Source organism: Diaphorina citri, unplaced genomic scaffold (genome assembly GCF_000475195.1).
Source record: "Diaphorina citri unplaced genomic scaffold, Diaci psyllid genome assembly version 1.1 scaffold848, whole genome shotgun sequence".
NCBI lineage: Eukaryota > Metazoa > Arthropoda > Insecta > Hemiptera > Psyllidae > Diaphorina > Diaphorina citri.
Genome location: NW_007378280.1, coordinates 18,954 through 123,333, shown reverse-complemented (window position 1 = coordinate 123,333; position 104,380 = coordinate 18,954). Strand labels below are relative to the sequence as shown.

At 37.3% G+C, this 104,380-nt stretch overlaps 4 protein-coding genes and 1 long non-coding RNA gene across 5 annotated transcripts; 2 read left to right on the top strand and 3 right to left on the bottom strand.

The window, feature by feature from the left end:
- Nucleotides 1-1,414: 1,414 nt before the first annotated feature.
- On the bottom strand, nucleotides 1,415-3,297 carry LOC108252786 (acyl-CoA Delta(11) desaturase-like). The gene is made up of 2 exons (XM_017445441.2): nucleotides 3,179-3,297; nucleotides 1,415-1,740 (listed from the first exon to the last, which is right to left on the bottom strand). Exons 1-2 carry the CDS (start codon nucleotides 3,219-3,221, stop codon nucleotides 1,439-1,441), a joined length of 345 nt encoding a protein of 114 aa, XP_017300930.2. The 5' UTR covers nucleotides 3,222-3,297; the 3' UTR covers nucleotides 1,415-1,438.
- Nucleotides 3,298-35,101: 31,804 nt separating this feature from the next.
- On the top strand, nucleotides 35,102-71,750 carry LOC103512532. The gene is made up of 16 exons (XM_026825972.1): nucleotides 35,102-35,390; nucleotides 36,714-37,033; nucleotides 37,325-37,476; nucleotides 46,806-46,830; nucleotides 49,082-49,238; nucleotides 49,679-49,710; nucleotides 51,141-51,297; nucleotides 52,912-53,127; nucleotides 53,557-53,860; nucleotides 54,341-54,591; nucleotides 55,314-55,441; nucleotides 58,396-58,543; nucleotides 68,809-68,836; nucleotides 68,887-68,995; nucleotides 70,373-70,719; nucleotides 70,764-71,750. Exons 2-16 carry the CDS (start codon nucleotides 36,760-36,762, stop codon nucleotides 71,748-71,750), a joined length of 3,315 nt encoding a protein of 1,104 aa, XP_026681773.1. The 5' UTR covers nucleotides 35,102-35,390; nucleotides 36,714-36,759.
- A 35-nt stretch (nucleotides 71,751-71,785) lies between these two features.
- Nucleotides 71,786-74,627, top strand: LOC103512530 (fibronectin-binding protein A-like). The gene is made up of 6 exons (XM_026825971.1): nucleotides 71,786-71,815; nucleotides 72,418-72,466; nucleotides 72,899-73,296; nucleotides 73,368-73,424; nucleotides 73,935-74,051; nucleotides 74,397-74,627. The coding sequence occupies exons 1-6, from the start codon at nucleotides 71,786-71,788 to the stop codon at nucleotides 74,625-74,627; spliced, it is 882 nt and encodes a 293-aa protein (XP_026681772.1).
- Nucleotides 74,628-75,085: 458 nt separating this feature from the next.
- On the bottom strand, nucleotides 75,086-76,045 carry LOC113468782. The gene is made up of 2 exons (XR_003392410.1): nucleotides 75,869-76,045; nucleotides 75,086-75,681 (listed from the first exon to the last, which is right to left on the bottom strand). It is a non-coding gene; the product is annotated as an uncharacterized LOC113468782 (long non-coding RNA).
- A 14,055-nt stretch (nucleotides 76,046-90,100) lies between these two features.
- Nucleotides 90,101-90,803, bottom strand: LOC113468783 (metabotropic glutamate receptor 2-like). Its single transcript, XM_026825970.1, has 2 exons — nucleotides 90,208-90,803; nucleotides 90,101-90,114 (listed from the first exon to the last, which is right to left on the bottom strand). The coding sequence occupies exons 1-2, from the start codon at nucleotides 90,575-90,577 to the stop codon at nucleotides 90,101-90,103; spliced, it is 384 nt and encodes a 127-aa protein (XP_026681771.1). The 5' UTR covers nucleotides 90,578-90,803.
- Nucleotides 90,804-104,380: the final 13,577 nt, after the last annotated feature.

The window sequence follows — 104,380 nt, the reverse complement described above, 5'->3', positions numbered from 1 at the left end:
TTAAGACCGGTTTTAGCGTACCTATAGTTGAAGTCGGCCGAGCAAGGTCAATAAATGGATGGGTGACTTAAAGTTAATTGACTAATTGTGGGATTTTTTTTTTCTCATTTTCTCACACAAATGAGCTCTGATCTTGAAATTTGTCGCGACGACCTATGAACTCAGAGCGAGAAAGTTTTAGATAACACTTCAGTCGATCATTTAGGACCGGTTTTAGCGTCACCTATGTTAAGCTACGCCGAGCAAAGCCAATAAATGGATGGGTGACTTAAAGTTAATTGACTAATTGTGGGATTTTTTTTTTCTCATTTTCTCACACAAATGAGCTCTGATCTTGAAATTTGTCGCGACGACCTATGAACTCAAAGCGAGAAAGTTTTAGATAACACTTCAGTCGTTAATTTAAGACCGGTTTTAGCGTTACCTATGTTAAGCTACGCCGAGGAAGGCCAATAAATGGATGGGTGACTTAAACATTATATTGGGAATGAAGGGAGAACGGGCTCTAGTTTTGATTTTAAATCATTACATGAAAGTAAAATCAAAAAAATCAAATCAAGAATAATAATAATAAACTGAATATTAAACAAAATAGTTAGGTACATAAATACTGATCTTCTTTAACCAAGATCGAAAAATTCCCGGAGGGACGGGCCCCGCTTGTTTTTCTCGTGAGTGGTAGGTGTGCCTTTTCATATTTTCAAGGCCCCCAAAGGGCCCCTTCGGCCTTAAATTTGATAAAAGAGTGACTTTTAGGTGAACAATTCTAAATTATCTCTCGAGTTGATTAATAAGGAAGTTTTGTACTACGGAGTGTGCGAGTGGTACGGAGTGTGGTCTTTGACAAACTGCTGAGCGGGTGGGGTGGGGGTTCGAGTCCCACTGTGATCATTTTTTTTGTACATAATTTTATCATTTAAAAATATTTTATGGATAGCCATAGTTACTTTTTTCATAATTTTATAGTTTATAGTTGAAAAAAAAAAAAAAAAAAAATAGGAAAAATGATTTTCTCCTCTTTCTCTAATATTACTTTTGCTTCGCTGCATTGGCGGCGTGCCACCTACCTTTCTTTGCCCTCATTGCACTCCTCTTTCCTCTAATCTCGCTTCTGCTTCACTGCATTGGCGGCGTGCCATCAATTTATTTTTAAAGCATTGCAAGGTAGGTGGCACGCCGCCAATGCAGTGAAGCAGAAGTGATATTAGAGGAAAGTGGAGTGCAATGAGGGGAAAGAAAGGTAGGTACTACGTGAAGTAGGAGGACACAAATTATGAAGTGACTAAAAGGCGGGGTACAAAATTGATTTTTAATCTTTTTTGGGGTGGGATGGAGTTTTGTTTATTTTTTGTGGCACTTGATTTATTTTGGGAGGAACGACTTGGCGGGGTCTTTTTTATGCCACGAAGTGGTATTTTTCGGGGGATAGGTTCTTTCCCTAACAAGGTTTTAAGAATTTAAGACCGGTAGCCAACTTACCAAATATAGTGGTCTGTAGTTTGGCGGATGTGAAAATGAGATAAGCTCCGTACAATGCGGCTAGATGAAGGTATGCAAACAGTACGATGTTTCTCCAGACGGGTACAATTCTGTATTCTTTTTCAGGAGTCTCTTTGGCACAGGCTTCAGCCAGATCTTCACTCGCTTGTTGGTGGATTGGACCCATTGTGTCCGTATGTGTGGAGTCGCCTTCGAATAGCACCCCGGTAGGGGCACTCGAAGTGTTGGGCGCCATAGGAACTGCACAAAAATTAATACGTATTTATTAAAATGGAATAATTGATAATTACGAACGCCCTCGTGTTTAAATCGCGACTTTCGCGGCACATGTCAGGAATTCTATTCCTCTGTTTTATTAACGACTAGTGGTTGACCCGTCCTTTGTACGGGACCACAACACCACACGCACATATACCTACGTACAGACCATGGGCTAAAAATTACTTTTTTGGCATCAGGGAACCCCAAAACGGATATTTCCAACCATTTCCCAATTTAGAAAATTTGGACTGATTGCAATACTTTTCATGAGAAACATCATTACTGTGACAACAAATATGAGCACCTAGATGAGTGCATGTTTTTGTATATTAAAAATAATAATAAAGTGAACTGGGACTTTATTAACACACTGTATGATACAGGGTGCGCCAGAAAAACACTGACAACGGCTCAGGGTAGGTAGACCTCATCATTTCCAACAAGGTTCTGTGGGTCATTTTCCTAACTTCGGCTTCGTTTCCAAGAAAAGTCCAAAAAACCACTTTTTAAAAAATCACAGATCTTGTGTCAGTTTTTAGGTCATAACTTTTTCAATTTTTCCGCTGGAAAAAGATTTATTTCAACCAATCAGAGGAAAACTTTTTCCAAATAAAATGTAAACAGCACCAAGGGAGAAAAGAATATCTGTGGCTGGCTTCACATCAATAATTAACGTTAATGTAGTGCAAGGACAACAGATGTATTTATACTAATGGCTTTTACCTAGAGGTATTTTAGATATGTAGGGTGTTACCCACATAACTCACGCGGCAGAGCCGGGTTCAATTCCCAGCGGAGTCAGACCTTTTTTTCGCATAAAAACTCTTCTACTTTCATGACTTGTTCGCTTTTCTTTGGATACTAAAAGCCCAGTCTTTAATGGCTGAATGGCACCAAGCCATCACGGCATAAGTTAAGTGGGGATGAATTAAGCCAAAGTATGCTATCTTAAGTAAATTGCGTGATACTGACTCGGCCAAGTTTCGCAACAGAAAGATGTTGGAATTCAATGTACTCCCAAAGCAAGTGTTTGCATGGAACAAACCCGCTCTCTCTCATTCATACACTTGAGTGCCCGTTTTGAGAAAAGTTTGTGTATTATTATAAGTGAATATGTACGGCCTTTGTTCAGTAGGACAAAGGAACTTTTCCATTAGGTATTTGAGCGGCTTTTCCGATTTGTAGCCAACCGGCTCGAGCATGTTACTAGCTCAGGGACGAAACTCGGATGTTAAATTTCAGAAATGGGATGGAACTCTGATGTTAAATTTCAGAAATGGGACGGAACTCGGCTAGCTCAGGGACGAAACTCGGATGTTAAATTTCAGAAATGGGATGGAACTCTGATGTTAAATTTCAGAAATGGGACGGAACTCGGATGTTAAATTTCAGAAATGGGACGGAACTCGAATTTTACCCTCGGGACGCAACTCAGATCCCTCCTTCCAAAAAATTGACATTTGCGCTTTTAAGAGGGAAGCAGGTAGTTTTTTTTATTTAGGGTGAGCCAAAACTAGGTTTCTACATACAGGGTGTCCACTAATGTGTGACCCACTCGAATTGCTTCGAACACGTAATTCTTTGATTTTTGAAAAAAAAAGAAAAAAAAATGGCAGAACATATTGAAAATTTCACAAAAAAAGGCGCAAAATTTTCAAATTAGAACAGGCATGTCAAACTGGCGGCCCGCCTGGTCAAATTGTGCGGCCCGCTGCGAGCCACAAGGGTATATATAATCTTATATTATAAAAACAAGATTCATTCACTCATTCACATTTCACACACTGATCGCTTATCTCGAGAACCACAACACCTAGAAAGCTGAAATTTTTGATAGGAATATTAAATAAATTAACAAGTGGTTCTGTGAACTGTAGACCTCACTCAGATTCTTTTGCCTAAGCTGAGACTTTAACAATAACGTCCTCTCATATGTTGTTTAACTTGGTACCTATTTGAATTTTGGACAAATTTAGGATTTAGAAAAATGTCCTGCTTTGAAAAAATGTCTTCTGGGTAATCCTACGTATGAATGGGTAACCCTACGTAATACATAATTATGTATCAAAACAGAAATAAAACTATCTACACCTCTTATGTACCTAGGTACCTACATATATCTAAAAAAAAAGGTGACACTATTATAAAACCTGTCAATCACTCTAAAAAATAAAATTAAAGAATTTTTGATTTTGAACCTTTTAAAGGAAATAAAGGATTTACCTTTAGTTGATTTTAAACCTTTGAAACAGAACAATAGATTGTCAGGGGTTTACCATCTTGACTTCCCACGCATATGAATATGTATTGATATGCGTGGCAACTGTATTGGGGGATCGTAAATTTTTGAAAGATCGTAACGGTGGCCCCGTTCAACTTTGGGGCCCCAAATTTTAATCAGCGACGTGCCTTGATTTAATGAAGATGTGTACCAAATTCGGGAGTTATAGCGGAACATACAGACATCCAAACCAAATGCAAAACGGTCGAGTTAAAACATAGACCTTCACTTCGTTCGGTCAATAACACTTTAGGTATTTAGAAGAAGAAGAGATTATATATTTTTAAAAAAATAGAGAATTGCGTCCCGAACAATTTGGGATGGTTAATATCGCGCTAGAGGATGTACGGTTTTTGAGATAATGAAAGTAACTATTTTATAGGGAATTTAATTTTGAACAAAATCGATCGGAATACTTTTTTCGCTAGAACCAACGGGTTTCGAGATACTTTATAGGGAATTTAATTTTGAACAAAATCGATCGGAATACTTTTTTCGCTAGAACCAACGGGTTTCGAGATACTTATTTGCAAAAAAAAGAACTGAACTAAAAAATAAAAAAAGTCACGAAAAATGACACTTACGCCCTTCTAGTTCCGCTAGCGGCAAATATATAGGGACTTTTGACCCCTTATTCAGGACACTATCAAACCCCCTGTCAAACACTATTTATGTCCGCCAAACCTTAATTTTCGGGCTTCGTTTCCTGGCAAACTTGCACCAATGTACTACATTTTTCAATACCTTTTATATGATGTGTCAAAAGTAGGGGGAAGCTCTCATTTAATATTTTTAAGTTGCGGCCAAGAGGCCGAGGCCAAAACTTCATATGAAAAAAATTGATCCCTCATCCCTCTACAAATCATGAAAAATCTGGTGTGAACATCACACGACTTTCCTTATCCTATTGAATGATGCTTAATTCGAGTGTTCTTGTTTTTATACCCTAACTTTTACAATATCTCTAACCGTTTAGTCGGTAAAGCTGAAAACCGCCAAAAAACGGTCGATAACCGCCAAGAAGAGGTCAAAATTCCGCCAACCGCAGCTTCTACCCTAACAAAACGTTTTGAGTTGCATCCTTGTCACATTTGTGAACTACATGTAGAATTTTGTGTTGAGGATGTTGAAGAAAACATCGTGATATTATTTGCAAAGAACTGAAAGTTTATTTTCCAGAAAATACTGGTTTTAAAAACCATCCTAAAATCGTAGGACCACCACAGTACTCCCCCCTAGAACCCTTTAGTTTAGGGGGTCGAATTAACCTTCCAAATTGTGTTCGATAGCCATCAGAAGTATTGTCAATGAAAGCAGGCTTCAATCAGTCCATAGAAATCGACTTTTCTTTTCCATTGACTAACAGACGAAACACTTTTCCTCTTCTTTCCAAAACACGGAACGGTCCATCATAAGGTTGTTGCAGTGGGGGTTTCACAGCATCATTTCTGACGAACACATGTGAACAACTATCCAGACCTTGAGGAAAGTAAGGCCTCTGAAGAGTATGATGAGCTGTGGGCCGTGATACTAAGGTTTTCATATGGGAACGCAACCGTGAAACAAAAGTACTCGGAGAAAGTTGAGGCGAATATGATGGATTCACCATATCGGCAGGGAGTTGCATAGTCTGGCCATACACCATTTCTGCAGGTGTTGCTCCCAAATCTTCCTTGAATGTTGACCGAAGACCCAAAAGCACAATAGGAAGTGATTCTGTCCATTTGACTTCGCTACACATGAGGGAGGACTTCAATGTCCTATGCCAACGTTCTAAAATCCCATTTGTTTGAGGATGATATGGTGAGGAGCGAACCCGATTTACCCCTAGGGTTTTCATCAACTCCTGAAACAAATTGGACTCGAATTGTTGTCCCTGATCCGTAGTAATTGTACCTGGAACACCAAATCGGGAGATCCAGCCAGAAATAAGCGTTTTACATATTGTATCGGCGGTAATATCTGAAGTAGGAAAAGCTTCTGGCCAACGTGTATATCTATCGAGAATGGTAACACAATACCGATAACCATCACAGACAGCCAGAGGTCCCACAATGTCAATATGTATGTGAGAGAAACGATCAGCTGGGATGCCAATGTGATCCGGAACTGAACGAGTATGCTTGTTGACCTTTGATTTTTGACATGATACACAACTCTTGACCCAGTCACGTACATCTGAATTCATGCCTGGCCAAACAAAACTGTTGGAAATGAGCTTCTGTGATGCTCTAGTCCCAGGATGACTAATGGCATGGAAAGAATGGAATATTTCTTTCCTGAGTGACTTAGGAACAAATGGACGTATCTTGCCATGAGAAGTATCGCAAACTACCTCATATTTGCCTTCGAAGTTAATTGATGATTCTCATGATTTTTTTTTATTATCTCAGAAAAAACTATAAAAATTAAAAAAAATATTGAGACTAAAACGAAGAAAATGCGTTCACTAGATCGTGAGATACAGCTCTCGGAACATGAGAGTCTCAAGCACGCCGATATCATACCTAGCGACAACACTGTACTCCCGTGATGACGTCATCTACCAATATCGCACGACGCGCTGTGAGCTTATTACCATAGGGATTTGGGTTAGGGGCTCAAAGAGATCGAATAGGTACCTATCTACGCATTTTGTTATCACTATTTTTCAATAGGTATCAGCTTAGGTACTTATACCTATTTTCAAATTTAGATATTTTCATTCCATTTTTACTTTCTATTACCTTTACGTATAGGGAACCTATACAAGGTAATGAGAAAGTATTGCAATCGGTCCAAATTTTCAAAATCGGGAAATGGGTGGAAATATCCGTTTCGGGGTGCCCTGATTCCAAAAAAGTGGTTTTCAGCCCATGGTCTGTACGTATCACTGTAGTTTCTTTCCGCTTGAGATAATTTTCGGGAAAAGAAACCAAGAGGTTGCCAAGGAGATGCGCAAGATGTTCTTTGATTCAAAACTCCACCAATGGAAAAATCCGAGGCATCAACTTGCAAACTGAGCTCAGCCTCAGAGATCGGGTGTTGCAACAAGGTACATTGACAAAGTTGTTCCTTACAACGAGAGAAGGCTGACATTTCCGCTTCTGTCCAAACAATTGGAGTTTTGTCATTTTTCTTTCCTTCTCCAAGTAACGCATTCAAAGGCAATTGCGTCTCTGCCAAATTTGGGATGAAACGTCTGTAGAAATTGATCATTCCAAGAAATTTCCGTAAATCATGGATAGTTTTAGGTAAAGGAAAGGATTTGATAGCAACAACTTTCTCTTCATTTGGTGAAACACCAGCATGGGGGTAAATCATGGATAGTTTTAGGTAAAGGAAAGGATTTGATAGCAACAACTTTCTCTTCATTTGGTGAAACACCAGCATGGGAAATAGTATGACCAAGGAAATTAGGAAAGTAACTGATTTTTTCATGAATTGGGACTTGCTCGAATTGATAGTTATACCATAACTTTGAAATCGTTCAAAAAGTAATTGAAGATGTCTGATGTGTTCTCATTTACAGAAGCCACAAGGAAATCATCAATATATGGGAAAACAAAATCAAGTCCTTGAGTCATTTCATTCACAAAGCGTTGAAATGTTTGTGCTGAATTACATAATCCAAAACACGAACCAGATCAATCACGGTAAAATATGTTTTACCGGCCGCAACAATTGAACAATCTTGCAAATGAGGCAAAGGATATCTGTCGGGGATTGTGACATCGTTCAGTTTTCTGTAATCACCACAAGGTCTCCAGTCACCGTTCTTCTTAGGCACTAGGTGAAGCGGCGAAGCCCATGGAGATTTCGAGGGTCGACACAATCCCAATTTAAGCATATAATCAAACTCCTTTTTGGCGGCTTCTAATTTTTCAGGAGACACGCGACGTGGAGTACAATAAATCGGAGGTCGGAGGACCTTTAGTTTCATTATGGTGAACAGTTGAATGTTTGACAGAACGAACACACAAGTTATTGTCCTCAGACACAATGTTGTATTTTTTGAGAAGTTTGACAATTTCAGGATGAGTCTCATTGGTACACATTGTTGAAATATTGTCGGATTGCTGCGACATATTCAACATTTTGACGTGAGAAGCTGTCACAGAGTCAACTAAACAACGATTCTTCAAATCTACCATGAGGGAGAAATGACGGAGGAAATCAGCTCCTATGATGGGGCAAGTGACATCCGCTATGATAAATGGATAACGGAAAGAACGCTGAAGTCCAATATGAACTGACACGAGGCGTTTACCGTAGGTTGGTATTTTCGAACCATTTGCAGCAAACAAACAAACATCCGACTTGCACTAAAATCTAATGAGATGTCCACGGTGCGGTGAAACAGCGCAGCCTACTGAGGACTGTTTTCCGTAAATTTGACGGCGTGGAAAACTGCGCAGCGTACCTAGATACAGGGACTTTTTCTACGAGATTTTTTTTCTTCTTTTTGACTGAATTCCTCTTGGATTCGCCACTCACGATGAGTTTAATCGCATGCGATGGACTGATCGATCATCGCATGCGATAAAACTCATTATACTTTAGTGAGTGGGGGAATTTCTATGCGATAAGTTCGACTGATTGATGGAGAGATCGATAATTGCATGCGATAGAACGTAGGTAAGTGTGGTAGGCTTTAGGAGTGAGCTATTCAGTTTTAATAAATTTATCAGGGCGCTTTTCTGAGTGTCATTAGCCCTTTCCGTACAAGAATTTGGGTGTGACATTCAATGAGACTGCTTCTTTATTGACACGATAGTCGGGTGTATCGATAACACGAAATTTGTTCCAATATCAATGACAGTATTGACATCAATGACATTGTCTGACTGCCAGTCTCGTTTGGGACTTTCGATTTCATTACGTCACTTTCCTTGTAGTTCTTCTTCTTTTTCTCCTTCTTCTTCTTCTACTTCTTCTTCTTCTTCTTTTTCTCCTTCTACTTCTTCTTCTTTTTCTCCTTCTACTTCTTCTTATTCTTCTTCTGTCTCTTCTTCTTCTTTATTTGATGCGTGCTGACAGAAGGGTGTGACTTGATTTATTTAGACACTTCTGATAGGGGAAGAAGGGTGAAAAGGGAAAAGAAGAGAAGGAGATGGAGGAGAAACTAGGAGGGAGGAAAGTGATCCCCTGAAGGGGGAAGGATGGAGAGAGAGAAAGAACGAAGAGAAGGGAAAGTGACTAGAAGAAATAGTTAAAAATAGAGGAGAGAAGAAAGGAGAGTGGAAGGAAAGAGAAAATGCGAAAGAGGGAATGATTTTGAAGAGGGAAAGGGGGAAAATAGTAAAGAGAGGAGGAAAAAATGCTAAAAAAAAGGAAAGTAAGCCGCTAAAGGGAGAGAAAGAAAAAGAGGGGGAAAAGGGGATTTAAAGAAGGATAACGGGAGAAGGGAGATGAAAAAAAGAGAGAAAACGGGAGTTGAAAGAAGGATAAATAAGGGAAAGCAGGAGAGATGGCAAGGAAAGGGGGAATTGAAATGAAGAAGAGCATTTGAAGGGAAATGAAAAGCGAAGCCCACGAGAGAAAAGTCAACAATGTTTTGACCTTCATGGTCATCCCCTAATGCTTTTCTGCTGACTGATATTAATAAATTATTTCAGCACAGTCTGAGATTGAATTGATCGTGTCTGTGAGGTCAAATCGTGACCTGGGAACAGGAAAAGAAAAAAAATAGAGGTCGACTGTTAGTTCTACTCAAAAAAATAAAACATAACATTTCAATCCCACTCTGCCATATCTACAATCTATGCATTAAAAACGGTGAATACCCTCAACAAGAATTAGAAAGTGGTGGAATGAAGGGAAACAGGTTTGGATTTGACGGTTTGGAACCTGAGATCGCTATAATGTCACTTTTCAATTTCGAAAACAGTTCCTCAAAAAGGGGATACCAAATTATACCAAATTTCAAGTCTCTAGCTCTTACCGTTCTCGAGATATTTTGTTTACAGACAGACAGACACACGGAACAATGGCTGAAACTTTGGATTTAGGGTCTAGGGACCTCAAAACGTGTTTCGGCACTAAAAACTGACCATCGAAAATTTGACCCGATTACATTACTTTTCTTCCTATAGGATGAGGAAAGTAATAAGGAAAGTAGAAAAAATACAGCTAATTGAAAACTTTAAAGTTGTTTATCTCGAAACTAGATTTTCCGGATATGGCCCTTCTTACTGGCTGCTCCTTCTCATTACTAAAAACAAATAAAATCGGGATCAACAGGATAGGATATAACGTGAGAAGGAAAATGAATGTGGGAAATCCAACATGTGAGCTCCATTTTCATTTCGTAGAAATTTACAGAACTACCTATAGATACATACAGAGGGAGAGAGAAAGGAGGGTAAAAGGGAGAGAGAGATGGATTGACAGTTAGAGAAAGAGACAGAGGTGGTTTGAGAGGGAGAGAGAGAGAGAGAGAAAGAAAGAGAGAATTAGAAAGTGGTGGAATGAAGGGAAACAGGTTTGGATTTGACGGTTTGGAACCTGAGATCGCTATAATGTCACTTTTCAATTTCGGAAACAGTTCCTCAAAAAGGGAGCCTTCCAAGGTTCAATGAAGCCCGAATCCCAAAGTCCAAACAGAAAATTTCTTTTGCAAGTTTTGTATATTTCTGCCAAATTTCATCACAATTTGACAAACCATTTGGGAGTTATGTAGAAAATAAACAAACTTACCAAATTTAAAGACAAACTTGATGTAAAATTGTCGATTTACTCGTAAAACAAAACTCGACTCGGCCTTTCAATTAATTTCTTCAAATGATAACGAAATCCAGGCCTGATGAAGAATATAGGCCTTTGCACTACCCGATCCATACCTTTTCTTCACCTTGAGAATGTTTTATTGATAACGGAGCTCAGAAAATAAAGCAGTATCCATTCATTTTGTTTTTGTATAAGGTAGGATTTTTCTACATAGGTAACTATCCAATACATACGTACGTCTCATCAAAGTGCTAAGCTTAAAGTAAACATTTCGTAATCGTATAGCTACGTATAGGTACCTACTGCTGAAAAAGCTTGAATTAAATTTTGAGCAAACCATACTTTGCGTCACACATCCTCCGTATACCTAACCAAAGTGACCTATTTTAAGAGAATACGGAGTGATAGGTACATCTCTTACGTAAACTAATAATTTTAGGAAATGCCCAATTTCACAAAGTGAGCAATTAAGTGGCCTAATAGGTTACTCACAGTGCATCCTTTATCAGAAGACCATGAAGAGACATCAGGTTTTATCCGACAGTTCTTTCCAGGTTATTTCTAAAACCTTCAACATGGTATCTTAAGGCTAAATAAATGAGAAATCACATTGATTGATCTCAGGTACCATTAACGTTGTACAAAACAATACAGTTCTAAAACCTTACCATCCCTCGGGAAATTTTTTGCTGATTTTATTATGAAGTACCAACAACTTTCTGTTTTTTTTTTCCCCCCCCCCGGGAATTTTTTTTTTTTTTTTTTTATAAAGACCCCAACTTTTTTTTTTTTTTTTTTTTTTTTTTTTTTTTTTTAGGGCAGCTTTCAGACTACATTTAGTGTGCCCTTCGGCTCTAGATTCATACAGAAAGTACCCTCACTTTATTTACATTAGTTACTTTTGTATTATTCTATTCTATTTTTTTTTTTCTTACTATTATTATTATTATTATATGTATTTTTTCAAAGAGGACGAAACGTTATAATTTTCGAAAAAAGAATAAATTTAATGTTGAGAAAACAACTCGCAGGGTAATAAATAATGAATAAGGTACCTACCTGCATGCATAAATTCAAGGTTAAGGTAAATTACCTGATGAAGAATAGAGAAAAGAATTTAACTAGGTAACAGCGAGTAGAATACTGCTTAATTTATACTAATGAATAGAGCATACAACTCTGAACCCTGGGGTGAATACATGTCTTAATTCTTCAGGGTAGGTACATGGAAAAAAACCGAGCATACTAAAACCACGAAAGTTCCCTTTTTCTTCTCCTTCCTCTCCTTTGTTTCTTTCCCTTATTTTTCTCCTCTGGCTTTCCTCCTTTCCTTCCTAACTATAATATCCCTACTAATTCTACATTTTACCCGTGCCAAGAGACTAACCTTTGCGACGTGATCACAGTCTTGCATTTTACTTCTTACTTACTTTTTTATATAAATTTATTTTTAATCCTTCGGTGTGTTTTTGTACCAGAGTTGGGTGAAAGGAGGATTAGCCTGAGGTCTGTTTGACCCCATTCCGTTTGCAAAGCTCAGGGGATCTTCTTTTTTTTCCAAGTCAGAACAGTGTTTCATCGCCGGCCTTTTGTTCTCCTATTATTTAATAGTCGTAAAAAAGCTTGATTAGACAAGGACCAGTCGCTCACTATCAGGTAGACCTGATCAGGTGTCAGGTGTACCTGGTAGTGTGTGTGATACCTCATCAGGTATCAGATAGACCTAACAGGCGGACGTGATCAGCTGTACCTGTCAGGTCTACCTGATAGTGACTGGCTGGTCTAGAGGACTAGAGTGGTATATGTGTCGTAGTATGGCCCAATGTTTCTCATCAGAACAGAACCCGGGACTTTCTACATGACAAGCCAGCACTGACACTGAACTAACCGTGATATTCGTGGCCCGAAATGAAGTCTAAAATAGCACTACTCCAGTGATGTATTTAGATATTTTATTCTGCCAAGTGTAATTTTATTATTATAAGTAGTGCTTTATCTAGATTCTAGACTGTCAGCTTAGAACAAGATGCATACGTCATTATGCTGACATTGCTGACAATAATGACTCATTTTCATTCACTAAATGCATTGTGTGGGATGTGGTAGAGTATAGAGATATACATAGTTCTGTGTTCTGTAGGATGAATCTAGGTACCTACTTGTGTGGGATTGGGATGTCAAAGTATTAAAATTATCCCTTTTCATATTTTAATAAAGAAATGGACTTTTAAAATCCACTAGCATTTTTTTTTTCTTTCTTTTTTATACTCAGACGTTACAAGTCTTTATACAAGAGAATATGGATAAAATGTATTCATAGCCATAAAATAATTTAATTAATTATATTTATGTATAATGAACAATTCAACACTTACCTTAGTTAACTAACATCTAACGTTCTTGACCTATCTATAGACAAAAAACTCTAAACTTAAAAATTACTCACTAAACACTACCACTAAAACACCAAAATTTAACTTATTATTAAAGATTTTTCCATTAGATGAAACTAAAAAATCGAGAAACAAGACGTAAAATTCTAAACTTTTTGAAAAAGGGAGAGAAAAAAGGTTGGAAGAAACGTAGTGATATGTAAGGTCAGGTTCTCTCACAAGACACCCCGCGATTGAGGATCTGCCAGACACAGAGGAAGCTACTTCAAAATGGGGAAGTACACGCATGCCCTGCACGCGAGCTCCCTTTTTCTGTAAACCTTGACTGTGATTTCCCGAATCCTTGAAATTATTGGTGTTTGGAGGTGATGGTCAATTACTGCTTATGGTGGACGGTTTTTATACTGACTGATTCTTAGTAGGCAAGTAGCAGTCCACAAAGGTGGAGAACCTACCATCGACCCTCGCCTAGTGTCTACTGCAGATATTAAATAATCGAACATTGTCTGATCAGCAGTAATGCCTGACGTGCGGAATTGCGCCTCCATCTGGGCAAACCATATAGATGGTTTGTTTTTCCAGAATGGAGGCGGTTTCACGGCCACGCGATACACATGGTCGGCAGCCGTCGGGGTCACCAATGTAGAATTTTGTGTTGAGGATGTTGAAGAAAACATCGTGATATTATTTGCAAAGAACTGAAAGTTTATTTTCCAGAAAATACTGGTTTTAAAAACCATCCTACAATCGTAGGACCACCACATACATACCAAATTTCAAGTCTCTAGCTCATACCGTTCTCGAAATATTGTTAAATTACAACGAAAAACGCCAAAAAGCGGTAAAATGCCGCCAACCGTTGCACCGATCTTAACCAAAAGTTTCGTGTCGCATCCTTGAAACATTTGACATCTTCATACCAAATTGTTTGGAGGTGATGGTCAATTACTGCTTATGGTGGACGGTTTTTATACTGACTGATTCTTAGTAGGCAAGTAGCAGTCCACAAAGGTGCAGAACCTACTATCGTCCCTCGCCTAGTAATGAAAACATTGAAAATTGTGACTTCCATTTTTGGCAGCTTTTCAAACGGAAGTGCGTTAGGTTACCTCTAGGTATACCTCTACATTTTTTTGTAATTATGTTCACTGGTTCGCGAGATCTTCATGTATTGTGTACGAGTAGATACGAAATAATAGAAAGTAAAAAATATAGCCTACTTATAGGTACCTACCTACTCGTACAGACTGTAAATTTTACCTGTTCCTAAAATACTTAGACTTACCTACCTCACAGGTTAGGTATTTCCATCTCTTTTCTTTTGTACCTTCAAAATTTTACAGGAAAAAGTTTTTCCCTTCAAAAAATAACAAATAAGGAAGGCTTTTTAGTCCGTCCTTCCCATTTAGATGATAAAAACTGACCATCGAAAATTTGACCCGATTACATTACTTTTCTTCCTATAGGATGAGGAAAGTAATAAGGAAAAGTACCGACCCAAGAGAAAAGAAACAAACCATGCTCATGAATAGAAGCGTCCTCAAAATTACTGCTTTTGGTGTACGGTTTTTATACTAACAAATTCTTTGTAGGCATCCATAACGGAGAATCGACCGTCAACCCTCGTCTAAGAGAAAATAAACAAACTATTCTATTGAATAGCAGCGTCCTCAAGGGAACCTTGATCGTAGTACCGACCCTCGAAGAAAATCAAGAAATTTGAGCTGAGTATTTTTTCTGCAATGGTCAAATGTTATTGGTCTGTGGTCGCCGCTGTGACCGAGGACTTGGTTCGAGTTGGTTCCCTGATAAAAAAAAAACTATTAACAAAATTTGGTGTGTCTTGGTTTACTAATCCAACCCCTTGGGCTACTTCTCAGGATTCTCAGGAATCGAGTAATCATTTCAAGTTAAATTACACAAATAATGACTTACCCTTCATTCCTTATAGCGAGAAGCGTTGGTAATTAAAATATATTTATAGAGATCTTCGAGGATAAAATAGAAAATTATACGCTAATGAACGTTTTTATTAGTCAGCTACACCCAACATCAGAAGTAGAAGGAGGAGAAGAAAGATGACGTTGAAAAAGAAGACAAGGAGGAACAGGAGGAAGTAGAAGAGGATGAGGTAGAGAAGGAAGAGGAGAGAGGAAGGAGGAATGAAAGAACCAAGAAAAGAAAGAGGAAGGAAAGGAGAGAAGGAGGAGGGAGAGAGTAAACACGAAGAAATGAACGAAGAAGAGGAGAAAAAAAGGAAGAGCGAAAGGACGAATAGAAAAGAAAGAAGGGAGAGAAAGAGAGGAAATAAAAAGGTAAGAAAAGGGAAGGAAAGAAGGAGGAGGGAGGGAGTAAACAGGAAGGAATGAACGAAGAGAAAAGAAGAAGGGACAGGAGGAGGAAGATAAGGAGAAGGAGGAGAAAGAGAAGGAGTAAGTATAGGAACAGAAGAAGAAAAATCTAAAACTACTCATTTACATTTTATTTTTTATTTATTTATTTTGTAGCGCATAAATCCCAGTAAACTGCAAAGGAAATTAATAGAATACCAAGTCGTGTGGAATAGATAGAATGCAAAGTGCAAAGTATATCCTGGGATGGTGAGGAGGTGGCTAACTTAATTACAAACCAGATTCTCCACCCATCTTTCTACTTTACCTCTTTCGCCTTCCTTTTCTCCTTCTCCTCATAGAATACCAAGTCGTGTGGAATAGATAGAATGCAAAGTGCAAAGTATATCCTGGGATGGTGAGGAGGTGGCTAACTTAATTACAAAGCAGATTCTCCATCCATCTTCCTACTTTACCTCTTTCGCCTTCCTTTTCTCCTTCTCCTTTTCCTCCTTCTCCTCCTCCTACTCCCTTTCCTCCTTCTCCTCTTCCTTCTAACTGGTGAGGAGGTGGCTAACTTAATTACAAAGCAGATTCTCCATCCATCTTCCTACTTTACCTCTTTCGCCTTCCTTTTCTCCTTCTCCTACTCCCTTTCCTCCTTCTCCTCCTCTTCCTTCTAACCAACCCATCATCATAGTCCCTTCCTGTTCTCTCATGTTCTCCTCCTCCACTCTTCTTCTCCTTGGTCTTTTCCTTCTTGTTCCTCTCTCATTTATCATTTTGTTTTGCTCCTCCACCTATTTTCTAACTTTAAACCTCTCACTCCCACTCTTGCTCTACTTGCGTTTCTTTCTCTTCCCTTTCTCCTTTTGTTTTGCTCCTCCACCTATTTTCTAACATTAAACCTCTCACTCCCACTCTTGCTCTACTTGCGTTTCTTTCTCTTCCCTTTCTCTTTCTTGTCTTCTTCCTCTTCCTTCTTCTCGTTTTCTACACATCCTCTACTCCTATTCTGGTCAATTCTCCTTCGTTCCGTTTTATTTCTTTTTTTGTCTTCACCATATCACCTACCTCTTTCTAGGTTGGCCTTTTCCTATTTGTCCTCGTTCCTTTTCCATTCTCCTGTTATTCCTTCTCCTTTTACTTTCTTCTCTCATTCCGTCTTTCACCTACTTCAACATTCTTCTTCTTCCTTCTACTTCCTCCTTCTTCTTCCTCTTCTCCTTCTTCTTCTTTTTTTATTGTTCTCCTCCTCTTCTTGTCTTCTTCCTCTTCCTTCTTCTCGTTTTCTACACATCCTCTACTCCTATTCTGGTCAATTCTCCTTCGTTCCGTTTTATTTCATTTTTTATCTTCACCATATCACCTACCTCTTTCTAGGTTGGTCTTTTCCTATTTGTCCTCGTCCCTTTTCCATTCTCCTGTTATTCCTTCTCCTTTTCCCTTCTTCTCTCATTCCGTTTTTCACCTAATCAAACATTCTTCTTCCTCCTTCTTCTTCCTCTTCTCCTTCTTCTTTTATTGTTCTCCTCCCCCTCCTTCTTCTTCTTCTTCTTCTTCTACTTCCTTTTTTGTCTAGTTTTCTCTCCTTTTCCGCTTTTATTCATCTCTCCCCGATCTTCCAGCCTTTCACATCATTTCTTGTCCTTCCAATCTCCTCCTTTTACAAAACGTTTCCTCCTCACATCCATTCCCGTCCCTTCTCCTCCGGCCTCCTTTGTTTTCACAAATATGATTCTGAATAGAATGCGATGTAGATGTGCTCTAGCACATTTTCTGCTTAATTACCCACCTCCACCTCCAAATCCTCCTGGGAGGAAATAGACAAAAGAAGAATACGAGAGGTAATAAAATAAAAATGTAAAGTTCTTACTCTAGTAATTCTAGCTGATAGAGAAAAAGGAAAAGAAAAGAACATTGGTGACAAGCTGTTGAACAATTTATAGTGGATAAAAGCAGTGAGAGTAGGTATAATAGGTACTTACCTAGAACTAGATGCTTCGTTTTAACTATAGCTGGTGTATTTAACAAAAGCAATAAACAAGCTGTTGAACAATTTATAGTGGATAAAAGCAGTGAGAGTAGGTATAATAGGTACTTACCTAGAACTAGATGCTTCGTTTTAACTACAGCTAGCTGTGTATTTAACAAAAGCAATAACAAAATTCAATCAAAGAAAGCACAGTTGTTTCACACATTGACCGCCTGTGCGAGGGTTGAATCTGTGCGAGACACCGTTGGATACTTTTATTGCGTGGGTCTCATATTATATGCGAGACAGTTCTAACTTAAAATGTGTGTCTCGTATATTTGCAACCCTCTACTGTGTATTTTAAATGGTATTCTGGAAGCCTGGCGTCTGAAGAGTATTTTGCTTTTAGTTCGAGAAATTATCTTGCAAAATAACATTTTTTATCCAAATAAACTAGACCGTTTGGCGTCAGGGAAAAATCAGACAAAAAGCCTTGGCCGTGAAAGTGTTCAATGCAAGTATTGTAAGAAATAAACACAGGTAAGTATAGGTACATCGAATCTATTTAAGTATAGGTACTTAAGTAGGTACTTATAAGTACCTAACTAGCTTTTTATGTGATGTGAACCTACCTACTCAACAATATACCTAGGTATAGTAAGTTATAGATCGGGATACCTACTTACATAAATGTCTACAGTTCTTCTTCTTCTTCTTCTTCTTCTTCTTCTTCTTCTACCACCTTTTTTGTCTAGTTTTCTCTCCTTTTCCGCTTTTATTCATCTCTCCCCGATCTTCCAGCCTTTCACATCATTTCTTGTCCTTCCAATCTCCTCCTTTTACAAAACGTTTCCTCCTCACATCCATTCCCGTCCCTTCTCCTCCGGCCTCCTTTGTTTTCACAAATATGATTCTGAATAGAATGCGATGTAGATGTGCTCTAGCACATTTTCTGCTTAATTACCCACCTCCACCTCCAAATCCTCCTCCTCCTCCTTTCTGGTGGAAATGGAGATAGATATGTGAGATAGGAGAAAATGATTTATATTTTCATGACGTTTTTGTTTTCTGCCAGATACACACGCCTCCGTAGGTTGACGAGAGGTGGGTGTCTGTGCAGTTGGGGTTGGGATTGTAGAAATAGTGCTGACAAGAATGTGAGGAAATATTATCACATGAATAGAGCGTATAGAGACTTGGGAAATGAAAATATTTCTATACGTACCTATTTATTGTTGGAAATATGGGTTTGTACGGTAAAAAAATGCCGATTATCATTGGTCTTTTCAAATCTGTCCAGGGGGTTCAATAAAACGGTGCTATGACTGTTGAGCCAAAGAAACTGCATGTCCTACTTCGACTGTCTAAAATTCTAAATAAATAAAATGTTTTAGCATTGGTCCTAACCCAAACGAATTGAGGAGTAAGAATTGAGAACGTTCTGGAATTTCTCCCCAATATCAACACGTTTCTGGATTCTGAGAAAGCATTTGGATTGCAAATAACGAATATCGTACATTCATGTGTGTACGTAATAAAGAAAACACGGGGACAAGGAAATAACAATGCAGGATAATATAGGGAGGAAGGAAGAATTCATATTGAACACATACGAACAGAGAGAGATAATCCTCTTCGAGTCGGTGTCTGTGTGGGTGCAACAAGGATACTCCTGGATGTGGAAAAAAGGAAGACAGAACAGGAGAGAAAGAAGACAGGATGTGGTTGGGCGGAAGAGCTCACAATCTTATCTCAATCTTAAAAATCCTGCCACTAAACAAAGCCAACCTTGTAAGCGCTAGGCCGCGGGTTCGATTCCCACCCGGGGCGGATTTTATCCTGATGGGATAATGTTCGTTCTCGGACCGGCTGGCTTTCTCCTACCCTGTCTTCCTTCTCTCTTCGATTTTTGGGACGATAAGACCATAGCAGTTACAGTTCCCTCTGTCAAAACCTCTTAGAAAAAAAAACAAAGCCAAAAAAGAAAGAAAGCCGTTCCGAGAACGCATCTAATCGGCATAAAATTTAACCCGGGTCGACCTAGTTCTTGAAAATCCTGCCACTAAACAAAGCCAAAAAAGAAAGAAAGCCGTTCCGAGAACGCATCTAATCTGCATAAAATTTAACCCGGGTCGACCTAGTGCTTACAAGGCAAACGGTTGTAGACGAAGTTGATGTATAAATATTTTCTGAGCCACCCATTTTGAGCCGTGTGCAGTGAAGTGGAAGTGTTTTAATACGTGCAATACATTCATTCTGGGGAGCTGATAATTTGGAAATTCAGAAGCTGTAAACATTTTCAACAAAAAATATGTTAGGAAGGGAAACATGAAAGTTGTCTTATCGTGAAATATACACAGATATGTTATATTTATATAGAGTTCTTCGGATATTATAATATTAGCAGGTATAATTTTGTAGAAGCTGTAAACATTTTCAACAAAAAATATGTTAGGAAGGGAAACATGAAAGTTGTCTTATCGTGAAATATACACAGATATGTTATATTTTTATCGAGTTCTTCGGATATGATAATATTAGCAGGTATAATTTTGTAGATACCTACCTATGTAGGAAGGCGCCTACATGAAAACATTGAAAATTGTGACTTCCATTTTTGGCAGCTTTTCAAACGGAAGTGCGTTAGGTTACCTCTAGGTATACCTCTACATTTGTAATTATGTTCACTGGTTCGCGAGATCTTCATGTATTGTATACGGTAAGTAAATAGTCAATACAAAATACGAATATAGTAAATACGAAAAAAATATAGCCTACATAAAGGTACCTACCTACTCGTACAGACTGTAAATTTTACCTGTTCCTAATATACTTAGACTTACCTACCTCACAGGTTAGGTATTTCCATCTCTTTTCTTTTGTAGGTACCTTCAAAATTTTACAGGAAAAAGTTTTTCCCTTCAAAAAATAACAAATAAGGAAGGCTTTTTAGTCCGTGCTTCCTTTATTATTATTTATAATTAGGATTCGAATATCATAAATATTTTTTGTTTCTAAAATGAGATTTTTTGTTGTTAAATTCATGAACTTTTTTCGAAATAAAGAGCTTTCATCTCGTTGTTCTTTTTTTTTCTAATTAAATAAACTAGACCGTTTGGCGTCAGGGAAAAATCAGACAAAAAGCCTTGGCCGTGAAAGTGTTCAATGCAAGTATTGTAAGAAATAAAAACAGGTAAGTATAGTATAGGTACATCGAATCTATTTAAGTATACTTAAGTACTTATAAGTACCTAACTAGCTTTTTATGTGATGTGAACCTACCTACTTAACAATATACCTAGGTATAGTAAGTTATAGATAGGGATACCTACTTACTTATATGTCTACAGTTCAAAATTATATAATAATTTCCAGACTTTCCAGTTAATTTTACCACGGAGAAGAAAGAAAGAGAAAGTGGAAATAGAAACAGAGACCCAAAAATGTTTCAGCTCAATGTATTCATCAAAAAGTTTCATTTGTTACACATTTCCAGAGAGAGAGAGAGAGAGAGAGAGAGAGAGAGAGAGAGAGAGAGAGAGAGAGAGAGAGAGAGAGAGAGAGAGAGATAAATGACGAAAAACTTTTAAACAAAGAGATTGAAAAGTCAGGGGAATTTCTGTGAAAATAGAAAACTACTCAAACATAACGGTCGCCATCTTGGGTAACGGTTGTAATTGTCGTTATAAATCTGTTATTTCGTTTTGTGAAAAGCATCCCGCCGTTTCCCTTTTGTCCCTTTTTTGTGTGAAAGGACATGGGTATTGTGGAATTGTTAAATGCGAATTTTGTAGGACGAGTTAAATGAGAACCAACCTAAAGTGAATAACAGGACAAGAAGAGGGTGGGAAAGAGAGAGAGAGAGGGGGGATAGAGAAAAAGAGAGGGCGGGAGGGGAAAAGAGAGAGAGAGAGAGAGAGAGATAGGGGATAGAGAAGAAGAGGGAAGGGAGAGTTTATCAAAGTTAGATACTAATAAACTAGACCGTTTGGCGTCAGGGAAAAATCAGACAAAAAGCCTTGGCCGTGAAAGTGTTCAATGCAAGTATTGTAAGAAATAAACACAGGTAAGTATAGGTACATCGAATCTATTTAAGTATAGGTACTTAAGTAGGTACTTATAAGTACCTAACTAGCTTTTTATGTGATGTGAACCTACCTACTCAACAATATACCTAGGTATAGTAAGTTATAGATAGGGATACCTACTTACATTAAATGTCTACAGTTCAAAATTATATAATAATCTTGTTTTTATAATATAAGATTTCCAGACTTTCCAGTTAATTTTACCACGGAGAAGAAAGAAAGAGAAAGTGGAAATAGAAAAAGAGACCCAAAAAATATTCAAGCTCAATGTATTCATCAAAAGTTTCATTTGTTACACATTTCCACTCCTTGCCATAAAGAAGAGCAGATTGGGAACATGCTTGAGAGAAAAACAGAATGGCGAGAAGTAAAACAGACTCAGAAAGTTAGAAAAAAAGGAGGAAGAAGAAAGGAAGGAGGAGGAGGGGAAGAAGAAGACGAAAAAGAAGAAAAAAGAATAAGACGAGGATGACTATTATTGAAAAGCTGGAAAAATTCTGCAGAAGCAAGATAAATTCTTCCAAAGAAGGGACACCAAAAGCTGTCTCGTCCGAATAAAGAATGCATTACTGTGCGCTTTCATTGCAATGACTTGGTTCTTGCAAGAGAGAGAGAGAGAGATAAATGACGAAAAACTTTTAAACAAAGAGATTGAAAAGTCAGGGGAATTTCTGTGAAAATAGAAAACTACTCGAACATAACGGTCGCCATCTTGGGTAACGGTTGTAACTGTCGTTATAAATCTGTTATTTCGTTTTGTGAAAAGGATCCCGCCGTTTTCCTTTTGTCCCTTTTTTGTGTGAAAGGACATGGGTATTGTGGAATTGTTAAATGCGAATTTCCTAGGACGAGTTAAATGAGAACCTAACGTGAATAACAGGACAAGAAGGGAAGAAGAGGGTGGGAAAGAGAGAGAGAGAGAGAGAGAACACACACACACACACACACACACACACACACACACACACACACACACACACACACACACACACACACACATACACACACACACACAGACACAGACACACACACACACTGCAGTGTCTATCAGACTTTTCAGTTGCAAAAAATATATGTAGGTATAACAAGTAATGGCTGTACTTAAAAATTAACTTACTTTTTTTTTATTTTATTATTTTTTTTTTTCTCCTTTAAAGCACATTATTTTTACAGTAGGAAAGTGGAGGGAAAACAAGGAAATAGCACTATAGGAAAACACTAACTAACCCACAAGACAAGGGATACACCAAGTGTCCCTTAGTGTGGGTAGTTTAGCATTAAAACAATACATCACATCATATAATCATCAACACCACCACCACCACCTTATGTTTGTACCTAATGTGTTGTATTCTTGTTTATTGTAATTATATAAAAATAAATGAGAGCACCTTTTGCTATATTTGAAAAATGAAATGAAAAATGAAAAGGTACATTGAAAGTAATGAAAGGGAATATACCTGAGAAGCTGGGAGACCTTTCATGTACAAATTGTAATTCATTGAAAATTTGATTCTATCTCCTAGGATTGGAATGAGTTCTGCAATGTCTTTGTCTCTTAACATTTTGAAGATCATACCATCAATCCGATTTTCTGAAAGGGAAGCTCTCTTGAGTTATATTTGTGTCCTAAACATTATAGCTTGATTCTGTTTTAACTTTTAATATCTTTAATAATTCATCTTGAACTTTGGAATCTTATATGTACGTATATACTCGCCCTGAAATTTGGAACTGCAGTGCTTTTTTTGTACTTTTGGCACATCCACTGACTAGTGTGTAGGTATATGTACCTACCATATTGAACTCTCATTTTCTCTAACTTTTAATATGTAAGTATTACATTTTCCATTAGTTCTCTTCACCAAAGTAGGTACTTGCTAAAATATCCTAGATTTCCTAGAAAAACTCTCGAAACAAACTTTATATTTCTCTCTCTCTCTCTCTCTCTCTCTCTCTCTCGGATACAGAACATTAAATTTGGAACATCAATAGGAACGAGCGAAGATAAAAAGATTATTTCACGGGTGCACTCTGTGCTTTCTCCCATTCTCTTCTTTATCCCCTTCTTTCTCCTCTTCGTCTTCTTCCTCCCCTTTTTCTCAACTTCTTCCTTCTTATTCTTCTTCTCCGTCTTCATAAACTCGAGTAGTAAAGACCAAATTTATTTGGGTCGTACCTACCTATCAGGGGAGTGAAACAGAATGCTTATTTGAGGAGCAGCCTGTAAATTGGGCCATATGTATAAATGGCCCTTTTTAGGGACTTTGCATTTTTAGATCCACCATGTTGTTTTCTATCCGTAGACATTTTGATATCAGCTGAGAGTCGTGTAGTTCCGGAGATTTTTGACATTGAAAAGTTTCCAAATATGGCCCTTTTTAGAGACTCACTATAATCTACGCATCTTTGGATACAGACTTTCAGTTTTACAGCTGACTTTGAATAGTTCTTCCCGCCTAAAATGAATTAAATTCGATCACCACGTATTCTCATCCAACTTGAAAATAACCTATCTTTCTTTCAATGTTTTCTATTTTCTTTCCATTTCGTCTTCGTGTTTTCTTTGACTCTAATCTTGTTTGAGCTACGCGTGTTGTGCAGGATTCTGGCTGAGAAATAGGAAAGCACGTGGCATTCTAAAATCTAATGAGATGTCCACGGTGCGGTGAAACAGCGCAGCCTACTGAGGACTGTTTTCCGTAAATTTGACGGCGTGGAAAACTGCGCAGCGTACCTAGATACAGGGACTTTTTCTACGAGATTTTTTTTCTTCTTTTTGACTGAATTCCTCTTCGATTCGCCACTCACGATGAGTTTAATCGCATGCGATGGACTGATCGATCATCGATCATCGCATGCGATAAAACTCATTATACTTAGTGAGTGGGGAATTTCTATCCGATAAGTTCGACTGATCGATGGACAAATCGATAATTGCATGCGATAGAACTCATCGTAGGTAAGTGTGGTGGGCTTTAGGAGTGAGCTATTCAGTTTTAATAAATCTATCAGGGCGCTTTTCTGAATGTCATTAGCCCTTTCCTTAGAAGAATTTGGGTGTGACATTCATTGAAACTGCTTCTTTATTGACACGATAGTCGGGTGTATCGATGTCACGAAATTTGTTCCAATATCAATGACAGTATTGACATCAATGACATTGTCTGACTGTCAGTCTCCTTTGGGACTTTCGATTTCATTACGTCACTTTCCTTGTAGTTCTTCTTCTTCTCTTTCTACTTCTTCTTTTTCTCCTTCTACTTCTTCTTCTTCTTCTTCTTCTTCTTCTTCTTCTTCTTCTTCTTCTCCTTCTTCTTCTTCTTTCTCTCGAGTAGAATACTGCTTAATTTATACTAATGAATAGAGCATACAACTCTGAACCCTGGGGTGAATACATGTCTTAATTCTTCAGGGTAGGTACATGGAAAAAAACCGAGCATACTAAAACCACGAAAGTTCCCTTTTTCTTCTCCTTCCTCTCCTTTGTTTCTTTCCCTTATTTTTCTCCTCTGGCTTTCCTCCTTTCCTTCCTAACTATAATATCCCTACTAATTCTACATTTTACCCGTGCCAAGAGACTAACCTTTGCGACGTGATCACAGTCTTGCATTTTACTTCTTACTTACTTTTTTATATAAATTTATTTTTAATCCTTCGGTGTGTTTTTGTACCAGAGTTGGGTGAAAGGAGGATTAGCCTGAGGTCTGTTTGACCCCATTCCGTTTGCAAAGCTCAGGGGATCTTTTTTTCCAAGTCAGAACAGTGTTTCATCGCCGGCCTTTTGTTCTCTTATTATTTAATAGTCGTAAAAAAGCTTGATTAGACAAGGACCAGATTTTCGTTCTAACAGCTCGTTGATTTTGATGCGTGCTGACAGAAGGGTGTGACTTGATTTATTTAGACACTTCTGATAGGGGAAGAAGAGTGATGGAAAGGGTGGAAGGGTAGATGGATGAAGGAGAACCTAGGAGGGAGGAAAGTGATCCCCTGAAGGAGGAAGGATGGAGAGAGAGAACGAAGAGAAGGGATGGTGTGTTTTTGTACCAGAGTTGGGTGAAAGGAGGATTAGCCTGAGGTCTGTTTGACCCCATTCCGTTTGCAAAGCTCAGGGGATCTTCTTTTTTTTCCAAGTCAGAACAGTGTTTCATCGCCGGCCTTTTGTTCTCCTATTATTTAATAGTCGTAAAAAAGCTTGATTAGACAAGGACCAGTCGCTCACTATCAGGTAGACCTGATCAGGTGTCAGGTGTACCTGGTAGTGTGTGTGATACCTCATCAGGTATCAGATAGACCTAACAGGCGGACGTGATCAGCTGTACCTGTCAGGTCTACCTGATAGTGACTGGCTGGTCTAGAGGACTAGAGTGGTATATGTGTCGTAGTATGGCCCAATGTTTCTCATCAGAACCATCTGGTATCAGATAGACCTAACAGGTGGACCTGATCAGCCGTACCTGTCAGGTCTACCTGATAGTGACTGTTGTTAAGGCGGTCTCTTCCTGATCCCTTGTGTGCCGCGTCCATTTTCATTTAGGACTATTGCACTGTTAGTGACTGGCTGGTCTAGAGGACTAGAGTGGTGTATGTGTCGTAGTATGGCCCAATGTTTCTCATCAGAATAGAACCCGGGACTTTCTACATGACAAGCCAGCACTGACACTGAACTAACCGTGATATTCGTGGCCCGAAATGAAGTCTAAAATAGCACTACTCCAGTGATGTATTTAGATATTTTATTCTGCCAAGTGTAATTTTATTATTATAAGTAGTGCTTTATCTAGATTCTAGACTGTCAGCTTAGAACAAGATGCATACGTCATTATGCTGACATTGCTGACAATAATGACTCATTTTCATTCACTAAATGCATTGTGTGGGATGTGGTAGAGTATAGAGATATACATAGTTCTGTGTTCTGTAGGATGAATCTAGGTACCTACTTGTGTGGGATTGGGATGTCAAAGTATTAAAATTATCCCTTTTCATATTTTAATAAAGAAATGGACTTTTAAAATCCACTAGCATTTTTTTTTTCTTTCTTTTTTATACTCAGACGTTACAAGTCTTTATACAAGAGAATATGGATAAAATGTATTCATAGCCATAAAATAATTTAATTAATTATATTTATGTATAATGAACAATTCAACACTTACCTTAGTTAACTAACATCTAACGTTCTTGACCTATCTATAGACAAAAAACTCTAAAAGCTGGAAAAATTCTGCAGAAGCAAGATAAATTCTTCCAAAGAAGGGACACCAAAAGCTTTCTCGTCCGAATAAAGAATGCATTATTGTGCGCTTTCATTGCAATGACTTGGTTCTTGCAATGAATAAAGAATGTAGGAGTTAAAGTGAATTACATTACCCTTGAAGAAATATTGACAGAACCTTTGTTTTAATGGCAAATAGATCTTTTATTTTCAGTTGTCCTAGATTTAGATCTGTTAGTTAATTTATTAGCTGTTAATTAGATGGTTATTTATGAAAACTTCTACATTTTTGTAAGTTTTAGTTTGAATACACATTTGCTCCAGTCTACCTAACTAGCTATCTATCTATAATATTCTAAATATCTAAATCTACAGACTAAACAGCTAAACACCCCAAAACTTGAACACTTGAAGAAATATTGACGAACCTTTGTTTTGATGGCAAAAATAGATCTTTTATTTTCAGTTGTCCTAGATTTAGATCTGTTAGTTAATTTATTAGCTGTATTAGATGGTCATTTATGAAAACTTCTACATTTGTAAGTTTTAGTTTGAATACACATTTGCTCCAGTCTACCTAACTAGCTATCTATCTATAATATTCTAAATCTACAGACTAAACACCCCAAAACATAAACACGAAACTGATTTTCACCGTAAATAATGCTCAAGGGAGTTGAAAATACTCTCTTGTAACTAGTTCTTCAAGAGTGCAAACAAACTTTTGATCAACACGATATAAGATCCTTAGAGCTCCATTATTATGTGGTCAAATTCTCAAATAAATGAGGATAAAATTCCATACCTCGGCTGGGATCGAACCCACGCCCCCCTGATTACCAGGCGAGCGTCTTGACCACTACACCACCGAGGCAGGTTTTTTTCTGCAATGGTCGAATGTTATTGGTCTATGGTCGCCGCTGTGACCGAGGACTTGGTTCGAGTTGGTTCGTAACAGATCCCTGATAAAAAAAAAGAACGAAGAGGACGAAGGGAGAGAAAGAGAGGAAATAAGAAGAAAAGAAAAGGGAAGGAAAGAAGGAGGAGGGAGAGAGTAAACACGAGGAAATGAACGAAGAGGAGGAGAAAAGAAGGAGGAATGAAAGGACGAATAGAAAAGAAAGAAGGGAGAGAAAGAGAGGAGGAAGAAAAAAAACTATCAATAAAATTTGGTGTGTCTTGGTTTACTAATCCAACCCCTTGGGCTACTTCTCAGGAATCGAGTAATCATTTCAAGTTAAATTACACAAATTATAATGACTTACCCTTCATTCCTTATAGCGAGAAGCGTTGGTAATTAAAATATATTTATAGAGATCTTCGAGGATAAAATAGAAAATTATACGCTAATGAACGTTTTTATTAGTCAGCTACACCCAACATCAGAAGTAGAAGGAGGAGAAGAAAGATGACGTTGAAAAAGAAGACAAGGAGGAACAGGAGGAAGTAGAAGAGGATGAGGTAGAGAAGGAAGAGGAGAGAGGAAGGAGGAATGAAAGAACCAAGAAAAGAAAGAGGAAGGAAAGGAGAGAAGGAGGAGGGAGAGAGTAAACACGAAGAAATGAACGAAGAAGAGGAGAAAAAAAGGAAGAGCGAAAGGACGAATAGAAAAGAAAGAAGGGAGAGAAAGAGAGGAAATAAAAAGGTAAGAAAAGGGAAGGAAAGAAGGAGGAGGGAGGGAGTAAACAGGAAGGAATGAACGAAGAGAAAAGAAGAAGGGACAGGAGGAGGAAGATAAGGAGAAGGAGGAGAAAGAGAAGGAGTAAGTATAGGAACAGAAGAAGAAAAATCTAAAACTACTCATTTACATTTTATTTTTTATTTATTTATTTTGTAGCGCATAAATCCCAGTAAACTGCAAAGGAAATTAATAGAATACCAGCTACCTCCATTGGTCATAAATAGATAGTATCAAAACTAACAACTAAATCGAAAGTACACTTTTGTGTTTGAGGGATTGTGGTCTATAGGTACGGATGGTATTTTTTGAAAAAATGGATGCGGTTTTATTGTAAAAAGTGAGATACCCGTCATAGGTACTCAATACCTGCATCTTTTTAGCCAAATGATACCTACATACATAGTACATACCTATATTCAGATCATAACATTTCTAGCAAATTGCTGACCTTGTTAAAAATAGAGCTTATGGCATGTTTGAAAAAATGGATGCGGTTTTATTGTAAAAAGTGAGATGCCTACCTGTCATAGGGTCATAGGTAGGTACTCAATGCCTGCCTCTTTTTAGCCAAATGATACCTACATACATAGTACATACCTATATTCAGGTCATAATATTATGACAATTGATAACATTATCTAAAATAGATCTCCAGTAGCACATCAGAGAACTAAGAAATTCAAAAGCGGTCAAAATGAGAAGAAAAGAATCCAATCCATACAACTCAATATCAAGTTGAAAGCCAATCTAACAATGGACGAAATAAAGGTGTAGGTATTACAATGAAGTTCTAGGTCATACTACAAGCATAAATACCTACGACGTACCTCACTCTACAGTAGCGTAGACCCACAGGTGGGCCAATAAATGGTACGTTTTTTAGGTGGGCGAATAAATGGTACACTTACCCTACAACTCAATATCAAGTTGAAAGCCAATCTAACAATGGACGAAATAAAGGTGTAGGTATTACAATGAAGTTCTAGGTCATACTACAACCATAAATACCTACGACGTACCTACACTCTACAGATAAATATAATAGCAAGTAAAAAACTCTAATTAACTTTATAAAATTGAATATGCGGTGAAATAATAAAGTTAGAGCTTCTATAACAGAATCTAGGTAAATTGAATTTTCGAGAAGAGAGGAAAAAAAGTAATAAAAAATGAAGAAAAAGTGGTGGAAGCGGGAGAGTATCAGCACATCACTTTCTAATTTTATCGTTTTCCTCGGGAACTTTTGGATTTTTTTTCCCTTTAACACCACCTACCCATATAGGTTCTTTTGGTAAGTGATGGACAAAAAACCATTATCTATTCAAGGTTATACCTTCCTACATGTAAGTCCGTGGTCTTTGAATAGGTGGCAATATTACAATGTAGGTACCAATGCTTTGTAAGATGTGTGAAAAGGCTCATAATTTCATAAATATCAAACTACAAAACAATAGAATGGTGATATTCAATCTCTTGAATGCAAATGTCATTCAAACGATATTTTCCGAAACAAAAGGAACTAATGAAAAACATATTCTTGAAAACGGAAAAGGTTACCAAGTGAGTAGGTATATAGGTACCTAGTATTTTACAAAATACAAACACATGTATTGTCCATTGTCAGCCTTGTTAGCTTAGACCTTAGATTAGAGGGTAGTGCAAATACCTACCTTATAAGCGCGGTCGCGAATTTTATGCTAATAGATTGATAATTTTTGTTCTAGGAGCGGCTGGTTTTATCCTAATACTATCTTCCTTCTGTCTTTGCTTTCGCCATGATATTAGAACCTCAGACCTCAGCGGTTGCAGTAATCTCTATCAAACCTCCATGTCATTCAAACGATATTTTCCGAAACAAAAGGAACTAATGAAAAACATATTCTTGAAAACGGAAAAGGTTACCAAGTGAGTAGGTACCTTGTATTTTACAAAATACAAACACATGTATTGTCCATTGTCAGCCTTGTTAGCTTAGACCTTAGATTAGAGGGTAATAGTGCAAATCATACCTTATAAGCGCGGTCGCGAATTTTATGCTAATAGATTGATAATTTTCGTTCTAGGAGCGGCTGGTTTTATCCTAATACTGTCCCTTCTGTCTTTGCTCTCGCCATGATATTAGAACCTCAGACCTCAGCAGTTGCAGTAATCTCTATCAAACCTCTTGGAAACAAACACATTCTTCTGTTTAGAGGAAGCAAACTATTCGAACAATAAATCGCACAAAACACTTGTGATGTACACAAATTAAAACACAACCACACGAACAGTGCTGTAAGTGCTCCAGATTTTTAATTGGACAAATTAATCAAAGCAACGGATGCGCGAAGTAGGGCGAAGAAAGGAGGAAATAGACAAAAGAAGAATACGAGAGGTAATAAAATAAAAATGTAAAGTTCTTACTCTAGTAATTCTAGCTGATAGAGAAAAAAGGAAAAGAAAAGAACATTGGTGACAAGCTGTTGAACAATTTATAGTGGATAAAAGCAGTGAAAGTAGGTATAATAGGTACTTACCTAGAACTAGATGCTTCGTTTTAACTACAGCTAGCTGTGTACGAGTATTTAACAAAAGCAATAAGAAAATTCAATCAAAGAAAGCACAGTTGTTTCACACATTGACCGCCTGTGCGAGGGTTGAATCTGTGCGAGACACCGTTGGATACTTTTATTGCGTGGGTATCATATATACGAGTATTATGCGAGACAGTTCTAACTTAAAATAAGTGTCTCGTATATTTGAAACCCTCTACTGTGTATTTTAAATGGTATTCTGGAAGCCTGGCGTCTGAAGAGTATTTTGTTTTTAGTTCGAGAAATTATCCATACCCAGTAATACGCATGTACTGGTCACAAAAATGGATAGTTGCAATTATTGCTGATGCAATGTCAAGAGACCGCTTTTTTTCTCTACGGTCATCTTTCAAATTGGTTTTTGTAAACCCGGCTTAAAGTCGAAAATTTACTCAATAGGTATACCTAGATATTATTTCTACATCTTCTAGACAAGGGGTAACCATCCTACTACCAAAATAACACGGTTGTTAGGGGTGGCCATAGGTGCAACACTTGTGTGACCATAGGTGCCCCATGGGTGGCCATAGGTGATACATTCCTGTTTTTTGGCAAACAAATGAGCATAAATGAAAAAAGGCTGTTCCAATATAAAAAAATAAAATCGTCCAATTACAACAACTAAATGAAGGATGTAGGGTAGCCATCTGGACTCTGTAGCTATGACGGTCTAGCAGGTACGATTTTTTTAACATGCAAAAAATCCTTAACCTGACCATAGGTGCTACACTCACCCTATAATATTCCAAATCTACAGACTAAACACCCCAAAACATAAACACGAAACTGATTTTCACCGTAAATAATGCTCAAGGGAGTTGAAAATACTCTCTTGTAACTAGTTCCTCAAGAGTGCAAACAAACTTTTGATCAACACGATATAAGATGTAGTGCTCAAGGGAGTTGAAAATACTCTCTTGTAACTAGTTCCTCAAGAGTGCAAACAAACTTTTGATCAACACGATATAAGATGTAGGTATTGTTTGTTTGAATAACTTTCATCTCCACTCTTTCCTAAGGTTTCAAACCCCGAAGAGTATAAGAAAGGAACCGTATTACACAAATGATTGAGAACTGCTGACTATATTGTACATAAATTTAGCACGGGTGGATGCTGAAATTGATAGGAGGGGAGAACTTTATTAAAAAGAACAACGTTGTGTGTACAGATATTGTGAAGGGTGGCTTTGAAATTTCCGTTTGTGCAAGAACAAGGAATAGTCTATTTATTTTATACTTAGGTAGAATATAATATAGGTAGTACCTATGCGCTGAAATTGATAGGAGGGGAGAACTTTATTAAAAAGAACAACGTTGTGTGTACAGATATTGTGAAGGGTGGCTTTGAAATTTCCGTTGTGCAAGAACAAGGAATAGTCTATTTATTTTATACTCAGGTAGAATAATATATTATAGGTAGTACCTATGTCAGACCAGAGATTCCGGTTTTACACCACATTTCCTTACTAGCTACCCAGCTGCCTCGCGTTGACCTCATCCATCCTGAGTAGAGCCAAGAACATGATCCGTGTCCGCCAGATACTAACCACGCGAAACGTTGTTTAGCGGTAATTTTGGTGTACGGACGGTACAGTGTACGGCAATATTAGCGTACGGATGGTACGGTGTACGGTAATAATAGTGTACGGACGGTAAGGTGTAGGTACGGTAATAATAGTGTACGGACAGTACGGTGTACGGTAATATCAGCTTACGGACAGTACGGCGTACGGTAATATCGGCGTACGGACGGTACGGCGTACGGTAATAATTAAGTGCGGACGGTACGGTGTACGGTAATAATAATAGTGTACGGACGGTGCGGTAATATCAGCTTACGGATAGTACGGCGTACAGTAATATCGGCGTACGGACGGTACGGTGTACGGTAGTATCAGCGTACGGTGTACGGTAATATCAGCTTACGGACAGTACGGCGTACGGACAGTACGGCGTACGGACGGTACGGTGTACGGTAATATCGGCGTACGACAATATCAGCGTACGGACGGTATGGTGTACGGTAATATCAGCGTACGGATGGTACGGTGTACGTGTACGGTAATGATCCATCGGGACCTCGTGGATTCAACATACCATTATCGCCACCTAGGTATGTCCTTAGACATCCTCGATTCTCAAACTGTAGATACAATTCCCGCCTCTCACGCCCAGACTGTCTGACAGACTTGTGTCTCAAGCTTCTTCCACCCTCACCATATGACGGTCTGAGAGACAGTCTTCTCCTCTGAGTTTGATTTCTCCCCTGTTGGAAGTCCATGGTCTTGTCGATAACAACATCAAAGCAGGGTAAGAATCCTCAATAATTTTGTTTACTTAGCATAAATTATTATTATTTATTTATTTTTTTTGTAACTCAGCACCACTTTTGCATTACTTCAAGGCACATTCTTTTACAACCATACCTATCCGAGAACGGAAAAGTTTGGTTAGAAAAATTTCGCCCTGACCTTGATTCGAGCCCAGCACCTCTGGGTTGGGAGTCAGTCCACTTGACCACTCGGCCACAGAGGTGGGCTTATTTATTTTTGTGGAGTCCAGTGTGTAAGACTATTTTGCAGCCAATATAATGACATTAATGACTAACAAACGAATAGGTACTGGGAAACCCATCTTCTTTAAAATAAATTTTGTTTCTTTTTTTTTTTTTTTTTTTTGTAACTCAGCACCGCTTTTGCATTACTTCAAGGCACATTCTTTTACACCCATACCTATCCGAGAACGGAAAAGTTTGGTTAGAAAATTTTTGCCCTGACCTTGATTTGAACCCAGCACCTCTGGGTTGAGAGTCAGTCCACTTGACCACTCGGCCATAGAGGTGGGCTTATTTATTTTTGCGGAGTCCAGTGTGTAAGACTATTTTGCAGCCAATATAATGACATTAATGACTAACAAACGAATAGGTACTGGGAAACCCATCTTATTTTTAAAATAAATTTTGTTTTTAATAAATTTCGAGAAATCTATCCTTTTGAATAAATTCTGAGAAATCTTTTCTTTCACGCCTTCATGCTTGTTTAACAATGTCACCTAATACTTTGATTGTTTCGTTTTGAAATATGAATACCTCTACATACAGGGTGTTGGTTCTGCTTGAGATAATCCTGTTTATTAATTTCTATTTCAGACCAGAGATTCCGGTTTTACACCACATTTCCTTACTAGCTACCCAGCTGCCTCGCGTTGACCTCATCCATCCTGAGTAGAGCCAAAAACATGATCCGTGTCCAGACGTTCCGTGTCCGTCAGATACTAACCACGCGAAACGTTGTTTAACGGTAATTTTGGTGTACGGGTGGTACAGTGTACGGCAATATTAGCGTACGGATGGTACGGTGTACAGTAATAATAGTGTACGGACGGTAAGGTGTACGGTAATATCGGCGTATGGATGGTACGGTGTACGGTAATAATAGTGTACGGACGGTACGGCGTACGGCAATTTCAGCGTACGGACGGTATGGTGTACGGTAATATCAGCTTACGGACAGTACGGCGTACGGTAATATCGGCGTACGGACGGTACAGTGTACGGTAATAATAGTGTACGGACGGTACGGCGTACGGCAATATCAGCGTACGGACGGTATGGTGTACGGTAATATCAGCGTACGGATGGTACGGTGTACGTGTACGGTAATGATCCATCGGGACCTCGTAGATTCAACATACCATTATCGCTACCTAGGTATGTCCTTCGACATCCTCGATTCTCAAACTGTAGGTACAATTCCCGCCTCTCACGCCCAGTGCCCAAAATCACCAAAGTATGGAAAAGTATCTTACAAGTGTAATAGCCAATGGAAAAGCAGAATTTATACTTTGGTGTTTTAGGGCACAGACCGTCTGACAGACTTGTGTCTCAAGCTTCTTCCACCCTCACCATATGACGGTCTGACGGGTCTGACAGACAGTCTGATCAGGAGTGACGAGCACACAAGGAGAATCCGTAGGTCCAAAATGGAGACTGATATGCTATTTTTGGCTTCAATTTTCAAGTCTAGTGAGAAGTCCACTAGGCTCTAAACTCCTCGGTAAAGTTTATCAGCCGCGGCCATCTTTTTGTTGATAAAAAAAAAATCTCCAAAACGAAAAACACGGTTTTCCCACTTTTCCACAGAATTTTCCTAATTTTCCTTCTAAATTTGTCACTTTTCATTATTTATTTGTGTAAATTCAATTAAAACATTAGCTAGACTTTAATCTAATAATCATTATCGTTACATTTCTATAATAAATTTATTATCGTGATTTTGAGTGCAGGTATTCACATTCTCCTGTAGGTAATAATGAAAGTCCAGTTGCTCTACTTTCTCAAGTCCAAATTACCATAATTTATTGAAAGTTCAATGAACTTGTGGGTAAGTGTTTCTTTCATCGCTGTTTTATGGGGACGGGGTAGTTTTCATTCGAAATTAAAACAGTACACCTTTAGGTCCCTGCTATACATTGAAGCCTGTTACCATCATTGGTACCTACCTAGGTAAGTAAGAATAGTGTTTTGAAGGGTTTTGACCACATTAGGGGGAAAAACCTGTGTTCAGTACAAACTTACAGGAATATCAGGGCAAATAAAGAATTGCTGGTAGGTAAGTACCTTTAGCAGACAATTTTATTAAAGTTCATTTCCCAGATTTCTATCAGTTTTTCAAACAAACTCGATAATTTTGAGAGAAGGAAGAAAGGAATCTTGCATTTAAATTAGTTGTTATGAATTTCTTGTGCACTTGACCCAGGTACCTATTCTGGTAGGTATCTTTTGTAAGTTCTTAGGTAACCTGGCTCCAAAGTCCATCACCAATGTGGACTGAGAGGAACTGTAATCTTGAAGGTTAGGTCTTTAGGAGCCTCTGGGTTCTAGGTCATCATGAGATTACATAACAGAACATTGATCCTGAGAACAGGTTCTATATTTAGAACTATTTGATGCATCTTGGTTATATATTTTTTACCTAGTTGGTTCCTTTTCAAGTACCTACGTAGGTGGTAGCATTAGGTAATACAACTGTTTGGTGTGATTTTTTTTTTTTTTTTTTTTTTTTTTTTTACGTCTCATCTACAATGTACTAAGTTTAAATAAAAATATTGTGGTTAACAGCAGTTTTTAAGTTTTTAGGACCTCCGTTGTTGTTGTGACAGATGATTCTTAGAATATTTGGTGCATCTTGGTAATATTTACTTTACATAGTCCTTCTTATTTCAAGTATCATAGGTACGTAAGGCATTGGGTAATAACTGTTTTTTTTTTTTTTTTTTTTTTTTTTTTTTTTTTTAGTGTAGCTACAAAGGTACCTAGTTAAATATTGTGTTAACAGCAGTTAAGTTCTTAAGCCATCTTTTGTAAACACAGAATATAGGCAAGTAGGTATGTTTTTATTATTATTTTGGTACTTGTGCTCTTGTGCAGAAGTCACGTCCTTGGAATTTTGCTACCAAAGGAACTGGAACAAACAAACAGTGACCAGTGTTATTATAGGGTTAGGTTAAATGCAAGAAGGAGCTTTTCTTTTCCACGGACATGACTTCTGCATAATTACCATTATTTTTAATGCTTTTGTACCTACTAGCTAGGCATGCATTTTTGGGAATGCCAATCCATATATAGAATCTATTTATAGTTTATCTTTGAAAAATGTAAGTTGTATAGCTTTAATTTGATGAAAGCTTCTACTTCCTTGTTTCAGATGAAAGGTGTATGAAGAAATCCCCATTATGATACTTTGATCCACCATGGACAAATCAGACTGTGTCGAGGAAACATTCAAACAATATGAAGACCAACTTCTTCTCCTGTTCAAGAACTGTGATACGAACAAAACCGGTCACCTGACGGCAGCCGAGTTCAACGAGTTACTCAAGGTTTTACAACTTGACAGGTCCTATAAGGAGCAGCTCCTTACTGTGCTAAGTTCTAACAAAACTGTAACGTTCGGACAGTTCAAGAACTCGTTGTTGGATATTATTTGTAGCAGTAGCAATGAAGTTAAGAGAGAAATTTCACCAGGTATGTATTTTTGGGCTTGTTACTCACCTGAAGAGTTTGAGTGAGGCACTGCCTCATTGTAGGTTATAATTTTTCTGTGATAATTTAGTAGGTGTAATTATGGTCTAATGTAAAATATTATGTGTTTAAGTTGACATAAAATTGTCCATACCTACCTATCTACTTTGTTATATGTGGGATTTCCCCCCTTTTTATGTACTTATGTATAAAGATAGTTCAGTCTAAGTATAGGGGTAACTAAGAACATCAGAAAGAGCCAATAAAAACTTGCCCTAATTGTCTTTGTTACAGAGCGTGAAGTTTCCCCAAAACTGGTTGTTGGAGCCAAGAAGTATGGCAGAAGATCTAAACCAGAAAGTTCCGAGGAAGAACCAGATCATTTGAAACCAATTGATGAGGGGAAAGCAATGGAAAATGATGAACATCATTTTTCGACGAATATTGTGAGTTGTATTTTTATTATTTTAAACAATTCTATACCAATTAAACAGAACTGCTACCAAACAGAAATGCTACAGATCATTTGAAACCAATTGATGAGGGGAAAGCAATGGAAAATGATGAACATCATTTGTCGACAAATATTGTGAGTTGTATTTCTATTATTTTGAACAATTCTATACCAATTAAACAGAACTGCTACCAAACAGAAATGCTATCTACTTAGATTAGATCTGTGTGCATCCTGTAGTATGTCCCTCATCATTACAAATACTTCCTATTTAAGTGCGTTAGGAATACAAGACCACCAGAAACAGGCCTGTAGACAGGCTGTCATCAAGGAGGGGAGGGCAAGAGTCCAAACAGTCCGCCCTAATTATGGTCCTGACCAGAATGTAATCTAACTATGACTTCCTGGCAGACTGTTGTGTGCTCAGATTGAAATATTTTTGATTTAACTCTCTGTAGGTAGGTACCTATTTTTACTTACTTCAAGTACTAACTCTCTGATTTTTCTTTTGATCTTTTCAGAAAAATAACCAAGGGGAGGGGGAATAAGAAAATAATCAAATAAAACAAAACGAAGCTACTCGCATTTTAGCGAACCCTGTATTTCCATACACCTTGCCCGTGCATCAAGTTACAAGAGAAATGTCAAAGCACAGTGTTGATTGTCTATCTGTTCTATTTATGTACTTTCCATGCTGCACTCACACATACCCACTCTCTTCCCATGCTCAGTTTACATCCGTGCTTCACTTGTGTTGTGCTAAATACTTTTTTCCGTTTAAACAATAAGTCATTAGGAAATAATTATACTTGGTTTACCATTTGTTCCTGATTTAACCTAAGCTGGAATAATTATAAACTTGATTTACCAATCGTTCTGGATTTGGCTAAAGCTGGCTCCCGGCAGATTTTTGCAGAATGGATCTTAGGCATTTTGAGTATGTATATGTACTGGCATTGCTCCTTGGTGTTCTGATCTAGACAAAATCTTGATGTTGGTTGTCGATTCTGATTCTTTAACTTGTAACTTATTACCTTATTAGTTCATTTTATTTATCTTTTATAGGTTTGTTCGTGGCGAAATACTACCGTTAAAACTTAAAACCTCGTAAAGTGTTTATTATTTGAGCTTTTACTGCACCTTTTCCCAACTTTCTTTTCCACCGTTTTTGACCTGCGAAAATTCTATAGGTGTAGTCGACCGGCCGTCAATCGATGTCTATCGACGAGGTGAATCTATGTTATCGTCGCAGTGTGGACGGTTCAGTCGACATCGATCGACTATATGTGGAGACACTGTAAGATTATGGATATCGAGACACAAATGATAACCTTCAACGTGTCTCTGTTTCAGATACATCCACTACGATACTCTGCAAGAGCTATGGGAATCTCAGGGCGTCCTGAACGGAGCCAGTTTATTGCGCATGCTGGGAGTCGAACCCGGGACCGAAGCTAGCATAGACCAGTTGTCCGTATTGTTGGAAGAACTTCGCCAGTCTGATCGTGTCTCTGTTTCAGATACATCCACTACGATACTCTGCAAGAGCTATGGGAATCTCAGGGCGTCCTGAACGGAGCCAGTTTATTGCGTATGCTGGGAATTGAACCCGGGACCGAGGCTAGCATAGATCAGCTGTCTGTACTGTTGGAAGAACTGCGCCAGTCTGACACGAGCAATACTCAGGTCCTCATTGCATCCTTGTGTTTGGCTCAGTTGCAGAATAAACTGATCAAGTAAGTGATAGTGACAGTGATAGACTTAGTTGCTAATTTATTTTTACCGATCGGCTACATTATTTACAGTATGTTCTGCCTCGGTGGCGTAGTGGCCAAGACGCTCGTCTGGTAAATAGGAAAGTGGGGGTTCAATCCCAGCCAAGGTATGTTTTTTTTTTAACCTCATTTATTTGAGCTCTAAGGGTTATTTGGTAGAGGACTCCTCCGGCTGCGTTAAAACCTCACCTAGTGGTTACCATCCACACAAAAGTTCATTATTGTTATTATTTAAGATGTGGACCTCTCAACTCGTTCTCTTTTGACAAAATTTTTGATGGCAAATTCGAAGAAATCAGGCTGTATCTCGCAAATTATTGGTGTAAAAAAAGTGGATATATATATATTTTTTGATATTGGCTTGTTACAAGCGCATATTTCGTGAACCATCATTCCTAGAACCCTTACATGTACACCGATCGATTTCCCGTGAAAAGTTACATAGGAAAGACTCCTTGGTCATCTTAAATACTCTAAGCAATACTCAGGTCCTCATTGCATCCTTGTGTTTGGCTCAGTTGCAGAATAAACTGATCAAGTAAGTGATAGTGACAGTGATAGACTTGGTTGCTAATTTATTTTTACCGATCGGCTACATTATTTACAGTATGTTCGGCCTCGGTGGCGTAGTGGCCAAGACGCTCGTCTGGTAAATAGGAAAGCGGGGGTTCAATCCCAGCCAAGGTATGAATTTTTTTATCCTCATTTATTTGAGCTCTAAGGGTTATTTGGTAGAGGACTCCTCCGGCTGCGTTAAAACCTCACCTAGTGGTAACCTTCCACACAAGAGTTCATTATTGTTATTATTTAAGATGTGGCGCTCTCAATACCTGAAAGCTATGTCTAACTGATGGGTTAAAATAAGTACGAAACGCCTCTTGGTCGGCTCACAGGTGTCTGGCTAAAAAGTTAAAGGTCGGATAGGTAAAATACGTTAACAACCTGGTTCCTCCCCTCTCTCCCACAGGTCTCACCTAGAGCAACTCTTAAAATAAGTACGAAACGCCTCTTGGTCGGCTCACAGGTGTCTGGCTAAAAAGTTAAAGGTCGGATAGGTAAAATACGTTAACAACCCGGTTCCTCCCCTCTCTCCCACAGGTCTCACCTAGAGCAACTTTGCAGCTTCCAGCTCTTTTCACTTTATTTATTACACCCATTATGCGCTTTCTCAGGTGCTTTATGTGCTCTTTTCACCTTGAATGTTCTTAGGAAAAAGTTTATGTTGAAAGTTTGTTTAGTCGTTGCCCTTGAAATATGATCCTTAGATACTTTTTATAGTTGTTCTTCTCTACATTCTACATCCCTTCAGACTTAAGATATTTAACAAGATAATTTAAAGATGAAATAAATTCAGATAAGTACAATGTTTATAGAAGACCCTTTTGAGGAGATAAGTTAACGAAAAATCTGCAAAGCTAGTTTTGCTAACAAAGCTTGTTGCTGTTTGTATTTTTTCCTGTTTTATCTCAATCTCTCTTCTTTCTTGGAAATGACTCAGCCATCAGATTAGGCTGCTCATTTTACCATCTTCCTTCAATTCAACAACAAATTTAACTATGATTGAAGAGAGTTTAACAATAAAAATAAGAAGAAAACAAAACAAATAAGGTAATGTACCTCACATCTAGTCTACTTCCTTTATTTGAGAATACATATTTCCTCAATTCAAAGTGCGGACTCTTCAGCCGTTCCAAGAACAAACCTCATCCGTTTAAGATAAATTTTGCTCCGGGCGGGAATCGAACTGGCGACCAAGTGCTGACAAGGCAGCCGTGCTACCTTCCAATCTAATTAGGCTAAAAACTATAATTTAGTTCGAAAGAAGAAAAAATCCTTGCCGAGGTATGCCAGCCACTCACTATCAGGTCTACCCGATAGTGTGTGTGCTCATCAGATTATCAGGTATCAGGTAGACCTGACAGGCAGACCTGATCAGATATTTAAAAACACGCAGACGACCTTTGACATCCCACGGACGTAGATCAATGGAAGTGTGGTCTGTGAGGCAAGATATCGATAGTTACACGAGTGGAAGCACCAGGATAAATGGGAGGCTGGAGGTTAAATACATGCTTTAAATGCAGAAACGAGATTTATGTGAAGTATGGGGGTTTATAGGAAATACATACCTTAAATACGCGTACCTACATTGTGGGGATGTTTCCTGGTACGTAGTTATTGGTACCAGGAATGAGTGTTTTTAAAATATTGGCGTCAGGTTAAATGCTGCTTGAAATACAAATATTTCAGATGAAAAAATATCTCCAGTTGCAGTTAGTGCATGGAATTACAAGATCACCTCAAGAATAAGGACATTAATCATTTGAAATCCGCTTTTCCAACTAAATCATTCTTTGCTGTCCCCATTAGGATTTTCTTCTGTGCCAATAAATTTTGCCCGTAAGTCGTAGATAAGAAGAGCATTATTTTGAATAACGTAATGGTTGTGGATTAACTCGATTGTCTGTGAACCTGTCAGGTCTACTTGATAGTGAGTGGCTGGCCTTAGGCTAATCGACAAGTATTGGTTATTGTTATTTGGCAACTTTTTTTCAAACGTATGCGTCTATCTAGTTTGAAAAACTAAGTACGTACTTATTTCGAAGTATGTAATTCATAATATTTGATATTTTTAATTGATTTTACCTTTACCAGTATACCTAACTGTATAACACAGTCATGTTTATTTCTTACCGAAACATATTTGGGCCCTTGCTAATGTTTATGTTTGGTCTGATTGTCTGACATTTCTATGTTGACAGGTCTGTCAATACCTGAATGTTCCCCTCCCCTCTCCGTATCTGGCTCTCCCCTGTCTTCTAAGGTAAGTCGCAGTTTTCCCCTCTTCATTATAGGTACATATAGGGTGCACAACAAACAAACAATTTGTATACGTAAATAAATATTGGCTCGTTTCGTAGTATTACCTTTGAATAGACCTTTGTCTATGTGGATTAAATGGATAGAGGATAGAATTGAATAGAAAGAGGAAAGGAGAAATGAAAATATACATAGATGGGAATAGCATTCAATAGACCATCACATCCCTTATGTATATTAACAGAAGAGAACCATGAAAATCACCTTCAACATCTTTGATCGCCAAAGCACAAGGTCATCCCCATCCGTGGCACAAGCTCTGCTTATACGGATGGGTATACCATTTATAATAATAGAAAGTAAAAATTCAGTATGTTCTAAGTGTTATATTGAAAAATAATAAATGTTAACTTAATAAATTAAAAAAAAAAGCACAAGTGTCACTGTATAAGATGACAGGGTATGATTTCATATGACAGATGTCACATTCATGTGATCAGTCAATGTCACCCACTTTTTATATCGCTGTGAGCAAAGTTAATTCCCCCATTACGTGTATAAGTATTAACAAAAACTTATTTATCAGTATAGCTATTTGTTTGTGAAGTACTTGCAATACCAAATACGTCCCTCCGACCCTTTTATAGCAGAAGAAAACATAAATATTAATTATTTCTCGTTTATATGTATATTAAGATTTACAACTTTGGTGCAGCGCGGTGGAGCGTTTAATTTATTGAGATATACAACTTTATTTGTTCTGTACGACTTCATTTGTTCTCAGTTCTCAGCTATGTCTTGAAACTTGTGCGATGCTAAGATATGTCGAGTTGGAAGAAAACATAAATATTAATTATTTCTCGTTTATATGTATATTAAGATTTACAACATTGGTGCAGCGCGGTGGAGCGTTTAATTTATTGAGATATACAACTTCATTTGTTCTGTACGACTTCATTTGTTCTCAGGTACCTAACTATGTCTTGAAACTTGTGCGATGCTAAGATACGAGTATGTCGAGTTACTGTGTGGGCAGTATGTAAATACCGTGTGGCTTTGGAGAAGCTATATCTGACGTGGGTTGATGATGGGGACCTGTGATAGGTCTCGGTCGAAATGTAATCTCTAGTTGTCAGGTTACAGGTTACACTCATGTTTGAATATCGTTTGTGATTCACAGGACCTCTTCTCTTGTTTGTTTAAATGCGAGGGTCTTGGAACTAGTGGAATAAGAACTCTTGGAAATCAGGTCTTTTTCCACATTTCCCTCTTCAGCTTTCATACTAACCACATTCACCAGGCAATTTTAACTATCAGAGTGTGAACATGTTGCATTCAAACCTCGTGAACTTTCAGTACACAGATCAACCACGAGGAGGGATGTTTACATAGGCCTAGCGTTAAGGCCCGTTCCCACTAGTCGTGAGTTTCATCCGATTTTCGATTTTTTCCGAACGCCCTTGTAGGAAATGTAATTTGAATGGGCGTATTCCCTCTTGGGCCCGACACGATTTTTTTCCGAACGACAAAGGAGAACGGGCCTTTGGCCTCAAACTAGTGTCATTCGGCGCACCATGGTACGATTCATATCGACGCGACAGTTGGCATATTTTTTGTCATAACGTGGCGTACCAATATTGAAGCTCACAAAGTCTTTATGATTAAAACCTGGCAATCAGGTTCCGGTTTGACCTTACCTTACATGTCCACACTCCGATGGTCCACATTTCTTGCATTCAAGTCTCAATCTCTGCCTACATCAGTTATGTAGACCAGCGAGTCTCAACCGTTGGTACGCGGGAGACCCTCCGGGGGTACGCGAAAAAGAATTGTATAATGCGGGCAAAGGAGTGAGAAAAGCAAATTTGGAATTAGGACGGCTTATCAGTGCAGTACAGTCTAAAAAAGTATAGTGAATTTGAACTCAAAGTACTGATTTTTTTTTTTTTTTTTCAAAAGGTACTCATCAACCTAGGTATGGGTACCCGGTACTTATCATGATGGTTTCGGGGGCTCGTGAGATTAAACCCGGGCAGGTACGCGGTCAAAAAAAGGTTGAGAATGACTGATGTAGAGTATGAAAGATAATTGTGTTGTTGTGTTTGTTAGGGGGCATTGTTATTATCTTTTTCTGATTTCTAATCTTGTTCGAGTGAGCTTTGACTCGGTGCGGTTTGAATGCGACCGGAATCTCGAATCCATTAAGCGTCATTTGTAGTTTAATATCATGCTAAATTCCGTTCATACATTATAAGTTGTATTCAAACCACGATAGCATAGGTGAACCAAGAGGTCAAGCCCCCCGAGTCCAAAGAGTTCCTGCTTCTGTAGAAACAAGAGGAATTGAAGTTGAAGATCTAAATGCAGAAATTGGTAGTAAATGACTGAGTGTAAAAACAAAGGGAATTGATGTAAAAGAACTAAATGCAGAAATTGTTAGTAAATAACCGTGCTCAGAGGAATGTTGTTTCCCTGTCAAGAGACTTGCATGGAAGTTCCATCAGCATGGAATAACATTGCACAGGAGCATAGGAGGAAACGAAGGAAAACTATCTGGAAGATGGCGTCATGGCGATAAGATAAGATTCGTATAAGCATAACCCATCCTTTAGGGCTGTTTGCGAGTGTTTGTCCCTTCAAATAAGCGTCTGAGTGGGTGTTTTCGTATGTATTTCCGGGCCTTGATGAAACCTAGAAGCACCCTCACTAGTATATTTCAACGTTACTGTTTTTGAAAGTCTCTCTCAATCCCTGATTTCGATTTTGAACTCAGCAATTACGTATCGGTTTTTCTTCCTGTGAACTCATGTATTTGGTATTTAATTTCTATTCTAGATTAGACATACACTGATAAGTTCGACCTCTCGCTATAATTAATCTTCCCAAATCTCTTGCCTGTAAATGGCATTAAATTAACTTCATCACCAGGTCAAACTAGTCATTAAAATTTTAATACACTCGAATACTGGGTGTGCCGAACAACTTATCAAAGTTGATTGATACCCAATTAACAAAGCTATAATTATACTTATACACATACGTATATCTATACTTATACTAGCTCAGACATCCGTATTATTACGTGCAAGTACTATTAAGTTCTTGAGATTAATAATCATCGAAGGCATAGATCCGCCTCGTCCGCCTCGCCTAAGGTTAAGGGGTGTGCTTTTGAGGCAATATTTTATGAGTAGCTCGTATCAGAAATATGACTGATGTCATTTATCGTCTAAACTGTAAAGCCTAAAATGATTTGGAGTTTGTAAATATCTAAATTATTGTGGAACGCCTCTTGAGCCCAGAAACTGCTCAAAAGTATACGAATTTTAACTCAGCTTTCGTTTTATTACTCACATACATGTGAAGCTCTAAATATCACGGTTTTTGCATTATCATCTGACTATTCTTTACTCACAAGCAGGCAACCTGCAGACATTCGATCTTCTAAATAAAAAATTTTACAAAAAAAAAAAAAAAAAAAAAAAAAAATCATAGGAGGAAAAATCGTTTCAGAAATTGTTTCCCATACAACTTTTTCTTAAATGAAAGTTTTCTTCTGCAAAAGAGTATTGTACCTATATAAATGCCAAGTGGTAGGATTTCCCTGAAAGAGCTCTTCCATTCAACTCTCCATTACTCCATTTATTTTTTCAGCACCATTGAAGACTTTGAAGCAGAACGAGAAAATATTTTGCTCATTCAAAATCCCTGTTCCATCAACGAATCCCAAATATTAAATTATCCAGTAATAATTCAACAAGAATTAGTAGAAATTCAGAACCATTCTGTTTTGAAGTATATGTTTGAAGAATTTTTTTAAATTTGGGTTTTCTGTTAAAAGTCCTAACTTCAAATAAAAACACTTGTTTCATACTAATATTATTGTTATGAGTATTATTATCTTGTTTTCAAGTTAAGTCAAACGTATCATGTGGCCCGCGGCCTGATCTGGTATCCAAAATTTGGCCCGCCTTCAAAAAAGGTTGAGCGCCCTTGGTCTAATGTAAAATATTATGTGTTTAAAAACTTGTTGACATAAAATTGACCATACCTACCTATCTACTTTGTTACATGTGGGATTTCCCCCCTTTTTATGTACTTATGTATAAAGATAGTTCAGTCGTATAGGGGTAACTAAGAACATCAGAAAGAGCCAATAAAAACTTGCCCTAATTGTCTTTGTTACAGAGCGTGAAGTTTCCCCAAAACTGGTTGTTGGAGCCAAGAAGTATGGCAGAAGATCTAAACCAGAAAGTTCCGAGGAAGAACCAGATCATTTGAAACCAATTGATGAGGGGAAAGCAATGGAAAATGATGAACATCATTTGTCGACAAATATTGTGAGTTGTATTTCTATTATTTTGAACAATTCTATACCAATTAAACAGAACTGCTACCAAACAGAAATGCTATCTACTTAGATTAGATCTGTGTGCATCCTGTAGTATGTCCCTCATCATTACAAATACTTCCTATTTAAGTGCGTTAGGAATACAAGACCACCAGAAACAGGCCTGTAGACAGGCTGTCATCAAGGAGGGGAGGGCAAGAGTCCAAACAGTCCGCCCTAATTATGGTCCTGACCAGAATGTAATCTAACTATGACTTCCTGGCAGACTGTTGTGTGCTCAGATTGAAATATTTTTGATTTAACTCTCTGTAGGTAGGTACCTATTTTTACTCACTTCAAGTACTAACTCTCTGATTTTTCTTTTGATCTTTTCAGAAAAATAACGAAAACCATGCTGAAGGTAAGAAATAATTTACTCCTTGAATTTGATGGCATATTCGTTCTCTTTTGACAAAATTTTTGATGGCAAATTCGAAGAAATCAGGCTGTATCTCGCAAATTATTGGTGTAAAAAAAGTGGATATAACTAAAAAAGTGGATATATATATTTTTTGATATTGGCTTGTTACAAGCGCATATATCGTGAACCATCATTCCTAGAACCCTTACATGTACACCGATCGATTTCTCGTGAAAAGTTACATAGGAAAGACTCCTTGGTCATCTTAAATACTCTAATGGAAACTCTTGTTGAAAAAAAAAGATCATGTTGGAATATTTGGAGATATCACAGAGAGGAGAGAGAACCTTCCAGTCTGAAAGCAGAAAAGAGAATGAGCTCTGACAAAAAAAAAAAAAAAAAAAAAAAAAAAAAAAAAAATATATAGAGTAATATGTTCCCATCGCCTAACTTTGAATATAAAGCGGACACAAGCATTCAGTTTATTATTATGTTTAATATTCAACTTATCATTATGTTTTTGGTGGCTATTTGAGGTTATCATTATGTTTTTGGTGGCTATTTGTAGAGATAGACGATGCAAGATATTATTGATACTACTATCAATAAACTGTAGATACAATTCCCGCCTCTCACGCCCAGACTGTCTGACAGACTTGTGTCTCAAGCTTCTTCCACCCTCACCATATGACGGTCTGAGAGACAGTCTGATCAGGAGTGACGAGCACAAGGAGAATCCGTAGGTCCAAAATGGAGACTGATATGCTATTTTTGGCTTCAATTTTCAAGTCTAGTGAGAAGTCCACTAGACTCTAAACTCCTCGGTAAAGTTTATCAGCCGCGGCCATTTTTTTGTTGATAAAAAAAAAAAATTAAAAAAATCTCCAAAATGAAACACACGGGTTTTCCCACTTTTCCACCGAATTTTCCTAATTTTCCTTCTAAATTTGTCACTTTTCATTATTTATTTGTGTAAATTCAATTAAAACATTAGCTAGACTTTAATCTAATAATCATTATCGTTACATTCCTATAATTATCGTGATTTTGAGTGCAGGTATTCACATTCTCCTGTAGGTAATAATGAAAGTCCAGTTGCTCTACTTTCTCAAGTCCAAATTACCATAATTGAAAGTTCAATAAACTTGTGGGTAAGTGTTTCTTTCATCGCTGTTTTATGGGGACTGGGCAGATTTCATTCGAAATTAGAACAGTACACCTTTTGGTCCCTGCTTTACATTGAAGCCTGTTACCATCAGTGGTACCTAGGTAAGTAGGTAAGAATAGTGTTTTGAGGGGTTTTGACCACATTAGCGGGAAAAACCTGTGTTTAGTACAAACTTACAGGAATATCAAAGAGTCCCTTTACCCACTCCATCTACCCACAACAGTAACCCACTCTACTAATGTTGTCAAATTCTTAAATAATTTTAAGGACAAATACCTACTTAATATGTGAGATTTTTGCTAAATCCCCTTAAGGGATGATTTTACTTATTGATTAGTGATTACTGTTCACCTTGTCTGTGGATTTGATTGAAAGCCCTTTTTTCCACTCATGTCTTAAAGAACAATAACAACTCTGACTGATTATATTTTCAGAGGAATTCTCTCGACTGAACGAAATGCATTGTGCCCAGACTTCATTTGATGAGATGTTTCCCCAGTTGACTAAGAGAGGGCGGTATCCGCGGGTTGTGCGCAGTATCGAATAATGCTATAAATATTAATCCATCCTAAAAGTATCAAAGTAATACTTGTACTTACTTACTTATGTAATTTTGCATTTTTACAAGTAGGTATACACGCATTGCCAAAAGAGTCCCTTTACCCACTCCATCTACCCACAGCAGTAACCCACTCTACTAATGTCAAATTCTTAAATAATTTTAAGGACAATTACCTACTTAATATGTGAGATTTTAGCTAAATTCCCTTAAGGGGACTTACTTACTTATGTAATTTTGCATTTTTACAAGTAGGTATACACGCATTGCCAAAAGAGTCCCTTTACCCACTCCATCTACCCACAACAGTAACCCACTCTACTAATGTTGTCAAATTCTTAAATAATTTTAAGGACAAATTACCTACTTAATATGTGAGATTTTAGCTAAATCCCCTTAAGGGATGATTTTACTTATTGATTATTTAGTGATTACTGTTCACCTTGTCTGTGGATTTGATTGAAAGCCCTTTTTTCCACTCATGTCTTAAAAACAATAACAACACTGCCCGATTATATTTTCAGAGGAATTCTCTCGGCTGAACGAAATGCATTGTGCCCAGACTTCATTTGATGAGATGTTTCCCCAGTTGACTAAGAGAGGAAGTCGTGATTCTCCTCTGAGTTTGATTTCTCCCCTGTTGGAAGTCCATGGTCTTGTCGATAACAACATCAAAGCAGGGTAAGAATCCTCAATAATTATTTGTAGCCAAAACCAAATGTCAGCCCAAAGCAATCACTCTAGTTAGGGCTGATTGAGAGGCTGACGAAAAACGCCGATCCCGTCTCTACACGGGAAAAGACACATTGCCTTTAGAGGTCAATTCTCGGTATTGAGATTTTTTTTTTTTTTTTCTGAACCAGGAATAAATATTATTATTATTACTAACCTACTTTTTTTGGGGATAAAAATAAAATTGATATTTAAAATAATTTTACTCTATTCGTTTCTTGCACATTGCATAGCCAATAAGTTATCAGGCGTCCATACAAAATTGCCCTTTTAGCTAAGTCGGAATGATTAAATGATTAGGTACCTACCTACCTAAGTATAAGTAGGTATTCACCAAACTGTTCTCTCTTCATCCTACCTCTTCAAGTAGTTCATAAGTTTTCCGTGAGAGGGCATAGCATGCAATCTTACCGTCAAGGAGGTGAAATTTATCCGCCAGCGAGATATACATTGCCGAAGTGAAGCTAAAATATTGCTCATGAATTTCATGATGAACTACTTATGACATTTTTTTAATGATGTTTCTTGATTCGTTCAATAATAAAATCACGATTTTTTAGTTTCTTATCAATTATTTTGATTAATTATAGTCTTAAAACGCCACCATTCAACATTTATTTCTCGTGAAAAGTTACATAGGAAAGACTCCTTGGTCATCTTAAATACTCTAATGGAAACTCTTGTTAAAAAAAATAAATCAACATTTTTTATTGTTATTATTAATATATGACTGCGTAGTGCGTACCACCTAAAATGTATCCGCGTACCACCGGTTGAGAACCTCTGCTCTAATGGAAACTCTTGTTGAAAAAAAAATATGTTGAAATATATTGGAGATATCGAGTAGAGAGGGAGCAGAGAGAACCTTCCAGTCTGAAAGCAGAAGAGAGAATGAGCTCTGACAAAAATCTAGGTCTGAAGATAAAAATCTAGGTCTGAAGAAACCTCCCCTTGACCCCCTACTACCAAAAACCATGTAGGGGGTCAGGGGAAATGTAGGGGGTTGAGGGGAGGATTCTCCTACATTTTGATTGCTCTGACAAAAATCTAGGTCTGAAGAAACCTCCCCTTGACCCCCTACTACCAAAAACCATGTAGGGGGTTGAGGGGAGGATTCTCCTTCATTTTGATTATAGGTTTGAAGTTTGGACTTAATTTACTCATTTCCCCTTCATTTGCATTAGTGGAAGGTCCCCATCGATTCTTCTGTGATGAGTCACCTATTCGCGGTTTGTTCGCGGTATCCGCGGTTTGTTCGCGGTATTCGATTCTTCTGTGATAAGTCACCTATTCGCGGTTTGTTCGCGGTATCCGCGGTTTGTTCGCGGTATTCGCGTTTTGTGCGCGGTATCCGCGGTATTCGCGGATTCTTCGCGGTATTCGCGTTTTGTGCGCGGTATCCGCGGTTGTTCGCGGTATTCGCGGATTCTTCGCGGTATTCGCGGTTTGTTCTCGGTATCCGCGGTTTGTTCGCGGTATCCGCGGTTTGTGCGCAGTATCGAATAATGCTATAAATATTAATCCATCCTAAAAGTATCAAAGTAATACTTGTACTTACTTACTTATGTAATTTTGCATTTTTACAAGTAGGTATACACGCATTGCCAAAAGAGTCCCTTTACCCACTCCATCTACCCACAGCAGTAACCCACTCTACTAATGTCAAATTCTTAAATAATTTTAAGGACAATTACCTACTTAATATGTGAGATTTTAGCTAAATTCCCTTAAGGGGTGATTTTACTTATTGATTAGTGATTACTGTTCACCTTGTCTGTGGATTTGATTGAAAGCCCTTTTTTCCACTCATGTCTTAAAAACAATAACAACACTGCCCGATTATATTTTCAGAGGAATTCTCTCGGCTGAACGAAATGCATTGTGCCCAGACTTCATTTGATGAGATGTTTCCCCAGTTGACTAAGAGAGGAAGTCGTGATTCTCCTCTGAGTTTGATTTCTCCCCTGTTGGAAGTCCATGGTCTTGTCGATAACAACATCAAAGCAGGGTAAGAATCCTCAATAATTAACAATTCTCATGATTTTCTCTTTTTTTTTTTTTTTTTTTTTTTTTTTTTTTTTTTAAGCAACTTCAAATAAATAAGACTATTGAATCTCCAGGCAAAAAGATACTTTCCAGTCTTTTGCTAGCAGTCTAAATTAAGTAAGTACCTACTTATAATTGTAAAAATCACTTATTTCAAAAAGATTATTTCCATTTAAAAATGTAGGGGAAAAAATAATGAAAGAAAGAAAAAAAAATTGAAAATAAATAAATAAATTCTGGTAGGTACCCTAAAAGTCAAGGGGAGGGGGAATAAGAAAATAATCAAATAAAACAAAACGAAGCTACTCGCATTTTAGCGAACCCTGTATTTCCATACACCTTGCTCGTGCATCAAGTTACAAGAGAAATGTCAAAGCACAGTGTTGATTACTTAAATACTCTTTTTTTTTTTTTTTTTTTTTTTTTTTTTTTAAGTGGCATTGTTTTCCTGAAATATATATTCTCTTCTACCCAACCACTGGTTTTATTTATTTAATTTTTTTTTATTTTTTTTTTTGGTAGTAGTTAACTTCAAATAAATAAGACCATTGAATCTTCAGGCAAAAAGAGACTTTCCAGTCTTTTGCTAGCAGTCTAAATTAAGTAAGTACCTACTTGTAATTGTAAAAATCACTTATTTCAAAAAGATTATTTCCATTTAAAAATTTAGGGGAAAAAATAATGAAAGAAAGAAAAAAAAATTGAAAATAAATAAATAAATTCTGGTAGGTACCCTAAAAGTCAAGGGGAGGGGGAATAAGAAAATAATCAAATAAAACAAAACGAAGCTACTCGCATTTTAGCGAACCCTGTATTTCCATACACCTTGCCCGTGCATCAAGTTACAAGAGAAATGTCAAAGCACAGTGTTGATTGTCTATCTGTTCTATTTATGTACTTTCCATGCTGCACTCACACATACCCACTCTCTTCCCATGCTCAGTTTACATCCGTGCTTCACTTGTGTTGTGCTAAATACTTTTTTCCGTTTAAACAATAAGTCATTAGGAAATAATTATACTTGGTTTACGATTTATTCCTGATTTAACTTAAGCTGGAATAATTATAAACTTGATTTACCATTCGTTCCGGATTTGGCTAAAGCTGGCTCCCGGCAGATTTTTGCAAAATGGATCTTAGGCATTTTGAGTATGTACATATGTATTGGCATTGCTCCTTGGTGTTCTGATCTAGACAAAATCTTAATGTTTGGTTGTCGATTCTGATTTAACTTGTAACTTTTGTAACTTATTACCTTATTAGTTTATTTTCTTATTTATCTTTTATAGGTTTGTTCTTGGCGAAATACTACCGTTAAAACTTAAAACCTCGTAAAGTGTTTATTATTTGAGCTTTTCTGCACCTTTTCCCAACTTTCTTTTTCACCGTTTTTGACCTGCGAAAATTCTATAGGTGTAGTCGACCGGCCGTCAATCGATGTCTATCGACGAGGTGAATCTATGTTATCGTCGCAGTGTGGACGGTTCAGTCGACATCGATCGACTATATGTGGAGACACTGTAAGATTATGGATATCGAGACACAAATGATAACCTTCAACGTGTCTCTGTTTCAGATACATCCACTACGATACTCTGCAAGAGCTATGGGAATCTCAGGGCGTCCTGAACGGAGCCAGTTTATTGCGCATGCTGGGAGTCGAACCCGGGACCGAAGCTAGCATAGACCAGTTGTCCGTATTGTTGGAAGAACTTCGCCAGTCTGATACGAGCAATACTCAGGTCCTCATTGCATCCTTGTGTTTGGCTCAGTTGCAGAATAAACTGATCAAGTAAGTGATAGTGACAGTGATAGACTTGGTTGCTAATTTATTTTTACCGATCGGCTACATTATTTACAGTATGTTCGGCCTCGGTGGCGTAGTGGCCAAGACGCTCGTCTGGTAAATAGGAAAGCGGGGGTTCAATCCCAGCCAAGGTATGAATTTTTTTATCCTCATTTATTTGAGCTCTAAGGGTTATTTGGTAGAGGACTCCTCCGGCTGCGTTAAAACCTCACCTAGTGGTAACCTTCCACACAAGAGTTCATTATTGTTATTATTTAAGATGTGGCGCTCTCAATACCTGAAAGCTATGTCTAACTGATGGGTTAAAATAAGTACGAAACGCCTCTTGGTCGGCTCACAGGTGTCTGGCTAAAAAGTTAAAGGTCGGATAGGTAAAATACGTTAACAACCTGGTTCCTCCCCTCTCTCCCACAGGTCTCACCTAGAGCAACTCATGTTCGAGCGGGACAAGCTGCGTACAGACGTGTCGCACGCCAACAAGCGCGCCTCCCTCATCGCGGCCGAAATAGACGAGAACTACACGAAAATAGAAAGCTCCATCCAGACGCAGATCAAACTCGTTGAAGATAAACACGCGGAAGCGATGAAGCAGCTGAATGAGGCGCTGAATGCGGAGAGGGAACAACTGGTGGCGCTATCTGTCAAGTATGAAGCGGAAGTGAGTCGCTACCAGGAGAGCATTGCGGAGCTGACCAATGAGATGGCTGAGAAACAGAAGGTGAGTGAAGCACTAGAGCCCTTAATAAATAAGGACTTTCGTGTTTGTATTATTATTATTATTTTTATTATTATTCCGTCAAAGGGGTTGGTACCTAACTCGAGAACATTAAAAAGTAACCCTTTGAAAGGAATTTTTATTGTCTTGAGCATAAATGCTTGTCACAAATGTCGCTCCCCGCTTAATACACTACGCTAAATTGACTTGACCTGACTTGGACTTGAACCATCAACCTCCAGATCCAAAGTCCACCGTACTAACGACTACACCACTGAGGTTCTCGTTGTAATATGTATTTGCAATCGATAAGCGGTAGGTACACATTTTTTGTCGCTGGTGGGCATCGACTCCGGGACCTTCTGCTTGGCAAACAAGCGTGTTACCACTGGGCTAAGTAACGTGTCTTTAGGACGTAAGTAGGTATTTGGTTTTATCTAAAATGTTATTATCTTCCACTCAACTCTCCATTTTATTTTTCAGCACCACGATAAGTTGGCCAGCGACTACAAGGCCCTTCTGGAAGAGACTTCCCAGTTGGAACGGAACTCCCATCTCAACAAGGAACAACAGCAGGAGATCAGTCTGCTCAAACGAAAAGTCCAATATTTGGAGAGTACGAACGAGTCGCTGCTGGAGTTCGAACATGTGGTCTCCACATTGCGAAGCGAGAACACGATGCTGCGAGATCGAAACGACGAAATTAGTATTGAGCTGGAGAATGCGCTCAGAAAGTAAGTGGCAATACAAGTAGTTATATTAGATTTTTTTAAAATGCGAGATCGAAACGACGAAATTAGTATTGAGCTGGAGAATGCGCTCAGAAAGTAAGTGGTAATATGAGTAATTATATACATGAGAATAAACAGGTTGTAGACCAGCTTGCGAGATCGAAACGACGAAATTAGTATTGAGCTGGAGAATGCGCTCAGAAAGTAAGTGGTAATATGAGTAATTATATACATGAGAATTGAGAATAAACAGGTTGTAGTCTGTCTGGGGGACTTTAAACAGAGAATATACCAGCTTGACTTTCCCTTGCTAAAGAAAAAGCCTTAAAAAGGTTTGACAGAGGGAACTGTAACTGCTAGGGTCTTATCGTCCCGAAATCGAAGAGAAAAGGAAGACAGGATAGGAGAAAGCAGGCCGTTCCGAGAACGAACATTATCCGTTCAGGATAAAATACACCTCGGGCGCGAATCGAACCCGCGGCCTAGCGCTTACAAGGCAGACGCACTACCAACCAAGAAATCTAAGCTCGCTATATTAGAATTTAAAGTAAAATGTGTGCGAGGAGGAGGCCCAGAGTTTGTTCTTTGTTGTGCCATTTGTACTGATTTGTATGTAAGTAAGTGAAATGTATCCATTGAGCTATTTTCTACACATTGCCCTTAGATGGTCAATTTTCTACTTTACTTATTTATTGTTTCAATCTCAATTCGACGTTTGTTTTCAGATGTAAGCAATATTGCGAGAGTGGAGGTGCGTGCAAGAGAAGAACAGAAGATGACAGCAAGGACGCTTCATCTTCCTCTGGTGGCAAGTTGAGGAAGTTCAACACTCAGCAAGACGTTAGCATGCCTGGTGAGTGTTTCATTTTGATATCCTAGTTTCTTTTTTTCTTTTTCTTCTGAGAAAAAAGGCTTAATTTTCAAAAAATTCCGACATTTGTATCAACAACATCTTTTTCATCTTCTTCTTTTTTCGTCATGAGATTTTGACAGAGGACAACGGAAGTCTTGAGGTCTCAAAATCGAAGAGAAACTAACGAGAACAATTTTCTCTCCAAATTGTTCTGACTGCACGATTGAATATTTATTGTTTTTATTTTATGTTTGGTTTGGTTGTAATTGGCGAGTGATCATTCGTATCTTGAATCAAGGTAAGTATGTAGGCATTACGAACTAACCTATCTGTTTAGGGGTTTTTTAAATCGATCTATGTTTAAATAGTCTCAGAATGGTCTAATTTACGTTATTCTTCTCACAATTTGAGGAGTGGGAAAACTGAGTAATCTTCTAAAAAAGTGGAAACCTTTTGATATTAATGTTAAAGAAACTCTGTCTTGAATTTTTGATCCTAAATATAATGAGAAGCTGGCAAAGTTTCCTGACTTGGCGGGGTGGAGCAATGCCGCGCTCCTTAATGCACTTGCCTAATGGTTTAGTTGGGCAGAATAGGCAGGATTGCTCTGTTTTCAGAAAATTAAATATAGCTACGTATAACAATAACATGGACTTTATTTTATCATCCAAAGAAGAGAAATGAAAAAGAACTTTTAGACATGAAAGTTGTCTTTTTTAACTGTATATTGTATCAAATTTATAGACAGGCTTACACATCTACAACTACAACACTATACTATGATTAATGATGTATTTTTTAAATCAAGGAGGGACTTCAGATATCAATTGATGATAAATAATGTTTCGAATTTATGTGTTACGGTTATGAATGGATGACTTGACTTTTATTTCCGAGCAAGGTTACTTGGAAACTTTCTACAACTTTGAAAATGTTACTTTTCGTGTCGTCTTTATATTTTACGTTTTTTCCCCGGACTCTCAAAAGATGATGTATTTTCTGTTGGAGCCTTTTTGGGATACCTAGTAAAAAAAACATAAGAATCCCTTAGTCTTCTTGAATCAGGCGAAAATTACTGTGGTCAGAAAAGGGACAAGAGATAAACATTATCTTTATAACTTTCTACAACTTTGAAAATGTTACTTTTCGTGTCGTCTTTATATTTTACGTTTTTTCCCCGGACTCTCAAAAGATGATGTATTTTATGTTGGAGCCTTTTTGGAATACCTAGTAAAAAAAACATAAGTATCCCTAGTCTTCTTGAATCAGGCGAAAATTACTGTGGTCAGAAAAGGGACAAGAGATAAACATTATCTTTACATTACAAAGTGTAATCTCCAGGGAAATTAGCCGGCAACATTCTCTTCCACTGGATTTCGCGTGAAAAAAGCGCCTGTAATAAAGCCTAAATCCCCCGAGACAGTAGGATAGAGAGAAAAAGTCTATCAGAGCGTGGGAGAAAAAACCGTGTCATTGAGGGACAAAACACTAGGAGGGGAAAAAATGTTGGCAAAGTGCTCAAAGTCAGTGCAGTATTATCCCTCGTGTTATGTTATCATCAGCATCTGATAACGCTGTCAGTACTCAGTACCTCAAGATATTTCGCCAATGTAATGTCTCTCGAACATATTAAATTTTATTCGTTTTTCGATCCAAATTGTCTTCGTACCGTCTTTTTTCTTCACTTTGTATGTTGATTTCTTTAAAAAAATTAGACAAATATTTTTCTATTTTTTTCTCGTTGGTATATTTTCTTTTTCAATGTAATTGAATAGTTTGTTCTATTTTCGAATTGTGCATTGTAGTTCACCCGTGTCGCGTGCTTTTTTATTATTTTTCTGTGTACCTACCGACCTACCTACTACAATTTTTTGTCGATGGTGGGATTCGAACCCGGGGCCTTCTGCATGGCAAGCAAGCGCGTTACCACTGGACCAACCGTGCCCCCAAACAAGGATTTTCCTATACTTGATAATCAGGTCAACCTCGGACTGAACAGACAATCCGCGGTGGTAAAACTCAACCTTATTGTTTCATCTCAATTCAATTCAACGTTTGTTTTCAGATGTAAGCAATATTGCGAGAGTGGAGGTGCGTGCAAGAGAAGAACAGAAGATGACAGCAAGGACGCTTCATCTTCCTCTGGTGGCAAGTTGAGGAAGTTCAACACCCAGCAAGACGTTAGCATGCCTGGTAAGTGTTTCATTTTGATATTCTAGTTTCTTTTTTCTTTTTCTTCTGAGAAAAAAGGCTTAATTTTCAAAAATTCCGACATTTGTATCAACAACATCTTTTTCATTTTTCGTCATGAGGTTTTGACAGAGAACAACGGAAGTCTTAAGGTCCGAAAATCGAAGAGAAAAGAAAGAGGGGATAGGAGAAAGCCAGCCGTTCCAAGAACAAACCTCATCCGTTTAAGATAAATTTTGCTCCGGGCGGGAATCGAACTGGCGACCAAGTGCTGACAAGGCAGTCGTGGTACCTTCCAATCTAATTAGGCTAAAACTATAATTTAGTTCGAAAGAAGAAAAAATCCTTACCGAGTTATGCCAGCCACTCACTATCAGGTCCGTCTATCAGGTCTACCCGATAGTGTGTGTGCTCATCAGATTATCAGGTATCAGGTAGACCTGACAGGCAGACCTGATCAGGTGTACCTGTCAGGTCTACTTGATAGTGAGTGGCTGGCCTTAGGCTAATCGACAAGTATTGGTTATTGTTATTTGGCAACTTTTTTTCAAACTAGACGCATACTTATGCGTCTAGTTTGAAAAACTAAGTACTTACTTATTTCCAAGTATATAATTCATAATATTTGATATTTTTAATTGATTTTACCTTTACCAGTATACCTAACTGTATAAAGTCATGTTTATTTCTTACCGAAACATATTTGGACGCTTGCTATTGTTTATGTTTAGTCTGATTTATGTCTGACATTTCTATGTTGACAGGTCTGTCAATACCTGAATGTTCCCCTCCCCTCTCTGTATCTGGCTCTCCCCTGTCTTCTAAGGTAAGTCGCAGTTTTCCCCTCTTCATTATAGGTACATATAGGGTGCACAACAAACAAACAAACAAACCATTTGTAAATTTGTATACGTAAATAAATATTGGCTTCGTGATTTTCATGAATGGTTGAATATTTAGTGAGGCATTCCCTGTATATTGTATCAAATTTATAGACAGGCTTACACATCTACAACTACAACACTATACTATGATTAATGATGTATTTTTTAAATCAAGAAGGGACTTCAGATATCAATTATTGATGATAAATAATGTTTCGAATTTATGTTTTACGGTTATGAATGGATGACTTGACTTTTATTTCCGAGCAAGGTTACTTGGAAACTTTCTACGCCTAGGCCAGAGAGCTACTTGGGGCCCCCGAACTGAAGGGGTCTAATGAGGGATGAGGGGTTTGATAGGTCTGTTATCCCAAGGCCTTGATGTAACCTAGAAGTACCCTCACTGGTATATTTCAACCTCCCCAGTTTCTCTAAAATTCACCTGTAGCACCTCTAAAGAGTCTGCACACTCAGGTTTATTCTAGAGAAAATCTGTGAGTTCATCTACTATCCCATTAAGAGGATACCAAGAGGTGTCATCGAGGCCAGAGAGCTAGTTCAGGGCCCCTAAATCGTAGGGGTCTGATGAGGGATATTCAGGTACATAATTATGTCGTTGTACCCTACTTCCTGAGACGGACTTGACCATAGTCCCATTCAGGTACCCTCAAAAGAGCCAGTGTTATTGTCTGTGGCTTGACAGGGCTGGTTTTGTCTCAGTTTTACGTCCTCCAGCGAGACACTGTGTTGCCCTTACCTTGGGTACATAATTACATATTATCTACTAGGCCTTATCCTGTAATATCTTTGAATAGGTAAGTCTAAGCGATTGAAGCCCGAGAATAATAATTATGTATTATTTTGTTTAAAAAAGTTTTGTTCGGAACAAAAAAGTCGTACGTCTTACCATTTGTTAGCAATTTGCGTGAGAATAATAAAAACCCTTATATTGCCCCTTCATTGCATAACTAAAAGCTCTCAAAACTTCAAGCCAAATGTGCGACCTCAAGATGATGAAATTTTTTCATGAAAATTTCAGGGATTAATCTACTCATCAATACGCAACTTTTGACATATCAGGCGTTTTTAAATTCGAACATTTTTTTTTTCACTCCACCCTACTACCTACCCCTATGCTGCTCTCGGGAAAATAGGTTAGTTGTTGGTGATTTTCCGAAATAAATTTACATTGTGTTTCTTCATTTCTTCTTCGCTCTAATATTTGTTCTTCTGAACAAGAAGTAGGGAGGATTTTGTTCTGAAGTTTCGACTTCTGAGGGAGGCTTTTCATTCCTTTTTTAGGGCAGCGTGACCAATATTTGCTAATGAACAAGGTGCCTGTGGATAAAGCTTTTCTGCACATCACCTACGTAATATGTTATGTTCTTTTTATGATGACAAGTCTCTTCTTTACCTGGTCTATAATAATATTAAATATTTTCCTTTCTGCCAAATTCCAAGGGAAATTTATAAGAAAATGGGAATTGTAAAATCACAAAACTGTCCTGCCTCAATAGTCTAACTAAAGTCCTAAAGTACTGTAGCCATAATTCTCCAAATATCGTTTCTAGGCGTCTAAGTAGTTTTACCACCCAATCCTTTTATTTATTTTATTTTTCATAAATTCAAGAGGATATCCCCGTATGTTTTCTTGTAACTAACATAATCCTCCTAACCAACACTGTGAGATAGATAAGATATCTGCTATCTATCTCACGGACACGGAATGTAAAGTAAACAAATACGTACAACTTTATAGTCATACTTGTGATATTGTACGCGTACCTACTCATAGTACCTACTCTGGGATATTCTAATAATCTAATTGATTGTGTTTAATAACGAAGATGATATCATTTTATGAATCACGCCGATCCAAAGATATGCAACACTAGGTGGTCGCTCAACTGTTTAATCATTGCTATCCGAATGATTTCTCATGAGATATTTCTTTAATCGCATCTATCTAACAGCTTGCGCATAGTTGTTGGGATTCCAATAATCCATCAGAAGAGTCCTTTAGGTTAGGACTACTCTAGACTTCTTAAAGCACGACCCTCTAAACGTCTGAACAGTTACTTACCCTGGTTGAAGTACATACTTCTGTCTACTTTCCTTTTTTTTATCCATTCTTAGCCTCAATAACAACCAATAAATTCTATGATGGCTTATTCTTTGCCCTAATATGAACTGATTATCTGATAGCTCCCATTTTGTGTCTTCTGGCAACGATCAGTCTCATTTTGCTGCTAAAGACCCTTGGGCGTTATTTTCGCCCGATTAGAGCTTTAGACTTCAGAAGTTTAGAGATTTAGAGGTTTTATGATGATTTAGAGATTGGTAGAGGGCATCTTGTTCTGTACTGGCCCAGTGGTCATTATTATCACCTACAGCCTCCAGTCACCTCAATGTTACGCGCGGCCCACATGAACTCTCTTGGAATCAGATAGTGTGTGTAGTGTGTAGGTATTTTTAAATTTGTATACAGTCAAGTGCGAAAAATTTGGGACAGTTTTTGAATAAAATACCATTTCAGCAGCTTGAAATCGAGATCACTTTTCGATGATATGGTGTCCGACCTTAGATAGAAGAGGAACTCGAATAAAGAACATTTCCATTTCTTTCCCTGACAGGCTTTTCTGGATGCTTTAAGAATATTTAAAACTGTTTTTGGTAGGTACTAAAAGCTCATATTGTCTTTAAGACAATATAAAGACAATATAGTCTTTGTTTTTCAAGTTGGCTCGATTTTCAAGTGAAATATTGTTGATATTAAAAAAGTTCCATTGACAATCCGTCCCAAGTTGTGGCACATGAGTGTAGTTAATGTATTTCTGAGCATAATGGGCTCTTGGACACTGGTTTCAATGTAGACTATTGGTAGGTCCAACACAGTAGATCTCGAATAACTTGGTCTTGCAGCTTCCCCGATCCAAAGATATGCAACACTAGGTGGTCGCTCAACTGTTTAATCATTGCTATCCGAATGATTTCTCATGAGATATTTCTTTAATCCCATCTATCCAACACCTTGCGCATAGTTATTGGGATTCCAATAATCCATCAGAAGAGTCCTTTAGGTTAGGACTACTCTAGACATCTTAAAGCACGACCCTCTAAACGTCTGAACAGTTACTTACCCTGGTTCAAGTACATACTTCTGTCTACTTTCCTTTTTTTTATCCATTCTTAGCCTCAATAACAACCAATAAATTTTATGATAGCTTATTCTTTGTCCTAATATCAATTGATTCTCTGATAGCTCCCATTTTGTGTCTTCTGGCAACGATCAGTCTCATTTTGCTGCTAAAGACCCTTGGGCGTTATTTTCGCCCGATTAGAGCTTTAGACTTCAGAAGTTTAGAGATTTAGAGGTTTTATGATGATTTAGAGATTGGTAGAGGGCATCTTGTTCTGTACTGGCCCAGTGGTCATTATTATCACCTACAGCCTCCAGTCACCTCAATGTTACGCGCGGCCCACATGAACTCTCTTGGAATCAGATAGTGTGTGTAGTGTGTAGGTAATTTTAAATTTGTATACAGTCAAGTGCGAAAAATTTGGGACAGTTTTTGAATAAAATACCATTCCAGCAGCTTGAAATCGAGATCACTTTTCGATGATATGGTGTCCGACCTTAGATAGAAGAGGAACTCGAATAAAGAAGATTTCCATTTCTTTCCCTGACAGGCTTTTCTGGATGCTTTAAGAATATTTAAAACTGTTTTTGGTAGGTACTGAAAGCTCATATTGTCTCAAAGACAAAATGAGCTTTAGACAATATAAAGACAATATAGTCTTTGTTTTTCAAGTTGGCTCGATTTTCAAGTGAAATATTGTTGATATTAAAAAAGTTCCATTGACAATCCGTCCCAAGTTGTGGCACATGAGTGTAGTTAATGTATTTCTGAGCATAATGGGCTCTTGGACACTGGTTTCAATGTAGACTATTGTTGGTCCAACACAGTAGATCTCGAATAACTTGGTCTTGCAGCTTCCAGCTCTTTTCACTTTATTTATTACACCCATTATGCGCTTTCTCAGGTGCTTTATGTGCTCTTTTCACCTTGAATGTTCGGAGGGAAAAGTTTATGTTGAAAGTTTGTTTAGTCGTTTCCTTTGAAATATGATCTTTAGATACTTTTTATGGTTGTTCTTCTCTAGATTCTACATCCCTTCAGACTTATTTAACAAGATAATGGAAGTAATAAATTTAAATATAATGTTGATACGAGTATCAGATCCTTTTGGAAAAATAAGTTGACGGAATATCTACAAAGCTACTTCGCTAACAAAGCTTGTTGCTGTTTGTATTTTTTCCTATTTTATCTCAATCTCTCTTCTTTCTTTTTTCCTTGGAGGAAAAATCCCGGGGGGTTTTTTTTTTTTTTTTTTTTTTTTTTTTTTTTTCTTCTTTTTTTAAACAAATAGGCTCATTTTACCATCTTCCTTCAAATGAACAACAAATTTTAAGTATGATTGAAGAGATTTGAACAAAAAAGAAGAAGAAAACAAAACAAATAAGGTAATGTACCTCACATCTAGTCTACTTCCTTTATTTGAGAATATTTCCTCAATTCAAAGTGCGGACTCTATCGGATTCAAAATGGAAGATAATAATCGGTTTACTGACAGGTTTTATTGTCAAGTAAGGATAACTGGTAGAGAAATCTATGACAAATATAGACATCACGATGTCAGATCGGTCTAGAACACGAGAATCAATATAATTTGATCCAATTATAACGAGAACAATTTTCTCTCCAAATTGTTCTGACTGCACGATTGAATATTTATTGTTTTTATTTTATGTTTGGTTTGGTTGTAATTGACGAGTGATCATTCGTATCTTGGATCAAGGTAGGTATGTAGGCATTACGAACTAAACTATCTGTTTAGGGGTTTTTTTTAAATCGATCTAGGTATGTTTAAATAGTCTCAGAATGGTCTTTGTAAAGTAGTCGGTGGGTGAGTGGTCAATGATCTTCAAAGTAATGATATCGGCAAACAGTATTGAAAGATTGATTTTTGCACTCTTTCCTTTAAGCATAATGAATTAGATACTCTTTTCTAGAAGTATAAATTTACCCATTTCCATTTCCTTTCCAAATCCTTCTCATAGGTACTTCTTGTTCTACACTTTTTCCCCAATTTTTATTTGTCGTTAGCATTTCTTTCTTTTATTCTTCCTCTCCATACCCTTCTATCCTTGATTGTTTGTCCGTCTTTTCTCTCTCAGGATTATTTCTCCATCCTCTCTTCTGTATAACCAGTTCTAGGTTGTGAAAATCAAAAGTAAAATTCACTTGAAAAGAATATCAATATTGCGTTATCAACGTATTGCGTTGCGTTATCAATGTATAACCGTAGATACTGACAATAAGCCATTTCTTTCTAAAAGTTCACTTTAACATACGTTATTCTTCTCACAATTTGAGGAGTGGGAAAACTGAGTAATCTTCTAAAAAAGTGGAAACCTTTTGATATTAATGTTAAAGAAAATCTGTATTGAAAATCTGACTTGGCGGGGCGGAGCAATGCCGCGCTCCCTAATGCACTTACCTAATGGTTTAGTTGGGCAGAATAGGCAGGATTGCTCTGTTTTTAGAAAATTAAATATAGCTACGTATAACAATAACATGGACTTTATTTTATCATCCAAAGAAGAGAAATGGAAAAGTACTTTTAGACATGAAAGTTGTCTTTTTTAATGGAATAGACATTACCTAGACACCTACCCAAGTATTAGAATGTGAATGTGCTGAACAAAATCATTTACTCAAACCTATCAAGAGACACGAGTCAATAAAATTGCAGATGGTAAGAATTTCCTCCAGTAGATTGCATCGCAACAAAAAACATTGCGAAATCTCATTCACGTACCCAGAGTTGAATAAATTTTACAGCCTCTCACTATAATTGCCAATATCAAACACATAACTTGTTGGTAGGTTTATTTGCAATCGATGCCATGTGACGCTAATATCAATCCTTTGATACCGAGGGAATTGCTTCATAGTCTATTTAAAAACACGCAGACGACCTTTGACATCCCACGGACGTAGATCAATGGAAGTGTGGTCTGTGAGGCAAGATATCGATAGTTACATGAGTGGAACCACCAGGACAAATGGGAGGCTGGAGGTTAAATACATGCTTTAAATGCAGAAACGAGATTTATGAGAAGTATGGGGGTTTATAGGACATGCATACCTTAAATACGAGTACCCACATTGTGGGGATGTTTCCTGGTACGTATAGTTATTGGTACCAGGAATGAGTTTTTTAAAATATTGGCGTCAGGTTAAATGCTGCTTGAAATACAAATATTTCAGATGAAAAAATATCTCTAGTTGCAGTTAGTGCATGCAATTGCAAGATCACCTCAAGAACAAGGACATTAATCATTTGAAATCCGCTTTTCCAACTAAATCATTCTTTGCTGTCCCCATTAGGATTTTCTTCTGTGCCAATAAATTTTGCCCGTAAGTCGTAGATAAGAAGAGCATTATTTTGAATAACGTATTGGTCGTGCATTAACTCGATTGTCTGTGCCATAGCATGGTCGTTTCGTAGTATTACCTTTGAATAGACCTTTGTCTATGTGGATTAAATGGATAGAGGATAGAATTGAATAGAAAGAGGAAAGGAGAAAGAAAAATATACATAGATGAGAATAGCATTCAATAGACCTTTAGACCATCACATCCCTTATGTATTAACAGAAGAGAACCATGAAAATCACCTTCAACATCTTTGATCGCCAAAGCACTAGCTCACCCCCATCCGTGGCACAAGCTCTGCTTATACGGATGGGTATACCATTTATAAAAATTCAGTATGTTCTAAGTGTTATATTGAAAAATAATAAATGTTAACTTAATAAATTAAAAAAAGCACAAGTGTTATCGTCACTGTATATTGTATAAGATGACAGGGTATGATTTCATATGACAGATGTCACATTCATGTGATCAGTCAATGTCACCCACCTTTATACCGCTGTGAGCAAAGTTAATTTCCCCCATTATGTACATGTGCATACCTAAGTAATATAAGTATTAACAAAAACTTATTTATCGCTTTCATAAACTGATCTTGTTCTTGAAAAAGTTAATGTTTTTATGACTGCACCAGCTTGCATGTTTGCTTCTACACATTTCTGCTTGTACATATATTTATAGCGTGTACATACAAATAACTGTTGACACATTTGTCAATCACGACGTCCAAGAGATTATATTTTTATTTATTTTTCAAACCACCCAGCACTAACTTGAGATTATTTCTACGACACTTATTGGCGACGAGATATAGATTTGAGATCTTGTGTACAAAAACTTTCAAATGTTTTTAGAACTACGTTTATCTCTAACAATAGAGTTAGAGACACCTCTTACTATGACACTACATTTCTACGACACTTATTGGCGACGAGATATAGATTTGAGATCTTGTGTACAAAAACTTTCAAATGTTTTTAAAACTACGTTTATCTCCAACAATAGAGTTAGAGACACCACTTACTATGACACTAGTCATTCCGATGATAAATGTCGACACTAGAGGATATATTGACTCATTTGCTGCCAGGTGTTCGAGCTAGACATCTCAACCTGTTTGGAATCAAAGGTAAATATGACTTGCAGACAACTATTCTTCAAAGTTCAATTATAAATCCCAATGTACACAGGTCTCAAATCTATATCCTTTAGAAAGTTGTGAGTGTTCTGACTAAGTACACATTATCATAGGAGTACTGTATATGGCATGAGAGTTGATCGTAGTTAACCTTTTCATCAAGAACAAATATTACAATAACGAGTGCTTTTGCTGCAAACTAATAGTTAGATTCGCACGTTTTTGAAAAATATTTCTTCTAACAACACCAAGTGTATAATAGAGGTAATATGTAGTTAGTTTTATAATAAAGGCTTTTATTTATATGGATACCCATTGATATTTTTGCTTGTGTGTTCGCACGTATGGGTCAAATATTTGCTGCACTCTTACTTAGCCGATTGATTTTCAATGATACTTGTTGGTTTATTTTGAATGACAATACGATATTATATTAAACATTTGGATGCTTGGGTAATAAAAACGTGTATTTGTAAAAAAGAAATTGAGCCAGCCTAGTTAGCTTGAAAGCTAGCGCGTCTACTTTGTAAGCGCTAGTCCTCGTCCTCGGAGCACCATGGTACAATTCATAGTACGGCGCTATGATTGGCATATTTGTCATAACGTGGCGTACCAATATTGAAGCTCACAAAGTCTTGATTAAAACCTGGCAATCAGGTTCCGGTTTGACCTTACCTTACATGTCCACACTCCGATGGTCCACATTTCTTGCATTCAAGTCTCCATCTCTGCCTACATCAGTCATGTAGACCAGCGAGTCTCAACCGGGGTACACTTACCTACCCCTTGGGTGCCCGGGTTTAATCTCACGAACACCCAACTACCATCATAATGAGTACCGGGTACCCATACCTAGGTTGGTGTGTACTGGAACTAGTTCCAAACGCACCCATTACCTTTTGAAAAAGTTCAGTACATTGAGGTCAAAATTCAGTACTTTTTTGTACTGTTCTGCACTGATAAGCCGCCCAAATTCAAAATTTTGTTATTCGTTTTTTGGCCATTACACTTTTTTTTTCGAGTACCCCCTTAGGGTCTCGCGTACCCACGGTTGAGAATCGCTGATGTAGAGTATGAAAGATAATTGTGTTGTTGTGTTAGTTGGGGCATTGTTATTATCTTTTTTCTGATTTCTAATCTTGTTCGAGTGAGCTTTGACTCGGTGCGGTTTGAATGCGACCGGAATCTCGAATCCATTAAGCGTCATTTGTAGTTTAATATCATGCTAAATTCCGTTCATACATTATAAGTTGTATTCAAACCACGATAGCATAGGTGAACCAAGAGGTCAAGCCCCCCGAAGAGTTCCGGCCTCTGTAGTAATAAGAGGAATTGAAGTTGAAGATCTAAATGCAGAAATTATTATTAAAAACAAAGGGAATTGAAGTTGAAGATCTAAATGCAGAAATTATTAAAAACAAAGGGTATTGAAGTTGAAGAACTAAATGCAGACATTGTCGGTAAATGACTGAGTACCGTGCGCAGAGGAATGTTGTTTCCTTGTTAAGAGACTTGCATGGAAGTTCCATCAGCATGGAATAACATTGCACAGGAGCATAGGAGGAAATATAGGAAAAGTATCTGGAAAATAGAAGAGTATAGGAGGAAACGAAGGAAAACTATCTGGAAGATCGCGTCATGGCGATAAGATAAGATTCGTATAAGCATAACCCATCCTTTAGGGCTGTTTGCGAGTGTTTGTCCCTGCAAATAAGCGTCTGAGTGGGTGTTTTCATGAATGGAGTTAAGCTTCTATGTATCTCCGGGCCTTGATGAAACCTAGAAGCACCCTCACTAGTATATTTCAACGTTATTGTTTTTGAAAGTCTCTCTCAATCCCTAATTTCGATTTTGAACTCAGCAACTTAGTATCGGTTTTTCTTCCTGTGAACTCATGTATTTGGTATTTAATCTCTATTCTAGATTAGACATACACTGATAAGTTCGACCTCTCGCTATAATTAATCTTCCCAAATATCTTGTCTGTAAACGGCATTAAATTAACTTCATCACCAGGTCAAACTAGTCATTAAAATTTTAATACACTCGAATACTGGGTGCGCCGAACAACTTATCAAAGTTGATTGATACCCAATTAACAAAGCTATAATTATACTTATACACAAACGTATATCTATACTTATACTAGCTCAGACATACGTATTATTACGTGCAAGTACTATTAAGTTCTTGAGATTAATAATCATCGAAGGCATAGATCCGCCTCGCCTAAGGCTAAGGGGTGTGCTTTTGGGGCAATATTTTATGAGTAGCTCGTATCAGAAATATGAATGATGTCATTTATCGTCTAAACTCTAAAGCCTAAAATGATTTGGAGTTTCTAAATATATCTAAATTATTGTGGAACGCCTCTAGAGCCCAGAAACTGCTCAAAAGTATACGAATTTGAACTCAGCTTTCGTTTTATTACTCACATAGGTACATGTGAAGCTCTAAATATCACGGTTTTTGCATTATCATCTGAATATTCTTTACTAACAAGCAGGCAACCTGCAGACATTCGAACTTCTAAATATTTTCTTTTTTTTGGGGGGGGGGGGTTTCGACCACTAATTTTTTTTCCCTTAAGTTTGTCTGTTCCATTCTACTAACTCTAACGTTTTGTCCGATTGATGAAACTCATCCCTTCAGTGTGACTAAGAATATTTGGGTTACCTGGGTTTGTTTACATAGTTTCCATAATGAAATACCTACGCTTATTGTTCCCAGGTGTTAGACTTAGAGGAGGAATTCGCGGAGTACAAGGCAAGCATGCAGGAGACATTAAGGCAGAAAGATGATGTCATACGAGAGCTCAATCAAGCGTTAAGACAATTGGGTGAGTTTCGTAGTTTGTAGTATTGAAACTTAAACCAGCGTCAATAGCATGTCGAATACATCAGTTCCCAATGCATCACCGAAGTTAAGCAACGTTGCTAGCTCGTATCAGAAATATGAATGATGTCATTTATCGTCTAAACTCTAAAGCCTAAAATGATTTGGAGTTTCTAAATATATCTAAATTGTTGTGGAACGCCTCTAGAGCCCAGAAACTGCTCAAAAGTATACGAATTTTAACTCAGCTTTCGTTTTACTACTCACATACATGTGAAGCTCTAAATATCACGGTTTTTGCATTATCATCTGAATATTCTTTACTAACAAGCAGGCAACCTGCAGACATTCGAACTTCTAAATAATGGCACGAAACTTGAAGAATTTGCGACCTTGGTATTTGGTCGCGAAAATCTTTGGTGATTATTCGAATACCGAAGTACACACAAAAAAAATCTTGCCAATTTGAACACCTACGGACAACCAAAGAACCAAGTATTTGGTCGCGAAAATCTTTGGTGATTATTCGAATACCGAAGTACACACAAAAAATCTTGCCAATTTGAACACCTACGGACAACCAAGAACCAAATAAAATTGTAGTGTGCTCAAAATGTGATTTTTGTTGAGTAGTTTTCCGTAATGTTTAAATCACCTGTGTTTAGTCTGTAAAGTAGTCGGTGGGTGAGTGGTCAATGATCTTCAAAGTAATGATATCGGCAAACAGTATTGAAAGATTGTTTTTTTGCACTCTTCCCTTTAAGCATAATGAATTAGATACTCTTTTCTAGAAGTATAAATTTACCCATATCCATTTCCTTTCCAAATCCTTCTCATACTTATTTTTCTACACCTTTTTCCCAATTTTGTCGTTGGCATTTCTTTCTTTTATTCTTCCTCTCCATACCCTTCTATCCATGATTGTTTGTCCGTCTTTTCTCTCTCAGGATTTTTTCTCCATTTTCTCTTCTGTATAACCAGTTCTAGGTTGTGAAAATCAAAAGGAAAATTCACTTGAAAAAAATATCAACATTGCGTTATTATACGTAGATACTGACAATAAGCCATTTCTTTCTAAAAGTTCACTTTAACATTGCCAGTGATCCAGTCCATAATCGTGTCGACAACCACCTCGGTTAAATTATAATAAATCAAAATTTCAACAATGATTTATTTGTCTCGACACAGTTGAAAATACATGTATATTTTGTATTGCGTAGAATCGAATCATAAAGTTTTGGATCAAGTTTACGATATACGATTTTTATAAGAACAGCGTGGGTATTAGGTGGTAATTATTTCGAGACCATGACCTATTAAAGTATCTGTGATCTTGTAAGATGTTTACTATCGCTGCTATAATGATGGTTATCTTTCGCAGGTGTTATAAGAAGAGTTCTTTCCTTAGAATCACCATCAGCCGAAACCCCCAAGTCTTTCCCTCCAGAAACGCCCGTCAAGTCAGCCAATAAAATGCCTTCTCAGCCCCATAACGTCTCCACCAATGAAATGTCTTCTCAGCCCCGGGATGTTTCAACCAATGAAACGTCTTCTCCGCCCACCGATGCAGCGATGCAATCTGATTGGTCGCCCGTGGCCCCTCCCACCTTAGCTCCTCCTACTAAACAGTATGCGGATTCTAGTGTTCAGACGTCAGCCAGTGAGATAGTGAAAGCTCTGGATAGCGCGGTACAAACGGAAATGTTCCTGGATGAGATAGACTCTCTGGCTTCCAAGCTGGATCCAGAGCGGGTGTCCCACTATGAGAGAAGTCCTCTCAGAGTCCAGGAACTCTGAACTTGAAAAGCTTTGCCTTTGATATTAGCTTGGATAGCCTGACTTCCAGTACAAATAGTAAGACTAGAAATGAACTGAAAACCAATAACACTATGGAGACATGTGTGAATAATAACAATAATGATCTGAAAATGAACACGGATGATCATGATGCGGAGGATCAGTTCAAAACAATGACCATACATAAAGCAATAGAAGATGAACATAATGTCATGGAAACCATGATACTGGATAAGAATGGAGATGATTTGACAAGTCGACATAATGGTGTGAGAGAAGCAAGTGAAAATCGTAGAACAGATGCTTTTGGATGTGAGGAGGATAGTTTAAATACAGCTGATGAGGAAATGTGTGTTGTAAAGCAGAAAGAACTTACCAGCACAGAACCTCAGTCTAATGTACAGAAAACAGACGAGATACCACGTTTAGCAACTTCAGAACAAACAGTGGATGAAGATATCGAATCCACCAGTGTTAATGTTGACGGAATAATAACCGTCATTAAAAAATCTCCTCCTGATGATAACAAAGAGGATATTAAGCAATGGCTAAACGGGGTGAAAAACAATTCTACAAAGTGGACACGCGAAACATTGGAAGACTGTCTAAAACAACCTCATCCTCTGTGGAAACTGGCAACATTGGAAGCTTTCCTAAACGAACGAGAGGAACTTTTGAAGAAATGTTTCTACTTGGAGACCTACATGGACAAGTATGAAACTGTGAAAGCTGAGAAGGAGGATGCAGAAGAGCGATGTAAAGATTTGACGCACTGTTTGGAACAGATGAAAGTAGAGTTTGAAAGACTGGAAGATTATTGGACAGGCAAGATGGACGATGAAAGAAAACTGTTTGAGCAGGTAAACACTTCCTCGAACCCGCTCGATCCCGGGGAGCATTGCAATAAACTCATGCTTATCTTTCATAAACTGATCTTGTTTTTGAAAAAGTTAATGTTCTAGAGTTTGAAAGACTGGAAGATTATTGGACAGGCAAGATGGACGATGAAAGAAAACTGTTTGAGCAGGTAAACACTTCCTCGAACCCACTCGATCCCGGGGAGCATTGCAATAAACTCATGCTTATCTTTCATAAACTGATCTTGTTCTTGAAAAAGTTAATGTTTTTATGACTGCACCAGCTTGCATGTTTGCTTCTACACATTTCTGCTTGTACATATATTTATAGCGTGTACATACAAATAACTGTTGACACATTTGTCAATCACGACGTCCAAGAGATTATATTTATTTATTTTTCAAACCACCCAGCACTAACTTGAGATTATTTCTACGACACTTATTGGCGACGAGATATAGATTTGAGATCTTGTGTACAAAAACTTTCAAATGTTTTTAAAACTACGTTTATCTCTAACAATAGAGTTAGAGACACCACTTACTATGACACTACTCATTCCGATGATAAATGTCGACACTAGAGGATATATTGACTCATTTGCTGCCAGGTGTTCGAGCTAGACATCTCAACCTGTTTGGAATCAAAGGTAAATATGACTTGCAGACAACTATTCTTCCAAGTTCAATTATAAATCCCAATGTACACAGGTCTCAAATCTATATCCTTTAGAAAGTTGTGAGTGTTCTGACTAAGTACACATTATCATAGGAGTACGATGATGTCATACGAGAGCTCAATCAAGCGTTAAGACAATTGGGTGAGTTTCGTAGTTTGTAGTATTGAAACTTAAACCAGCGTCAATGGCATGTCGAATACACCAGTTCCCAATGCATCACTGAAGTTAAGCAACGTTGCGCGTGGTTGGCATCTGGATGGATGACCATCTGGACAATCTCATGTTCTCGTCCTGCTGGGTGAGGTTAAAGTGACGAGGCGGGTAGCTTGTCGCCTAATGGCTTGCCAAACTTAACCTCGTCACTGATAATTTGATAGAGGAAACTGTAACTGCAGGGGTCCCGAAAGCGAAGAGAGAAGGAAGACAGGATAGAATCTTATCTGTAAAGGATAAAATCCGTCTCGGGTGGGAATTGATCCCGCGAGCTACCCTCCAAGCAAACTACGCTGACTAAACCTTGAACTTGAATTCAAAATAGGTATATAATATTATATATTCCTTTGCCCATTTCAGAAAACTCTACCCACGTCACTTCGTCGCCCATAGCAAAACCAGAAGTACCTCACATTTCAGTTGAACCACTCGAGTCTTGCCCACCAATCAAAGAATCACCATCAGCCGAAACCCCCAAGTCTTTCCCTCCAGAAACGCCCGTCAAGTCAGCCAATAAAATGCCTTCTCAGCCCTATAACATCTCCACAAATGAAATGCCTTCTCAGCCCCGGGATGTTTCAACCAATGAAACGTCTTCTCCGCCCACCGATGCAGCGATGCAATCTGATTGGTCGCCCGTGGCCCCTCCCACCTTAGCTCCTACTAAACAGTATGCTGATTCTAGTGTTCAGACGTCAGCCAGTGAGATAGTGAAAGCTCTGGATAGCGCGGTCCAAACGGAAATGTTCCTGGATGAGATAGACTCCCTGGCTTCCAAGCTGGATCCGGAGCGGGTGTCCCACTATGAGAGAAAATGTTCCTGGATGAGATAGACTCTCTGGCTTCCAAGCTGGATCCAGAGCGGGTGTCCCACTATGAGAGAATGGTGAGTTCAACCTCTTTGCAAACCGGAGGTTTCGGGTTCGATTCCCAGGAGTGTCGATTTTTTTTTTTTTTTTTACTCTGTACTTGGAATGCGGGCTGCGCTCAGCCTCGTGAGGGCAATGCGGTAGTTTCTTAACCTGGAGGTCCCGGGTTCGATTCCCGGGAGTGTCGGAAGTTTTTTCAACTCTGTGTTTGAAATACGGGCTACACCCAGCCTTGTGAGAACGGCGACCATGGACCATTGACCCTCGCCGAGATCATCAACCGTTGTAGAAAAAATTCACCTCGAATTCTTGATTTCCTGCGAGGGTCGGTACTATGGTCAAGGCCCCGTTCAGGACGCTTCTATTCATTAGCATATGGTTTGTTTATTTTCTCTTGGGTCGGTACTAGGCTATTCTCGATTTTCGGTTCTCCATTGTGATCGCCTACTAAGTAGCAAGATCTGTTCAAACAAAGTAATTCTTTTTAAATGTTCTCAATACAATATGAACTTTGGGTTTGATTTCAGCTCAACGGGCAGACAACTAGTCCTAACAGTGTAAACGAAACTCCAAAACTTCACAAGAAAATGAGGAGACACAAGAAAAACCACCAGAGAGCTTCTAATCAGACAAACAACCATGTGGTAAGCTCAAAAATATCATGCCAGAGGTCCCGGGTTCGATTCCCGGTGGAGTCGAATTTTTTTCGGCTTTGCGCTTGGATTTCCGGGTCCACTCAGCCTCGTGAGGATAATTGGATAGCTAGTTTAATCAAGTAGCGACCAGTGGCAGCATCACCAGTGCGAGAGGAAGCGCACTACTTTCCCAAAAAAAAAAGTTTTCCTCGTTGGCCCCTTATTAATTAGGTACATTGAAATGGGGGTCTTTTCTCACGATATTCCTGTGTGCGGAGTCCAGTATGTGGGACTATTGCCCTTAGGACTCGGCCCCTTATTCTGTATCTAACATATCTTTTTATTTCCGCCCAGAACGAGTCTCGAACCACGGACCTCAGCGTAGGAAGCGAGGAAGACAGTCTGCAGCTGGAACTTCGGCTTCATCGGCAGAACGTGAGTCGGCTGGCTGCTTCGGATCTGCTAGTGAAAGACCTCTACGTACGTAACTGTATGAATATGGCCCGCATTCATAATCTGGAGCGGGAACTACTGGTCGAACGAAGCAAGACGGCAGCGTTGAGTTGTACTTTTTTTTCAAAGTGACAGAAAGAAGAAAAATGAGATTTCATGAACGTGGTTGAAACACAGCAGGAGAGTAAGCGAGAGAGAGGGAGGGACATAAAGCATACAAACTTTTCATCATGTAAGAGAGAAAAATCGTAATAATAAATAACAAAATGTATTACAACTGCTCGGGTGTACCTTAAACTTCACCGTCTAAATTCAGCTGTGATGATGAATGCCGGTTATTATGATGTATGAGTTTGAGGGAACATGGTGAAGGCCAGAATGGGTATGCTATAGCACAGACCCAAGGAACCGTGGAATGGGTATGCCATATCACAGACCCAAAGAACTGCAGGGTGGGTATATCTATGCTTATTGGAGGGGCCCAGAAAATAGTGGGAAAAAAATAAACATAGAATATGTTCCTACATTCAAAGAAACAGAATCAATAAAAAAAAAAAAGTACATACAGGTTGGAAATTTGGAAAAGCAAATTGGTCCATGTAGCTAGAGAAGTGGACAAACTTCTACTAAACACTGAGTAAACAGTAAAACTAGAGAAAAGCTTCCCATTGTTGGAGCTACTAAACAGTGAAACTAAAATCATGGAATGGATTGGAACACATCACATGCCTTCAGGCACACCCCATTTGTCAAGGTTTTTCTTGCCCTTGGGATCAATTTAATTTGAATAAACCATTTACAGATGAAAAATTGTACTGAAAAAAATAAGTAGAAATTCGGAATGTAGTGATTTAAGGCGATTGAAAAATCTAAATCATGGACAACTTAGAGTCAACATAATATATTTAGGAGTAAAAACTGGGAGTTAAACATTTATCCGACAGTATAACAGCACTCTATTTATGTTTACTTCACCTAACCTCAGTAGCATTCTAAATTCTAACCTGTAACAATGTAACATATCAGTTGTACATAACATTGTATCCTATTTATTAATTTTAGAGATTATTTATATGTACTTAATTCATCACCGAATGGAAACTTTGTGTATTTTTAGTAATTTTCACGTGTTGTGACTTGTGACACTTTTGTTTTCGGGACATGGTGACTTTTGTTGTGATTTTACCTTGTGCCTTATTTCGTATATTTTATGTTCTGATTGTTCCTGTTGGCCAGTTCCTGAAAGGGGTGATGTAGTTTACAAGTTATGTGTAAATACAATTTTTTCGTAAATTATACAAGAATTAGAGTAAAACTTACTGCAGTAGCTTGTAAAGTACACATTCATCCACATTGGGATTAGGTCCCTTTACCTTGTGCCTTATTTCGTATATTTTATGTTCTGATTGTTCCTGTTGGCCAGTTCCTGAAAGGGGTGATGTAGTTTACAAGTTATATGTGAATACAATTTTTTCGTGAGTTATACAAGAATTATAAGTAAAACTTACTGCAGTAGCTTGTAAAGTACACATTCATCCACTTTAGAATTAGGTCCTATTCTTCTATATAAATATAATTTATTTTTTCCCTATTTTGTGGGTATCGTAGGGTACCCACCTAACAGTCCTACTACAATATAAAGAAGTTATTACAAAACATACAGACAAGTAATACCTCTATACCTACGTAATACCAATGTAGGTACAGCTGTTGTTCATGATATTGCAAATTTTCATTATATTATGTATCACAATATTTTTTTTAATATTAGGTATGTATCTACTTATACACATGCTAAGCAGGGAATTCTTTACTCTCATTACAAACTTTTCACGCTGCTGCTTTTTTCACAACTTATACTCCAATGCTGCATAGTAACAGTTTTCCTTTGTACCACTAAGTTAATATTAAAAAATCCACACTAGGGTCTCGAGTCTGTGCTTGAAATTGGAAATGTTTTGCCTTGAAGTTGATTGTGATTGCATTTTGTACACTTTGTGTGTTTAATTCGAAATTTTTGTTCGATTCTTTTGTTTTCTTACACTTTTTGTTTGTGTGTGAAAAGTGTGTCTTTTCTCACCTAGCCATAGTATTTATTTATTTTACGCTAAGACTTGCCCCTAGATGGGATACCTTCTCATCTTTTCGATGCTTTATCATAAATCAAGCGAAAAGAAGGAAGAAAAATTATTTCATATTGTTAACTATTTTTTCCATTCATCTACATACTTTACAAATCTAACAAAATTTTGGGAAAGAAATGTTTTGTTCTGTTCCTTAGGAATTTAGGAATTCTCACTTAAAAAGATGGGAAAAGTTCCTGAATTTGATCTTTTTTTGAAACGGTTTTTGAAGAACTTTACAATTCTTGTGATGCTTGGTGCTGATATTAATGCCTATTATTCCTAATTCATAGGTCTCATCATCATTTTATTACAAGTACCTACCTATTTTACAAAAATGTTGTAAGACCGAAATTCACTAAAATGGCAACTTTTTACTCCGAGAATGATTACGGTTGTGCAAAGTTTTTTTTATCTCAAAATACAGTAAAGATACATATTTATTGATATTTCTTATTGTTGTTTCGATTCCTTCCTTTTTTACCTACTTTGGAAACAAATGTACATATCTGCCTTCCTTGGGATACCATTCAAGTCACGCACTCTGGTGGTAAGGAGAAAAACTTGATGGGGCATACTTCCCATTCAAAGTACTGATGACTTTAGGAAGGCCGGAGAAGTTGAGGGTGAAATTTTTCCAGTTTAAAAGCCTTTCGATAAATAAGTATTAGTAGTGCCTTTTTTTCGCTCAAATAAAACTAAAAATTCTCTTTACCTCAGTCGTAGGCTACTACTATTTTTGTGGTCAAAGTCTCCAACAAGCTTGAGGATAAAATTCCATATTTCGGCTGCGATTGAACCTACGCCCTCCTGATCACCAGGCAATCTAAAATGGGCTACAGCGGCTTGAGTAAACTAATCATAATTTAATTAGCAACCCATTTTATTCACGTTATGAGTTTCTACTGTATAGCAGGGGTGCTCAACTTGAATTTTCAATACAGTCTTGCGATCGACTTACCTAACTCTGAGAGACTTGATTCTAAATTTGGTCCACAAGTTTGGAGTAATCGGGTGTGTAAGATGATATTGTCAGGTTCAAACACTGCTGCTGGGTGTGCTGGTCGCGATCGATTTGAAATCAATCCGCGATCGACCGGTTGGGCAGCCCTGCTCTAAAGTTTCTCCTGCGTCTATTTCAATTTTTCAATTAACTCCCATTGGAAGGAAAATGAAAACGAGGTATCTTCTTCCTAATGATAAATGAAAATGGATGAGTGTTTTTATAGCAGGAGACACCGCAAATATTTACACAGTATTCTCGAGCAGATAAATATTTACCCAGGTAGCTACCCTAATTTAATAAAAAAATAAACGTTCCAAGGTACCTAGGTATAGGTAGGGTGTGTAGATAATTTGATACATAGGTATACCTGCCTCTCCTTTTATGAACAAGTGTGTGTGGGTTTTCGTAGGTTTTTCGTAAACAAATGGGTTCTGCGTTTAATGCTCTGAGAAAGTCTAAAAACAAGTGAAATTAAAAAAGGGAAAAATGCTGATCAAGTATAAACATACCAAATTTTTTTACGTATATCCTCGTGTTATAGCCCAGGCAGATACATAGTGTACCAATTAAAGCCCAGAAAAACCCCCGGCTCAAAGTATTTTTGACCCCTACACCAAAAAAAAAAAAAAAAAAGATAGGTATCAAGTTTAAACAAACCAAACAGGGATATCAAAAGTATCAAGTTAAAAGGACTTTTTTTTTACTCAAGGGATCCCAAAACGGACATTTCCAGCGGAATTTGATTGTTCACATTTGACCTTTTTTTTTTACAAAAGTATCTCGTTACCTTGTATCGGTTTCTCGATTACACCAGTGTAATAAAAAGAACACACATACACGAGTACCTATATCGGTCATTTTGTTCAAAGTCTTGTTATTGGAAAGGAGAAAATGATTTCCGTCTGTACCGAACTCGAACGTATAAAACTTATGAGAGAGGAGGGAGTCATAAATTTTACTTCCCGGATAAAAACTATCATCGAATGAAAAGAGGTAAGGGTGCAGTTGCACAGGATCTAAAAAAGAGCTCAGGCTACAGCTGCACTGGAGCTGATGCCTGATCCTTAACGTCATACGACGACGCGACGTAGTGCGATTGAATGAAAAAAAAAATCGGGACCTAGGTATAGGTAGGGTGTGTAGATAATTTGATACATAGGTATACCTGCCTCTCCTTTTATGAACAAGTGTGTGTGGGTTTTCGTAACAAAATGGGTTCTGCCGTTTATGCTCTGAGAAAGTCTAAAACAAGTGAAATTAAAAAGGGAAAAATGCTGATCAATATAAACATACAATGTTTTTGGCACTATGCAATATGCATTCTGTCGTAAATATTGTTACCCTACTCCTTCCGCTCATGAAAACATAATTAGGTCAGTTTTAGTTTATGAATCAGTAATTTATAATTTACGATATTAATCAGGGGTAAATACCTAGATATTTTGCTACCTTTGACTGTAAATTACGACTTTATTATGTATCTACTTTAAAGTTTGAAATTTACTTAATAAGTAGGTAGGTAGGTACAATGTTTCAATTAAACACACTCAAAATTTAGACCTTACCCAACACACGTAAATCTACATATGTAAATCTTGTAATACATATGTAAATGTATCTCCTTTTTTTAAGGAGCCCAAATTCATCCAACGGGATCTTTTTCATCTAAACTTTTAAGAAAGCTAAAGTTCAATGTTGAAACTTTGAACAAGTGGACCCCTAGAGAATTCAAAGGAGAAAGTGTAGTACGTGATGATTTGAAAATGTAATCCCAGACCTTCAATTTGATTTCTTCTTTGTCTCCTTCCCTCCTCATCCTCTTCTTCTTCTTCTTCTTCTTCTTCTTCTTCTTCTTCTTCTTCTTCTTCTCTTATTTCAATATTCAAAGATTAGGTGTGGGATTTACATTTAGATACATTTTCGTGTGATCTCTTTCCGTTTTCTGTTCCTTGCTTTTCTGCTATTCTCTAAATTTGTTCCATTTTACCCTCCGTTTTCCCAGGGGTTTTTGAGCGCTTCAATTGCTTTGATTTGTTTTTTCTTTCGAACATTTCTAAACTTTTTTTTCTCTCTCTCCTTTTGCCCACAAGATTTCAATAAGGCTATTATGGTCTGTTATCTGAGCATCTGAGCTAATGTTTCAAAATGTTTCGCCGAAGATATGATGAGTAGGTAAGAATACGTATTGTGTAGGTGTATCTTCCTATGTGCAATTTTTTTAGGGGGGATATACAGGTTTCATGTGATCAAAAGGAAACTGAGAACTAGGCCTACAATCACACAAATAAAAATAAATTGGTACTTACATCATAAATAATAATAATAAAAAATTTAATACTTAATATGTGTACAGTTTCCGAAATTTATGGCCAGATCGGTGTATGACTCATAAATAAAATTCCATAGATAATCCATTTTTATGACACACCTCGTGAAAGCTATACAGACTCTCCAGAACACTAGAGATATTATTAATGTTATTATGACTGTTGAGCTGTGTACTAAATACAAGGTACCTCTGTATGTTTTTGAGTGTAGATTCAGTAGAACGTTAAGTGCAGAATATTGTACACAATAATGAATGGGTAATGCTTTGTAAAACTTTTGAAAAAAAGTGGTGATCAAAATCTAACTACAATACGAGTAGTGTCTTGTTGTCATGCCCCATTATTCAGTTTTATTGCATTATAAATAGTTTTCCCTGTAATTGAAATAGGGAAGTTGTACTCGGAAAACTCTCTGTGTCATGGAGAGGACTGCCAAGACAAAACCTTTTTTTTTAATTTCAAATTAAAATTAAAACTATTTATAATAAAAGTAAGGAAGTAAATGATATAAATCGAGTTGAAATTCAGCATGTTTTTTGGACAATAATACAAAAAGAAGATAATAATTATCAAGTCTACATTTTCCCCCATTTTTTAGTTAATTTCCTGGCAGTTTGCACCGCGCACCTGTTCATTTTCCCGTGAGTTATTTTGTCTTCCAAGTTATTGTCTTCATAAATTTCTACCTCGGTGATTTACACGAGTTAAAACTTTGTTATACCCACTCGGTGAAGCTGTGAAAAATGCAGTGAGCACCTCGCGATTTGCAGTGAACATCTCTCCTACTTTAGTACAGATTTTTTGTCCCATTAAACTGATTTATGGCCCCCAGGCTATTAACTTCAAGTGAGGGGAAACATTATAATTACTTGCTTATAAATTTATTGCTAATTTCAGCGTGAAAATTGCATAATGAGAAAAAAAACTGCAAGACCATTCCGAACCACAAGGGCAAAATAAAAAAACAGTGAAAATGTTAATTCTTTGCGGTAAAGTTTTAAAGTGCCTCGACGAAATGTATGTGTAGGTATTACCTGCAAGGTTATAAGTAATTTGAACTTTATCGTTACTGGTCTTAAATTTATTTGTTATGTCGCCACAGATGGCAACTCACAACTCCCAAGTAGCTACTATTCATGAGGCTGAGTGAGCGCCAAAATTCAAGCACAAAACAAGGAAAATCTTTCGGACCCCATCAGAAGTTGAGCTAAGCAAGCTAAATTACAGTACAGCGGTGACACACGCTCAGACTGCTGTCTGTCGGAAAGTGTGTGGCGAGAAAAGCTTCAGACCTAGGTCTCTCGGCGGTGAAGCTGTGAAAAATGCAGTGAGCACCTCGCGATTTGCAGTGAACATCTCTCCTACTTTAGTACAGATTTTTTGTCCCATTAAAATGATTTATGGCCCCCAGGCTATTAACTTCAAGTGAGGGGAAACATCATAATTACTTGCTTTTAAATTTATTGCTAATTTCAGCGTGAAAATTGCATAATGAGAAAAAACTGCAAGGCCATTCCGAACCACAAGGGCAAAGTAAAAAGCACTGTGAAAATGTTAATTCTTTGCGCTAAAGTTTCAAAGTGTATCGACTAAGTAGTGTACCTATGTGTAGGTATTACCTACAAGCTACAAGGTTACAAGTAATTTTACTTTATCCTCTATAGTCTTAAAATCTTAAATTACTTGTCGCCCACTGATGGTCTTGAAACAGAGTAAGCGCCAAAATTCAAGCACAAAAAAAAAAAAAAACCTTGTAAGTTACCTAATTCAAGTAAGCTACGCTACGGTGCAGTGTTGCATACTGTAAACTAGCACCTCACGCTCAGACCGTGGTCTGTCCGAACGTGTGTGGCGGGAAAATCTTTAGACCTAGTTCTCTCAGACGGTCTGACAGACCTACTTAAGTTTACAGTCGTTATTTTCTCATCGCGTCAATGTCAAGGTCGTCAAGTCACCTGAAAGATGTCAGACTTTTTCTTTCAAGTTTATTATTTTGTAAGTTTTACCAAGTTTCTCCCGTCCCAATATTTTTTTCCCTTTCTTCCCTTCTCTCTCCCTCTCCCTCTCCCTCCCTCTCTTTACTATTCATGAGGCTGAGTGAGCGCCAAAATTCAAGCACAAAACAAGGAAAATCTTTCGGACCCCATCAGAAGTTGAGCTAAGCAAGTACCGTATACAGCGGTGACACACGCTCAGACTGCTGTCTGTCGGAAAGTGTGTGGCGAGAAAAGCTTCAGACCTGGGTCTCTCAGACGGTCTGACAGATCTATTCAAGGTCTCGATACAGTCGTTTCTTTCTCACTGCGTCAACGTCAAGGTCGTCAAGTCACCTGAAAGATGTCAGACTTTTTCTTTCAAGTTTATTATTTTGTAAGTTTTACCAAGTTTCTCCCGTCCCAATATTTTTTCCCTTTCTTCCCTTCTCTCTCCCTCTCCCTCTCCCTCCCTCTCTCTCTCTCTCTCTCTCTCTCTCCCTTCTCTCTCTCTCCCTCCCTCTCTCTCTCTCTCTCTCTCTCTCTCTCTCTCTCTCTCTCTCTCTCTCTCTCTCTCTCTCCTACAGGAGACAGTGTATACCGCAAAATATAAACGTTATCTTCCAAGAACTTTATAATGTACCTGGTACTCCTGTTCTTTTGTTCTCACTGATTAGACAATACTATTGCTACAGCGTTTGTTATTAATGTTATGATGTTTAACAAAAGAATGAGAAAGAAAAGAAAAATAGAGAAACGCGAAAGAAAGAAATTAAATTGTAGCCTTGCTCTTTATAAAAAAAAACCACCTATCTCAAGAGAAAGATTATTAAGTTTGTAATTATGTATCTAGAAGAGAGAAAAAAAATCGTAGCTTGGAATGAACACTATACAAATGTTATGAAATAAAGTGGGAAAAAAAATCGTAGATTGGAATGAACACTATACAAATGTTATGAAATAATAAAATGGATGATAACTAGTTTTCCATTATCTTAACCAGAGAGGCGGTGGTTAGCGCAGGTACGAGGTACCTAGTTTAATTAGTTCAAGGGAAAGCTAATCAAAAGCCACAAGCACCACCACAATAACCACTAGACCACTACCAAGTAGTATACTGTTCCGTTTCTCAATTCACCTACCAATATTTTGACCAAGTTTACGTTAGCAGATAAATCTTTCAGATTAAAAGTTTAATTAGTTCAAGGGAAAGCTAATCAAAAGCCACAAGCACCACCACAATAACCACTAGACCACTACCAAGTAGTATACTGTTCCATTTCTCAATTCACCTACCAATATTTTGACCAAGTTTAAGCAGATAAATCTTTCAGATTAATTACACGATGACCTATGCAATTCAGATCATTTCCCCATTCTAATTCAATTCTGGAATAAGAACTTATCGAACCAAAGTTCTAGAGACATTTGGATTTTCAAAAGAGCTGACTGGGATAAATATCGGAACAACATAAGTTTCGACTGCAAGATAAAGGATATGAGCGATATAGATAAATGTTTGGAATTGTTTAATGAAGATGTTTTGAGTGCGGCTAAGGTTGCTATTCCTGTTCTTAAAACTTCACGGGTCAAACGATTAGTACCTTGGTGGACGAAAAAAACCACCTATCTCAAGAGAAAGATTATTAAGTTTGTAATTATGTATCTAGACGAGAGAAAAAAAAATCGTAGATTGGAATGAACACTATACAAATGTTATGAAATAATAAAATGGATGATAACTAGTTTTCCATTATCTTAACCAGAGAGGCGGTGGTTAGCGGAGGTACGAGGTACCTAGTTTAATTAGTTCAAGGGAAAGCTAATCAAAAGCCACAAGCACCACCACAATAACCACTACCAAGTATACTGTTCCGTTTCTCAATTCACCTACCAATATTTTGACCAAGTTTACGTTAGCAGATAAATCTTTCAGATTAATACCGATGATTTATGATTCATATCTGAAGGTTGTGAGGACACTAGGTATACGAATTTTGTGATATTGCAATCAGATAAACAAAAGTGAAATGTAGCCAACAATGCGAAATGCAATTCTGCAATGGAATATATATGTACATGAGGAGATGGCAAAATATTATTATTTGTACTTACCTATATTTGTAAAATGTGAATTCAGTGCCAGAGATTATTAAAGATATTACTGAACAAACTGTCCACCACAGAATACCCCTTCCAATCCAGGGAAGAAGGTAGGTAGGTAAGTATAGGGAGACATAACGCTTCTGGGGAATCTATGATTTTAACCCAGTTCAATCCAGAATTGAGCTAACTCCAGCTTCGTAAAACGCGGTCCTACGGGTAAGTTGCACGGTATACCTATCCCTTTATCCACAAATGGGAAAGTAAGTTTATAAAGTAAGTATACAGAATTAGGACTGAAAAAGTAAGTTGGATATAAAGTAAGTCCATAGGATAGTACGATAGTACTATTACGTATGCAACATACAAACTTGCCGTGTATCTTTCAGAAAGCCTTTGGAATTATTCAGAAACTTTCGGCCGGGAGTTTCTGCGTTTGCAGTTTTCTGTAAACTATGTTTTGAATAGCTATGGCTTTTCCGTAGGCAAGTTTTTTTTAAGCTTCTCTAAATTACCCTTTTACTCTACGTTCTTTAAGTTTATAACGTTTATATAGTTATGTACTATAGGCTATAGTACCAATAGGGTTCATAAATTTCTCCATGTAGGTATGATCCTGTATGTATCATAGACATTTATAAGCCATAGAATGTTTTTTAGGTAGTTCCCTACCAAAAAATATCTTCTGATGGGAATTTCCAAAGTTCCCAGCATGTGGAATCAAATTTCAAGGTGGGAAAAATCAGCCTCAAACAAATTGAACATTGTAAAAATCCCTGGCTATAAAAAGTCTTCAATTTACCCCCACGAAAAAAAAAAAAAAAAAAAAAAAAAAAAAATAGGGACCTCAAAACGTGTTTTGGCACTAAAAACTGACCATCGAAAATTTGACCCGATTACATTACTTTCCTTCCTATAGGAAGTATAGGATAAGGAAAGTAAAAAATATTTTCAATTAACTGAGTTACCTTTCACTATCCCCTCTTCCTCCTTCCTTCTCGAAAAATAAATATTGAAGGTAAGTAAATCCCGACTGGTGATGATGAGAGATTTCGCAATAAAATTAACGTACAGACCATATTTTCAATGATCTACCCGTAATCTTCCCGAAAAAAATGAACTGACCTAATTCCTCCTGTTCCTCTTCCCGGAAAAAATAAATATTCAAGGTAAATAAACCTCGGATTAATTAAATTTTATGGTAATCTCTTTTTCTTTACACTGCACAAAGTGTCCCACGGTGCATGCTTTTACTCTGTTTACAAGAGCAAGTAGGTATAACCCAATAACCTCTGGTATTAAATTTTATGATTTCTGATGTTAAGTAAGGTGCATAATAATTGCATAGATGAATATGGGATTATTTGCTTTATTTAGGTACTTCGGTTGACTTACAATTTAAAATATTACCGTATTGAATCTTCGGTACAATCACTTTTCATAATGCTCCAATCAATAAAACCTATGGGCTAAGCGGATTACTGATGTCATCGCATGTGAAGAATAATGCAAACTGAAAGATTTTCCTGGGAAGAGCATAAAATACCTCCGTCAGAAATTATCAACTTCGAGATTGAAAACTGCCATGGATTACCCAGTGCTGTGGTTTAAAATTGACTTTTCCGTTTAGACCTGAGTCAAAATTGTGGTCTAAATATAGGTGAGTGGGTATTATATGAAATTTTCAGCCTTTCTCTGAAAGAAACATATTGAAAATTCCTATTAATTTTGTTGCTTTAAATTAGCAAAGGTGTTGTGTTGAAGGACCCTTGCTAAAGGAGTCCAAATCGGTATAGGTATGTCTATGACTTCAGAACTCCCCTTAATAGGTATCATGATTAATATCTGTGTAATCTTCACTTCAACACTTGGAAATTTTAACATACATATTTTATAATAATTATAAGTTATAACCTTCAAAAACAAGGGTCACAGAGTTATGTAGTCACTGTAGTAAACACAATAGATGTGTAGTTTCATATCCGATACTGATACCAATGACAAATCAAAGCTGATTGGTTATTAGAGTTATGAAACCTATTGGAACCCCACACCCTTATCGGAATTCTTGGAGCTTTAAATTAATACATCTTGCCAATTTATTTCCTATCAATCTTGCTCCTCGATTAATGGGAAAGTTTTGAATGGAGATCCATAATGACCTATCTCACGAGAAAATTGGAAGGTAAGTAGTTTTCTATTTTTTTCTAATACCTAATGTTCAAATTTCCTTCGCGAGAATCACCATCAGCCGAAACCCCCAAGTCTTTCCCTCCAGAAACGCCCGTCAAGTCAGCCAATAAAATGCCTTCTCAGCCCCATAACATCTCTACCAATGAAATAATTTTGTGATATTGCAATCAGATAAACAAAAGCGAAATGTAGCCAACAATGCGAAATGCAATTCTGCAATGGAATATATATGTACATACGGAGATGGCAAAATATTATTGTTTGTACTTACCTATATTTGTAAAATGTGAATTCAGTGCCAGAGATTATTAAAGATATTACTGAACAAACTGTCCACCACAGAATACCCCTTCCAATCCAGGGAAGAAGGTAGGTAGGTAAGTATAGGGAGACATAACGCTTCTGGGGAATCTATGATTTTAACCCAGTTCAATCCAGAATTGAGCTAACTCCAGCTTCGTAAAACGCGGTCCTACGGGTAAGTTGCACGGTATACCTATCCCTTTATCCACAAATGGGAAAGTAAGTTTATAAAGTAAGTGAATTCAGTGCCAGAGATTATTAAAGATATTACTGAACAAACTGTCCACCACAGAATACCCCTTCCAATCCAGGGAAGAAGGTAGGTAAGTAAGTATAGGGAGACATAACGCTTCTGAGGAATCTATGATTTTAACCCAGTTCAATCCAGAATTGAAGCCAACTCCAGCTTCGTAAAACGCGGTCTTACGGGTAAGTTGCACGGTATACCTATCCCTTTATCCACCAATGGGAAAGTAAGTTTATAAAGTAAGGACCGACCGACGACACCGAAGCGAATACAATAGTCCGTCCCTTATACCTTTTATTACTATTGTAATAAAGGAAGGACGGACTAAAAAGTAAGTTGGATATAAAGTAAGTCCATAGGATAGTACGATAGTACTATTACGTATGCAACATACAAACTTGCCGTGTATCTTTCAGAAAGCCTTTGGAATTATTCAGAAACTTTCGGCCGGGAGTTTCTGCGTTTGCAGTTTTCTGTAAACTATGTTTTGAATAGCAATGGCTTTTCCGTAGGCAAGTTTTTTTTAAGCTTCTCTAAATTACCCCTTTACTCTACGTTCTTAAAGTCTACAACGTTTATATAGTTATGTACTATAGGCTATAGTACCAATAGGGTTCATAAATTTCTCCACGTAGGTATGATCCTGTATGTATCATAGACATTTATAAGCCATAGAATATTTTTTAGGCAGTTCCCTACCAAAAAATATCTTCTGATGGGAATTTCCAAAGTTCCCAGCATGTGGAATCAAAGTTCAAGGTGGAAAAAATCAGCCTCAAACAAATTGAGCATTGTTAAAATCCCTGACTATAAAAAGTCTTCAATTTACCTCCACAAAAAAAAAGAAAAAAATAGGGACCTCACAACGTGTTTTGGCACTAAAAACTGACCCGATTACATTACTTTCCTTCCTATAGGATAAGGAAAGTAAAAAATCACATTTTCAATTAACTGAGTTACCTTTCACTATCCCCTCTTCCTCCTTCCTTCTCGAAAAATAAATATTGAAGGTAAGTAAATCCTGACTGGTGATGATGAGAGATTTCGCAATAAAATTAACGTACAGACCATATTTTCAATGATCTACCCGTAATCTTCCCGGAAAAAATGAGCTGACCTAATTCCTCCTGTTCCTCTTCCCGGAAAAAAATAAATATTCAAGGTAAATAAACTTCGGAGTACAGACCATATTTTCAATGATCTACCCGTAATCTTCCCGGAAAAAATGAGCTGACCTAATTCCTCCTGTTCCTCTTCCCGGAAAAAATAAATATTCAAGGTAAATAAACTTCGGAGAGAAAGGTCGACTATAAGCTTACTGGTAATCCTAATGCTCCAATCAATAAAACCTATGGGCTAAGCGGATTACTGATGTCATCGCATGTGAAGAATAATGCAAACTGAAAGATTTTCCTGGGGAGAGCATAAAATACCTCCGTCAGAAATTATCAACTTCAAGATTGAAAACTGCCATGGATTACCCAGTGCTGTGGTTTAAAATTGACTTTTTCGTTTAGACCTGAGTCAAAATTGTGGTCTAAATATATGTAGGTGAGTGGGTATTAAATGAAATTTTCAGCCTTTGTCTGAAAGAAACATATTGAAAATTCCTATTAATTTTGTTGCTTTAAATTAGCAAAGGTGTTGTGTTGAAGGACCCTTGCTAAAGGAGTCCAAATTGGTCAGTCCAAATCGGTATAGGTATGTCTATGACTTCAGAACTCCCCTTAATAGGTATCATGATTAATATCTGTGTAATCTTCACTTCAACACTTGGAAATTTTAACATACATATTTTATAATAATTATAACTTATAACCTTTAAAAACAGGAAGACGGGATAGGAGAAAGCCAACCGTTCTGAGGGAATTCTAGCTTGTTGAAAGTCAGCCGTTTTGGTCGAAATTTTACAAAAGTTAGTACCTGGGTACCACTTCAAGTTCGAACTTTTAGAACTTTTGTTCGAGACTTTTTCAAGTTTTGGCTTGTTATTAGTCTGGTTGATCTTATGCAGAAAGGTGAAAGATGAGTTCTGAGGGAATTCTAGCTTGTTGAAAGTCAGCCGTTTTGGTCGAAATTTTACAAAAGTTAGTACCTGGGTACCACTTCAAGTTCGATCTTTTAGAACTTTTGTTCGAGACTTTCTCAAGTTTTGGCTTGTTATTAGTCTGGTTAATCTTATGCAGAAAGGTGAAAGATGAGAGCTGGGCCTTAAATTTTCAAATTAGAACATAGTCTCTTCTGCCCACGAACATTTTACACAGAACTTTAAGCAATCATGAAATGAATTCAAGTGGATATAATGAAGAGTTTAGTGGAGTGAACTGAGGATCCGAATAAAATTGAAAAATCCAAAAGAAAAAAAAAAAAAACCGATTGAGTCATGTTTCTACTTTCTAACGAACAACTTTCCAATATTATATGTTTTATTCGTAACGTACCTAAATCATGTTCCGGAAAACTATGATTACGTAATAGTGAAACCCAACAGAAACTCAACTATGCTAAAGTCTTAAGGGACATGAAAATTGACGGATACAAAACAAAGACTACCTAATCTACGAAGATGAACATAATCTTATTAAGAAAATATAATATAAGCTTACAAAATGAGCTCACAAATCATGTTCCGGAAAACTATGATTACGTAATAGTGAAACCCAACAGAAACTCAACTTTGCTAAAGTCTTAAGGGACATGAGACGGATACAAAACAAAGACTACCTAATCTACGAAGATGAACCTAATCTTATTAAGAAAATAGGTATAATATAAGCTTACAAAATGAGCTCACAGGAAGAAATTGAGCTTTTCCAGGAAGAAAGCAAGCCTGACAGGAAGACAATAAGCCTACAGGAACACGAGGTCTAACATCATACAAACATGTTTTTTCCTCTCCCTTCTTATTACCCCTTCCCCTTATCAATCTTATTACTTCCCCTCCCTCGCCTATCAATTTCTTATCAGTCTCATTTTCTTTGCTTTCATTTTCGTTATTATCTTTCACTCCCCCCGTTTTCTCTTTGAAGACATTCTTCCTCAACCCTTTACCATTTTTTCATTCTAATTTTACGTGACCTTGAATTTTCTTCGTTCTCTTTCTCTTTCTCTCTCTCCTTCTCTCCTATTTTTTCTTGTTGTCATTTGTTAAATTATCTCTTCAAGCTTGATTATTTCTCTATGTCCTATAGGTACATACGTATTTTATTTGTACTGTATATGTATTTGAGAAATCTCTGTATGTTTTACAATATGAAATATTCAGTCATTTCTTGAGCATAAGTACTAGGCAGGCACAGGCACTATATTGTGAAAGAAGAACTACTGTCGTTACAGCACCCTTCCTGTAAAATGGACCTGTGATAAAAATGTAAACAAATAAGCCATATTTTCTTTTAAATAAACAGGCCATATATTTAGAAATCATGCTCACTTACCTTTTATGAAGTCCACCGCCATCTCCAATCCATGCGTATCCTGATCGCAATCATCCAACACATGCGCCCCTAGCGTCAAATTCATCGTTAATTCCGCATTAATCCGGTCTATCGTATACAGCATAGTTTCCAGCGCTTGAATGCCGCCCTGGGCCATAATAGGGCCGCACACAGAGCTTTCGGACCGCGAGTGAATCATCATCAGGCCGCCTAGAAGAACATCGCCGGAGATTTCGGCCGAGTATTTGCTTGGCCAGATATAGTCTAGTTTGGCCTGCGCCGGACCTTTGGTCATGGGTGGGCTGGCCAATATTAATGTCATTTGAAGAGTCAGCAGGATCACCCGGATCTCGAAATTTATGGATGCCATATTTATGGGGAAGATTTTTATTTATTGGTATTTATTAAAGTGTCCTAACATTGTTATGGGGGAGATTGTTAGTAAAGTTCTTTATTTAGAATTTCAACAGTTTCATACAATCATTTCCGGATTACGGGAAATTTGTTTGGATTACAGGGAAAAATTGTGGGGGGATTTAATTTGACCAGTTGTTAAAACTGATGTTCCATTTTAGCTCCGCGGTAAACCGAGAATATCCCTAGATGTAGATAACCGACACCAGTCACCAATTACAGAAAAGGTTAAAACCTAAATTTTAGGGTTACGAATTTTTAAAATTAGGAATTAACACCAAAGATAATTTTCCCTCAGCAATCATTTTCTGCTTCACAAATCAATGTGTGTTCTTTAGATTTCAATGTCTATAAATAGGTATCTATTAGTATGTATAATGTAGGTTATAAAATGATCTAATATACACGCGTCAAAATCTTCAAATCTGTGGGTAGTGAGTTCAATACCGAGGATAAAATAAATAAATTACAAGTTTGGGGTGTGGTAAGAAAACTTATTTCTTTGTTGCATTATCCCCCGGTGACTGAGTCCTGATAATCTTAGATAAAAAAGAAAAGAAAAAATTGTTTAACAAAAGAATGAGAAAGAAAAGAAAAATAGAGAAACGCGAAAGAAAGAAATTAAATTGTAGCCTTGCTCTTTATAAAAAAAACCACCTATCTCAAGAGAAAGATTATTAAGTTTGTACCTATGTATCTAGAAGAGAGAAAAAAATCGTAGCTTGGAATGCACACTATACAAATGTTATGAAATAATAAAATGGGTGATAACAGCTAGTTTTCCATTATCTTAACCAGAGAGGCGGTGGTTAGCGCAGGTACGAGGTACCTAGTTTAATTAATTGAAACTGTTTTCCGCAAATATTTATGCGAAAGTTTCTCACATATCCGATGACCTAGAAATTATGCAAGAGTCCACCGACAAAAAAGATCGAGAAATGCGAAACCAATGATTGTTTATGACTTCTGAACTCATGGGTAACTCCGTTGCTAATGACAGTTTTATGGCAAAGGTCTGGGCACGTGGAGAGAGGGTTTCCTGAAACAATGGAAAACCAATGACAGAATAAATTTTTGTGCTACATTTTTTTTTCTCCTTTACAAGAAAACAAATACTATGGGGAACAAACTAACATTGTCCTTTCGTGTAAAAATTGTCTTTTCTTACTGTCTGATTTTGGTAGAAATGTCTTTTATTTTCACGTTAAACTCGGACTGAAAGTATTTTGCTTTGATCTTTGTGCTAACTCTGAGAAGTGCATACTCTTTGAGCTTCAAGCTTTTAGGCTGCGGTTTCATTTGATCAGCTCTCCAGATTGTAAGAAAAAATCATATCGTATTGGCCAGATTACTGCTAGTTTGGCCTGCGCCGGACCTTTGGCCATTGGCGGGCTAGCCAGTATTAAAGTTAGTTGAAGATTCAATAAGATCACCCGGAACGCGAAATTTATGGCCATATTTATGAGGGAGATTTTTTATTTATTTGTATTTTTTATTAAGTGTGCTAACATTTTATGAGGGAGATTGTTTGTAAAGTTCTTTATTTAGATTGTCCAGGTGGGACGGAAGTCCCATTATTTCAACTGTTTCATACTTATATACATAATCGCTTTAATGATTTTAGCAGAACACATGCAATAATTTCGGTATTTATACGGGAAATTTATTTGGATTACAGGGAAAAATTGTGGCGGATTAAATCTAACCCAGTTGTTGAAACTAATGTCCCGTTTTAACTCCCAGGTAAACCTGGAATATACCTAGAGATGTCCTTCACCAGTCATTAACCACAGGAAAAGTTGAACATGATCATAGTTGTAAAACCTAAATCCCCAAATTTTAGGGTTACGAATTTATAAAATTAGGTAATTTAATGAGGACTTAATAGTAAAGATAATTTTCCCTCTACGATCATTTTCTACTTCACAAATCAATGTGTGGTCTCAAGATTACAATGATAATCACACGAATATAAACAGGTAGGTATCTATAATGTAAAAAAGAAAATCACTATAATGTAGTTTATAAAATGATCGAATAACACGCGTCAAAATCTTCAAGTCTGTGGGTAGTGAGTTCAATACCGAGAATAAAATAAATAAATTACAAGTTTGGGGTGTGGTAAGAAAACTTTTATTTCTTTGTTGTACTATACCCCGCTGACTGAGTCCTGATAATCTTAGATAAAAAAGAAAAGAAAAAGAGTTTGAAAAACTTCGCATTGAAACTGTTTTCCGCAAATATTTATGCGAAAGTTTCTCACATATCCGATGACCTAGAAATTATGCAAGAGTCCACCGACAAAAAAAGATCGAGAAATGCGAAACCAATGATTGTTTATGACTTCTGAACTCATGGGTAACTCTCCGTTGCTAATGACAGTTTTATGGCAAAGGTCTGGGCACGTGGAGAGAGGGTTTCCTGAAACAATGGAAAACCAATGACAGAATAAATTTTTGTGCTACATTTTTTTCTTTTACAAGAAAGCAAATACTATGGGGAGCAAACATTGTCCTCTCTTGTAAAAATTGTCTTTTCTTGTCTGATTTTGGTAGAAATGTCTTTTATTTTCACGTTAAACTCGGACTGAAAGTATTTTGATTTGTTCTTTGTGCTAACTCTGAGAAGTGCATACTCTTTGAGCTTCAAGCTTTAGGCTGCGGTTTCATTTGATCAGCTCTCCAGATCGTAAGAAAAAATCATAATATCGTATGACTGTATGTAATTCAAATCACAACTCTTCAAAGAAATCAGGGCTCACTACCTAGGTGAAACGTGTGAAACTTCAAATAACTTCCTATAATATTGAGCTTTCTCCTATAACGTCGATTTTGGACTTAGAAAAATTTTCAAAAAAAAAAAAAGTTCAATTTTTGGACACTTTTTAATGATCCCTCATTACACGGGGAGTAATTTAAGATAGAAAATTTTTGGTCGAAAATTGGCCGCCGTAGGCGGTCGATTTTCGACTTGGAAAAATTTTCAAAAAAAAAGTTCATTTTTTGGACACTTTTTAATGATCCCTCATTACATGGGGAGTATTTTAAGATAGGAAATTTTTGGTCGAAAATTGGCCGCCGTAGGCGGCTCATGCTTGGGACTTAGAAAAATTTTCATTTTTTTTTATAATTTTTCATTTTTTTCAAATACGTATTCCGCAAATGTAATAGAAAGTCGTGTGATGTTCACACCAGATTTTTTCTTTTCATTTTTTTTTATAATTTTTCATTTTTTTCAAATACGTATTCCGCAAATGTAATAGAAAGTCGTGTGATGTTCACACCAGATTTTTTGTGATAGATACAATATCCTCCTGAACCTGCTGATGGTAAAATTTATTTACCTTTTCAAATATCAATTTTACCTCGAGAAAATTTGAATTTTATGTAGGTAGGTACCTACCTACATTTTTTTTTCTCCAGTAGATAGGTAATCGCGTTACATAACTAGGTGTCTACTTACCCAGGAACCTGGATTAAAACACCCCGTTTATTTTTAATTATTAAAAGTTACACTAATTAAATTTTATGGTAATCTCTTTTTCTTTACACTGCACAAAGTGTCCCGCGGTGCATGCTTTTACTCTGTTTACAAGAGCAAGTATAACCCAATAACCTCTGGTATTAAATTTTATGATTTCTGATGTTAAGTAAGGTGCATAATTGCATAGGTGAATATGGGATTATTTGCTTTATTTAGGTACTTCGGTTGACTTACAATTCAAAATATTACCGTATTGAATCTTCGGTACAATCACTTTTCATTAAGAATATTATTGGGTATAGGTACTGTTAGAAGAAAACCAAAAGATGGATCCAGGAAAGAAAGCCTTGAAGACATTTTAGCAACAACATACCCTATGCAGAACTGCACTAGACAGCTAGACACTAAGTAACTAAAATATTATTGGGTATTGGGTATAGGTACTGTTAGAAGAAAACCAAAAGATGGATCCAGGAAAGAAAGCCTTGAAGACATTTTAGCAACAAAATACCCTATGCAGAACTGCACCAGACACTAAGTAACTAAAGTGAAAAAAGCACGTCATCTTTCGTATATTTATGGCTCGTTAAAAAAAGTTGCAATAGAAATTACTCTAATAGAAATTAATGAACTGGTACTAGATCTTAATGCACTTTTAATGTCCAAGTTTCCCCTCTGCTTTTTTATATCCTGAAAAAATTATAGCCGTTTTTAAAGATGAAAAGCTTATTCAGAAAATCAGCATAAAAAACTGTTTTAATTAAAATGCAGTTTTTCGAAAAAGTATTCTGGATTTGTATGTTTATAACTTCTATGTAAAAAGGTATTAACTTTTAGAACTTGTGTAATTTGTTTGATAGTAAGTAACCTCATTGATTATTTGTTTTAGTCAATAAGTCATACTTATTTAATAATATTAATGAGCATTAGCTGCATGATAATTAATAATTACCTATCTTTGTGAAGGTAGAAGATACAGGTAAGTACTAAGTACGTGGGTACCTATTTCTCAATGCAATAGGAAACGACTAAACAATAGATAAAATAGGTACATTTTAGTTTCCATTTCTAAGTTTTTTTTTTATCCATTTCTTCTTCTTCCTTCTCACTTCTAATATTTTTCTTTTATATATTTGATTAAAATACAAGATGAAGCTAATCTAATTTGATGAGAGCGAAATTGGTATATTTTGGTACCCTACATTCTAATTGCAAACAGGAAGAGAAACTAGATTAGAAATGCTTTGAATATCAAGCAAGACTCTTAAAAAAAAGTCAGAATTTTTTTTTTTTTCTTCAGTATTTATCGAAAAAAAAAAAAAAAAAAAAAAATAGTAAGAAATGCCAACTTGCTATTTCATTTCCATTCATTGGAAAAATGTGCACTTCCCATTAGACTAGTCGACCATAAAAAGTTCAAAGATGCAGTTGCAAACTTTCCACATTCTAAAAATTGCAAGGTAGAATTCAAATAGGTTAAAAATTTTATATTGGTTTTAACTAAATTTAATTTAATTTTTATGTCGAATTAAATCGATCTGAGAGGTTTATTTTTCAAAATGAAAATTATATCCGAAGAAAAATAAATGAATAATAATACCATTTCCTACCCTTAGAAAATTTTGTACAACTATAATATGATATTGTTTATCTTTGATTTTAGGCATCTAACCTACATTTTCTATTCACTAGGGCACCTTCATGACAAGGGCAGGTCTTTTTAACCTTTTAAAAAGTTACCTAATTACTTAAAGAGTGAAATACTGGTTCCGCCCATTCCCATAATTTATACTGGAGTGCAAAAAATTCGGGATAGTTTCCCCTCCTAATCCTTCATTTCCTTTACTCTGACAGCCTTTTGTAAATGTAATAAAAATATTTCTAAAGGTTTTTTCCAGCCATTAGGCGTCTTCAGGATAACTTAAAGAGTGAAATACTGGTTCCGCCCATTCCCATAATTTATACTGGAGTGCAAAAAATTCGGGATAGTTTCCCCTCCTAATCCTTTATTTCCTTTACTCTGACAGCGTTTTGTAAATGTAATAAAAATATTTCTAAAGGTTTTTTCCAGCTATTAGGCGTCTTCAGGATGCCGTTTTTGGTTTTCAGGTTGACTCACTTTTCGACGAAGAAATGGAATTTATTGAAAATTTTCAAAAAGATCCATATCCGTCCCGATTTTTTTGCAAGTGTGTGTATATCACTAAAATCGAGTTAGTTTCAGTCCGCTACATTTTTATCATTTTTCATATCACTCTAAATTTTCAGTTATTCTTTTTTTCTTCCTTTTTGTACTTTTTTTTATCGCTCCATTTTTCGTGGTTGTTGATTTATCCTTCTCTTTCCTTTTCTAATGATCTCTAATTTTTCATTTAAAAAGCCATTAGGAAAAATTATTATTATCATTTTTTTCTCCCCGCAAAGTACAAATGCATTTTTCTCTACTTTCTATAAAAAAAACACGTCCTAGAAAAAACTTTCCTGGATGTGATAAACCTACATAAATATGACACAGAATACCTACACCTACCTATGTAAAAAGGTATTAACTTTTAGAACTTGTGTAATTTGTTTGATAGTAAGTAACCTCATTGATTATTTGTTTTAGTCAATAAGTCGTACCTATTTAATGATATTAATGAGTATTAGCTGCATGATAATTAATAATTACCTATCTTTGTGAAGATAGTAAGATACAGGGGCACGGTTCTATAGCTGAAAACCGCCAAAAAGCGGTCGAAATCTGTCCAAAAGCGGTCAAAATACCGCCAAGCGCAGCAACCATCTTAACCAAACGTTTTGTGTTGCATAGGAGTAAGAAAGGAGTAACATTCGGGGAATACAGATGTTAGAAGGGAGAGGGAAAGGGAAGAAGAGGGAGAGGAAGTAAGAAAAAAAAAGAACAAAGAACAAACATACACGAGTATATCGGTCATTTTGTTCAAACTCTTGTTATTGGAAAGGAGAAAATGATTTCCGTCTGTACCGAACTCGAACGTTAAAAACTATCATCGAATGAAAAGAGGTAAGGGTGCAGTTGCACTGGATCTGAAAAAGAGCACAGGCTGCAGTTGCACTGGAGCTGATGCCTGACCTTTAACGTCATACGACGACGCGACGTAGTGCGATCGAATGAAAAAAAAATCGGACGTCGCGTCGGTCAGCTACATAGATTTCTTGTTGTACATTGCGTTACGTCGCGTCGTTCGTAAGGCTAAATATCTACCGTAATAAATAAAACAGCGATTTTATAGCGGCCTAAGCCGTCTTACGTCTTTGTAAGACCAAAAATATGATCCGACGTAACCACAGCTTGACTGGTGCAGTCATGGTGCACGAAAAATGACACACTGAGCTTGTAAAAAAAAAGTTGAATAATCTCACTACATAAACTTCAGACTTAGGGAGAGAGAGAGGAAAAGAAAGAGGGAGGAAGGGGAATAATCTCTTCTCTTACTTCCCTTCAAGTCTTCAATCAAGTCTGCGGAGGAAGCGAATAAATATGACAAGAGGAGGAAAAGACTTTGGGAGAGGGTTAGGGAAGAAAGAAAGACGAGGGAAAAATACCTTGGGAGGGTAAGATTGAAGAAGAAAGGAGAAGGAGGAATAAGAACTTAGGAGAGAAAGGTGGGGAAGAAAGGTACAGAGATAAAGAATTATAAAAATGTGTGACAGTGCAAATTATTATTTTGGTTCAAAAGTACAGGGAGGATTATTTTGGTTCAAAAGTAGGTACCTGAAAAGAGTGCTCTCAATTCAAAGGTTCTGAGGTAGAGACAGGCTTTTGTTTGGGTTTTGTTGTTGATTTAGGTTTTAGAGGTACACCATCCGAAATGATAGGTAATGGTCGTATTATTTTATTTTACTGTAAAACCTGAAACCAAAAGGTTGAAAAAGAGGTACTCCTACACTTTTCAAAGAAAAGGAAACATTGGAAGTTTCTAAAAATAATGAAATTTACCTTCCAATACGATTTCCATTGCCTTTGCCTCTCACCTTTGAACAAAGATACACCTAATAATGTAACCTATACTAATAATAATAATAATAGACTCTTGAGTGGAAGGTAACCACTAGACGAGGTTAACGCCGGAGGCGTTCTCTACCACCTAACCATTAGAGCTCCATTATTATGTGGTCAAATTCTCAAATAAATAAGGATAAAATTCCATGCCTCGGCTGGGATTGAACCCACACCCTCCTGTTTACCAAGCGAGCGTCTTGACCACTACGCCACCGAGGCAGGTATAACAATTAACAATATTACCTATACTAGTTCAGTGAACTGTAGTGGACCTCAGAAAAAGGGCCCTTCGGAACCCACAAAAAACCTTTGAACCAGTCAGAAGGCACCTTTATGACGTAGGTATACAGATTTGGCAACACTGTACTCTAATGTGTGAACATGAACAAACAGTCGCCAGTTTTTTTTTTTTTTTTTTTTTTTTACATAGGTGTTTTACCCTCCATTCTGTGATGAACTGATAAGCTACTCACCCACCTACTCACACTAATCCTCATCTAGCCTAAGCGAGACTGGGAAAAGAAAAGAAAAAATGGTAGGTGCTAAGCCCAGGTCTTTCTGGATGGTAAGCATGTTACCAATGGGCTAACCCTGTCCCCAATAGATTACTGATGAGTAGATTGGATTTTGAGTCTTACCTTTTCTTTCCAGTACTATACTGGAGAGCAGAGTATTGGCCTGAATATCTTGAATGAGGACTTTATTATCTACAAGAGTGCCCACCTTGTTTTTCTCTACGGGATGGAAACAGGAAGCCTGGAATGAAATGGATAACAAGGAGATATTATAATATGGAATCTAATTACACGCATTGTTGCCAACCCCGATCCAAAACTCACACGAAGTTCATTTATTTTCCCACTTGACTTCACAAGAAACAAATCTGATTTGAGCTCCAGACGTTCGTTTGTATCGCGTCGATCGAGTAAAAATTCGCAGCTAGAAAAATTGGACGCGCTAATATATATGTAGTGATCTTCGAGGGTAGATCGTCTACCTTGTAAGCGCTAGGTCGCTAGTTTGATTCCAGCCCGGAGTGGACCTTATCCTAAACAGGTAAGGTTCGTTCTCGGAACGGCTGGCTTTCTCCTATCCTGTCTTTCTTATCTCTTCGCTTTCGGCACGATAAGACCTTGGCAGTTACAGTTTTCTCTATCAAACCTCTGAGAATAAAAGTCGAACACATAGGTAGGTTATTTGACAATTTCCTGTATTTGAAGCATAAGAAAGGAGAAAAAGCCGAGGAGACGTTACCAAATGCCAAATGGAGCTTCTTTACCCCCCAAGGATCCCAAGCTTTCCCAACCTCTGCATTGGGAGACAGCCGCTGCCCATCAGAACGGGTTGGATGGATGAGGACGCCTTCTACATGTTCTATGGCTGTAAGTAGGTATAAATATGACCCTCATCTAAAGTCTAAATTGTCCTATCAAGTGATTCCATGAATTAAAATAGAACTCGCTCCTACAACCAACCTCAATGGTGTAGTGCTTAGCACTGTGGACTTTGAATGAATCTGGAAGTTGGTGGTTCTAGAGGTTGGTGGTTCGAGTCCAAGTCACAAAATTTAAGCAAGGAACGACATTTGCGACAAGCATTTATTCTTAACACAATTAAAATTCCTTAGAACTCACTCCTAAAAAGGGTGCCTAATCGACCCTCAAGGGCTGATTGGGTCCAACGTTATTAAGGGAATTCTCTTCATGTGCTAAACATGTTTGCCAAATTTTTTTAAAATCGGACTACCCGTTCGGGAAGTATTTTTTCTCTCTCTCTCTCTCTCTCTCTCTCTCTCTCTCTCTCTCTCTCTCTCTCTCTCTCTCTCTCTCTCCTTCTCTCCTATTTTTTCTTGTTGTCATTTGTTAAATTATCTCTTCAAGCTTGATCATTTCTCTATGTTCTATAGGTACATATGTATTTTATTTGTACTATATATGTATTTGAGAAATCTCTGTATGTTTTACAATATGAAATATTCCATGCAATTAACTTATCATCTGATAAAGGATGATAAGGCTTTTTAAAGCTTACCTTTTGCTTTGAAAAAAATCCCGCCAACAACAGAAATTATTTAAATATGCGAACAGCTGAATTTTTATCAAGAGCTTCCCATCTTCTCTACTAGACAGCGCCAGTGCTGCCAATCTTTGATATCAGCTGATTATCCCCACTACGAGATTTTTACCCCCACTCTCGAATTTTCGGTTCTTGGGTTAAATGTTAAATAAAATACAACAATTTTCGTGCATCAGGTTGTAGTCATAAAGTGGTTAGTGGAGATGGCTCTTTTTCCTTCATCAAGTTGCAGACATGATACTTGCATCTTTCAGTGCGAAATTCAAATGTTATAACATGAATATTAACATGATGCAGATGAGACGTACAATATTGAATACTTCAGTTCTTTCTCAGAAACCACTGGTATTAAAGTCGCAGCTCTAATGTAGCTAGGTACCTACTAGGTACCTCTTTCTTTTTCCTTTGGTTGCCTCTTCTCCTTTTCGTCTTCTTCTTCTCTTCTTCAAACTAACGCAAGCTGTCATGATAATAACCCTGAATGTGGATTGTGGATAGGATGGTTGCATTGAATTCACCATTACTTTCAATGATAACTGCTCACTTGTGTAATGGTCATCCTTTTGTAGTTGAAATTTGGATCACTCTCAAGAACTGGTATCTACACATATCTAGAGTTTTATTTTCACTTCAATATTGTATACCTACTTATCAAACTTTTCTTTTTTTTAAAAAAAGAGAGGTTTGATAAAGGAACCTGTAACTGCCAAGGTCTTACTGTCCCGAAAGTCAGGAGAGAAGGAAGATGGGATGGGAGAAAGCCAGCCCTTCGAGAACGAACCTTATCCGTTCAGGATAAAATCCGCCCCGGGCGGTAATCGAACCCGCAACCCAGCGCTTACAAGGCAGACACCTTACCTTAAAAGCTAATTTGGCTGGCAAACTCCGGTTAACTCCTTATCGAAGTAGGTAAGTTATTGTTTGCAAAATAATGGATTTTGGATCCTACGGGACCCAATCGTCTTTTCTTTTCTGAACGAAATTAAATTACCGTCGCGAAACATTTTGAAACATTAGCTCAGATGCTCAGATAACAGACCATAATAGCCTTATTGATATCTTGTGGGCAAAAGGAGAGAGAGAAAAAAGTTTAGAAATGTTCGAAAGAAAAAACAAATCAAAGCAATTGAAGCGCTCAAAAACCCCTGGGAAAGCGGAGGGTAAAATGGAATGGAAAAGAAAAAGAGAGAAAAGAAAATGACCCCCTAATCCTTCTTGAATCTATCAGTCTCTCACCACCTCCTTAATCCCAGGGTTTCGCAGGCAAAATAAAACACTAATGAAAATCTATACCTAGTTCCAAAGTATAATGAAATCCAGATTAAACCCAGATTTTTTTTATACTTTCCTTTTTTTTTCTCACTTTTTTACACTCTTCTTACTTTTTTCTCAGTTTTTTACACTCTTTTTGTTAATCTAAATGTTTTTTACCACCTGTGTTTCTTGTTTTCTCTTTTAATTCCAGTTTTCATTGAAAACAGTAGAAAGCAGAGGAGCATTATTATTTTTTTTATTTTGATTAGTACCTTAGGTATCTCGAGGGAAAGGTCAAAGTTCACGATACAGGGTGTTAAAAATATACGTGGATGTCACACTTACTGTCGTGTCTTATGTACTTGTATGTGGGTGTCACATACAAGGAGGTATACATATTCAAAGTAGTAACTCCACTGTACGCCCGAGAACCGAGGCTGAGTACTGAGTACCAAGCAGAGAGCAGAAAAAACTTCGACTCCACCGGAAATCGAACCCAGGCTCTCCGGTGTACAACGAATGTGAGCCCCACCCTTTGACTTAGATTGCTTCTCAATAATAAAGTAAGCAGCTCTTAGGTGTCTGGGCATAAAAGGAAGAAAAAGTATATGTTTCAGAGATGAGAGAATCCTTGTAGAAAGATAAAAAATAATGCTTCCTTTCTCTATATTTCTCTCTCTCCTCTCTCTTTCTCTCTCTCTCTTCTCTCTCTCTTGCTCTCTCTTTCATGTCTAAAAGACTCCAAGGGGAGTGGTTCAAAAAGAAATCTTCTGTTAACATCTATGCTACTCTGCTACATAAAAGTTAGAATTTATGCTAGGTTTTTATGTTATTCCGGATAGTATGCACTAGTGGTGGCGTGTGTGTACAGGAAATGAACTAAAAAGTTTACTTTTGTATGACACCTTGATAAAAACAACCCGTGTTAAAAGAAAGCAAGAAAAGCTAATTAGGTAGTACATACCTAGGTACCTACCTAAATTAAAATCTATACATACGAGGGCAGCAGAATTCATCAGGATTTTCAAACTCAATATTGAAATAAATGTTGACTTCTTAGGTACGAAGTAGGTAGGTAGGTATTTATATTTTTATTTCTTTATTCAACCCATCACAAGCACAATGTAACTACTTAGAACTGAATCCTAATCGTCCAAAACTCTTGCCGTGATAGCTAAAGTTTGTGTCGACTGAGGAGGAATCAACTCTGGAGCTTGGCATTCTACCGCTTCTTAAAAGCAGAGGGCTCAAAACCGTCTAAAGTCTGACCCTTAAAATATACCAAACTGTAGACCTCAAGGGTAAAACTCCCCTCCACACTGAGCCTCCCCTGAATAAATCTTAAGAAAAGAGCGACCTAAGTGTGGGGAAGGGAGACTACACGTTTCTGATATTTATGAGCATAATAAACACATAATGATCCTATCTTGTCCCGTGATAATGCATTTAGAACGTAACGTGATTTGGTGAGCTTTGGCCCACTTTACATCATTTCAGGCTTGGAGACATTAGAGTTAGACTTTTGGGGCGGATATACTCGTGGGATGATTGAGTATCTACGATGGGACATTTTTTCTCTCCGAAAATTCCTAGTTTATATTCCTAGTCCAGGATTATTGAGTAACTTTTTTTGTGTCTCTTTAAAATAAATAAAAAGAGGATATTGTTTTTCTGCTGGTAAACATTAGACCTTGTTGAGAGAAAGAACTTTATTTTACCGCCCCCCATCTTATTTTTACTTCCCCAAAATTCCAAACGATCACTGAAGAAGTTGAGCATCTAATGAAGTTGCTTTTAGTGCAACTAATGGCTTTCATGTTATGTGATCATTACAATTTATTTTACTGAACAAACGGAGCGAGTTTTGATTTTTTTCCTCTCAATGGGTTTGCAATGTTTGCATCAATAATTTGTCTGTTCATACATAACTCTTGAACTTTTTGTACGACTTTGAGAAAATGTTCAATACGTAGGTACCTAACTAAACGAAATTCGCTCATAGTGCTTTTTTAAGGCACCTTTTGATTGGTTCTAAGGTTTGTTGGGGGTCCCGAGAGACACTTTTTCTGAGGTCCACTTCAGTTCACTTATAGGTTACATTATTAGGTGTGCCTTATCTCAAAGATGTGAAGCAATAGGAAGTACATATGGGAAGGTAAAATTAATTATTTTTAGAAACTTTTAAAGTTCCAATATTTTCTTTTCTTTGAAATGTGTAGGAGTACGTCTTTTTCAACCTTTTGGTTTCAGGTTTCACAGTAAAATAAAATAATACGACCATTACCTATCATTTAGGATGATGTACCTCTAAAACCTAAATCAACAACAAAAGCCTGTCTCTACCTCAGAACCTTTGAATTGAAAGCACTTTTTTCAGTTACTTTTGAACCAAAATAATCCTCCCTGTACTTTTGAACCAAAATAAAAATTTGCACTGTCACACATTTTTATAATTCTTTATCTCTCTACCTTCCTTCCCCAACCTTTCTCTCCTAAGTTATTCCTTCTTCTCCTTTCTTCTTCAATCTTATCCTCCCAAGGTATTTTTCCCTCGTCTTTCTTTCTTCCTTAACCCTCTCCCAAAGTCTTTTCCTCCTCTTGTCATATTTATTCGCTTCCTCCGCAGACTTGATGGAAGACTTGAAGGGAAGTAAGAGAAGAGATTATTCCCCTTCCTCCCTCTTTCCCCCCATTTCAATGTACCTAATTAATAAGGGGCCAACGAGGAACACTTTATTTTTTTTTTTTGGAAAGTAGTGCCCTTCTTCTCGCACTGATGATGCTGCTACTGGTCGCTACTCGATTAAACTAGCTACCCAATTATCCTCACGAGGCTGAGTGGACCCGGAAATCCAAGGGCAAAGCCGAAAAAACTTCGACTCCACCGGGAATCGAACCCGGGACCTCCAGCGTAAAACCTTG

What these genes read in the sequence shown, in the direction of transcription:
- LOC108252786 (XM_017445441.2), bottom strand. Translation starts at nt 3,221, where the DNA reads ATGTCAATTTTTTGGAAGGAGGGATCTGAGTTGCGTCCCGAGG. An exon ending in ATCTGAGTTGCGTCCCGAGG is followed by an intron (nt 1,741 to 3,178) that starts GTAAAATTCGAG and finishes ATTTTTGTGCAG; the next exon opens with TTCCTATGGCGCCCAACACT.
- LOC103512532 (XM_026825972.1), top strand. Translation starts at nt 36,760, where the DNA reads ATGGACAAATCAGACTGTGTCGAGGAAACATTCAAACAATATGAAGAC. An exon ending in GATAACAACATCAAAGCAGG is followed by an intron (nt 49,239 to 49,678) that starts GTAAGAATCCTC and finishes GTTTTCCGTGAG; the next exon opens with AGGGCATAGCATGCAATCTT. An exon ending in GATAACAACATCAAAGCAGG is followed by an intron (nt 51,298 to 52,911) that starts GTAAGAATCCTC and finishes TCTCTGTTTCAG; the next exon opens with ATACATCCACTACGATACTC.
- LOC103512530 (XM_026825971.1), top strand. Translation starts at nt 71,786, where the DNA reads ATGGACGATGAAAGAAAACTGTTTGAGCAG. An exon ending in AAAGAAAACTGTTTGAGCAG is followed by an intron (nt 71,816 to 72,417) that starts GTAAACACTTCC and finishes ACATTATCATAG; the next exon opens with GAGTACGATGATGTCATACG. An exon ending in TCAAGCGTTAAGACAATTGG is followed by an intron (nt 72,467 to 72,898) that starts GTGAGTTTCGTA and finishes TGCCCATTTCAG; the next exon opens with AAAACTCTACCCACGTCACT.
- LOC113468783 (XM_026825970.1), bottom strand. Translation starts at nt 90,577, where the DNA reads ATGGCATCCATAAATTTCGAGATCCGGGTGATCCTGCTGACTCTTCAA.